Below are 144,179 nucleotides of genomic sequence, written 5' to 3' on the forward strand. Positions count from 1 at the left end.
CCCAAGTTGTGGGAGCAACATTGTTGGTCAGGAATCAGTCTTATCCCAGGAATAGGCTAAAAAATCATATTTGGCCCATGTCACTTTTGCATGTGTTGACCTACATGTCTATCATGTTTCTACATTGATCAGTGGATATTTGTTTGTTTGTTTTTACAGCAATCTGCTCAAATTCACATTTGCATACGTATTTTAATACAGTGGTGCCTCGCAAGACGAAAAGAATCTGTTCTGTGATTCTCTTTGTCTAGCGGTTTTTTCGTCTTGCGAAGAAAGCCCATTCACAGATTAGCGGATTAGCACTATTAGCGGCTTTTCGGCTTATCGGATCAGCTGATAAGCGTCTTAGTGGATTCGAAAAAGGGGGGGAGGGGAAAAAACCGCAGGAACTCGCAAGACATTTTCGTCTTGCGAAGCAAGCCCATAGGAGATTCGTTTTGCGAAGCACCTCCAAAACGGAAAACTCTTTCGTCTAGCGAGTTTTCCGTCTTGCGAGGCATTCGTCTTGCGGGGCACCACTATATACATTTTCTCTCAACACACATTTCTAAATTACTGTCTCTTAAATAAGCAAATAATTCTTAAGATGTTGATTTTTTGAGCTCAGAATCGCATTTGAACATTGTGGCAAATGTGAAAGCAAGTGGATGACTATTATTATTATTATTATTATTATTATTATTATTATTATTAGAATTTATATACTGCCCTATTTCAGGGTAGTTTACAGAATAAAATCAAAATACAAAATCACAAAATACATAATCAAAATAAAAACAACAACCCAATAACCTCCCTACTAAATTCTGATTGTACATTAGTTTCAGAGATGCAGATCAGATCACTTGCTGTCAGAACGGCAAATATTATTTTTTTGCAAGCATCCCTATCTGAGTCAGACTGAGTATCATCTAAACCAATTGGCGGAAGCTCCCCAAGGTTTCAGATACAAGTATTTTCCAGCCCTGTCTAGATATATGGGGAATTAAAGCTGGGCTCTTTTGCATGCAGTGCATGAGCTCTGCCCAAGGAACAATGGTCCTACCTCAAGTTGACCCCAAAACAAATAGACTTTTAGAACAGGTGATCCTGCCCCCCTTTTTTTTTGCTTCTGGCTGAGAATGTTCCAACCATCTTTATTTTCACAGAAATTCACATCTTCCTGCATGGTATTGTACGTATTGACATGTGTTTTACCCAAAACTGAATGCATGTGTTTTATGCAAAACTGATCTAAGTAACTGTTGCTTGTCACACGCATGTTATACTAACACAGTGCTTGTACATACTACAGGCAACCCCCTATTTTCAAGGTGCGTACATTCTGAGGCACTGCACACGTCAGTGAAATCCCGTATATTTGAAACACCATTGAAAAAGCTTACAAACACCCCGCCCTGCCCCATTCCACCCCTTTGTGACATTTTCTGGTTCACTTCCAGGTTCGGCGCAATGCGGATGTGCACGTTTGTGCACATATGGAAGGCGGGTAAAATAGCCACACACAACATACATGCAACAAAGAACTGAGAGCAGAGTCAGACAAATACTATACTATTGCACAGAGAAGCACAGACCTGTAAATAATTAACTGTGAATGTGGCGATCACACAGGTTCCCCAGACGTTTAACGGTCTATTGATCCTGTGCCACCACTGTGCTCGCTTCCCCACTGCCACCAACCAGTTACTCTCTGGTAAAACACCGAGTCCAGTCAGTTGTTAAAAGTGAACAAAAAAAAAAGTTTATTTTACAAACATTAACAAGTCTATGGTTTCTCAGATAATATTCCTGTCAGTATCTTAACGTTACGTTTATTGGCCTAGACCTTCCTAATACCTTCTGACTGATTATCTCAACTGTTTGACTGACTCCTCTTAACAAATTCTCTTACTCTCTCACACCAGACTAGCCCAACCCACAGACTTATCTTCTCTGTCTCTTCTAACTCCAGACTGTCTTCTCAACAACTCTAACTCTCTAAAAAAACCTCTGTGCTTAAACCTTATACACAGTTAACTCTGCCCCCTGGTTAGTGATTTTACAATTAGTTAACCCTTTCCCAATGAACCCAGTATGATGTCACACACATATGAGGGCAAACACCACATACCTCCCCCCTTAAGAAGATTGACTCAGGAGGGATAACTTAACCTAGTTATTCTCCTGATCAATCAGCATTACATATCTAATGCAAATAAACATTTACTAACCTGTTATTATACCCTTCACATCCTATATAATATTGGTACATCAATTACTTTGTTCTGGCAAAATATACATTTATACATAAATCCTGATACATCTTAGGTATTCAGTTAACTACAGAAAAATTATAACTGTGCACTGGTTAACCTTCAACCGCAGGTCTTCTTGATAAGGCATCTGCAATGGTATTGAGGGACCCTTTCACGTTTTTAATTGTAAAATTAAAGTCTTGCAGCAATAGGCCCCACCTCATCAACTTACTGTTATTCTTTATTGTTCTCAGCCACAGCAAGGGTGAATGGTCAGTACATAAAGTAAAAGTTCGGCCCCAGATGTACGGCTTCAGTTTCTGTAATGCCCACATGATCATATCCCTTTGTCAAGTCTAGGCAGGTGATGTAATGACACTGGTCTATAGCTTCGATCAGGTCATCTAAACGTGGTATTGGATATGCATCTGCTTTAGTGACATGGTGCAGCTTTCTATAATCCAGGCAAAATCTGATAGATCCATCAGGTTTGTCTAACAACACTATGGGTGCTGCCCTGGGACTTTCTGAAGGGGTTATGATCCCTGCCTTCAATATCTCCCTTAACTCATTGCTAACTTTCCCCACATACTCTCCAGTTATCCTATAGGGGTTTACAGCAATGGGCTTGGCATCCCTGGTGTCGATATGGCATACAACTCCCTTAGCTCTACCTGGAGTATTACTGAAAATTTCCCTATATCCTTGTAGGATCTGTTTAACCTCCACCAGCTGATTAAGGGTTAATGTAGGAGCTACCTTTATTTCTTGTAGATTGCACAGTTGCTTCCCTCTCCCTTCCCGTTATGTTATATCGGCTTCATCTGGATCTTCAAGTATTGCATACAGTGTCCAACCTTCTGGTCTAATATAAGGCTTTAACATGTTCCCATGAACCACCTTACACCCTTCTTCCCCTTGTTGGATTACATAATTTACATTACTCATTTTGGACACGATTTTGTACGGTCCCTCCCATGCTAGTTGCATTTTATTTCCTTTGGTTGGTCTCAATAGAAACACTTCACTATTGGGTTCAAAAGTTCTTACTCTGGCCTTTTTGTTGCACCAAGTTTTCTGCTTTGTTTGGGCCGCTTTTAAATTTTCCCCTGCCATCTCTAAGGATCCTTTCAATGTATTTTGCAGATTGTATACGTAGTCTATCACTGACTCTGGTTCTCTTTCTTGATCCTCCTCCCAATTCAAATGGAGCAAGTCTAACGGTCCTTTTACTCTTCGTCCTAGTAACAGCTCAAAAGGACTAAACCCTGTACTTTCTGTTAGGATATTTCCGTTCCACCTTAAAAAGGGAGCAGGCTTTGAGAGTCACAGAGTCTGCTATTTCCTGTTCACAGGATGTTTATGTTTTCTGTTGCATTCGTCTCTCTCTGTGTCTGGAGACACTGATGCAGGCAGTCATGTTTTTCTTTGTTCTGATCAACGCTGAATAAAACTTGTAAATAATGCTCTCCTGCATGCAACTTCTGCTGTGAATTATCTGCTGACAGAGTGTGCATGAGCTCTGGAATGTGGCAAGCTATTTTCTAGAAACTCATGTCGCTAATTGCTGATACTGCGTGCCTACGGGAGATCGATGGGATCGTCCAGCAGACGGCTTGGGGCCATGATGGACTTTATCTCCCTGGCAGTATCCCAACACTTTCTTGGGGTATATCACGATACACATAAAGAAGAGGTTGTAATTTGCAATCTCAGTCATTGGGGTTCTCTGCTGCATAGGCTTTGATCATGCAGATCAAAGCCCCATTAAACCTTTCCACCAAACTGTTTGTTTCGGGATGGGATGGTGTTGAAGTTATGTGTTTGATGCCACACACTTCCCACAACCTTTTCATTAGTCATGAGGTAAAAGAGGTTCCCAAATCAGTGACAATCTCACTAGCAAAACCTAACCGACTCATATAATTAAATAAAGCATCCGCCACCGTCTCCGTCACTATATTTCGCAACAGGATGGCTTCAGGATACCTGGTGGCCAAATCCAAAATTGTGAGGATATATTTGTGTCCTCGTTTAGTGGCTCTAGACAATGGTCCTATCAGATCAAGACCCAATCTCTGGAATGGTGTAGAGATTACAGGCCAAGGACACAGCTTGGCCTTTGTCTTATCCTGGCATGTGTGGGCCCAAAGGTGGCACCTGACACCCCCTGACTACACCAACTCTCAGGGCTGGCTTTCATTTCAAAAGCAGTGAGCATGCTGCTGGAACTTACTCTATTGGCTTCGATGTGTTGCAACACCTATGGGAGTTGTTTTCTTTCTCATTTCTTGAGCAGGTACATTAGCTTCAAAGAGATAAACTCAATTTAATGAAACAACGGGAAAGGACAGAAATAAAGTGAAATTACTATCCTAACCCTTCTTCCAAAGGCATGCCAAACGTTTTCTTGAATCAGAGAACTGCCTCCTCCTTATTCCACCAGCGAGATTTTCACTGGTCTCACAATAATGCAAAAGACATTTCCACACTTCAGCTATCTGAAGCAGTCGTGCACATTACCTTGACGTTGAGTCTCTGATAGATGATATGATTTGTGTCCCCTTCTTGCTGACTAGGAGATGTAGTTTGGACTGTCGACAGCACATCTTGGAAGAAGTTGCATAGCCTTTCCAACCTAGGACAGAATGGGGAGAATATAAGAAACTGGTTTGCAGTTTCTGTACTGAACCTGGGGCACATGACATCTCCAGAATAGACATGAATTTAGTGTCATGAGCATCTTCTGGATGGGAATAGGACCCAATGGGGAAAAAATATTACCAAAAGACCCTCCAAAATGTGGAGATGGCCTTCTTCTAATTATATGCAGAAATGAAAAAGAAAGCCACCTGATCTGAAGCATTCTGTTTCAGTGTGCTATGTGTTCCCTAAGCTGCACTCCCTTCTTTGCTCCTAGTGGGAAATCTTATGATGCCACTGGTCATGGAAACTTGTTGCTGGTTCTACAAATGTAGCTTGCATGGAGGTGTCCAGCCTTCTGCATTGTATTTTTTTTACTGTTTGACTTTATTTCCTTGAAAATTTCTCCCCTTTTCTCCTTTGCGATGTAGGTTTTAAAAACTAGTTTCTGGAAAGTGAGATACCTTTTTCACAGCTGCATAACAATAGTTTCACTGTTTTAGGAAGTATGCAGAAAAGCCAAATATTAGGGAAGCCATGTCGCACACAAGGAATTGCAGAACAAGAGCAAGAATTTTACCCCCACAGTCTTCTCCCTCCCTCCCTCCCTCCCTCCCTTTCAATCTGATCCAATGCATGCTTATTCAAGTGTAAGTGTACATAGGATTGCAGCTTTATAGTGCAATCCTAACCAAATCTACTCCAAAGCAAATAATAATAATAATAATAATAATAATAATAATAATAATAATAATAATAATAATTTGTACCCCACCCATCTGGCTGGGTTTCCCCAGCCACTCTGCGGGCTTCCAACAAAGATTAAAAATACATTAAAATGTCACACATTAAAAACTTCCCTGAACAGGGCCTCCAGATGTCTTCTAAATGTCAGGTAGTTGTTTATCTCTTTGACATCTGATGGGAGGGTGTTCCACAGGGTGGGCGCCACTACCAAGAAGGCCCTCTGCCTGGTTCCCGGTAACTTGGCTTCTCGCAATGAGGGAACCGCCAGAAGGCCCTCGGAGCTGGACCTCAGCATCCGAGCAGAACGATGGGGGTGGAGACGCTCCTTCAGGTATACTGTGCAGAGGCTGTTTAGGGCTTTAAAGGTCAACACCAACACTTTGAATTGTGCTCGGAAACGTATTGGGAGCCAATGTAGGTCTTTCAAGACCGGTGTTATGTGGTCTCGGTGGCTGCCCCCAGTCACCAGTTTAGCTGCCGCATTCTGGATTAGTTGTAGTTTCCGGGTCACCTTCAAAGGTAGCCCCATGTAGAATTGAAATCCTGTTCAATTCAATGAGGTTTAGTCACAGGAAAGTGGGTTTCAGTTTGCCTCTTTCATATGGCCTTGAGTAGTTCTTAGGTTATTTTCCCGCTCATTCGTCCTTCATACAGATGATCAAATGCCAAAGCAGCCATCATTAGACTAGATCTGGTTAGTGGTGTATTTTATTGAACCTGTGCAGTAGACTAATCTTATATGGATTTTCTGCTACTTGTTAATTCCATCACTCCAAGCAATGTAGCAACGGTCAGCTCTTATAAGCAACTTTTGATTGTCTGCTGTTATTGTTGATGGCTTTCTCTCTTCTCTCCACCAACGACTTTCTTTAAAAACAAACATAAAAGCAAACCCAAATGTACCAGGAGTGTTGATGAAAAAGAGCAGAATAATTAGCACTTTTACACAGAAATTTTAGGAAGAACTATTTGACACGACAAACATTTTCTTCCCATGAGGAATAAACATTACAAACAGTTTATTCTTATGAGGAGTGAGGAAATAGCATCAAGTAAAACAAGGGTATTCATGCATTATCTTACAAGCAGTGTCATAGCTCTTATACCTACTGTGGGGAGCTTCCACCTCTACCACCACAATGTCAGGTATCTTGATCCCTGAGTCTTCTTTATCTACACACAGGTGTCTGTATATATGTATTTTTAATTCATTTTCTGCCACCCATTCCTTCAGAAGACTTTATAACCTCTGAGGAACGTAGTTGCACCTGGATGTGAAAGGGGCTCCATCGCCAGAGACAGGATAACCTAAAAGTAGGCTGATTAAGCGGATTTTATATAGATAAAGATAAACTGATACACGTACAGTGGTGCCCCGCAAGACAAATGCCTCGCAAGACGAAAAACTTGCTAGACGAAAGGGTTTTGCGGTTTTTGAGCTGCTTCGCAAGACGAATTTCCCTATGGGCTTCCTTCGCAAGACGAAAACGTCTTGCGTTTTTTGCAAGTTTGTTTCCTTTTTCTTAACACCGTTAATACAGTTGCGACTTGACTTCGAGGAGCAACTCATAGAACGTGGTGTGGTAGCCTTTTTTGAGGTTTTTGGTGATTTTTGAAGCTTTTCCAAAACTTTTTCGACACCATGCTTCGCAAGACGAAAAATTCGCTAGATGAAAAAACTCGCGGAATGAATTTCGTCTTGCGAGGCACCACTGTATCAGGTGCTGGATTGCAGTTTCCACAGGCTGAGGAGCCACTGTTGCTGGCTTTAGCTTCCAAATGGCTTTGCCCTCAAGTCAATTTTCCTAATGCCCCATCCCACCCTCTTATCCCCTTATCCCCAACCAACTCATCAGTCCCAATCCAAGTCATCTCTCCCAACAGACTTTTAACTGTCCATTCTAGCTTGAACTGGCCTGATCCAAGCCACACCTACTAAAACTCAAAGAGTCTCTTTCCTCTGCCAGAACCTACCACCGAGTAACCACTGCTAAACAGGCTTGTCACATTATAACAAAACGAAGCCTTGTGGCAGACAAAGACATAGCACATCTTCCTTTTAAACACAGACATAACCAAAGACATACATAGCGTTTCTCCTCACTGAAAATTGCAAAGGAAGTGTGAGCTTTTCTCAGGCCTTTAACTTTTGTGCATGCCCTGTTTGGGTCTGGAACAATATGCCCCCCCTCTCTCTTCATTTTGGTCTGCAGAGTGGCTTGCAAACTAGGGCTTCAAGTGAAAAAGATCACTTGAGGAACGTCCCAAAGCTACACACCTGTTTATTCAAAGTGAGTGAAACCCAGGCGGGATGCACACATTTTATTCTAGAATCAATTGCTAGCTTTTTCTACATAATCCACCCACAATCTAGATCTGTTGCATAGTTCTTGCCCATGAAAAGCACCTCTTGAGAAATGGGCTTCCTTCCAAAAATAAAAGCTCATTGATTCTGCATTATCAAGCAGTGTGTGCATTTGAAAACAGATATAGGCAGTCCCAACAATGGTGTGTGTCCCTGTGTATGTACACACCTGGCAAATCATGCTCTGGATGGGCATCTACCAAAATCATGATCGCCACTTCAGATACGTCAGCCATACATATTTATTCCAGGTCTGAGAGAAGAAGCAAAAATCCTCTCTGTAACGTTTGTGGCTGTATATGGATGCTGCATAACTGTAGGAACATTTTGGACATTTTAAGGAAGTGGGTATGCATTTGGAGACGAGAGGGTCATACAGTAACTCACCAGCACTCCTCCTGGCTCTCTAGCCTAGTGGGCACCTTTTTTTAAAAAAATTATTAATTAAATTTCCTACCCGCCCTTTACCACAAAATCTCAAGACAATTTACAACAATAAATTATACAATTATAAAACAAAATAAAACAGTTACATAAAACACAAAAAGTGCAAAAACAAAAATAATTTCATATAAAACAATTCCATATATAAAAACAGTTAAGAATAGTTTTAATACAGATGCAGATGGGAGGGGGGGGGATGAACACATTATATCATCAATATGTTCCAAATGGTATCATTTTATAAAACCAGACAAAGGGCTACCCTAAGAATATCATATAAAGGTAAAGGTAAAGGGACCACTGACCGTTAAGTCCAGTCGCGGATGACTCTGGGGTTGTGGCGCTCATCTCACTTTACTGGCCGAGGGAGCCAACATTTGTCCGCAGACAGCTTCCGGGTCATGTGGCCAGCATGACTAAGCTACTTCTGGCAAACCAGAGCAGCACACAGAAACACCGTTTACCTTCCCACCAGAGCGGTACCTATTTATCTATTTGCACTTGATGTGCTTTTGAACTGCTAGGTTGGCAGGAGTAGGACCGAGCAATGGGAGCTCACCCCATTGTGGGGATTCGAACTGCCGACCTTCCGATTGGCAAGCCCTAGGCTCAGTGGTTTAGACCACAGCGCCACCCGCATCTCTTAGAATATAATATACTGAGCTAAAAAATATTACATCATACAAGAAGAAGCCTGCAGTTGTGATTTCATGTGATTTAAGTCAATGGAAACCCAAGTGGAACAAATATCTTTCTTTTAAAGAAAAGAGATGCAAAGAAAAAGGAACAAAAGGAAATAAACAAAAACTTACTTAATTTGCCTGACCCCTTAGGACTTTTTCTTTAGCAATGTCACACCATTTCTGCATCTTTCTAAGAACCATGGGGAGTCAGGAACAAATATTCCTCTTTAACAACAAGCAAACTGAGGTTGCGATGTCAGTGACATTCGCCCCAGGCCAGCTGGTGAATCCATGACAAATATGTGATTTGAATCAAGATCTCTCAGGCCCACACCAACTGCCCTGTCTTCTGAAGAGCATGTGAAATACTTGATAGAATCTGAAATCACATTACTATACAGTAACCACTCTCCTACCCTCCGTCAAAAGCAGCAGAAAAACACTTCCAATTATTTCACATTCACTTATCCCGACTTCTGAACATTAAAATGTTAACATGATGATAATCAGACTTAAATCAATTACTGCGTAATTGCTGAGACAATGGGAGCATGGTTAAATATTGATAAGAGTCTTAAAGCTCCATCAGGATGTATTGACAAGCAGAGTGACGAATATAGCCCTTATTCAAGAGGAAAACTGGACAGCAAAGGGTTGAGTTTATTCTTATTGCTGCTAAGAGCATGGGCAATCAATATGGACTGCCTGTGCTCTTTTAAGCATGGGGCAGGGCTGGCATCCAAGGGTTATTTCCAATCTTTTTCATCCTGAGATTTACGTGGCAGAGATACTACATGTCATAGGGCAAAGCATTTGACTTAAAAAATAAAAAAAGAATATCCAATTTGCAGATTAAAAATATGGGATGGAAGCAGGGCATTGTTCTTTCTGCTCAGAAAGGCATAGCTTTTCTCTGCTTAGCATTCTCTAACCATAATAGCCCCAAGCCTCGCTTGCTCCAGTGGTGATGGTTAAAAATTATAAGTCATTTTACTTGGACAGATAGATGCCAAATGGCTGCGAGGATTTTTAGCCACCTGATACAATTAGGTAAAGCTGGGCCACATTTTTAATTATACTGAGCTTTGGTCTGCTTACCATGCATACCCAAGGAGAAAGCATGTTAAACAGCTTTGTGTTGTTGGCCACTGAACATAATAAAAATATGCAAAAATAGCAGTTAATAGATAATGTGCATCGAACAAAATTGCTGCAGAACTACAAACGCTGGTATGCTGAATGGAGCAAAGAATTAAAATGACACATCTAAAAATAGAGAAAAAAACATCTTCACCAAAAATAACAATTAATGGTTACTTCAGGTATCTCATGGCCCTTCATCTGGTTTCAGAAACAGCCAGGACAAAGTTTGCATGTCTGGTTTTTGGCTCCTCACATGCTCACCAGCATGTGGACATGAGTTAAGTCTATAGCCTGGTTTGCATGACACAGTATGCCAAATTCAGAGTGTTAGTGCTTACCTTTAAAGCCCTAAATGGCCTCGGCTCAGTATACCTGAAGGAGCGTCTCCACCCCCATCGTTCAGCCCAGACAGTGAGGTCCAGCTCTGAGGGCCTTCTGGCGCTTCCCTCACTGTGAGAACTGAAGCTGCAGAGAACCAGGAAGAGGGCCTTCTTGGTAGCGGCGCCCACCCTGTGGAACGCCCTCCCATCAGATGTCAAGGAAATAAACAACTATTTGACTTTTAGAAGACATCTGAAGGCAGTCCTGTTTAGGGAAGTTTTTAATGTTTGATGTTTTATCGTAGTTTTTAATATTCTGTTGGGCGCCACCAAAAGTGGCTGGGGAAGCCCAGCCAGATGGGTGGGGTATAAATAACAAATTATTATTATTATAAACTATGGCATGCCAAGACTGTGTGAACATGTGAGCTCCTGGAGATGCTCTTGAAGCTCTGCTTCTCCCCGGTTCAAAGTTTGTCTCTGTTTATGGCTTAACCATGAGTCTCAGGCTACACACACACCATACACATTTAAAGCACTTCACTAAGGATCATAGGAACAATATTTTACCTTTTACAGAGCTAGTTTCCCACAGCACTGGATTTAGCATGGTGTAGGTGGTTCCCCTGCACAGGGTGCTGAGTTGAGGGGCTGCAAAACACTACTAATACTACTACTACTACCTATCTTTATATGGGTGTCTACTCAAAGTTAGGTAGGAAACATTTAGGGGGCAGACAAATTTTGTCCTCGCTCAGGGCAACGTGTTACTGAAGTCAATCCCTGTTCCCAATATTATTTGTGCTATAAATGGATGGTGCGTATACAGCCACAGTTTGGATGTCATGCTAAGCCTAGCACATTAAAACTGGTCAGGCAGAAATTCAGACTGTTCTCTTTTGAAATAAAACTACATGAAAATGTTGTACAGTTGGCATATAACACCAGCACAGATAGCAATAATGTATAAAACCGGGTCAAATATATGTTGGAAATGTAAAGAAAAGGGACCTTTAACCATATGTGGTGGGAATGTAGAGAAATTAAAAAATTATGGGAAATGATATATCATGAATTGAAGAAAATGTTTAAAATGACATTGGTAAAAAAAACAACCAGAAGCATTTTGTTAGGGATTGTAGGACAAGACCTGCCAAGGAAATTAAAGAACTTATTTATGTATGCTACAACAGCGGCAAGAGTCTTGATAGCACAAGGATGGAAGAATGAGGAAACCCCGACAAAAGAACAGTGGCAAGAGAAATCGATGAACTATGCGGAACTGGCAAAACTGACATACAAATTGTGAGATAAGGACAACTGTGACTTTAAAGAAGAATGGAACTTTTTACAAATTATTTAAAAAGACAACAAATGAATTGGACTCCTTGGCAGGTTTTGAATAAACATACACAAATTTATTGAGGGTTAATATAGTAGACAGATAAGGATCTATACCATTTTACAGTATGCAGAGAATAACATGAGTTGAGAAATCAGAGAGAGGAGCTGAGGGAAGTCTTGGGGGGAGGGAGGGAGGGTTCTTTGGGGAGGGGGAGGGAAAAAAGGGGGAAATAATGAATATGATTTGTTTTGATAATCGTTATGTTGAAATTGTTAATAAAAAACTTAAGAAACAACAACTGGTCAGGCAGGAGCAAAGAGACAGCTCAGTGCCTTTTCAGGAAGGAACATTATGTATGGAGGATCCCTTCATATGCCTTCTACATCCAATTTGCCTAATGAGCTCAGTACCCTGAAGCAAACGTCTTTCACTGCTTCTTTCAAAACTGTGACTGGCTGAGTAAATGGTGTCTACACATTTGGGCTCTTTAGACGTAAACCATGTTCATTTTTATTTCTAGACAGCGGCAACAGAATATTACTCCCTCAAAGAGCAAAATCGAATGATGAGCGTCAAAAAGAGTGTAGGGAATATGCTGTCACTGAAAAATAAGAGGGAGAACCCCCCCCCCTAGATTTGCAGAAATATCCCCCTCCAACCCCCCCTCCCACATATTTTAGGGGAAAATCTAAGAGCGTAAAAAACAAAAAAGCCCAGAGAGCGGCTTCAGTGACCACAAGAATACCATTATATGCCACCCCATCTCCAAACAGTGTGGGATTCTAGGGATTCTATAGAATTCCAGGCGCTTACCCAAGGTTCATGTTTATTTCAGAAATATAATAATAATAATAATAATAATAATTTTTTATTTATACCCCGCCCTCCCCAGCCAAGGCCGGGCTCAGAACGGCTTACAAGCAATAATAAAATAATTTTTGCTTACAAGCAATAATAAAAACAAGATGATAAACAATAAAAAATATGTATATATGCTTTTATTTTATTTAAACATATATACAACCTGAACCTAGATGGACGGGTTGCAGAGCATTCACATCTTATGAAGGTCAAGCTTCCCCGCTTAGGGGACAGCAAAAAGCCATCCTCTGTGTCTCTAATTTTCAGTCTGTCATCCCCAGCTCAAATGGAATTCTGCACCTCCTTCTTCTCGCTGCTGACCAACTCCAAGGACCTCCGCATCCTACGTCATTCAAAATTGAAACCCCAAAGTTGGCCTGTGCCTCTGCCCACTAGCACCCAGCAAAGAAGGGCCCCTACTCCCCTTTGCCTACCAGTCTTGGCCTCTGACGGTTTCCTTCTTGCACCATCACTGGCTTTTGTCGCCTGCTAATGGCTCATCCACTTACCGTATTTTTTGCACCATAACACTCACTTTTTCCTCCTAGAAAGTAAGGGGAAATGTCTGTGCGTGTTATGGAGGGAATGCCTATGGGTGGCATGCCTACGGATTTTCCTCCTCTAAAAACTACGTGCGTGTTATGGTCGGGTGCATGTTATAGAGTGAAAAATACGGTAACTTTGGAGAGCTAGATTGGCTCATTAGCACAACTGCATCCAGTGGGTTTCTGTGTTTGGCAAAATTTAATCAAACCTTCATTAAGTCTAGCTTTTACTAAATCCAAAGGAAGGAGCAGGCACCCAAGAATTTAGGGAAATCTGCCCCCCCAAAACCTATAACAATACTCAGCATTAGGTAGCTTAATCCAGTTGCATTGAACCATGTGTGTACAGTGATGGACCTACATTTGGGGGGCCCTGAAGCTTGAACTGTTATAGGGGCCCCTTCACAACCAGCAAAATGGTTTGGGTAACCACTTATCTTCTTCAATGGGGTTGTTTACAACAGCGTCTGAGCCACTGACTCTCAGACTTTGGGATTGTTGAAATATATACAACAAGGTGAATCATGCAACTGAAATTTACATGAGGCTAAATGGTATTTTGAACAAGTACTCGTGAACACCGTGGATATTCTGATCAGTGTCTTAAGGAATGGGTATTCTGATCTGCCTCCTATTGGCCCCCTTCTCTGCTTGTGGTACCCAGACATCAAGATAAATTTGAGATCCAAATTATTCACTGGAATAATATGTCTTTCTATGGATAGCTTGAATTAGGTTCTCTTCCTACCCCTTCAAGGAGCTCCATGTGTTTGCTTTGTTACTAGCCTCACAGTTGTCACTGGTGAGGAAGAGGAGGAAGATGGTTGTGAAGGATTTCAAAACTGGGGCAAAGGCCAGAGTGGCATGGGAGGTTGTTTTGGCTCAATTCCTGGAGCCTCATTTTTAATAATTTGAAAAAAGAGGTCAATGAAAAAAGAAAATCATTGTTCACTCTGAGGAATAAAAATAGACAGTGCTAAGGCAGGACAGCTAGTGATCCAAACAATGTCTTTAACACCTACACTGTAATTATTATCAAACTGTTTGAGAAGATAATCAGGAGAAATCATTAAACAAAAACTTTGGACAATGATGTTCTCTCTCTCTCTCTATATATATATACACGAATGTGTGCCTGCTGCTGCTACTTTATTTTATTTTATTTTTTAATACCAACTGATATTCATGAGGGTAAAGTGAAATCTGCAAAAAAAAAAAAAGAACTTTCTTCAGGTTTCTCATTTTAAATTGATTCAGGGCACTGTACTTATGATTTCCCTTTGGATGCATAGCATTTCCTTAGCCGTCAATGCCTATGTTTACCCTCTCACTGAAATTCAATTCAGAATCTCCTGCAAAAATCTGTTCAATCAAAATGTATTAGCATTCCTCAGGTTAAGTCAGGATATACCTGTACACTGACCTCTATTTTGAATCAATTTTGCAGCCCTAAATGATTAAGGCCTGAAATAAATGATTGAGTATGCCTTGAGAGAAAATGTATCATGAATAAAAAGTTGACAGATATTTCATTTCTGGGCAAGATCTGAGCCAGATTTATCCTGCTCCGAAATATTATGAGAGTGATCGTGAGGTAATAATCTGTGTTTTCATTTTCAATTAGCATAACTCTTCATTTATAACCATGGGGGAATCGTGGGTCTGTCACCTTCATATCTCTGTGGTGCTTCTTACAGTCCCTCCTCTTGATCTTTCATTTCCCAGAAGCAATCACCCCCTCTCCACATGACTTCACGGGAACTAGAGGGCTATCCCAGCAACTGTGGTCCCAGTACATAGCTGTCAACTTTTCCCTTTTCTTGCGAGGAATCCTATTCGGAATAAGGGAATTTTTTTAAGGGAAACATTGACAGCTATGTCCCAGTAACAATTGGGCTCTTTGTGTCTGTGATTAACTGAAGAGAAAGGGGGGACAAGAGACATAGCTTACTGCTTGAGTGTGTGTGCTATGGAGTTTAACCCATAGTTTCACCCTACGGACCAAGAAACAGGGGAAGCATGAAGCTGTACCACAGGCTGTGGAGCAGAGTCCTGTACAAGTGATGTCACATGTGGTAATGGAATTGCAACATTCTTAAGTGTTTGTCCACACATGCATGTCAGACTCTCTAAGTATCCCTATTTTCCAGGGAAAGTCCCTGATTTACAGAAGCCATCCTGGTTTCTGATTTGATCCCAGAATGTCCTACTTTTCCTTAGAACAACCCTATTTTCACTGGATAAATGTTGGAGGGTATGGAGTTATATGACCCCCCCCCCAAGCCAAGGAGATAACCTTTAGAAGACATCTGAAGGCAGCCTTGTATAGGGAAGTTGAATGTTTAGCGTTTTATTATATGTTGGAAGCCAACCAGTGTGTCTGGGGCAACCCAGTCAGATGGGTGGGATATAAATAATAAAATTACTACTACTACTACTAATATGGAATGGGTGGGATATACAGTGGTGCCCCGCAAGACGAATGCCTCGCAAGACAAAAAACTCGCTAGACGAAAGGTTTTTTCATTCGCGATTTGCCTCGCAAGACGAATTCCCCTATGGGCTTGCTTCGCAAGACGAAAACGTCTTGCGACTTTGTTAAACCGTTTAAACCATGCTTCGCAAGAAGAAAAATTCGCTAGACGGCAAAAATTGCGGAACGAATTAATTTCGTCTTGCGGGGCACCACTGTAAATAATAAAATTACTACTACTACTACTACTACTACTACTAATATCGAATAGAACATCCCTAATTTCATTGGAGAAATGTTGGAGGGTATGGCACATTCATCACTTGTTAACTGCAGCTCAACGAATGGCTTGCGTGTTTTTTGTTTTGTGCAGTTTCTTCATGCACAGGTTCAGATACCCTAAGCGTTTCATCACAGCCTTTCTACACACACCCTTTATTTGCTTTGTTTGGACAAGAAACGAGGAAGATTATAATTGCTGCTATACAGTGGTACCTCGGTTTAAGAACAGTTTTGTTAACAAACTATTCGGTATACGAACTCCACAAAACTAAAGTAGGTGTTCCGGTTAGCGAACTTTACCTCAATCTACGAATGAATGCCAAATGGTCGAAGGGCACCGGTGGTAGCAGGCCTCATTAGGGAAAGAGCGCCTCAGTTTAAGAATGACTTTGGTTTAAGAACGGACTTCCAGAATGGATTAAGTTCGTAAATCAAGGTACCACTGTATCTAAGGAAAAGAGAACGCAAAATCATATGGGTGGGAACGCATTATACAGAACTATATTATCATTGATTTTGTCATTCCAAAAGTTAATCTATATATGCCTCTCGTCGATTATTTAATATTCTTCTCTGAGGAAGAAATGACTTGCATGTTTGAACGGGCCATAATACCATAGGCTGCCTTTTCACTTCCCCTCCATCCCCATCGCTTTTCATTGGAGCTATCCTACACCTTTGACTCCCAGTCCTCAAGTACTGAGGAATGACGGGACTTGCATGCCTGCACAATTACCCTCCTCTTGAGAAAATCCACCTCTGATTGATCAGCGATCACTCAAAACACTGGAAGACAGTAGGAATTATGTGTGTAAGTTTCAGATCACTTCTGCCAAAAGAATATCCCAAGGGCCAAATGCCCCCCCCCCCATTTTTTTCATGTAAAAAAGAGGGATCATCTCATAATTAAGCGAATTCAAGCTTCTAGCAAAAACTTGAGTGCAGCACTGCCAGGCTAATCTCAGAAGCTGGCAACAAAGGCATCATGTCCTAGCCCTGCCCAAAGCTGTCCTTTTTGAATGTCTTTCACCTCAGACTTCCCAGCACACAGTGTAATTAATGCACACAGCAATTTATCTTCTATCTCTGTGGGAGTTGCTACCCTCTTGCCGAAAATGGAAAGATCACCTTCTTAATAGACCTGCTGAGCACAACCCGAGGAAACCAAAGTCCCTGTGCTCTCTTGAACATACAGATCCACATATGGTGGTGCTGAGGAGCAGCAGCTGTTCCCTTCCAGTCTGCCTTGCTAGTCTCCTTAATTCAATGCAAGCTGTCCCCCACCATTCTGAAACAGGGCCTCTGCACTCTCCGTTGCTTTCTTGACAACACAACCGATTTACAATTATCTTAAATTTTTCATTGGTGGGTCTAACGAGGATGTTTTCACAGCTTGGGCTTCTATCACTTTTTCCCTCAGCGATGCCCTGAATTTCTCTCTCTCAGTATGCGAGATACACACACGCACAAATCTCTCTGTCTCTGTTTCTCTCTCTCTTTATCTATTTATCTATCATAGCTGGTAAATGAAAGGGAGCCTCATGGAAAGCCAGAATGATATTTCATAGGATGTTCCCAAGGTGAAAGCAATGCACTGGCTGATCTCACGGTTTGCAAAAACACAGGAGAAGCATCTCTCCCAGGCAAATTTTTCCGTTCCTAATTAAAGCATTTTCTGTACCTGTGTTCAGGGCAAGATCGACTCTTATGCTGACTGAGCATGGGAAGAGTCATCACAAGATCCCCTCCTCGTTCTCAATTGGCACCTGGTTGCATGCACAGTGTCACATGCTAGCTATTAGAAACAGTGTTTAATAAACCTGACACTAATTTTGCTGCTCCAAGGTCGGAATGTGTAGATCTTTTTGAATCCTAGCCCCCCCCCCCCCCCCAGTTTTGAGGTATTTCTTGTGGCTTGCCTCACCTTCCCTTCAGTCTTCCTGATCTCATTCTTCTTTGTATGGTGCCTTTCCATAGTTAAAACAATGCTCAAGGCGGCTTACAACATGACCAGATTTACACAATTACCAACGTAACAAAAGTCACAAGCAATAAATAAAACACATCAAAAAGTACACAACCAAATGGAAAACAATTTCCACATAAATCATAAAATATAAAACTAAGAATACAGCATTAATGTCAATTACAATTTAAAATGACATAGATAACAAATAAAAGCAATTTAAAAAACAAAAACAAAAACGGAGCCCTCTCTGCCCAGATGGAAGGGGGCAGGCAAGGCCCTTCCAGCCCTCAGCAGCAGGTGAGCCCATCTTTTGCTCCCCCCACTTTCTTTTTTACGCATTAAGGGGATGGGATACATAGTGAGTGTGGGTCCTGCTGCAGGCTTGTTTGATTTGCATTCTCATTTTCTTTTAAAGTGTTTCGTACACTTAAAAAACAAACCATGAGGCCCAAGTGGAGATGCCTTGCTTTAATCTAGCTGTCACTCTCTTCCTTATGACTCAAGTCCACAAGATATTGCTACCTCATGCACGTCTGACCTGAGGAGAGGGATGACAGGATGAACACCTGGGACTTTTGTAAGAAGCAAACATTGGTGCTCTATATGGTATGATCTTGCTCCTGCGCCAGCCCAGGCAAGGAAGATGGCCCTGTGGGGCTCTCTGCTGATCCCTTTGTGCAAGGCAGTTGCATCCACATAGATATAATTTCTTTCTGCTCTTAAAAGCCAAACACACACTCTCACCCCACCCCCAAAAGGTAGCTCCTATAAACGAATAAAATACAATTAAGCTGCTCAAAACATTATCACCATCCAATTACACCATGCAACAAGAACAATAAATCACTGAGAAGAAAGCACATAGAAATCCAGTGACAGTGTTGGCAACAGGCCAACCTAATCCCGGCCTCCTAAAAACTGGGTGGTGAGGGGGGCATCAAATGTTGGCCTCACTCCTCTCCCCCACACAATACAGTGATAGCCTGTGGGTTCCATGTCAAAGTACTCTTGCAGCTCACTTGGTATGAAAAGTTGGACCATCCTGGTCTAAACAGAGTATTTGAGGTGAGGAAGACTTATAGGAATGACCAACCACTCTTATTAAAAGCACTGCAAAGCCAGCAGTTAATTAACAACACAGCCCTCAAACTCCACAGCTGAAGAATGAGGGCAGTTATTTAGAAATTATGTGAGAAATTTACCTATTTTCTCTCCTGTTCCATCTGTCTTTCCAAGTTCCATCTCCCAACCAAGAGAACACAAACCTTTATTCTCTTAAATCCTGCATGGAAATTTGCCCTGCCCTCCATTAAAAAATAAAATAAAAATCAGTCCATCTACTTTCGTTACTTCAGTATGACGCACTTCTCATGTAGCATGAGGTATTCCCCTTGGCCATTTTTCATAAGTGCACACCTAAAATTGAATTGTGCAAAGAAGACCTACAGAGAGTCAGGAGCCGCTCATTAACAAACCCAGGTTAGTTACTTTGCAATGAGTGAAACGCCTGTGCTAATCTTGCTGCGAAGGTAATACATCCATATGAACAACGGCTGTTGAGTCTACCTTGTTACAACGGACTGCTGCTAGCAGGCCATGTGAGAGGATTTGGCCTTAGGTTTGGTTGGCATGGCTTGGGCAGCCAGAAAGATAATGAGCTAGCACACTTATCCAATTCCAAAAAGCCTCCGAACGCGATGGAAGACAGGAAGGTTTAGAGTAATATGCCTGGAGGAGCTTCCTTTTATGTGAAACCAAGTGGTTTGCTCTCCAGATTTAGGCAGAACCGAATGCACTTCCTTTTGCCTTTCAGGGCTTTTTGATCTTATTGGCCGGATCTGGTAGCAGACCCACTCTATTACAGGAAATTGGCATCATCTGGTACGTGTATGCAGAGTACACTTGTCTGCGTTTATGATTACAGGAGTCAAGCTGCTTGCGCGCATATATATATATATATATATATATATATATATATATATCACATGGAAAATGTGTATCTTTTGATGGGCTGCCAGCAGCGTATAGATATATAACCACTACGGCTACGGTGCATCATAAAATTTTATTTCCTGTAGATTTGCCCTGCCACAGAACATTTACTCGCTGTCAAAGAAAGTAAAAAACATGCTAACAGCCTGAGGTTCCCTTTACAAGCATTGAAATTTCTGAAACCACCCCACAGCTAGTACTTTTTCATAATCCTCCTTGCAACACTTGATGTGTGCAATTTGCGACGTGGGGAAAAGAGAAAGGGGGAGCGGAGCTTATCTTTAAAATACAATATTTTGGAATGGATCTCTGGGGTTTGCAGACTAGGGGAGGCATGATTTAATTTGGGCCGTCTTTGTGACATTTAAGCAAGAAGCTGTCAGATGGAATTGTATGCCTCACTTTAAAAAATAATAATAAATGGGAATGAATCTTCCCGGAAAAGGACACTTATGTGGTTTATTAGATCTAGGCATTGTTAAATTCCAGGATCTCTCTTTAGCTGGCATGAATGTGTAGCAACTTTACTGTCAATGTTAAATTTCATTTCATGTCTCCTTTTTTATTCTTTAGTTATGCATTAAAATAAAATAAACTGCCCCATCTAAGAGAGGAAATACAGAGCAAACACTGACACCTAAAATTTGACATCCCCACCAAGTACTATCAAGCAGATCAGTGTGTGGTAGAGAGGAGAGAAATCTGATACATCTACCAGTGCTATTTCTCTAGAAAAAGAGGTGCCGGAACTCACCACAAACGCCTCCCTTGTTCTCTTGTAATGGCAAAGGTGCCCACCTGAGAGGTGCCAGAACTGACTTCTGGCAAGTTCCAGCTGAAAAAATGTCCCACATTTACCAGCATAAGGACCTATTAATACTGTGCCAAATTAGATCTCTTCAGCAGACTACAACATTATGAGATATACAAAAGAGCTCTAGAACCACAACTCCATCTCCCCATCAAATCAGGCAGATCCCTGATTTCAAGGGATTTCATTGTCACAGCTCTGGGCTGCTTCTAAAAGGTAAAGATAAAGGGACCTAAGGTCCAGTCGTGGCCGACTCTGGGGTTGCGGCGCTCATCTCGCTTTATTGGCCTAGGGAGCCGGCGTTTGTCCGCAGACAGCTTCCGGGCCATGTGGCCAGCATGACTAAGCCGCTTCTGGCGAACCAGAGCAGCACATGGAAATGCCGTTTACCTTCCCGCTGGAGCGGTACCTATTTATCTACTTGCACTTTGACGTGCTTTTGAACTGTTAGGTTGGCAGGAGCAGGGACCGAGCTATGGGAGCTCACCCTGTCACGGGGATTCGAACCGCCAACCTTCTGATCGGCAAGTCCTAGGCTCTGTGGTTTAACCCACAGCGCTACCCGCGTCCATTCTGGGCTGCTTCTAGGCTGTCACAGTTTTGGGATGGAATTTAATCACATGCAGGCAAATGTAGGTTGAGGAATTAAGATTGACTGGGAGGTCTTGGGAACAAACCTGCTTTGCCAAAGCAGTGGTCTTTTTGCTACAAGGAAAATGACAGGAAAAAGCACCGGTAGGTGAGAGGTAACACTTGCTTTGACACAACACCATCTAACTTCACGAACCAGTCCATGTTTTCTAATTTCCCTGCAAACAAATCAGGATGAATGCTTGTCACTAGTTTTGCACATCCAGTTTCCACAGAATGAGAGGACAGCTACTACCTACTTCGAAGGGGTGTGCAGCACAAAAATAGACACAAGGGAGGCTCATTCCACATCAAATCAATGCAAAAAAAAAAAAATGGTTTTGCCACCCACCATCTCGGATTTTGATGAAACTTGGTGTACACCCTGCTCTTATGGTTGAAAGAAACCCCCTTATTTCCCCCCCCCTATCACAAACAGTTTCGATTTTACAGCACTTCAAAGTTTCGTGAAATCTGCGTTTCTGTCCCTCTTGAAATCCTCGGCCTTTTGTACATTTTATTTTTTTCTCCATAACCAATGATCAGATCTCTTTGAAATTTTACACAGAGGTCAATAACATGAGGAGGATTTGAGGGGGGGGGAAATACACCAGCACTCAAAAGATTTAATAAATACCTTTAAAAAATGTATACCGTATTTTTCGCTCCATAAGACACACGTTTTTCCTCCTAAAAAGTAAGGGGAAATGTCTGTGCGTCTTATGAAGCAAATGCCATGGAGGAGGGACAGGCAGCAGCCATGGCTCCCTTTCCTTCCCTCCTCCGTGGCTAGCTTTAAAGCAAGCAAAGGGGAAACAACTTACACGCATGTAAGCAGCTCTTGCTCTGCTTGTTTTACAGTAAGGCGGGAGGACGGACAGACGGCAGCCCCTTCCACCCCTCCTCCTAGCTGATTGTAATGCAAGCAGAGCCACTTACACACTCTGCGCAGCTCTCATCAGAGTTGATTACCTTACAAGTTCAATGTTACTCAGTTTCTTTGCTGTAGCCTCAGTATCACCTGTAGGTTTTTCATTTTTTCTTCCCTCAACACCATACACGCATTGGGAAAGAAGTCTCTTCTGCCAGTTATTGTTTGTGGGGGTTGTACAATACCAAGCATATGAAGAAACGGTATTACACAAGAATAGTCATGGCATGGCCAGCAGAATGAAGGTGAAGGTCCATTAGGTTGAAGAAATTTTACAAAAGCATTTTCCTCATCTTGATTAATCTCTGATATCATTCCAAAGTACCACAAATGATGCCTGCCTGCAAGCGACAAAACACTCAGGATACAGATAATCCGCATTCATAGGAAGTTTGGGGAGGCTCCTGAGGTTGAAAGTGAGAGAGGGTTCTTTATTAATGCTCATTCTTCTTGCTTCAATTGTGCCTGTAGAATTGAGTGGTTTAAAGTTGTGTAATTTGTGAGTTCCAGGGAGTTTGTGCACGTCTCTTTCGAAGGAAGAGTGGATTATGACTATGTCTTTCCTTGCAATATAATGGAATTTGACTTGTGATAGAGGGGGAAAAATTAAGGCATTTTCTTTCAACCATAAGGGAAGGGTCTACACCAAGTTTCATCAAAATCCAAGACAGTGGGTGGCATGACCGCGTTGAACTGACGTGGAATGACCCGGGAAACAACAAAGCAAGGCGAGAAAAGTGGAGGAAGGGGCAAGCAGGAAGGAATATGTGATTATGTTAGTTAAGCTTCATATCAAAAGATATACCAGCTGGCAGCTGGAAAAAGTCAGGAGTTCCTGGAAGAAGTCACTTAAAATTACATCACCTGAAAATATCTTGGGTGAAAGGGGGACTGAAATCACTGGGAGGAGGACTGAAAGCCGCACAGAGTGGCTGGGGAAATTCTTGCAAACCAAGAATATCAGGTGACAGCAAGCACGGCACATTTTTTAGCTGGGGCAATTAGAATTAGCTCTACGACATGCTATTTTATTTGTTCATATCTTATGCTAATGCGCTCTGCAATCGCTATAGGAGAAGTAACACATTTATAAAAGTTGCGGCGTGGGAATGATGTTTGAGTTAACTCTGATTTCAGTTTTCCAGAGAATTTAAAAATCATAATATTTGTACTTCTATTGTCATTGTATCTTCTTTTTTCTTTTTTTAAACAAATCATCACTACGTACGGAATAAACACATCCAGTTCCCCACCGAGATTTTTCACTGCAATAGACATTTATGACAAGCAAATTGCCAGGAAAACATTTACAATGAATATAATTTTCATGTTAAATCAGCATGTGCGTATATATATATATATATATATGGATTTTACAGTTTTATAGCAAGAGACTTGGGGAGCGTGCTTTCCTTCTGAGAAATAAAGGAATGGGATAATTGCTGAGCTGCCGTGAACCATTTGGCAGAAAGCTACTCTCAGTCTCTGAAATCCTCCCTGTGGTGAGTTTTACTTTTTATCCTAAACCCTGAAGCAACTATTAGTTGGTAATAAAGTATTAGTCTGGAAGAAAAGAGGCCCTTATCTTGTCACCGGGCCAGTTGGAAACAGAGATCTGATTGTTCCACGCTGAAGGAGTTGTTGGAGATGTGGGAATGGAAGGCTAATTTCAAAACAACACAGTTGTGCTTAGGAGAATGAGAAAGAGGACGTACCTGGAAGCTAGGTTAGAGAGGATTTTCTGAATGGAAAGAGAGACAGCAAATTGAAACCTTCAGACTGAGCTGCTGACTTGGGGAAATGAAGATGGTGGCTGCCACTCTCAACCACTAACCACTTTATCTAGCACTTCTCTTTACAGTGCTGGTTTTCTGCCACCGGGCAGGGGTTGAACCCCCCCCCCCCAAAAGCTCAACAATATAGGGTTGTCCTTAAAAAAAGGGGGGGGGGGAGTTCCTGCGCCTATTTTTCTAGAAAAAAAAGCACTGCTTCAGGGTATGAGGAATATACAGGATGTGAGATCAGAAGGCAGCGTGGAGATATATGAAAAGATGGATTTACATGGTCCTGGTTATTTATCTCTGCTTGCAAAAAGAAAAGGCAAAAAACCCAGCACAGCCAATTGCAAACTATATTTATGATTTGGACAGCTCACTAAAGTTTTGTCAGTAGGTAAATGCCTTGCAGTTACTAAGCTGAAATATAGGCACAACAATCTAATGGGAAGGAATCGGAAGAGGTGCTCTTATTTATAGCTAGGGGGAAAAAATGTCAATATGACTGGGTAGGCATGTGTGCAAGGAAAGCTTGAATATATTGTGAGGATTTTGGTAGTCATGTGTTGATGTATCCTTTATGCCCAGAGGTGCATTGCAGTACTCTTCACCATACCTATTAGTAAGGGCTGAACCATTCATTGTCAAGGCAGGAGGCAAATTTCCCCCTCTCTGCAACAGTGTCTCCAATTAGTATTTTCCTCAATGGTCAATGTTATCTATTAACTGATACTACTGCAAGCCTTTTTCATCATCTGCATAGTCCTGAACTGTGGCCCAGCATCAAAGTCGTACACCTGAACTCACTTTCTAGCTTTTTCTCAATGCATACTTGGAACCACGTGATAACTAACGGTACAGATCCAGGGCCCCTCCGGACTGGTGTTTTATGTGGGTATGGCGCTGTGGGTTAAACCACAGAGCCTAGGACTTGCTGATCAGGTCGGCGGTTCGAATACCCACGACAGGGTGAGCTCCCGTTGCTCGGTCCCTGCTCCTGCCAACCTAGCAGTTCGAAAGCACATCAAAGTGCAAGTAGATAAATAGGTACCACTCTGGCGGGAAGGTAAACAGTGTTTCCGAGCGCTGCTCTGGTTCGCCAGAAGCGGCTTAGTCATGCTGGCCACATGACCCGGAAGCTGTAAGCCAGCTCCCTCGGCCAATAAAGCAAGATGAGCGCCGCAACCCCAGAGTCACTCACGACTGGACCTAATGGTCAGGGGTCCATTTACCTTTATTCTGAAACATGTTTTTGACACAGTAATGGTGTCTTAGGCTTTTCCCACCTTGTTTTGTTCTGTGCTGCTTCGCCAATACTACTGCTTTCCAGAGAGGACATAGCACAACAGAAGTGGGACAAAAGTAAACTAGAACAGGTGTAGTATTAAAGGGGGGCATTTCAGCAACTGGCACAAAATGCTACAGCATGATTGCTGACAGGATTGAGACCTTGTCAGCATGAACACCTCTGCTCAAAAATCTGTATCGGCTGCCCATTTATTACTGGGCCAAATTCAAATTCAAGATTCTACTATTGGAGCAGTTTCCTTGCAATATCTCCCCCCCCCCAGTGTTTTTTTCTGTTACGCATACCCCTAAACATTTTGTAAATCTAAGTTTGGCTTTATTGAGGGGCAGTTTTTCAATTTGAGTAGGAAAATGAGAGTACCCCTAAACATTTTTTTTAAAGAAAAAAGCACTGTACACACACACACACACAACCATTTCAATCTGTGGGATTGGCACTTTTACAAGTGTCACATAGTGTTTGTTCCACGCTTTCAAAGGATCAATATTTCAGTGTGGCAACACCCACACTTTGGAACTCCCTGACATCATCATCACCATCATCATATACCACCATCAAAATTTCTCAGGGTGGTTCACAAGATAAAATCTGGACAAAGTCCCTCCTGCACAAGCTATATTAGATGGGCTTTGCATTTTAAAACATTGAGGGTCATAGTGTGAGAATTCCTCAGAGAATTCCACCACACCAGTCACCAGCCTTTCTAGACAGCAGGAAATATCAGAAGAAGTCACTGATAAGAAGCAAGCCTACCAAGACATGAACATACAGTATGTATTTTAATATTTGTTAGTTAATATCCCACAATTTTTTGGGCCGGGGGGCAGAAATAGGCTAATTTGAATGCATGCTGAAGTATGTGTGAGTTTCTACGAGGTGAGACGTAGTGATTACAGCAAGATACTTTATTGAGCAAACAGAACAGAGCAACAGGGGCAAAGCAACTAATAATGTGCTTATTTCTGAAGGCCTGGGCCACTCACACTCTCAACGTGATTGGCTGTCTAAAGCCCCAAGCTGCAAATCATAACTCAGAGCTTAAGAGCCAATGCCAGCAACCCAAACCCTGACAATGCTAGATTATTGGATATTATGTATCGAATCAGAACAGAGGGGCACATAATCCTAGTCCGGACCACTGAGTACATAACACATACTTTCTGTAAACTGTTTGGTTTTTTTATGATTAAGCAGTATATAAATCCTGTTTAATACATAAAATCAGAGAAAACAACCCAGTACTTGCTGAAAAGGAGAACTTCTAGCAGCTCTACAGGGGTCCAACACACTTAGTAAATTGTATACAAATTTGAGCATGCCCCACTGGACAGTTTGTTCCAAGCGAGTTAGATAAATTGCTCTGAATGTTGAGAATGCTTATTTTAAACGGCGCAAGAGTCTGCGCTGAACAAATTGTATAATAAATATGTCAGTACTGATAAATTACAGTGTTTGTGTGTATTTTGCTTAGCATGTAGCGCTTGCCTCCCATCCCCTTGGATCATCCTCAACATGGGATGCTGCTGTTCTTAAGGATGGGGGCAAATAATATTTGAAAATCATTCACATGCTACAGTAAGTAACCACCAGCTTAATCCCAAATTAATGAGCCGTATCTGTGCCTGATGTTTGAAAGAGCAGAAACAAAATTGCATTTTGATGTTGGGAAAACCATATCATTGCGGCTAGATAATCCTTAGCAAGTCTCAAGATTTTTTTTTTGTTTTTTTAATTCACTGTTATCAGTAATTGTTATTGGCTTTTATCCGAATGTATTGCACATGCCTGAAATGTTATTACAATTAAACAGTGTTTAAAACGGTGGCTGCTTTTTGTGATCTATTCTTGCTTGGCCAGTTTAGCACTCTAAAGGTAGTTACAGGTGTGGCAAGTTGCAAGACTCATTATGAATCACTGAAGCCAAAAGCTGACCATCTTTATTTTAATAAGGGGGAAATGAACCGGGATGGGGAACCAAAGCCTCAAAGCAAATCCTTAAAGTGTTTCGGCACGCAGAACTAAATTTATCTGGTTTTTGCATTCAAGCACCCAGTACAGCATCCCAGCCATCTTGTCAAGGACATAGGGGACTGCTGAGGAAGAAACTAGGAAAAGCTAAAGGCACCCTAACCGTGCTACAGTGCCCAAGATTTGCTGAGAAAAAGCTCTCTATAATTAACCAACATAAAACTGGTATAAATTTGTACAGCTGTTTTGTTAGTTTTGTTAATGGCTGGTTTTGTGGTTTTAATTTTTTTATTCTAATGATAGTGTTAATCGTGATTCACCCTGAGACCATCAAATGACAGCTAGAAGCAACAACAACAACAACAACAATTATAATACAGGCAGGGACCATTTTAGACGTGTCTGATATGTGCATGACCACGCTCAACCCAGAAGTGACACAAACACACCACAAAAAGGGGCAGAGTGGGTGGAATGGGGTGTTTGCAGACTGTTTCAATGGTTTTTTAAATATACGCAATTTCACTTAAACACATGGTGCCTTGGAACTTAACCCCTGCGTAAATTGAGAGTTGCCTGTGCCTTGTCATTCCTTTGTCATTGTTGCATAGTCAGAGGTACTCAGGAGAAAAGTGCTGAGATCTTAAGAGTGGTTGCCCTGAGTTAATAATAACCTCTTGAGGGCAGAATTACACCGTAACCAGGCAAAGGTGCCCCCAGACCAACATTTCCTTTAGCAATGCAGATGTGGTGCTCTTCAGATGTTGTTGTTGTAAAATTGCCATTGGCCCAGTATACCTGAAGGAGCGTCTCCACCCCCATCGTTCTGCCCAGACACTTAGGTCCAGTGCCGAGGGCCTTCTGGCGGTTCCCTCACTGCGAGAAGCAAAGCTGCAGGGAACCAGGCAGAGGGCCTTCACGGTAGTGGCACCCGCCCTGTGGAATGCCCTCCCATCAGATGTCAAAGAGATAAACAACTACCTGACATTTAGAAGACATCTGAAAGCAGCCCTGTTCAGGGAAGTTTTTAATGTGTGACATTTCATTTCAATGTATTTTTTATCTTTGTTGGAAGCCACCTAAAGTGGCTGGGGAAACTCAGCCAGATGGGCGGGGTACAAATAAATTATTATTATTATTATTATTATTATTATTATTATTATTATTATCCCTGAATATTGGCCATGCTGGCTGGGGATGGTGAGAGTTGTGACCCAGAATATATGGATGACACCTAGGGGACTGGCTGGACAGGAAAGAGTGGTGGGTGCCAGCTGCCCAAGAACCCCCCAGGGATGACACAGAGGAAGACTTCCTCTGTGGTGGGACACAGAGGACCAGTCTGGGGAAAGGGACAAGCTGGGAGGTGATAGAAGCAGGAGGTTTGAGTGAACATGGGGGGAGGGGTGGGGTCAGAAGGAGAAAGCCATTCTAGGACAGGGATGAGTGCCAAGGGTCGCAGTGTGAGGACAGAGCGGAGCCAGACACTGCTTCAGCAGCTGGACAGCTCCCCTTCACGGAGCTCTCCTCCTCTACTGACAGACAACCAAATCATGAGGAGCCTTGCACATCGCTGAGACGGAACCAGAGGGAGATCCTTTCCCCTTGTAAGAGTCTACGGCTGCTTGGGAGACAGCTAGAGTAGGAAGGAGGGTCCAAACGTCAGCAATGTCTTCAACTAGGGCAGATTAGCTTAGATAAACTCCACTGGTTTTTTTTATCTTTGTGAATAAAAGCTGATTGCAATTCGCATCTTGAGTCCTTTTCCTGACCTGTGGGTGAATCTGCGTTCCTGACACTACCCCAGTCTAAACTCTCGACATCCAGTAGGCATGTAGAGTGTTAGAATTTAGAAGCCAAATGAGAACTTGGCTGTTCCTAACTGTTTATTTGTTTGTTTTTGATTTGATTTGTTTTGTGGGTTAAGTGAGCTTATGGAATTTTACTGTTACTTGCTCAGAGATGCACTAAATAAACAACCACCTGGAAAGGGCCACTACTTGTTTCCTAGTAACACACATTCCATCATTACACATCAACTGAATCACAGTTGTATAAGCATACCTTTAAAAAGGAAGCATGAATCATGCATTGCAAGGTGTAGGTTGTTAACGGCAAATAGCCAGGTTGATGTCAGCAGAAAGCTGTTTGTGATACCTTTAATTCTGGCAGAGAGTGGGGGGGAAGGACCACACTTTTCTTTTGGATGCTGAGAGTGGGAGAGATGGGTAGCTTAATCACAGCACTTTAAAGAAGGAAGTAGGTTTGTGATCTGTTTTGCTCCTGCTGGCTTTCTTTCTCTGGACCAGTGTTTTCCTGTAGTGTACAGCTTTTTACATTCAACCCAGTGTCCAACCGTGAGATCTGATAATATTTTTAAGACTTTAAAATGAAGGCTTTAAGTTTCTGAAATGATGGGTTTGAATGTGAATAGGATGCGTTCCAAAGGGCTTTTATCATCAACCATAATCTTCTCTTTTTGTGTGTAATAATGTTTTCTTCTTTTTCCCCCCGTATAGGAAGTTACATTTGTTACTCAACAATCATATTCCAATTCAACAAAACTAGCGACGTCCTGCTCACCCAACATCAAATTACAAACAACTGAGGTTTAAGGTTTCGTCTTATCTAATTTCATCCTCTCTAACATGTTTCTTAATATATTCTGCTGTTTCCTTACACTTGAAACCCCGCTGTGAACTTCGCATATGGGAAATATCAACCATAATCTTCTAACAGCAAAGGGAGGAGGAGGAATGAGAGAGCTAGAAAGTAACAGAACTAGGAAAAAGGCATACCTCACTAGCAGCAAAGGCGCAGCCCAGGTCACTTCCCCAAACCATGCCCATTGCACAATGGTAAAATTCTCATTCATTGCTCAGTCCACTCTTTCCTCTACCCCCTGCCCACCTGTGGAATGTGTCACCTGGAAGGTTACCTTACCCAGAAAGCAATGCAGTCCTTGGGCTGAAAGACATTCCCCACCCCTGCTTGAGAATAGCCACACTCCCATGTCATTGATGCATTGTTTCAACAACCAAAAACTTTGTTGCTGAGGTATACCAGCGTAGAGTTCAGGAGGATTGTTTTGCAGTAGGTGACGTGACAGAAAAGGAAGAAAGGAAGGGGGAACAAACAGTGCAGCCTGTTTTCTGTCTGTGTCATGTTTACATGGGTTCTTTCATAAATGTGCTCTGTTCTGTTTCATAAAATTATAGGTGATGTTGGTCTGGCTCAAAAAACCCATGTTGCTGTGTTTCTTTCCTAAATGATTGCAGACTGACTGCTTAATGATAACGTACGAGGTTTGGGCATCAAGACAACTAGTCGGTAGCTGTCTGTGTAATCTCTTTTTTCTCTCCTCTTCGTGGGTGAGAATAACAGTTGCCTGCCTCCAGTCTCTCAGAATCCCTTTAATACCCTGAGGTGCAATTTGACTTGCCCCCAAAATTCATTTAGAGTGGTTAGGCACTCTTCTATCACCTTTTTACCTGTTACCTCACTACCTTTCAACACCAACCTCTGTTTTTCACCCAAAACAAGCCTGCACCAAAATTCCCATTTAAATACTTATTGGTAAATCTACATTTTTCCTCTCAAAATACACCTTTCTAAATATATTTGTCTTCAAAATATGTATTTCCAAACATATATTCTCTCAAAACAGTAGATAACTGAATCCCAAACCTTCATTGGTCTTGGAGGTGTGGATCAAGTCAGTTCATACTGGAATTTCTCAATTTAATTCCTCAACTCTAGAACTCTGGAAGCAGCTAGAGTCTTTCTGGCTGTGATGCCATAATGTTTGTGTCTCCTGGACAAATCAGGTTGACCTGTCTTGCTTTACTGCTTACATATTATAAATATTAAGTGGTTTTGAAATCCTTTTAAATTAATAAAATTAAATGTTCTAGGGTCAACCCCCCCATCCTCAATAGAAGTTTTGAAGAGAGTTCACGATCCTTGAATGGTACAAAACAAAGCCTAACAGGTTAAATTTCTGTTATGTCTGTTGGCCAACCAGTCTTTCATTAGATGTATTGGGGGATAATATTCAAGAATGGTTGACTGGGGAACTAATCAAGGGGAACTAATGCTTGGCAGAAGGTCCACTGACAATTAGGAACCACTCTGTGTTTTTTAAGTGCAATACCAATCAGAGCAAATAACACATGTTCAATAAAGGGAAGGGATAGAAAGGAACAGTAGAAAAAGCAAATGCCAGATTTTGAGAATGAACACTTCTAGCTGAAATTCTGTTGGCGTAGATTCAGGAGAGAGGGGTGCCCAAGTTGTTGGGGCTTTGTCTCCTAAGAGTGTCCGGCTGTATCTATTTGTATCCTGGTAAATAAAAGCAAGTGTTATATTTTAAACCTCCAGTGCTTTTTACTGCAAAGGAAACTAAATACTGATACCTGTGGACATTCTCTTTGCTCAGGGAAGTGAAGAGCATGTAATGATTCCATATGGAAAGTGAAGCATTAACAGACCCTTGTTGCTCAGTTTGAATGCTAAGCCAGGGAGAAAAAGGGGGATATTATACCAGGGCATCATTTACAAGATGTTGCAACTTTAAAACCATCTAGGAATAACCACCATCTCAGCCAAAGGCTTTCCCCCCTCATGTCGACAACAGGAATGTGAGGAGACTCACATTGTGTCAGGTGTCATTGTTTCTGAGCCTCAGCTTGACATGATGGAATTGGGGGGGGGGGTAATAACATCTGCATGAGAAACGAATGGCTGAAGGCCTGGCGCCGGCAGAAAATGCTGCTGCGGTAAGATATGCAAAGAGCAACATCCCCACTGAGACAAACCCATTGCAACCTTTCTGAGCTGGCCAGATGAAGGCTTGGCAGTGACATCCTTGAGAAGGCTGCTTGTTGCTGAGGCTCAGGTTCATACCAAAGCGACAGCACAAAGGTTGAGGGCATCTAACAATAAAGAGTTCCAGACAGTAAAGAGATCACTTTGTGCTCTTTGGAACAAAGCGTTGCTCTGCATTGGAAAGTGTCCCATTGGATTCCACTGGCTCCTGCTCGATGGAAGCCATGGCAACAAAGGAAGCAGTTTGCCCTTAGGATTTCAAGGGTTTGGACTAACCATAAAAGTTATCCTCATTTGGAAATGAATGCCTACTGATATGGGTGGGGGCAAGATGAGAGCAGGGAAAAAATCTGTGTGCAATATCTTCAGCCACTGAATACTTGTCTCCATCTAGAAGTATTTCCCAATACAAAGTGGAACCTCGGTTTTCAAGCGTTTCAGAAGCCGAACAATTCGGAACCCAAACGCTGAAAACCCGGAAGTAATTGTTTCTGTTTTCGAATGTGCCTTGGAAGTCAAACGGCTTCTGAGGCGCATTTCTCCATTTTTTCAATGGATTTTGCAGACCGCCAATTGATTCTCAGTTTTCGAATGTTTTGGAAGTTGAACGGTCTTCCGGAAAGGATTAGGTTCGAGAACCAAGGTTCCACTGTACATACTATTGCGAGTTGGGGGGCAGGCGGGGCTGTATGTCTGAGTTTTCCAAAGCAACTACTCCATTCCCAACTTAAGAATGGAAAGTGAAATACAATAAAAGAGGTTTAAGGACACTTTCAAGGCAAATCTTAAAAAATGCAGTATAAGGATGGAAAATTAGGAAACACTGGCCTGTAAGTGCTCCAATTGGAGAACAGCCTTTACCAATGGTGTCATGGACTTTGAAGAAGCACGAACTCAGGATGAAAGGGAGAAATGAGCTAAGAGGAAGGCACGTTTGGCAAATCCTCACTGTGATCAACCCAGAAACCTATGTCCCCACTGTGAAAGGACGTGTGGATCCAGAACTGGCCTCCACAGTCACTTATGGACACACTGTTAAGACCGTGTTCATGGAAGACAACCTTACTCAGCCACGAGTGATCACCAAAGAAGATGCCCGAGTCCTTTCTAATTCCTGGCTGCAAGTGCTGGAATGGCTAGGCAAGTTTCTTGGCAATAGCCTAAGTATTGGTTGTTAAGGTAACAAAGTAAGTGGCTCTATGACAGAGGACAATGGGTGGGTCTCCCTCCCCCAACTGTCAGTTAGAAAGACAAAAGCCAGAGTTGAGGTTTGTGAGCTAGGAGATGGAGCCTGCAGGCTGGGCAGCTGAGAGATAGAGCCATGCCTGATTTCTGGTAGAATCCAAGGCTGTGGCTATTGGGATAAGTAAGACTCTCCTGGGGTTTTAATTCTGTGAACCCCTCCATCACAGGCTCAGGTTGAATGTGTGTGTAAATAAACTGCCAAGAGGAAGAGGGACAACCATTGAAAGGCATCTTGAAAAAATAGGGCTGAGAATGGGTTGATGGGTGCTTGAGCCTGTTGAAAATAATTCTGAAGAGTTCCTATGTTACAGAAGTACTATTCTGCAATAGAAAGAGACAGAGTGGAGTATTACGTCTGGCCTGCTTCCAAATACATTTGGATTGAGTGGTTCAAGAGGGCTTCAAAATGAATTATGGGGCCATTTCTTTAAATAGAACAGATATAATTACATGTTTCCTTAAAAGATATGAAACATAGCAAGAGTATGGGACAATTCAGAATTGGGAGGGCAAAAATCAAAAGGACGGAAGAAGGATAACAAACAAAGGAGGAACAGAAAGACAAAGCAACCTGAAGCACTATGCTCTCCAGCCATAAAACTATCCATAGCTGCCCAAACATTAAAGCAAAAGTGTGTGCATGTAACAAGGATACACTTATGGTCCCTATGCATAGTATGACTTTTGTTAGGCAGCCAATTTTATATTAGGGTCGTTGTTCTGTCTTTGATAATGCTCATTTTCTGCTGAGGTTAAATCAGTTTAGACACCATCTAGTCTTACATTGCAATTATTATTTTTCTATCTGTTAGAATCAGCTGCCAATTTATGGCATCTAGTGACATGCATTAGAAACCAAACTGATAGCAACAAACAGTCCTGAACAGGAAGATCTTGGTGTGTATTCCCTACTCAGGAGATGGGGCTGATTACAAGGGAAGCACATTTTCTCAAGCCCAAATTCAAACCCTGCTTCGGCTCAGTCTTCCATTGGCAGTGAATGGATTAGTTCTCCCCCCATTCCACTTTCCTTACAAAAACCGAATGGTGTATTAAGGAGAAACGTTATTCATGTTAGCTCCCAAAATTCAATTGTCTTTTCATTACAGGCATTTTATTAAATATGCTATGGTCTGATGATGTGTGTACAGATGAATATATATGAGAAAATGAGATCAGAAAGTAGAACGGTAGAGTTGGAAGGGACCACAAGGGCCATCTAGGCCAGCCCCCTGCAATGCAAAAAACTTCTGCCCCATGTGGGCCTCAAACCCACAACCCTGAGATTATGAGTCTCATGCTCTACCAACTGAGCTATCCAGCAGCTAGAGAAGAGAAGAGGAACTGCTGGGTTGGACCATCTAGGCTAGGGATAGGAAGCTGTTACTCTCCAGATGTTGCTAGACTTACAGCTTCTGTCTTCTTTTCTTCTTCTTCCTTGGCAATCACTCGTAGCCGAGTAAGATTGTCTTCCATAAACACGGTTTTAACAATGAGCCCATAAGTGACTGGGGAGGCCAATTCTGGACCCACATGTCCTTCCACACTGGGAACATTGGTCCCCAGGCGGGAGTTGATCACAGTGTGGATTTGCCAAGCGTGCCTTCCTCTTAGCATGTTTCTCCCTTGCGTTCTGAGTTCAAGTGTCTTCAAAGTCCATGACACCTTTGGTAAAGGCTGTTCTCCAACTGGAGCACTCGCAGGCCAGTGTTTCCCAGTTGTCAGTGTTTATACTACATTTTTTTAGCTTTGCCTTGAGAAAGTCTTTAAACCTCTTTTGTTGACTACCAGCATTACACTTTCCATTTTTAAGTTCGGAATAGAGTAGTTGCTTTGGAAGATGATAATCAGGCATCCGCACAACATGACCAGTCCAACAAAGTTGATGTTGAAGAATCATTGCTTCAACACTGGTGATCTTTGCTTCATCCAGTACACTGATATTAGTTCACCTGTCTTCCGAAGTGATATGTAAGAGTTTTCAGAGACACTGTTGATGGAATCTTTTGAGGAGTTGGAGATGGCGTTTGTAAGTGGTCCATGTTTCACAAGCATACAGTAAGGGTGGTAGTGCAATAGCTTTGTAAACAAGCATTTTGGTTTCCCTGCGAATGTCCGAATCCTCAAACACTCTGCACTTCAATCAGAAGAAAGCCGCACTCGCAGAGCTCAGGCAATGCTGGATTTTGGCATCAATGTCAACCCTTGTGGGAAGATAACTGCCTAGGTACATGATTTCTACTCTGGTGGGGAGTTTCCCTTCGACAAAATGTAGGATCATGGCAATGAAAATAATGAACAGAGTTGGGGCAATAACACAACCCTATTTAACACCTGTTCCCACTGTGAATTGTTCACTTTGAGAGCCCTTGTTATCTGTGATTGTTGCTGTCATATTATCATGGAGGAGCCAAATGATGTTTACAAATTTATCTGGGCAGCCAATTTTCAGAAGGACAATCCACAGGGCATTACGATTTACAGTGTCGAAAGCCTTACTCAGGTTGATAAACACCATATACAGAGGTTGGTTTGGCTCTCTGCATTTTTCCTGAAGCTGTCGAGCAGTGAAAATCATGTCCACTGTCCCCCTAGAAGGCCAAAAACCATTTTGGGATTCAGGAAGGGTCACCTCGGATATTGTTAAGAGATGGTTTGCTAAGATCCTTGCAAGAATTTTGCAGGCAGCTAATAGAGAGATGCCTCAATAGTTTCCACAATCAGTTCTGTCACCTTTTTAAAAGAGATTGATAATTTTGGCATCCCTAAAGTCTGCTGGGATCGCTTCTCTTTCCCAGATTTTTTCGATGAGCTTGTGAAGTTGTTGTGTAAGTTCAATTCCACCCACTTTGAAGATTTTAGCAGGTATTCCATCAGGTCCACTGGCTTTGTTGTTTTTCGTTTGGTTAATAGCTGTACACAATTCTCTCAGATTTGGAGATACTGCAAGCTCATCTCTAACTTATTTTTGCGGAAATTGTGAGAGGACCTCAGCAGCTACGGGGGAGTTGTGGTTAAGGAGATGTTGGTAGTGTTCTTTCCAGCGCAGTGCAATAGCTTCTTTATCTTTTAGAAGTGTGGTACCATCTGCTGAGCGTAGGGGGCATATGCTATGATTTATTGGCCCATAGATGGTCTTTGTAGCTTTAAAGAAACTCTGTGCATCATGAGCGTTGGCTAAGTGCTGGATCTCTTGAGCTTTTTTCATCTACCAGGTGTTTTTTAGTTCTCTGGTTCTTCTTTGAACCTCAGCCTTAGCGTTGGCATAGGTTTTTTTCTTAGTGGCAGTTTCTATCTCTTTGCCAGATCTGAAATGCCAGATTTCTTGTCAATCATGTGTTCAATCTCACTGTTATTCACCCAAGGCGGTAAAGTCAAAGGGAAGGAGCTAGACAAAGAATGATTCCAAGAAGTCCTCAACGGCACAACAGGCGGATGATAACAAGCGATATGTTACAACGGCTGTGAAGGTGGACGAAGGCTGCAGCAGATAGGATCTACTGGTTCGTTGTCACTACTTATGCCATCGGAACAGAGCCCTACTGCAAAGACAGCTCCTGTAACATCTACTGACCACACTGACTGGGACTAATGGGAATTGGAAGTCCAACAATGCCTGGAGGACCACAGGGTCACCATCCCTGATCTAGGCCAAAATCCTGCCTCCAACATTCTGTGCATTCACAAGCAGGTCAGACAGGTGATCCCCTTTCTCTGTTGTGTGTTCCCAGGTGCCTCTGTAGGAAGCACCATTTAGCTATACAGTCAAACCTTGGTTCTCAAACGGCTCCATTTTTGAATGTTTTGGCTCCCAAATGCCAAAAACCCGGAAGTAACTGCTCCAGTTTATGAACAATTTTTGGAAGCTGAATGTGCCATGTGGCTTCCGTTTTGAGTTTCCCTATTGTATTGAAGCTTCCACTTTCAGTTTTTGGTTGTCAAGCGTTTCGGAAGTCGAACGGTCTTCTGGAATGGATTACGTTCAACAACCGAGGTTTGACTGTATCTACAAGCTGCTCTAGCTTTTAAAATGATGGCTTGTTTAGTTGGCAGTACAACTACTAAACTAGACATTCCCAATATATTGTACACAGGAATGTAAAAGAAGGTAATGCAGGTATTTAGGTGTTGTTTCAAACACTACTAAAATCCAGTTTGTTCATTGTGTCCACGTTCATCCCAATAATAATTTTGCACTCTTGTAAGAAGCTCTGCTCCCACTCCTATGTAAATGGCTAGATTTTAAAAAGGGGTCTGAAAGTCACATGAGGGGGATTTGGTGCCAAGAAGATGCCTCTAGGTCACTCAGCACATTCGCTGCACAATTCCTGAAACTTTCTGCATGGCCATTTCTGCTTTTTATTTATTTACTACCTACCTGCCTGCATTTTTGCAGCTTTCCATAAAACATGAAAATACGGTATAAAAAAATAAAAACGATGAATTGACTAAAAAGCTCTGAAACACAATCATGTACTTAGAAACATAGGAAGCAGCCTTAAACTGACATAAACCATCGCTCCATCTACCATCGTTTGTCAGGGAGACATTGCCTGGGATCTTTTATAATAATAATAATAATAATAATAATAATAATAATAATAATAATAATTTATTATTTATACCCCACTCATCTGGCTGGGCTTCCCCAGCCACTCTGGGCGGCTTCCAAAAGAATATTAAAATACTATAATACATCAAACATTAAAAGCTTCCCGAAACAGGGCTGCCTTCAGATGTCTTCTAAAAGCCTGGTAGTTGTTGTTCTCTTTGACATCTGGTGGGAGGGTGTTCCACAGGGAAGGTGCCACTACCGAGAAGGCCCTCTGCCTGGTTCCCTGTAACTTGGCTTCTCGCAGTGAGGGAACTGCCAGAAGGCCCTCGGTGCTGGACCTCAGTGTCCGGGTAGAACGATGGGGGTGGAGACGCTCCTTCAGATATACTGGACCAAGGCCGTTTAGGGCTTTAAAGGTCAGCACCAACACTTTGAATTGTGCTCGGAAACGTACTGGGAGCCAATGTAGGTCTTTCAAGACCGGTGTTATGTGGTCTCTGCGGCCGCTCCCAGTCACCAGTCTAGCTACCGCGTTCTGGATTAGTTGTAGTTTCCGGGTCACCTTCAAAGGTAGCCCCACGTAGAGCGCATTGCAGTAATCCAAGCGGGAGATAACCAGAGCATGCACCACTCTGGTGAGGCAGATGCTCTGCCACTTAGCTTTGTGAATTGTGTCAGGGAGCCCTCTGCATGAAGAGTTTATAGTCAGCACCACTTGCTTGGCCTCGCTACCAAAACTATCAATGTCTCTGGTAGAACCCCCTGGAAGGATTATTCATCAGAATATCTAAAGCCATCTCAATCCCAAACCCAGGTCAAAATCCAGATGAAATGGATTGCATGCATAGAGTTTGGATTTTAATCTCCTCCAATTCATTTTCTATATTGATGTGTGTGGTTTCCCCTCACCCCACCCCCTACTCCCTGCCATCCCAATAGGCTATGATTCCAGAATTAACCATGGCTGGGAGAAATGTGTATCTTTGAAAGAGCGAGGGTTCAGCTCTCCTCATCCATGTCTTTGCTCTTCAAACTCTATGCACAGTTGGAGAAGGCCTCAAATGAATCTTCTACCCTCACATGTAGTTTGATTTGCCACACTGTCTGTCTGTCTGTCTGTCTGTCTGTCTCTCTCTCTCACACACACACACACACACACAAAACACACACGGATCCCTACTTAGTCTATCTCATTTCCAGAAAAGATAACTCTTTGTGTTTGTGCACTTAGTTGCTTTTGTACCCAAGGCTCAGAAAAGCAGTCTCTTATGAAGTTAACCTAGCCTTTGAAGTATAGGTTTCACAAATTACAATGACTGTTCGGATTTTGTTTTAATTTCATCTGCTTTGAAGTCAGGTCCTTTTGCTGTTTCCCGTTTTTGGCATCAGATACACACTGACATATGGTTAGGTAATATCTTCTATAATAATTCATTTCACAGTTTACATTGCTAACCACAGTCTGTGTCCAAAAGGGATTAATTCCACACACACCGCACACAGTGTTTTCTACAATCAGACATTGTGGTTTCTCTCTAGAACTCATGAGAATGTTCACTTTAAATTATTCAGAGCTAGATTAATATGTATGTCTAGAAGGAACTCCTACAATGCTGGGGTGAGTTTAAGAGAAGGTAGATGCAAAGATGACTTGTTAAAGTAAGTAAGTAAATGAATCTGGCTTCTCTATTTAATATAAAAAATAAAGAAGTCACAATGTATAAACACAGTACAGTGGTACCTCGCAAGACGAATGCCTTGCAAGACGAAAAACGCACAAGACGAAAGAGTTTTACGTTTTTTGAGTCGTTCCGCAAGACGAATTTCCCTATGGGCTTGCTTCGCAAGACGAAACGTCTTGCGAGTTCTTGCGAGTTTGTTTCCTTTTTCTTAAAACCGCTAAGACGTTAATAGCCGCTAAGCCGCTAATAGCCATGCTTCGCAAGACGAAAAAAACCGCAAGACGAAGAGACTCGCGGAACGGATTAATTTCGTCTTGCGAGGCACCACTGTATTTAAACACAGTTTTCTCAGACTAGAATTAGTGGACAAAAAGAAATGAAATTGCTAAAATTCCATTCACGATACAGCTTAAATTCCTTCTCTGCAGTGTTCAGCGGACATTTTCACAAAAGTCAGTAAGGATAGTCTTTCATCCACTTTTGTAAATCAAACGAAATAGCTATATTAATACGAACTTATGTTCAAATGACTTTTTTTGCTTAAAAAACTCTCTGCTTTTCCTCTGTTGCTTTAACGAGATTCAGAAATCTCACACTCAAAAAGTACTTTTAGCACTACTCATAAAAAACATCCTGCACTTGGGATTTCTGAATGAGTAGTTTCTAGAACAAAATCAAAGCAGAAAATCTGTGAAAAATCTAAGGGGTGTGCAAGAATTTCCTTTTTTCTTTTCACTCTTCCATTTGTTTTAATTATTAAACTCTCCATTAAGTTTGCTATACATCCAATGAAATAATATTCACTCATATTTGTGGTCCTAGAACCAGGAACCCACACAGGCCTTAGGCTGAGATACCTTGAATTATGCATTCTCAGACCTCTATCACTTTGCAAGAACTGCAGGAAAAATCTGAGGCATGCTAGAGCTTAGCTAGGAACTATTTATGTCAAAGCTTTCTGGAAGATCTCAAGAAACACTTAGACTAGGACAAACATGCCGTCACACACCACCCCAATCGCCCAGCGGTGCGAGATTCCAGGGGTACCAGGCATGCTTATCAGGGTCTGTGTTTCCTTTGGACAATGAGGCACAGCAAAGACTGTAGTGTCTTTATGATGTATGGCTTATTTACACATATATACAACCTGGGCTTACTGCGGATGGATTCAAAACATTACAGTCAAAGCGGGTTCCGTCTCTCTCACAGCTGCAGTACTAGATCCAAACTGCCAACCCCCGTTGTACTTTGACTCTCCTTTGTCCAGCTCACAAACTGCTTGCAAAACCCCACCACCACTATTACATTAGCCCACTGCAATTCCGAAAGTCCAACTCCCACCTCTGTAATGTTTTTTGCTAGCAACCCAGAGACCAGGGCTTGGCTCCACCACTCTGTGTCCAGCAGAGAAGCTTGCCTTGTTGATGGCCCATCACCTTGTCTACTCTCTTACTGATCCATCTCTTCAGGCTATTACTTCATCAGGAAGCTAGCCTGGATTTTTAAAAACAGGGCTTAAATTTGAAACGCTAAATTCAATGTCTGGCACCCCAGAATTAGGAGGAAAGTCCAGGAACCCCAATAACTTATAACACTATGTATTTACCTGCTTAGTTTGTGTGTCAGCCCAGCTCACTTCTGTTGAGTTGATGACAGTGATGATGTTGCAGTGTTGTAAAACGGTTGAACCTCAGTAAGTGCTGATAGGAAGCATTCGGCCACAAATCTGTCCTGCTGGGAATAAAAAAATACAGTGAAGCAATCTCTTCAGAGCCCCTCTGATGCACAGAAGGGAACAGAAGTATGTAACATTAGTCTCTGCAATGGACAGGGAACATGAAGCTTCTGAAAAGGCTAGGCCTAATATAAAACTTGGAACCTGGTCCTCCTGCCTTTGGGCAGCAAAAGACATAAGTACTTTTCTTATGCATGTCAGACTTCTGTCCTAAGACCCAGTAACCCAATCCTAGTGTGGAATTGTAAAATCAATAAACAAATAATATCTATAGCTTTTATATTTTATTGATATCACTTATACAGACCCGCCAAGTGTCCCCATTTTCTAGGGACAGTCCCAGATTTACAGAAGCCGTCCTAGTTTCTGATTTGATCTCAGAATGTCCCGCTTTTCCTTAGGACAATTTTCCTCAGAGAAATGTCGGAGGGTATGGAGTCGTGCAACCCCCCCCCCCCCGAGCCAAGGAGATAAGTAACTATACAACCTCTAGAAGACATCTGAAGGCAGCCCTGTATAGGGAAGTAATTGTTAATGTCATGCGCTGGGCCTCTTCAATCTTGGGGGCAATTTGGCGCCTCTGGTACTGGAAGAGTACTGTGGTTTTGCTTATTTTGTAAATAAAAAGATCACAATAGCCAGAAATATGTTTTCTGTAGAAGTAAATAACATGTAGTCTGGAACAGAGGCAGAGGGAAGGGGAATGCACAAAAAAATAAGAAAAGGGAACAATATGATTCCCAACACATTTCAGGGAAACTCCTTTTCCTAAGGGGAAAGTTTCTTTTAAAAAAATCTCTGCTTAGGCCAGCCACAGGCCACAATTTAGCTTCCCGGAACTCCAGGGTTTCTAGAAGCATCTGCAATAAAGGTGACAGTTCAGATAGGCCATAGGAGCAGCTTTCTCTGAAGCCAAATAAAATCAAGCTGCTCTAAACAGAAAGCTTGTTTCATTGTTCTAGCAAGCTGGCATACTCTGTAATGTTTTCTCTACCAGGCAGACAATTTGCAATTGGCTTGATCCGCATCAATGGAAATTACAAATAGTTTGCTGGAAAGCTGCAAGCCCTATTTGCATTCCTCTTGTTCGAAAGGCTGAAAACATACTGGCCATAACAAAATATTGCCTGGTGCACGGATTTAGCAGACAAATGTTGGTCTGGCAGCAAGCTGGGTACAGTGCTCTCTTTTCGTTTTGCATTATAATTGCTGAGGGCACAGTTGCAGAATCTGTGTAAGGAAGCAATGGCTGGCCTGGGAATATAATACATCATGAAAGCAATAAGCAGAGTGTCCCTGCCCCCCCCCCCCAAGCAGCTATTGCCTTGCTGAATCCAACTACGGTCTAGCTAGCCCAAAATTATTTTGGCAATAGCAGGGAGCCTAATGTACCTGGATGCTCACAAGCAGGATTTGAAGGGAAATGCCATCCCCTGTTCTTTGTCCTCAGCATCTAGTAATCTGAGGAACAGCACCTCTGAAGATGGAAATGCCATACAGCTATCATAGCCGGGGGTGTGTGTGTGGTTGAATATCAGTGCCTTTTTGGACCTCTTGAGTGCCTGTAGTTTTCATTTTGCTTTTCATTTGTATACCACCTTTCTATATTACTACAGCGTACTTCCAGTTATGAACTTGATTCGTTCCAGAGGCCCGTTCTTAACCTGAAACTGTTCTTAACCTGAGGCGCGCTTTTGCTAATGAGGCCTCCCGCTGCCGCCAGCGCGTGACTTCCGCTCGCATCACGGGGCAAAGTTCGCTACCAGGAGCATCTCCTTCTGGGTTAGTGGAGCTCGTTACCCAAAGCATTTGTAAGAAGGACGATACATAACCTGAGGTTCCACTGTATACACATGGCGGTTTACCTCAACAAACTATACAACAAAAAACACAAAACTGATCCCAATACAAAAAAAGTAATGATAAAACATGACTTTAAAATGGAACAATTTACCTTATATCAAATAACATAATATTCACTAATCTATTAGAGTAGAATAGCACACAATAAAATTAATTCTCAGAACATCAGCAAATAACAATTAAACAAAATTCACTCTTTAGCATTACAACAAATAATTACTAAGCTATGATCAATAAAAATCACTGCAAGTCACACAATGCATGTTATCCTTCTCAGGTGGGTGGCAGCTAAAAATAATAAATAATAAATTATTATTATTATTATTATTATTATTATTATTATTATTATTATTATTACCCCACCCATCTGGCTGGGCTTCCCCAGCCACTCTGGGCGGCTTCCAGAATATTAAAATAAAGTACTGCATCAAACATTAAAAGCTTCCCTAAACCTTCGCCCCATCTGCTGTCCCCAGCAGCGGAAACCCATGTGTCGGCCAACGGTTTAAGGGAATTCCTTGCACAGAAGAAATACTGAGTAGGACTCCCCACCAGAAAGTCAAAATAAAATGAGCCAATCAAAGGCCCCGCTGGAAGGGCAGTGCATGTAAAAGTCAGCCGTGTTTGAAAGACTTGCTTGATCCTTGCCTATGTTCTTGCTCCCCCAATGGCAATGTGGGTGACTGCAGAAGGGAAATGTTGTTGTTGTTGTTGCTGCTGCTGCTGCTGCTGCTGCTGTGGCTTTATCTGGGCCTCACAGTTCTCAACAAAGCCTGTCTGTTACGGTGGCATATTTTTACGTAGTCCTGTTCAGATCCTCAAAAAAGTGCTCCTGACCCTATCTTCCATACATGAAGGTGTAAATAAACCTCTACACGTGCACTACTGTATAGTGGTACCTGGTTTACGAACTTAATCTGTTCCGGAAGCCCATTCTTAAACCAAAACCGTTCTTAAACTGAGGCGTGCTTTCCCTAATGAGGCCTCCCGCCTCCGGTGCCCTTCCACCATTCTTAGACCAAGGTAAAGTTTGCAAACCGGGACATTACTTCCGGTTTTGTGGAGTTTGTAAACGGAATAGTTCGTAAAGAGGGCTGTTCTTAAACCGAGGTATCACTGTATATGTTTGGGCTCTTCTGCATGACTGGGAATGCTGTGTACAGTCAGGTTTACTGATTATGTGTACATAAAACCCATATACGGGCAGTGGTTTATACCTTTTGCTAAATGTGGAAATTTGTAGTGCAAGCAGCTGCCATGTTTTGAAGGTCTGAACAATAAACGAGCCTTCTGTTTCTCAAACAACAGATCCAAAAGTTTCCAAACAAGCAATTTCTCTCATTCTCTCTCTCCTGATATGGGTTTGTTTGTTTCTTGTTGTTGTTTTTGTATTTGTTAGTCATCCCATAACATGGTTCTCTTGCCAATGTACAATGAAATAAATTTTAAAATTACAAAAGGAAAAAGATACAAATAATATAATTCAAAACAACAGCAACATCCCACAAGAATGGCAATAACTCCAGCGTGTCGACTCTAATTTGGGATGCCACATAATAAAATTACCACACAGTAATTTTAACATGCCAGTTTGGAAGTTCCAATAGGTTGCTTCCACCCTCGTGCAACATTGGTGAAATTTCTTCCACCCCTTCCACTAGGGACTTAGAGTGCAAACGAATAAACAATTTAAAATATAGAAAAGATTAAAATGTCAGAGGAAACAAGCAAAAATGTAACTGCACTGTTCTAAATGCAAAAATAAGTCTCATCAGCAGAACAACCAATTTAACAGATGCCCAGCAGAAACGTAAGATAAATAATCCAAACCCTCAGATATTAAATCCGAAAAGTAAGAGGTGTTCACTGACGATAAATAAATAAATAATAAATATAAATAAATAAATACCCACCACACAAAAGCTGGAGTGCTAAAGCCGCTTCCGTCATTTTAACAAACCAATCTGTTGTGTGTTGACCAAGCGAGGAGCTGAGGAGCAAATGGCCTCTCTCCTACTGCAAAACAGGCCTGTGCACCTCTAATTCAAAATTCACATTTTGAGGGTAAAGAACTTTTTTTCTTTTCCTTTTGCTTCCAGGGCTGGCGGAGGAGATTCTGGTGCCTGAGGCAGGCAAGATGTCTCCCATCCTTTGCCAACCGTGTACAACCAGACTGGCGGTCGAATCGTCTCTCAGCGCAGGCTGAGACAAGACAAGGTCATCCACTGTACTTGAGTGGCAGCTATGGGGCTGTGAAGCCAGCTGTGCTCCTTGGGGAGAGGGACTGACAGTTAAACTGCTGTGGCAATTGTTGCTCTGTAAACAGAACAGTGGTCTCCTAGCAACTTTCAGCAGCCTTATCTACACTTCCCAGGATCCTCTGGGGGGAAGGCAGTGTCTTGCCCCCACCCCCAGTTCTTTAGATATAGCAAATCTGTGTATTAGTATTAGGTAGAAGGAACAATAATGCTGCGCCTTTGAGAAAAAGGAACAAGTACCTTCCCCCTTTTTCCAGACCTCAAGGCAGGCTGGGAAACGAAGGCACAGTAATATTCTAGTTTCTATAGGCTCTGCTCAAAGCAGGGGGGAAACTCCCTCTCTCCTTTGCAACCTCATTCTGTTTAGTTATTGCAAAAAAATAAAACTTCTTAACAGAACTTCGTAAAGAGCTTCCTAACCACATTCATTCAAAGCCTACTGGGACGTGAGTAAAATACCTCTACATGTGCCTTGTGAACTTCAATAAAATACATGTTTGAGAGCTTTGTGGAGTTTTGTTTATGCTATCCAGATTGAGAGGAGTCTCAGGATGGAACAGGCAGGGCTGTTTAAAGTAGTTGAGAACCAGTGTGCTGTAGTGGTTAAGAGCGGTAGATTCGTAATCTGGGGAACCAGGTTCGCTTCCCCGCTCCTCCACATGCAGTTGCTGGGTGACCTTGGGCTAGTCACACTTCTCTGAAGTCTTTCAGTCTCACCTCACAGAGTGTTTGTTGTGGGGGAGGAAGGGAAAGGAGAATGTTAGCCACTTTGAGACTTCTGAAGGGGAGTGAAAGGCGGGATATCAAATCCAAACTCTTATTCTTCTTCTTCAGTATGATTCCACTTTAAATGTACAGTGCACCTGAAATGACTGCCTCATCCTGCATTTTGATAGACCATGGGTAGGCAAACTAATGCCCGGGGGCTGGATCCGGCCCAGTCGCCTTCTAAATCCGGCCCGCAAACGGTCCGGGAATCAGTGTGTTTTTACATGAGTAGAATGTGTGCTTTTATTTAAAATGCATCTCTGGGTTCAAAATATAGTCTGAGGGATAGTGGACTGGCCCCCTGCTGAAAAAGTTTGCTGACCCCTGTGATAGACCTAGACCCTCCAAGTTTTCCAGGGACCCCCCTGATTTAGAGAAGCCGTCCTGGTTTCTGATTTGATCCTGGAATGTTCCGCTTTTCCTTAGGACGTCCCAATTTTCACTGGAGAAATATTGGAGGGTATGGAGTTATCTGACCCCCAAGCCATGTGAAGGCAATACTGTATAGGGAAGCTTTTATTTATACTTTTCAAATTTATACACTTCATCAACTTTACAACCAGTTTAACCTTTCAAAGTTTGACTTCCTTGCCCCCCCTTTTTGCAGTTCCTTAAATTTATTTATGTTTATTTAACATCTTCTGCATATCCAAATTAATTTAATTTGCTCATTTTATTATCTACTTTAAATATATACTCTTATGAAGCTGCAGGTTATTACAATAATCCTGCCAATGTTTTTATCTGTTTGCAATTTATTTGTAAATATTCAATAAACAATTTCCATCCTTTTATAAAAAGTTTGTTATCTTGATTTCTTATTCTTCCAATAATTTTGCCATTTCAGCATATTCCATAAGTTTTTGTATCCATTCCTCCTTTGCTGGGACTTCTGCTTCTTTCCATTTTGGGGCAAGTAGCATTCTTGCTGCTGTAGTAGCATACATTTAAAAAATTCTATACAATTTAGGTAGTTCTGGCCCTATAATTCCCAAAAGAAAAGCTTCTGTGTTATTGTTTTTTACAAATGTTATTTTCAATTCATTATATATCATTTTCCAATAAGCTTTAATCTTACTACAAGACCACCACATATGATAAAAAGAACCTTCTTTCTCTTTACATTTCCAACACTTGTTTGATTTATATTTATACATTTTTGCCAGTTTATTCAGTGTTAGATTCCAATGATATATCATTTTCATATAATTTTCTCTTAGACCATAACATGCTGTAAATTTTATATCCATATTCCACAATCGTTCCCACGCTTCCATGTTTATATTATGACCAATATCTATTGCCCAGTGTATCACTGAGGATTTTACTTGATCAGCCTTTGTATAGAGAAGCTTTTTAATGATTAATGTTTTATTACATTTGTATATATGTTGGAAGCTGCCCAGAGTGGCTGGGCAAACCCAGTAAGCCCTATACGGCCTAGGACCCTCGTACCTATGGGACCGCCTCTCTTGGTATGTCCCACAGAGGAACCTACGGTCTGCAAATAAAAACATCCTGAAGGTCCCAGGCCACAGAGAGGTTAGGCTGGCCTCAACTAGAGCCAGGGCTTTCTCGGCTGCGGCTCCAATCTGGTGGAACGCTCTGTCACAAGAGACTAGGGCCCTGCGGGACTTGACATCTTTCCGCAGGGCCTGCAAGATAGAGCTGTTCCACCAGGCCTTTGGTCAGGGTGCAGCCTGACTCCCTCCTCTGGCAATCTGCACAGAATTTTGCTTAATGGTTGCCATCAATTTGATTTTAATTAATTTTTATAATGGAATGTTTTTAGAATGTGGGATTATTTGATTGTTGTTAGCTGCCCTGAGCCCGGCTTCGGCTGGGGAGGGCGGGATATAAATAAAATTTATTATTATTATTATTATTATTATTATTATTATTATTATTAAGATGTGTAGGGTAGAAATAGCGAAATTGCAGTGGTACCTTGGGTTACATACGCTTCAGGTTACATACGCTTCAGGTTACAGACTCCGCTAATCCAGAAATAGTGCTTCGGGGTAAGAACTTTGCTTCAGGATGAGAACAGAAATCGTGCTCCGGCGGCGCGGCAGCAGCAGGAGGCCCCATTAGCTAAAGTGGTTCAGGTTAAGAACAGTTTCAGGTTCTGACAGTAAGAGCTGTTCGACAGTGGAATTTGCTGCCAAGGAGTGTGGTGGAGTCTCCTTCTTTGGAGGTCTTTAAGCAGAGGCTTGACAACCATATGTCAGGAGTGCTCTGATGGTGTTTCCTGCTTGGCAGGGGGTTGGACTCAATGGCCCTTGTGGTCTCTTCCAACTCTATGATTCTATGATTCTAGGTCAAGTATGGACCTCCAGAACGAATTAAGTACTTAACCCGAGGTACCACTGAATCATTATGGAATGGGCTGTCCCTATTTTCATCAGAGAAATGTTGGAGGATATGTAGACCTAGACAGAACAACTATTTCTTCTATACTCTACAATAGGGAACACTCTCAGTGATATGCCATTGAAGTCCAGTTGTCGTTGGAGAGCCCATGTGAACCTGACAGACCTTCTGGCTGTGTGGATTGTTGCCTTAATGGGCCCTTTGATCCCACTGTGGCCAGAATTCGCTACCGTTTAATCCAGATCTGCTCAACCTGGCTTTCAATACAGATTTGGCTTTTGATCCTTTCTTCTGAGCCTTGGCTTTACACTTCTGGTGACTGGTGTTTTGGCTGATCTTCCGAAGCTTCCTTTTTTGGCTTCCATCTTGGACTTGTCTTCAGAGCTATGATTACAACATAATTTGCTTTTGGACATCGATTTTAGCTCAGCTGCCATGGAACTTTGGCTGTCAGTTGTAGCCCAAACCAGATCTTGGCCTGTTCAGTTTTTTAAAAAAATACCTGTTCCCAAATCTATGTACATTTTATTCTGCTTCTTCATTCATATTCCCCTTATTCTGTCCCATTTCTATTCAACAGCCCCTTCCAAAGCTAGCTTAGAGGCTTGCTTGACTTCTACCTTCTGAATTTCAACCATCACTTCAGGAATCCCTGTGTCTTCTTAGAGAGCATTTATCAAAATAAGTACTTAGCTTTCAAGCCTTTGGCCTTGTAGCTCCACCAATTTATATTCTAACAATCAAGAGAGCATTTGCATTTGTGCCCCAAGGCCTGGCTCACAGTGTTTTTGAGCAAACAGAAAAACAGAGTCAAAACCAAGATTCCTGGACTTTATTCCTAAACTACATTCATTGGCTTGCTGTGTTGCCTCGGACAAGTTATTTGATGATCTTTCGGAAATGATGTCCTATTTGTTTAGAATTACATGACCAAACAACCAGGGGAAATTAATTCTGGGTTAGCAACATCGGACTTTTTCTTGCGGCATTCCAATTTAAAGTTAAATGTTTTGGTGGGTTGATTTCATAAAGTTTTGCAACTAGACCAAGTGCTAGTTCAAACTTAATTGCCTTCAGATCACTCCATTTCAGATCACTTGATGACTTAAGACTGTGTGAATTGACCTCACTGAAAATTACGGGCCCAAGCCAAACAAAACAGCAAAGATAATATGCAAAGTCTTTGAATGAAAATAATAAATAACCCTAAGAAGGTATTAGAATAATAGAACTGTAGAATTGGAAGGGACCACGAGGATGATCTAGTCGAACCCTCTGCAGTGCACGAATCTTTTGCCCAACGTGGAACTCGAACCCATGACTGAGATTCAGAGTCTCGTGCTCTTCCGACTGAGCTATATTTTGTTTATTATTTATTTCACCATTTATTTTTGTTTCACAAAATTTATATACGGCTTGTTTGCAATAAAACCTCAGTGTGGTTTACAAAAAAGGGGGGGACACATTATTGGTAAAGAGAGAGAGTTAAAAACAACTATTTAAAATTATTTTAAACTATTAGACCATACTTCTGTTAATGTATTGGCTTGAGATATGCAGCAACTTCTAAATAATGATATTAATTTTAAGAGGGATCCTTAAAAGTCTTCTAATCTAGCCTGTGATTCTCAGGGCTTCTGTGGATTTCCAGTGCACAGTAATGCAGATCCCTGCAGTACTAAATTCATTTTTAATTGCAAGTGCAGATGCCCCTGAGACTCTCTTTTCTACGTGCATGATCATCATTCCCTGGGAAAGAGCCATGCATACATCTTGTCATCATTCAGACACAACCCCCAGCTGCCTGGGTTCTGCTCAACTTTAGGTATGTCTAAAGTCAGGAAATAATGGCATTAAAACATGGCAAAAGTTATCCCTTGTAGAAGGTTCTTAAGCATAATATAGCTTATATGTCACATGATTTACAATCTCTTTTTCCAAATAGGAATATAATGAGCACAATCCACAGAGCTTTCAGCATGTTCATTTCTCAGTGATTCCAATGTGAGTGTTAAGCATGTGTTTAGATATTTCTGATTGAAATGAATGGGGCTTCCAAGAGTTTCGCTCTGAGTGGATTACGTTCCATATATTTGTCTGACAGATATGTTGTAATTGAGTCGGTAATGGGATTTTTAGATAGTTCTATTTGTCTTTGCGTATAGCTGGGATTTAATTCGTGAGTTGTATCTATTCTTGTGCCTCGAAATAAAATTGAAGCATAAGAGAAAACCATTAATATACAGAAGAATTCAAAACACTAGATTCTATCATGCAAACTGTGTATCTAAACATCTACCTCATTTCATTCCTCTTGAGCAGAATAAGTCACATATTTAAAGCAGAATTATTCCCATGAATGTAAATAATATTTCTGCACAGAGAGAAGTATTAAATAACTAAGTTTGCTGGTGGGCTTTTTGGGGGAATGTGTGTGTGTCTTTTCTTCTTCTTTTATGTTCTTAAAGAGTTTGTGCTGGTTGTTGCATCTGCATTGGCAGCAACGAGGGAATGGATTTCTCCATTTGCTATTCTCCTGATATCCTTTTTCAAACAGGTATGGAAGCCTTAGATGTTTCATGCCAAAGGCCATAAAACTTATAAACACGACAGCCGGGATGGTATTTTTTTCTGTGTGAAGTGCAAACCTGGCATGGTGTTTGTGTTCCTTTTCAGTTCATGAAAGGGCTGATGTTTCTCAGGTGGTCCATAAAGTGAGATGGTTTGGTAGCAGACTGAGGAATATGCCCAGCCAGACATTCTGGAAACATAAGCCAAACAGTCCTTCTTTCCAGCCTATTATTAGACTTGCTCAGTGCCAAGCAGCCTGCTACTTGGGAACCAGCTGGTTATCAGTTTCAAAGCTCACCCAATTTCTTTCAGGAGTTCTTTTGTATGCCTCTGGAAAGACTACCTCTTTTTTTTTTTTAGTGTTCAGGGACATCGTGAGATTAGATCTTGCCAGAAATATTGCGTGTGCGTGTGCTCAGACTACTCAGCTTGAAGTAAAAACAGAAGAATTATGACCCAGCAAGCATCCATACTGTTTTATCATTTTTGGAATTGGTTAGAAACAGGGGGAAAGTAACTAAAACAGACTTGTGTCTAACTTTTACTTCATAATAGTTCTGTTCCGTTCAATCCTCAGAAGTAAGCTCAACTATGTTCAATTGGACTTAGCTGCCAGATAACTGGATATAGGATGGCAACCTACAATGAGGAAAGAAATTGTAGGCTTTTTGTTGCAAAAAAAGCCTCAATGTCAGATTGAGATTCAGTTGAGAAGACAATAGACAGGGGCGGGGAGGAATCACATTTTAAATAAGATCAAACAAAATGTGATGCAACTTTTGAAACAAGGGTGGGTAACCCTCAGCTCATAGAAAATGTTTTAGAGCACCACATTTGCCATTGTGATTTATTTTGTTTTATTATGTTTACTTCTCCTGTGGTTCCCTTTCTATGCCAAAAAGATTTTTGTGGCCTCATAACTTTTTGAGGTTGTTGGGTTTTTTCAACTAACTGCTGCCATAGTTACCTCACTGTGATGCCAGAAAGTTTTTGTAGCTTCCAAGACCCCTCAAAATTTATCCCTTATTATTATTATTATTTAAAAAACAAGCAAACTATAATTCCAGTGGGTCCCCGCCTGTGATTCTGTGATGCCCCCCAAAATGGGACCCCCTCCCAGACTCCCTAAATGCATCCTTAAATATACATATATTGTCCTCACCCACTTTGACACTTCAGCCACACCTACTATGACATGCAGCACTTGACACGGAAAAGGTCTCTCTGGTTTTGAAATATCATCTAAAAGCGGACTCAGTAAGTGCTATCAAAACTTGGGAAGATAAATTTCCTGAGATCTTTTGACATCTCAGTCACAGCTAATGCAGCCATTCAAAATGGGACTGAAACATAAAGATAGATTACATGTCTTGACGAAAGCTACCAGAGAGCTGCAATTTAAACGTGAAGTTCTCAAAACCCACAATCAGTAGGTGAACTTTAGATTTTGCAGGATTCCTGAGTCAGTGGAGGGAAATATGGGAAATGATATGGGAGGGTTTCTGCTTCCTACCATTTCTGTTTCTCCAGCGGACTTTGAGCACTTGCGCAGTTTCCTTCAATAACAGCTTCCCGGAAACAGAGAAGAGTTATGCAGCAGGATGGCAATTCTAAACCCTAAGTTAACCTTGGGACTTTTTGATGGGGTGACTCGCTTCACAAGCATTTAGTCGCTGTTGCTGGCAACACATTTCCTAATGAATGGAAGAATCATGCTTCGCTTATGCTGTTAAGTGGTACACAAGGGTACGGGGTTTAGCACAGATGAGCAAATTGACTGAATAAATTGAGACATCTGAGTGATGAACAGAATTTGGCTAATTTTGGCTTTTGATATATACAGTGCATCTTACACACAGTGTCGCTCATCACAGTGTTTCGGAAGGACTTGATTATGTATGCATTTTACATAATTGATAATTCTATGAAGATTTGTCTTAATAAATGTCGATATCCATATCCAGTTTTGGCTATAATACGTACTGTATTTTCTAGTCTATCCCTCCCCCCAGTGTATTTGCCCTTTTAAAAATGCTTTGGGGACTTAAGCTATGAACATATGTGGTACGGTCTACTTGGTGCTGTTCTCAACCTGGACAAACTTCTACTAGGTCCACTACCATCTTATAATAAAACTTTTTTTTTTTGTCTGCAGCCACCCTAGTATAATGTATAATGTTTATTTGCAAAATCAGTGCCCCTTTCAAATGTCCATACATAGGACATACAACTTTCAAAGCATGTAAGCTGGGATCAAGAGCTGGAGTCAGGTATAGGTCAGTGATTAAGAGACGCCTGCTTCTTGGGAGAAAAGCAATGACAAACCTAAACAGCATCTTAAAAAGTAGAGACATCACCTTACCAACAAAGGTCCGTATAGTAAAAGCTATGGTTTTCCCAGTAGTGATGTATGGAAGTGAAAGCTGGACCATAAAAAAGGCTGATCGCCGAAGAATTGATGCTTTTGAATTATGGTGCTGGAGGAGACTCTTGAGAGTCCCATGGACTGCAAGAAGATCAAACCTATCCATTCTTAAGGAAATCAGCCCTGAGTGCTCACTGGAAGGACAGATCGTGAAGCTGAGGCTCCAATACTTTGGCCACCTCATGAGAAGAGAAGACTCCCTGGAAAAGACCCAGATGTTGGGAAAGATGGTGGGCACAAGGAGAAGGGGACGACAGAGGACGAGATGGTTGGATAGTGCCTTCGAAGCTACCAGCATGAGTTTCACCAAACTGCAGGAGGCAGTGGAAGACAGGAGGGCCTGGCGTGCTCTGGTCCATGGGGTTATGAAGAGTCGGACACGACTAAATGATTAAACAACAACAACAAATAGGTCAGTGATAAAACAATAAAGCACCCGATTTCGGTGAAGTTAACTCTTTATTCAAAGAAACAAAACAGCTCAGTCCTAGTGGTCACTGCAACCCTTAGGTAGGTCTTGCCCCATTGAGGCAGTTGCAAGGACCGAAGGTCTCCACCTTCCCACTGCTCTCCCTCCCCAGGTCCTTCCCAAGCAATCTGAGGCTCCGTCTAGTCTGTCTTCATTTCTCTGCTGCTTCTGGGAGACCAGCGGGGAGGGGAGTTAGTCTCAGCAGGAAGGGGAGACTCCCTGGATTCTTCAGCAGCTTGGCTCCACTCTGCTTCTTAACCCCCCTCTGCTTCTTCCCCTGAGTCCGGACTGCTTTCTTCCCCAGCCTCTTCCTGCTCACTAAGCCCTGTTTGCCTCTTCAGCTTCTGACTTGTCCTCCCAGTCTGCTCCTTCTTCTCTCCCTCACCACTGGTTGCCATCCCTCCACCAATCCCCTTGCTCCGAGCCTTCTTCCCCTGGCGGTTCCCTTGGAGGTTCCCCTGCTGGTCCTCTCCACCCACCCAGTCCATGATAGCTGATAATATGCCTGTGCTGTATCTATACTGACTTAAGTGTTCTGCTGTACATCTTACGTTACTCTGTCTAGGGATCCTGAAACAGGTTTGGAGAGATGGTTTGGGGAAACAATGTTAGGAAATGGGTTTTCAAAGCCGTTCCAGAAAATATTTGTTTCCCTTCTCTGTAGAATCATCTACAGAGCGTCCATGCGTGCGTGCGTGTGTCTAACAAAACATCTACTCCAATCCTCTGCCCTAAAGCAAAATACTTTATGTATCTCAAGGATACACAACAAAGGCCTGTCCAATCTTCGCATCAAGAAATCTCCCAAGGACCTCCCAAGGCAGCCGACATCATTTTTGAACTGCTCTCATATTTGGGGAAGTTTTCACAAGTACCATTTCTGATTTCAGCAGGGGGGTGAGTTGGGAGAAATTTCAGTAAGGAGAACAGGATTCTCAGTGAGGCTTAAAAGCCTGCTCTTGGATATACAGTATTCATGATTAATACACAAAGCAGTGTATTTGAATAACATTTACTGTGATTAACCTTTTCTCAGTACTCAAAAGTAAGTCCCACATATTAAATGGGGCTTATTTCCAGGTACGTAGATAGTGGATTGCAGTCATATCTTCATATCTTCATCACTATAGATATTTTTTCAACATAGTGCCCCCTATTCACCAAGCAGCCATTGTTGAGGCATCATTGGAAGGAGTTGCCAAGGAGGAGGCGGATCCAGCATTCAAGTGGTATACGGCAGCTGTTACTACTACCGTGGCTGTGGTGGCAAGCGATGCATTCCTTGGAGGCTGGATCTGCTCCTCACGTGAATCCTGCCGCCTGAGGCAGTCACCTCAGCTTGCCTCATGGGTGGGCCAGCCCTGGTAAGCATACATGTGTTCAGATGCTGGACTGAGACCAGATAGTTCATAAACTATCAACAACAGCCAATGTTGCCAGCTTTGATGGTGTCAATCACCTGTATCGTGCATATATGTTTGGAGTGCTGATTCCAGAATGTCTACCTTTGCTGAGCCCTTAAACAGGTAATGAACATTTACAGTACAGGAACGTGCCTTTTGCAGTCTGTGAGGAACATAGGAAGGAACATGTTGGGGCTATGTGCATAGGGTTGTTCAGGCAAAGGACCCATTCGGATGGGTGTCTTTGTGTGGATGGTGAAGCCATGGCCAAATAGGATTCCTGAATTATCATCCAAACCAGGGCCAAGTGTATGTGAGCCAGGATACAGAACCAAACAGCCACAGACAGAAAGTCTCTACAGAGGGTGGTGACTACATCACATGATATCATGTGCTGTTCCTTGAGCCCGCTAGAGAACATCGCAAGGGATCGTTGCCTTAGGAGAGCGAGAAAAATTCTCAGGGATGACTCACACCCTGGCCATCACCTCTTTAATCTTCTACCCTCGGGCAGGAGATATAGAAGTATAATCAGCTGTACCAACAGGCTAAAAAATAGCTTCTATCTGTGGGCTGTTAGGCTGTTGAACAGAAAATAACATATCGCAATTGACTTGCGAGGTGGTGTGTTGTTCGATAAGAGATTGAGTATTGGGGGGGGGGGCTCGTTTAATTTCACTGTGCACAGGTTGTACAATGACAATAAAGGTATTAGTATGAGCTTTCATGTGCATGCACACTTCTTCAGTATCTGAAGAAGTGTGCATGCACATGAAAGCTCATACCAATAACAAACTTAGTCGGTCTCTAAGGTGCTACTGGAAGGAATTTTATTATTATTATTTATTATTATTTTGTTTCGACTAAGGCAGACCAACACAGCTACCTACCTGTAAATATAAGTATTATTATCAAAGCAGCATAATAAAGGACTTGCATAAGAAAATACCCATTATAGCTGCAGGAGCAAAATCCTTTGCTTAATGTGCTAGATTAAAAACAACAACCACCACCAAACGTACTCAGTGCTGAATGGTACGGATCTGAAAAAAAAAAAATGAAGAAGAAAAGGGAAGAGGAATGATTCCTTCAGCTTTTCTATCTCCACAGCTAATTGTTACAAAAATCTCTCAATGCTCTACTATGTTCTTGTATCACTTGTCAGATAGCTTGTCCTTTTTAATTGATTTTTTTCTTCCTTTGCATTTCCCGGGTTAATGGTTTATGCAGTGAGCTTAAAAGGGAAAGTAGGTTTAATGACCCTACTGAGATATAACTGAGATACTAGTGAATATTTTAAACTGGCAAAATGCCTGTCATTATGATTCATGGGGTGTGTGTGTTTGCAGGGAGAGTTGCGCATTGCAAGGGTCCTTGGGATTGCAGTATGCCTATCTGCACCCTATAGGATTCCTATGAGACACAGTGGGGCCACTTAGCGCAATGATTTGCAGACAGATTTAGTGCTCACCCAAGTACTATGCTCTACGTTTACCCATGGGAGCAAGTCCTAACTACTTGATTATGTTGATACCTGAGTTGATGGGTGTCAGAGCTGCTCCCAGATCCTAGCTCACAGAGGATCACGCTAGCCAGCGTTCACTTTATAAAAGTCTTTATTGAGTTACAGTTTCCATTTCCAAGCTGCTGCGTGCAGCTCTACGTCTTATAAGCTAGACCGGCGAAGCTCCGTCTGAGTCCCCGCCTCCTGTACACCAACTTAATACCCTAGCCTTACTCCACCTTTTCCGCCTGACCGTTCTTCTCTGGGTCCCTCTGCCCCCCGTGGTCTCTTCCTTCCTGGACTCTTCTGACGCTGACCCCCCGGACCCTTCTGTCTCCTTGCGTCGGGCTTTAGGACCTGGCTCCCTTTCCGGGCTGCTTACTGCGCCGCCTTCCTGTGCATTTGAACTTGGCGCGCGCGCCCAACCTTCCACCTTCTGCTTGACCGTTTCTTCGCTCCCCGATGGAGGTGTGGCCACTCCTGACTCATGCCCTCCCCCCTGCGGCGAGCTGCCAGAGCTCGATACCTGGCGCCCTTCCTCTCCACTGCGCTCTGTTGGGGATGCTGGCCCCGATTTCCAACTGCTGCCCTCTGAACCCCCTCTGGACCCTTCTTCCTGGGGTGTCCCCCTAGGCTCCCCCCTTGCTCTGGCCACTGGCGCTCCTTTCTGTGAATCTGCTGATTCACTGGAAAGACTTGGAGATCTCGGGTCGTCGTCATCACTCATCTTTTCTTCGGACTCCTCCCCCTCGCTCCCTGTTTCCTCCCTTGCCCTCGCCTCTGCTCCTGAACCCCTGACAATGGGGCTTCCTGTTTTGGGTAGAAGATAGAAGGTTCCTGGTCGAGGTTCTGCTGGTGTGTTTGAGAGGATCTGTTCTTGGATGTGTGGGTGTAGCTCCTTAACAATCTTGTTCAGTTCTTTTTTGTATCCCTGTGTGGGGTCTGAGTCCAGTTTTTTGTAAAAGGTATTGGAGACTTGTCTGTGAGCCTCCTGGATGTAATCAGTTTAGTTCATGATGACTACAGCTCCACCCTTGTCTGCCTCTTTAAGTATAATGTCTGGGTTGTTCCTGGGGTTGTCTATGGCCCTCCTTTCAGCATGGTTTAGATTTTGTTGTAAGCGATGGTGTTTTCTGGTCACATCAGTTTGGATTCTGCAGCGGAAGCAATTGATATACAGATCTAGTGTGGTATTATGTGTAGAGATAGATTGTGTCCCCTGGTCTCACATCAAACTGGCTTGGAAAATAAGCTGAGCTATCCCCCCCCCCAAAAAAAAAATAATAATCCCAGAAGTAGCTTATTTTTTTGAGTCAGCCTATCTTCAGATGCAATGACAATAGCCCTTGAGAAAAAATACATTTCCCAAAAGCTACTAGAGTCTTTAAACTTGAAGGACACCAGGGCAGTCCAGGCAGCAGAGAGAGGGAGAAAACTCCCCCATTTCCTCTCACCATTGCTGGACTGAAGAACTGTTGCTTCTCATCAACCATAAGTTGGATTTCAAGGGTACGGTTTGGAGGAGATTTTGAGGATGGAGTTGAGGAATTCCAGATTTTAATTCAAACTCAGAATGCCCACGAGCAATATGAGTTCCCAAAGTATCCGTATCTGGGTCCAAGCCCAGTGTGCTTCACCAGCATCTCTGTTTATAAACAAGTGAATCTGTACATGCTACTTGGGTGAGAGGTAAAGCTTCTGCCGATCCCTGGTGAGATGCCAAAGAATCAAACTTGCTTCTACCTGCTTGGCCCCTATGTGGATTCTTTTTCACGGTCACACTAGAGTATGTCAGAAGCCCAGTTCAAATGCTGTCCCACACACATTGGGCTAATGGGTGGGGGGGAAGAATGAGTTGAACCTAGATGTGTCACCAGCATCACCATATTTCTGCTCCATTCGTCTTTAGAGTCGTATGTCGGAAGTTGAACGGAATCCTTTCCAGAAGTCCTTTTGACTTCTAAAACATCTGGAAACCAAGGCACAGCTTCTGATTGGCTGCAGGAAGATCCTGCAGCCAATTGGAAGCCGTGTCAGACATACGGGTTCCAAAGAATGATTGCAAACCGGAACACTCACTTCCAGAGTTGCGGCATTCAGGAGCCAAAACATTTGACTCACAAGGCATTTGTCAACCAAGGTATGACTATCTATGGTTAGGGAAAGGTCTGAAGGAGGAATATATGGCTGTACAGTGGTGCCCCGCAAGACGAATGCCTCGCAAGATGGAAAACCCGCTAGACGAAAGGGTTTTCCGTTTTGGAGGTGCTTCGCAAAACGAATTTCCTATGGGCTTGCTTCGCAAGATGAAAATGTCTTGCGAGTTCCTGCGGGTTTTTTTTCCTCTCCCCCTTTTCCCCAAGCCGCTAAGCCGCTTAACAGCTGATCCGCTAAGCCGCTTAACCGCTGATCCGCTAAGCCCGCTAAGCCGCTAATAGCGCTAAGCCGCTAATGGAGTTGCTTCGCAAGATGAAAAAACCGCAAGACGAAGAGACTCGCGGAACGGATTATTTTCGTCTTGCGAGGCACCACTGTATGGATGTTCAGCCCTATGTATAGGTGTAATTCCTGAACAGGACTAGACTGTTGAGAGTGTAGGGTGGGGTGTTGAGAACTGTCTCTCCCTCTATTTATCCATCTATTGATGTGAGTGACAGTGAGGCTGGCAATCAAATGTTTGTCTTCTATTTAAATCCAGCCTGGGGAGGAATACAAAAGCGAGATTTCTCCAGCTTGACTTTCGCAGCTGCATGACCTTGATTTTCTGTGTTTGAGAAGGAATGGAAGGATCCTCTTGAATTGCCCATTCATCATTTATACTAAATGGAGTATTTGCTTGAGTGAGGAATGCAAGAGCAGGCTGTCAGCCTTCCAGCTCATTCAGTTTAGCTTTTCTAAATTGAGTCAGCAAATTAAGTTAAAAGTGTAGATGGTAATTTCACAATGCAAATGTCTTAACTTGTAAGTGCACCATTTTGGTGCCCTCAATCAAGAAAGGCCTAAGAAATGATCAGAATCGTAGACCGATCTTGCTGCTTCAGCAAAATAAGAAGTGCAACGGATAGTCCCCAGAGTTTTCCCGGAAAACACACACACACAGAGAGAGAGAGAGAGAGAGAGAGCATGTATACTTACAGGATGAGTCTCTGCACATCACTTGGTTTGTGATGTTTGTGTGTGTGTTATGTATCTTCCAATTTTTATCTTCACACACATCATGTTTAGACCTGCACCTACTTGTTCACCTAAAAATGTGCAAATGAAACAAACATGCACACTAGTAGAGAATACAGATGAAGGTGTTTGCAAACATGCTTCACACTGTGTAACTATAGATAGTGATGACTGGTGCCCATTGGGACTGGTAGGGCAGAAGGCAGGGAGCCTAACAGTAGGTGGTGCCAGAGCCAATGATGTGCAGAGCCAACTAATTCTAGTTTTGTCCCCATCTTCCTCCCTGTTGAGTTTCACAAGTGAAACGCTGAGGTAAAGGAGGAAGAAGTTGACAGCCAGGGCTACCCCCTGGACTGGTTGTAAGCTAAAAGGCAGGTGGGGGACTGGCCGTGGACAGGTTGGTGGGATAGTGTCCCATTTGCCCCTATTGACCAACCTCCACTGACTATAGGCTTGTTCACATGTTTCCCACTCTTCCTTCACACAACTAACTATAGGCTTGTTTACATTGAGCACCAGTGCAAATCTCTACATGTGTGCAAGTGTTTTGTAGAGGTCAACTACTGTAAACACAAGTACACAGATTATAGGCTCGTTGGAAGTAACTTGTGAGCATCCCTTATGTCTATCCTGGAGGTAAACCTGTACAGGAGCAAGTATTGTTCGACACATTGGCTGGTCCAGGTTTGCCCTATGTCTGTGTGAGGGATCCTTCTATGTCAGCCTTAAATTATCTATCAACCAAAATGGCCTTCTTGGGCTGCTTATGAAATCTCTCTAGGCAGGCAGAAGGTAGTACTGCTACAGCTCTAAGAGCACCCTTGTCCTAAGTAAGCAGTTAGGAATTAGCATTACATCTCTGAAGGCCCAGAAATTTAACCAGGCAACAGCTTAACCCAGGATCTGTCCAGTATATTATTCAGATAAAATCCCTCTGAGGTCTTCCAGCTGGGGAACCACCATTGGAAATGCCACCCAGGTACCATCCAGATGTTTTGGACTCCATCTCCTCTCCACCAACATGGGGGGTGATGGGAGCTGTCGTCCAAAACATCTGGAATGAAACAGGTTTGGGAATGTTGATCTAGCTCCTGTAGGCAATTGTTATACTCCAGATGAAAGGGACTTTCCTGAGAAGACCTTAGCACATGAGGCGGGACTCACCATTGCTGCTCCTTCATGGGATCTAAACATGTGAACTGACAGTCCTGAAAAGCATTGTTGTGTGAAATGAAAATTTTGTGGTGTTACAACTGTGATGGACCATTCACACATGTAAGGAAATCATCACTTGCCTCACCTACAAGACATCTCTTGTGGTTATAGTCATCAGTTGGCCATTGCCACACACACACAAAGTGGAAGCCAAGACAGGCAAGCAAGCAAGCAAACAAACATCAAAAATATCAGACTACATGATTGGACTGTTTAGGAGGAAAGGGTGCAGTAATGTCAACAGGTGCCTGTTAGAGATTTAGATTTAAGTAAATCTAAAAAGAAGAAAATTGATCTTCCCTTCTTGGATAAAACTGGCATTATCGTGACTATGAATAAAATTACTGTGTACAGATAATTAGCAAAGAACTAGGAGGAGACATTGAGTTTTTATAATATTTGAGCACCTTTTTAAAATGTGTGAAATTTGGTCAGTGATAATTAGCATGCATATTAAACCATATTCGTTTGCATGCATTTAAATCTGGAAGATAATATATTGCACTGTTGTACTTCTGTAGTGTTTCAGATCAGTGTGAGAAGCTGAGATATGAAAGCTAGGAGCTAAATGGCACCTTAAACCTAGGTTATGGGTGCAACAACGGAATGTCCAAGCGTGCTTTTTTATAACAAGAATACAAAACTGAAAATGAATGAACTGCACATAAAATATGATGTTCATTTTTCACGTGGTCTAGTCCTTCCCCTTCTCACCCCCCTAATATACTTAAGATGGTCTCTTCTCCAGTCTTCAGTGTGTAGCTGGAAGCGGGGAGGCAGAAAAAGAACTTCCTTCCCTTCCACTCTGCAGCTTTAATCTGAAATCTTAGGCGCAGTACTGCGCCCAGAGCTCAGAAACTGCTTGCGCTAATGAAATACCCTGTCGCAAAATGTGCCTAGAACAATGGGAGTTTCGAACACTGCTTCAGATATCTCTCTATCTGCCTGCCTCTTGGCCTAGAGCTACTGGTGTGGGGGACAAATATAATGGAACCATCTGACATGATGCAATATAAAATTTATGTTTACTCCAAGAGATTGTAAAATCACAATCCATGCTAAGAAGGCCTCTCCTCCTTCTGGAGGGGAGGTGTTGGGGGCGGGAGACGATTCCCGCGTCATGCAGGGGGCATTATGCCCCTGGTGTGTGGAAGGGCAAGGTGTGGCCATCACCTACCCCTTTCAAATTTGGGTATTCCGTTAAAGGAATCCAGCGGTCGTGGATCCTGTCTGATGCCTGTGTGGCGGGGAGCCATGGCACGACCCTCGGTGACATCTGGGGAGGGGAGAGCTTATAGTTGTATTAGCATCAACAGTATTAGCTCCCCCTACTGGTGGTTAACCCCTCTTCAGACTCACCCCTCTCTGAGTGGGTGGAGTCAAGTCTTCCGTGGTCCAATGCCTAAGCCAATACCTTCTCACTTGCTGTAATCAATAAAGTTGTGGCCTTTTCTTGCCCATTAACCTTATACACCGTGTCCACATGTCTTTATTCCTCCAAGCGGGGATCGGGTCCTCGAACCACAACTTGAATGCCTACGAAGGAAATGCTTCAGATAACTGGCCAACAAGACAAAAAGGGGGCTCTTTCTCCCATGTTTCCTGAGCTCCTGAATGCCAAGCTACATAAGGAAATGTCCTGCTTGTGATCTCCGTGAACAGACAGAAGTCCAGGCAATGACACGAGAGCAGTGGCCCCCCACACATTGGTGGCATCTCCTCGCTGTAAGGGGCAATGTTAGCTAGCTAGCAAGCATCACCATTTAGGAAACTACCCCCTGGCTGACAGATGAGATGTCAGCAGAGGCACAGCAGTGAGACTGTTTTATTGACTAGTCTGTGATGGATGGCCATAGTACTAGTGGGAAAGAGACCAAGGGCAGTTTTCCATAGTGGCAGTGAATTATGTAGCAGGGGATGATGGATGCCAAGAGCAGCCACTTAAGAGGGCTCTGTCTAGCAGACAGGCAAGCATCACAAGCACTAAGAGGTCAGCGCATCACAGTAAAAGTACATTTTGGGTTTGCTCCGCTTGCAGTGTCAACGTCTAATGCTCTGTCTCCTCCAAGGACTCTTTTTCACCTATTAGATGTTGTCTAGATGTGGCTGTATATCAGCCTTGCCTCACGCTTAGAACCAACTTGTTTCTAGCTCCACACCCAGTGAGTGATGTTATCACCCAAAATTATGCAGTCACAGACTAAGTTTGCTTTATGGAAGTCATTCCTCCCTTCATCCCATGCTCCAGACTTTATCGCCTCTTTCTTCGTGAGCATGTGCTCTGATTCAGCTCTGAAACATTGTCCATTAACCACCACTTGTGAGTGGGTTAAGCCATTTGCTGGAGCTCCCTGCCCTAACCTTATGGCTCAGTTAATCCCTGCACGAGTGGGGAAATTAATATTAGAGAGGGTGAGTTTGATACCAGGAGGCTCACTTGTTTTTCGTAGGAAGCTTTGTCCATAATGTATGAACTAATGTCATTGGGGCACTGGCAAACCGATATAATGGGCCTGCACTTAGAAAACCACCCGGGCCTCTTTTCTAAACAGGTCAAGTTCTAGGGTCATGCTCAAATATATTTTAATGTTACAGCCCTCAGTTTCAGAGTTTCTCAGCCTCTGCTTGACTGCTGTGAAACCACAAGTTTCACTCATATTCTCAAAAATGCTCTTTCTAATGGCGGTGAGCTATGGGTCGTATCCAGCAAAACTGTCCCACTTGTGAAAGGACTTCCACCTGTGCAATGAGACTTCCTCTCCCTTTCCTCTTCCTGCATGCCCTTTGTGCCCAGTGACGGATTTACGTATAAGCTAAACAAGCTATAGCTTAGGGCCCCACTCTCTTGGGGGCCCCAAAAAAATTTGAAGGGAAAAAACAACTGGATGTACATTTCCAAAATATAAGATAAAAAACAAATAAAAGAAAACCTACATACAGCAACAGTGTTTCACTATTAATATACTTCTTCTTAATTGTACTTCAGTTCAACAATTACTTTTATAAAATACATACAGTGGTACCTCGGTTTATGAACTTAATCCATTCGTGAAGTCCGTTCTCAAACCGAAACCATTCTTAAACCAAGGCGTGCTTTCCCTAATGAGGCCTCTCGCTGCTGGTGCCCTTCCACCATTTGGCTTCCGTAAACCAAAGTAAAGTTCACAAACTGGGACACTACATCTGGTTTTGTGGCGTTCGTAAACCAAATAGTTCGTAAACAAGGCTGTTCTTAAACCGAGGTACCACTGTATTTTATTATGTGCAAATGGCTTTAGATACCTATTAGGTCCATAAATTACCATATAGCATATATTCAACACAAAAAACAGCGACAATTTGTTGTTGACAAAGGACAGCTGGACATATAAAGGGTCCCATTACCTTCAGTAGCTTAGGGCCACCAAGCCTAAATCCGGCCCTGTTTGTGCCCCACAAATGTGCTTTGGAGGGCTGGGGGGGGGGAATTCAAGAATAGATTTTGGGGGCACACAGGAGGAGGAAAGGAAGCTCTTGTGTTAATGGAATGAGTTTGTTGGATGCACCCCAAGTAATCAAATCACCAGATGAAGTTGTCTTTGGTAAATATCTTTTCTATTTAGACCAGTGTTCTCCATTGAGTGTTTTTATGTGTGTTTGTGTATCCCCCACGCCAAATATTGCATGCGCTTGTAGTTCCGCAAATCTTAACCCCTATCTTAGGTGTGTTTGTTTTGGTGGTGTGGAGGTGGGATTGAATTTTGAGGAGGCTCATTCCCCCGGTTGATCCCAGGTGCTACAGTTCTCAGGAGGTGCTATGAAAAGATACGTGTGCATAGCAGCACTGGTGTTCATGTGCAATCATGGAATCAATTCTGAATTGAGCCAACAGGAGTTTTCCCATAGCAGGGGTCAATAACATGTAAAAAAAAGTTCGGGCACATATGGAGTTGTGAATGAGTGCTTAGGCACCACCCCTCTGGTACCTTTTCTTTCTTTTCTCTTCCCAGGGTCTCTCTCTCTCTCTCTCTCTCTCTCTCTCTCTCTCTCTCTCACACACACACACACACACACACACACACAGAGAGAGAGAGAGAGAGGGGTTAGGGTAAGAGTTGGATCTAGCAGAATTGTTCTGAGTCTTGAAATGCACATAGAGTTGAAAGAGGAAGTGGGAAAGAGTGGCATCCTTCCAATCTCCTCCTTCAACTCTATGCACTTTTCAAGGGAAAAAATGGCAGGCAACCACCTTCACCACCTTATGACCAAGTGGGCGGTGGTGGTGGTTTCAGACATTGCACCAGACCTTAACACTAGAGGAATATCTCAAGGGTGAAATTGCACTTACAGCCAACACACTGCCAACCTTGTCCTAGGGATAGCCTACACGAGTAGTATTGTTTTGTTATGGTTGTTTTCTTTGTTACATTTCTGTTGTGTATTTTTGTGTTCCTCGGATGAACGGCGAAAAAGAAATTCTATAATATAATTAATATGATATAAATTCAATAAATAAATAAACCAATTGTAGTCACTGAGAGCCTTATGTATAAGTTTAATCCTTAAAGAAGACCCATTGATTTTCATTACTGAGTTGAGATTTGAATCAGGATCTACTTCATCTAAGACTAAGACTATAGTCCTAGATACACTTACAGTGGAACCTTGTGTAACGTACTGCCCTCCTTATGAATACTTCAGGTTACGAGCCCCGCTAACCTGGAAGTAGATGCCCCTTGTTGCGAACTTTGCCCCGGGATGTGAGCGGAAGTCGTGTGCCAGCGGCCCGGCAGCAGTGGGAGGCGCCATTAGTGAAAGCCCGTCTCATGTTAAGAACAGTTTCAGCTTAAGAACAGACCTCTGGAATGAATTAAGTTCATAACCGGAGGTACCACTGTACTTGGAAGCAAGTCTCACTGAATTCAGCCCAGGGTGTAAAACACTTAACCCAACACTCGATCTTGAACCACATCCTCTTCATTCAACTCCATCACTCACTGAATGAATGACTTTGCATCATTGTGGCTTGGATGATGAAGCTTCACTGTTTACATAACAGACAGGAGGATGACCCAGAGATTTAGCAGAATTAAGTGAGTGTATCAACCACAAGACCTCAGCAACATGATAGCTCTTGAATTCAATACAACTTAGATTACATTCAATAAGTTTTTTAAAAAAGCCCTGCGGTATTAATGGGCCTCGTAAAGTAGTTTCCTGTGGGATATATGTTACTTCCACTCTTGTTAAAAGTTCTTTTGATAACTTATTCATTACTCTGCTGTTAAAGAGCCCTGCAGTGCTTGCCTTGATGCATTAAGTATGCAAGTCCTTCTGGAAATAGGTTTTAACCTAAAGTAATTTGAACCCTGGCGGTTTGATGTGCGCCCAAACTTGGAGGGCAATATAAAACATGCAACCTTTTGAAAACAGGCAAGAGAGGAGAAACAGGCCGGGCATGTGTGTGGAGAGAAGATAAATTGTGTGAGAAAATAAAAATAAAATATTCATTTGTTGGGAGTAATAAGAAATGGCAAATGCGAGGAACCAAACAAACACGTTGAAAAGTGGATGTAATTTGAGAAGAGGGAGGAATGCTTGCCCTGCAAATTCCAGCTACTCCACATAGCATGCCGATTCTGAGTTTGTGAGTGACTTGAAATAATGTCTTCCAACTATTCATCCCATTTTTAGCCCTCCCTGACAAGTCGCCTATTCCTGGCATGAAGGGCAGGGGAGAGTTTTCTGGTGGCATGAATAACACGTGCCAGTATGAGGTGGTGTACAAACCATAGAAGAGTTTGGATTTGATATCCCACTTTATCACTATCCTAAGGAGTCTCAAAGCGGCTAATAATCTCCTTTTCCCTTCCTCCCCCACAACAAACACTCTGTGAAGTGAGTGAGGCTGAGAGACTTCAGAGAAGTGTGACTGGCCCAAGGTCACCCAGCAGCTGCATGTGGAGGAGCGGAGACGCGAACCCGGTTCCCCAGATTACGAGACTACCGCTCTTAACCACTACACCACACTGGCTCTCATACATTTAAAGCACATGGCTTCCCCCCCAAATATCTTGGGAACTATAGTTGAATCCTCAAAGAATGACAGTTCTTGGCACCCTTAGCAAATGACAGTACCCAGAATTCTTGAGGGAAGTTATGTGCTTTAAATGTGTGTAGTCAGCCTTTGTATAAGCTGGACACATCACTTGTGAATCTTTTTATTCGGCTTAGAGAAAGACAGCCGCCTGTCATGAGTTAGCCCTCCCCCTTTCACAAAGGTAAGCGGTTTTGCTCCCTGCCCCTTCCTTCCTGTGAGGGTTTGATTAGCTGCTTGTGCGTGAAAACGTGCTCCCTCAGAGTTTGTGCGACCCCACAAACCTCCGTGTGTGACGGAGCTCCTCAGACATGTCTGCTCTAGTCACTAGTAGAGTCCGACAGTGGCTGTCTGCGGAAGCGTTTCCAGCAAAGAAGTTCCTTAACGGAAACGCGTCTCCTGGACTCACGGCGTGACAGTTTCCTGCGAGGTGTGGGTCTCCCTATGGGAGACTCCGATACCTCCCCACTGTTCTCGCTGGAAGCCTCCCTGAGCCCTCCCTCCTGCTCGCATTCCCTCAGAGACCCACTCCTCCCCCTGCTGGTCCCTGCTTCAGCAGTTGAGTCTCTTTCATCCTGCCTGAGTCCCTCCACCACCTGATGCTCTGATGGCAGTTCCCTGACATCCACCTCCCCTCCAGGGCCCCCCTCACCCCCTCCCAATTCCTCCCCCCTGGGAGGTGAAGGGCTAAAACCCCGAAACGAATCTTCCTCATCTTCTGACGTCTCGAACAATTCTCTCCATCGATCGTCGTCCTGGCCAGCTGAATCCTCCTCCTCTTCAGAATCTGGGAACCCCTCCAACTCCTCTTCCTCGTCGGTGGTGGCAAAGTATTCCCTTCGGAACCTCGCTACAGGCTGAGGTTTACGTGGGAACCTCTGATGAAAAGTCTCTATTAAAACCTCGTCATTGACATCCTCTGCCCTAACCCAGGTGTTTTCCGACTCCGGTTCCCCTTCCCACATTACCAAATACTCTACTTGGTCTCCCTTCCACCTGGAATTGAGGATCTCCGCTACATGGTAGCTGTGTTCCTTCTCCTCCATTGCTGGTCCCCTAGTGACCCTCCCCTCACTGTCTCCTCTATACGGTGACAGCAACGACCTGTGAAAAACTGGGTGCAGCTTCATGTGGTTCGGTAACCGGAGCCTGAAAGCCACTGGATTGACCTGCTGTATGACTTCAAACGGACCCAGCCTTTTGGGTCTTAATTTCTTACAACCTCCTTTGAATGGCAACCCTTGGGTTGACAGCCACACCTGGTCCCCCACCCTGATGCTTTCACCTTCCCTTCTGTTTTTGTCGGCCTGCCTCTTATATTCCTCCTTAGCCCTGTTTAAATTGAGTTGGAGCTGGCGATGGATCGCTTCCATTTCTTCCACGAACTGTTCTGCAGCTGGAACGCTCCAGTTCTCCCCCTCCCCCCCTGGGAAGGCTCTGGGATGGCACCCGTGATTAGCCAAAAAGGGGCTCATCCCCGTGGACACGTTCTCTGCATTGTTGTAGGCAAATTCTGCCAACGCCAACTTCTCCACCCAATCATTCTCTCTGTCATTAACATAACACCTCAAATATTGTTGGAGAACCCCATTTGCTCTTTCCGCCTGCCCGTTGGTTTCAGGATGACGGGCCGTCGAGAAATTAACCTCTACATGCAGTAAGCTCATGAGCTTCCTCCAGAACCTGGAAGTAAATTGTTTCCCTCGGTCTGAAACCACCCTCAAGGGGGCGCCATGCAACCTAAACACATTCTCTACAAACAATTTGGCGGTTTCTTCTGCTGTAACCGCATGTGAGCAGGCTATGAAGTGGGCCATTTTAGTTAACAGGTCTACTACAACCATGATGGCTGTTTTCCCTCTAGACCTTGGCAGATCAGTCATGAAATCTATTGCCACTGCTTCCCACGGTCTCTCAGGTGTGGGCAGTGGTTCTAATAAACCAGCCGGCGCCTGCCTCTCCCCCTTGGCTCTTTGGCATTGTTCACACCCTCTCACATACTCCCGCACATCTTCCCTGACCTTGGGCCACCAAAATTCCCTGGTAACCAGCCACATGGTTTTGTGTTGCCCAAAGTGCCCTGCTGTGGGGCTATCGTGCAGCTGCTTGAGTACCTTCTCCCTCAATTCCCCTTCAGGTATATATAACGCTCCCTTATAATACAATGCCCCATTTCTCTCCTCAAAACCACCGGATTTGTCTTCCTCCCCTCTGAGATCCCTGAGTTTCCCCTGGGCGTATGCATCCTGCACCGTACCCTCTACCAATTCCCTTTGCCCCACCAAAGTCGCCCCACACACCCAGCGGTCCTCTGGAATGATATGGGTTTCTTCGGGTGCTCCCTCCCCCTCCAAATATTCAGGTTTGCGTGAGAGAGCGTCCGCCCTAACATTCTCTGGGCCTGGCACATAACAAATCTCAAAGTTAAATTTGGAGAACTCTTGGGCCCATCTCAACTGCCTTTGGTTGAGCACTCGCGCCGTTCTCCAGTACTCTAGATTTTTATGGTCCGTGCACACTTGCACTTTATGTTGTGCACCAACTAGCAGATGCCTCCATCTCCGGAACGCCTCATGAATAGCAAGCAGTTCTCGGTCGTACACCGTGTAGTTCCTCTCGGATTTGTTCAGCTTCCGCGAGAAGAAGGCACACGGACGCCACTCTGACTCCTCCTTCCCCGGCTGCAGAAGAAGCACCGCCCCTATGGCTCTGTCAGATGCGTCTGTTTCAACCCTTAGCTTCTTTCGTAAATCCACATGCAGAAGTTGTTCTTCAGAGGCGAAGGCCCTTTTCAGTTCCTCAAACGCTCGCTCCGCCTCCGCCGTCCATACAAACTTCTTTTTACTGCTGAGACAGTCAGTGATGGGCGCCGTCAGATGGGCGAAGTTGCGGATGAACTTACGATAAAAGTTTCCAAACCCTAGGAACCTCTGCACATCCTTCTTGGTTTTCCATTCCAGCACTGCCTGTACCTTGCCGGGATCCATGGCCAATCCCTTGTCTGACAGGCGGTACCCCAGGAATTCCACCTCCTTGGTATGGAACCGACACTTCTCCAGTTTGACCCACAGCCTGTTGGCTTGCAGTCTGCTCAACACTTCTCTGACGTCTCTCACATGTTGCTCCTCATTCTCAGAATACACCAACACATCATCTAGAAAGGCAACGCAATTCTTGTAGAGCAAAGGGCCCAGCACGTGGTTCATAAAAGATTGAAAACACGCGGAGCCTGCTTGTAATCCAAATGGCATAACGAGGTATTCAAACGCCCCCAAAGGGGTAAACATGGTGGTTTTCCATTCATCCCCTTTCCTTATGCGTATCAGGTTGTACGCCCCCCTTAGATCCAGCTTTGTGAAAATCTTTCCCTTCCTCACCCTGGTCAAAATATCATCAATTCTGGGCATAGGGAACGCCACCGGTTCAGTCACTGCATTCAGCCGCCTAAAATCACATACAAGTCTCGGCTTGTCCGCATTTTTTTTGTCCACAAAGAACACTGGGCTCCCCCCTGCTGCTTTGGACTCTCTGATGAAGCCTCTCTTCAGGTTCTTGTCAATGAACCCTCGCAACTCCTGCATTTCCCTGTCTGACATGGCATACAACTTGCCCACGGGAAGCTGTGCTCCTGGGAGTAAATTGATCTGACAATCAAAGGGTCTATGAGGTGGTAGTTGGTCAGCTTCCTTCTCGCTGAACACGTCGCTGAGATCTGCATACTGTGGTGGTACCTTCACCTTCCCCATTACTTCAGTCCCTGCTAGGGTGGCTTGGGCCCCTGCTGAACCCTTCTCCCCTTTGCAGTGTTCTAGGCAATGTGCTGAACCAAAGGACACCACTCTTTGATGCCAGCCAACCAGCGGATCATGTAGAGCTAGCCAGCTCATTCCCAAAATAATGGGAGCGCCTCCCAGGGTGGCCACATTAAACGCTATCAGTTCTGTGTGCCTTGCCACCCTCATTATCATTGGGACAGTCTGCAAGCGGACTCCTCCTCCCAACAACTCCCTGCCATCAATCGTGGTCACCTGCAGGGGGTTGCTTAAAGGGATGGTCTGTATCTGGTGTTCAGCAGCAAACTCCTTGCTCATAAAATTGCAGGAGCTGCCTGAGTCCAATAGCGCCCTTTATTTTTAGGGGGTGCCCATTCTGCAGCTCTAGCGACACTTCAATCACTAGAGCAGGTCGAGGAGCTTCTGGCACGGGCACTTTCACTGCTCTTTGGCCTGGCTGCAGTGCCCCAATTGTGGCAACCAGGCGTTGGCTTTTACCTGCTCCGCTCCCCCTTCTTCTCCCCCCTCAACAGCTCCCACCATCCCTTGCCATTCCTTCCTCTGGGGGCAGACTCTGGCAAAGTGGCCTGGCTGTTGGCAGAGATAGCATTTCCGGGGGCCCTTTCCCTCCTTCTTAGCTCCCTCGCTGGTTTTTGAAAATGCGCGCGCGCGCGCTGTTCCGATTTCCATCGGCTCTGCCGGCGGGAAAGCTGGCTCAGGAATGTCTGGAATGCGGAACTCCTTCCAACGTTCCCCTCTCCCTTCCCGCCTCTCCAAGGCTCTTGCCTCCTGCCGCGCTCCTATGGTCAGCGCAGATTTGGTCAGCTGATCCATAGACTCCGCCCTGGGGCTCCGTGCCAGCTCGTCTTTCACCCCCGAAGAAAGACCTTCTTCAAATAGCATTTGAACGGGTGCCGCCGATAAATCCCAACTCAGTCTGTGAATCAGCATGGTAAACTCAGTCCAATATTCACGGACAGATCGACTTCCCTGCTTACAAGCCATTAGCTGTCTGCGCACCACCCCTTCCTCAATATCGCTGGAAAACATGATATCCATTGCACGAAAGAACTTCATTGTGTCCTTTAGTATGTCATTGTGCGTTGCCATTAGGGGTCGAACCCAGTCTCTAGCCCCTTTCTCAAGATGCCCAATTACAAAAGCAACTCGCGATTCCTCATCAGGGAACTCATCGAACTGCACATTAAGGGCATATTGCATCTCTGTCCTAAAAGCATGGTAGTCCTTGGGGTCCCCCCCAAATTTCTGCACCAATCCTGGTACCTTTCTGGGGAATTGCGTGGCTCTCCCCTTCTTGTCTGCATCCTGAGCCCTTCTCTCCTCCAACCTCGCCGTCTGCAGGGCCAGTTGAACCTCCAACGCTCGGTATCTATCTTCCAAGCTTGGACCAGCTCCAGCCCCTGCTCCTCCGGTTCCGGTTGGTTCGCTCATGATGCCTTCTCTTGCACAGGCAGCGTACAAAGACTGTCGGACTGCTGTGAGGGTTTGATTAGCTGCTTGTGCGTGAAAACGTGCTCCCTCAGAGTTTGTGCGACCCCACAAACCTCCGTGTGTGACGGAGCTCCTCAGACATGTCTGCTCTAGTCACTAGTAGAGTCCGACAGTGGCTGTCTGCGGAAGCGTTTCCAGCAAAGAAGTTCCTTAACGGAAACGCGTCTCCTGGACTCACGGCGTGACAGTTTCCTGCGAGGTGTGGGTCTCCCTATGGGAGACTCCGATACCTCCCCACTGTTCTCGCTGGAAGCCTCCCTGAGCCCTCCCTCCTGCTCGCATTCCCTCAGAGACCCACTCCTCCCCCTGCTGGTCCCTGCTTCAGCAGTTGAGTCTCTTTCATCCTGCCTGAGTCCCTCCACCACCTGATGCTCTGATGGCAGTTCCCTGACACTTCCTTCCTTCCTTCCTTCCTTCCTTCCTTCCTTCCTTCCTTCCTTCCTTCCTTTCTTTTTGCTAGAAACTGGGGAAATCGCCACATAGCAGGAGCCTGCAAAAAACCATTTGGGGTTTTTGACTCTTCTTTTCAACTACTCAGGCAAAACAAGAGTAGGAGAGAGGTTTCCAAAGGAACTCTTGAAAATCTCAAATGGTTTCTGAAGTGACTTGATGAATCCACTTCACTCATTTTAAAATGTAGGGGATACATTGCACATTTCGGCGGAAAGATGGTGCATAAATATTTCCGGTAAATGAAGAAGGTAGCATTACTGAATCACTACTAAATAAATATGTTACTGAATGGGACTGTGAGGCTCTGCTAAAACACCAAGTTGCGCCAGGCTCCTCCATGAACCTCAGCCATTCCACCCACCTACAAGAGAGGACAAGGGAGGGAGCTGTAGTGTCTCTCTTGTTTCTGTGGAAAGCCCAGCTACTTTCCCCTACTCTCTCTCTCTCTCTACTTCTTCTGTTCAATACATGATCTTTATCACTGAGGATTAACTGCCTGAGCTTGCTCCCCCCCTTGCCTCATTCCCTTTTGCATTCTGTCTCTTAGACGGTGAGCCTGAGTGTCACTATCTAAGATTTTTGCTGATATTTGTAACCTGCTCTAGGAACATTTTGTTGGCTGATGAATGACCGCTCCCCACATTAAACAGGGGGCGCCCTTTGTGTGGACGCGCGCAGCCCCTGGACCGTGTGCGGCTCCATCAGCACAGGCTTGGCTGCGCCTTCCCCCAGGTGGGATACCTGGAGGTCTCTGCCTACCTCAGTCAGTTGTCCAATCCCACCTGGGGAAGTGTTGCCAAGGAGACCAGGCCAGGTAGGGGAGGGACTACCTGCCTAGCGCTTTAAAGGGGACCCCCTTCCCTGGTGGGCCTGGGTGCCCTGGGGTGTTGGGTGGTGGCACGGGGACCCTCGGGCTGCCCCCCGTGCCTACGGAGGTGGTGTGGGCTGCGGGGGGGGGCAGCGATGCTTCACACGGCCTGTCCCTTCCCCTGCCAGGCCTGGCAGCCCCAGGGTATGACGGGTGGTATCGGGGGGTCCCCGGGTTGCCCTCCAGGGTTTCGGTGACATCACAGGCCGGGTGGTGCTGCGCTGCGTTTCGCGGCCTACCCCTACTCTGGGCGGCCCTTGTTGCAAGCCACCCTGAGTGGTGCATGGGAACTAGAATGTTGAGATAGAAATGTACATTCAAATAAATTAAACTATAAGAATAGTAATCGAACAGATGGATGATCAACTCTTTTTTGTGCCATATGTTTGGGGCTTATCTCTAGTTTGAAACACTCAGGGGCATACCTATCATACATAGTGAAAGCCATCTTCAAAGCTGTTCAGCCGACACTGTAGGAATAGGGGAGAAATTGATTCAGTTCACCTTCAAAGGCAAACCCACCTAATTCACGCTTTCCAGAACAATACATGAACTAAAACACAGACATCGTTTAAGATTCACAGTTGTGTTTGAGATTTGAATTTTGTAATGCAAAATTCTCTGGCCAGGTAATGTATTCAGAAGTGTACATACTAGGGTAAATTTGCCTTAAAATGCATATATTAATGAAAATATAAATAAGAGGGAAAAGCTTATTTGAAAAAATGTGTATATTAGGCAAAGTTCCATACAAACATACCTGTGTAGATGAAGAAATCCGCACCAAAATGCTGATTAATTTTCTTAAGGACTTAAAAAATATATACATAAATCCACAAATGGATGTGGAAATGCACAATACCAAATTTAACACTGGAAAAATGAGGAACTGAGAAAATCTGAAATTGACAGATTCACCCATTCCTAGTTCATAGCGGGTAGGGTGGATGCGGATGGCGATGTGGTCTAAACCACTGAGCCTTGGGCTTGCCAATCGAAAGGTTGGTGGTTCAAATCCCTGCAACGGGGTGAGTTCCCGTTGCTCGGTCCCCGCTCCTGCCAACCTAGCAGATCGAAAGCACGCCAAAAGTCCAAGTAGATTAATAGGTACCGCTCTGGCAGGAAGGTAAACAGCATTTCCGTGTGCTGCTCTGGTTTTGCCAGAAGCGGCTTAGTCATGCTGGCCACATGCTGGCCACATGACCCAGAAAAACACCGGCTCCCTTGGCCTGTAAAGCGAGATGAGTGCCACAACCCCAGAGTCGTTCACGACTGGACTTAACTGTCAGGGGTCCCTTTACCTTTACCTTAAGGGTGGTGGGAGTTGTAATTCTGCTGAGAGAGGAGTGGCTCTGATAAAGAATTTGCAGTGCCTGAACTGAACAATTTCATGGGTCTTTGGTGGATAGTCATGACAATTAACATCCTCTCAAACGGGTTTAAATTTGTAGTGTTGATGTGACCTAGGTTTCCTGGAACTAGGCTCTCAAGAAGTGAAAGAAATGAAATTACCATTAACGGCGTATTGAATAGCTGACCTTTATCATGCTATCTGATCAAACAGATAAAAAGGTTAATATAATTCCAACGGTGAAGAATGGAAACAAATAATTCTCCATACTTCCAATGCAGCATATAAGTGAATTACAAAACTTAACAGTTAATGGAATATGCTGGTTGTGATTTGGTGGGAAACTTTATTATAAGGAAAGTTTCCAATATAATGCCAACACTTTGTGGCTTTAATAATAGCTCATCCATGTGCAAAGTCAGAGGGGAGTCGAGGGGTGGAGTCAGGAGGTGGAGTCTGGTGAAGATTGACTGAGCAAGGTCATGACCTGTCAAGCTTTTTGGTGGGATATGGGAAGAGTTTGGGGATGGGTCAGAGTTCGATGATGTTTAACTCAGAGGACGTGGGTGGCGCTGTGGGTTAAACCACAGAGCCTAGGACTTGCCGATCAGAAGGTCGGCGGTTCGAATCCCCGCGACGGGGTGAGCTCCCGTTGCTTAGTCCCTGTTCCTACCAATCTAGCAGTTCGAAAGCATGTCAAAGTGCAAGTAGATAAATAGGTACCACTCTGGCGGGAAGGTAAACAGCGTTTCTGTGTGCTGCTCTGGTTCACTAGAAGCGGCTTAGTCATGCTGGCCACATGACCCAGAAGCTGTCTGCAGACAAACACCGGCTCCCTTGGCCCATAGAGTGAGATGAGCACGCAACCCCAGAGTCATTCACGACTGGACCTAATGGTCAGGGGTCCCTTTACCTATCTCAGAGGAACTAATTTATGAGTGAACATGCCTAGGTAGAACATGCTTCCTAAGGTCCAAAGAACATGCAAAAAAGGTGAATGATCAGATATGGAATGCCAGAAGTATCACACAGCATAATGATTTTATTATTTAGGTATTTGATACATTTATTACCTTTTTTCTTGAGTCCAAGGATTTTCAGAGCAGCTTACAATAATTTAGGAACAATGTGTACAACATCTGTCTTATGAAAAAAGCAGAACAGTACGCAGCCTCAGCATGAAATGAAACATGGTGCCAGGAAGCCATCAAACCTAGTGCCAGGAGAGAGTCCCTGGGAACATTTTATAACCAGGGTACCATTGCCGAAAGTGGCCTACAGACAGCGGCCTACATTCACCAAAGAGGCTGAGATGCAGAGAAGCGTATCTGAGGAAGATATTAGTTCCCAAGTGTTTTTGTGCAAGGTAACATGATCCTTAAGGTAGCTTAAGCAAAACTGTGCTGAATATTGTCAGTTCAATGCGTGGTTGTGGCTAGTGAATTGGTGGAGGACATTTCTTCTGGTATACAGTTAGACCTTGACAATATTCAAATGTCCTCCTGTTCTCTGCTATAGTTTATCTCGGCTACTGCTTCTTTGGTGAAATCCTCCCCCGTCTCGCATTCCTTCCTTCTAGAATTAGTTATACAGGTAATCACATGCAATCATGTACTAAAAAGGTGAACATAATGATACTTCTGGCTGCAAAATATATCTGAGGCCAATGAGGACCTTTGAGAGTGAGTGAGGCCAATGCAAATGAGTAAGTGCTCATTAACAGTGCCAAAAATACTACTTTGAAGAATTAGGAGAGGTAGAACCAAGAATTGCTGATATTTCCGAATAGGCAATGGAGAGGCCCTCCAATCCCATCTCTCACTTTCCTATAACCTAATGGAATGACTGTTGCAGATGACAGTTGAGGGAGGAGCCAGATTGATCTGGCCTCTCAGCAAATTATTTGGTCTCTCAAATAATTAATAGACAGTGATAATGAGGAAAACCTGAGGCTTAGAAAATGAGGCTGTTTTTGTATGAATTATTATAACCTTGCTCAGAGAAAATATAGAGACAGTTGTCGCGTTCAGCTTTCAAACTTATTTGCAAATCCATTCATATTTTCAATAAAATTGGCAAACCTTGATTCTCCTCTTATTTGCATTTCTGTGACTCTGGGGTCCTGAATGTGTTGGGTTTATTGACTCCCTGCAGCACATTAGCAAAGAATTGGGTTTTGCTGTTTAATGTTTATCTCCAGTTTCAGCAGAGCTCACCCATCTCTTGTGCCGTGGTGGGATGCAATATCCTGGGATGCATTTGACTTCTATCAGAGCTGCAATATGAACAGATCACTAAATGTGCCACCTTGACTGAGTTTCCTGGCTGAATGTGCTTTTGCTATTTCATCCTCCCCAGCCGATGCAGAACTCCAAGGGCATGAGAGTTTAATCATCTTCCTTATTGCAGAAACCACCTGAATTTAAAAACAAAGGAGGGGGAAAAAACACCCCACAGCCTTATTTTTAATAATCGTGGAACTGCCTCTTGCAAATGCAAATTTTGACATTTTTGGTTCCTCTGCCAAGAATGGAAATTACACAAGGTAATTATTACCTGTGGTTGTGGTAAAAATGTCAGTTGTTGTTATAACTATTCTACTTTTCCACCAATGAGTTCAAGGTTGCATACAAGGTTCCCCCTCCAATACATGCACACACATTTTAATCCTCACAACAACCCTGTGAGGTAGGATAGGCTGAGAGAGAGTGATTGGCCCAAGCTCATCCAAACTCAGACTTTTCAATATGGTTCTTCCTCCTTGTCTAGCAGTCAAACCATTACACAGCAGTGCCTCTCTGAATAAATACATATCTCTGGGGTATAACAATATAGATGCCCACTGTTTTAACAACTCGAATCTCAAACTCAAGAAAGTAGCAGGACTTCTTCACAAGTCCTTGATCAGAATAAGTTGTATATGAGATTCACATGTATTTGGTGAGGAATCATTTGTCTCAAAGACAAATATGAATCCAGACAAGATCAAGGTAACCTTCAAACAGAGAAGTTTATTGTTATAGAGCAGTATTTCCCCAAAACTGTGAACCATTGCAAGTTCATATGCTGTGAGGAATACATCTCTTCAGAAAAAGGTAAGTATGCAGATGACCAAAAATAGCTTTAGCATATGTAATGAGACAAGAATCCAATATCTCTGTTAAGACCAGGTCTCTCCATAGTTTTCAGTTTAGTAATAAGTTGTAATTCAGCTGACCATACCCACATTATGAGTGACACGAGGATAAACATTGTTAAGATCATATATTTAAGGGTCATTTTTTGAGTGAAGTATTTCTGATGGTAAAGTCAAACTGCAGTGTCTCTGGTTCACCACCACCATCAAGTTCACTTGGGTCGGGCAAGTTTTACAAGAATAAAAAACTTTTTCTGCTCTTATTTTCTTCCTATCACCAGCTGGCATTTGTAGGTTTTCCTGTTGTCATATTTCATTTTACTGCTGCACTAAACAAGCATATAATTTACCATATAATTCTCTATCTCCAGCTATTCCCCCTGGCACTCAGTACTGCAGAGGACTAGCCAAAATGAAAAACCAAATGAAATCCATTTCAGAACAAGCGTTCCAATTCCTTTTTTTGAAATGTGTATGCATAACATATGCCCTAAATTAAAGCTGATGCAAGTATCAAGTATTTCCTTTCACAGAGAGCTGGTTGTTCCTTTGATAATTCTAGAATTGGAAGGCACCACAGAGGCCTGTGTTAAGAATCGCTTCTCAGTCCTAGAATACCTCAGAACCCAAGCATATTTGAGGTCCCTTGACAATTCTCTGCTCTCTATAGCTCCTGTGTCTCATTGCGGTTTCACAGCACCTGGAAAAAGGAAACTGGAAGTAGTTCCCTGTAATGATATAGGCTGATGGGAACCCATATTTTAAAAAAATAAAAATTCAGACATGACAACACCATCTTCTTGACTTTCCTCGACAATCATTACATCTGTTTCTATGCTTGTTGTTGTTTAGTTGTTTAGTTGTGTCCGACTCTTCGTGACCCTATGGACCAGAGCACGCCAGGCACTCACTCCTGTCTTCCACTGCCTCCCGCAGTTTGGACAAACTCATGCTGGTAGCTTCAAGAACACTGTCCAACCATCTCGTCCTCTGTCGTCCCCTTCTCCTTGTGCCCTCCATCTTTCCCAACATCAGGGTCTTTTCCAGGGAGTCTTCTCTTCTCATGAAGTGGCCAAAGTATTGGAGCCTCAGCTTCAGGATCTGTCCTTCCAGTGAGCACTCAGGGCTGATTTCCTTCAGAATGGATAGGTTTAATCTTCTTGCAGTCCATGGGACTCTCAAGAGTCTCCTCCAGCACCATAATTCAAAAGCATCAATTCTTTGGCGATCTGCCTTCTTGATGGTCCAGCTCTCACTTCCATACATCACCATCTCACTTCCATACATCACTATGATTGTACAAATGATCAAATCCAACCTGTATCTGACATGAGATAATTATCTGGGTAAGAATCATAGAGGGATCTCAAAGGTTTTCTGGTCCAATTTCCTGCCAGTGGAGGAAATCTACTGTTACATCATCCCTGATAGGTGGCCATGCAGTGTATGCTTAAAAACCTCTAAGGAAGGAGAGAGACAACCACCTTCTGAGACATTTTGTTCCACAGCTAAACAGCTTGTGCTGTCAGGAAGTTCTTTCTCATGTTGAGAAAAATCCTCTTACTTATCATCTGAACCCAGAAGCAGATATCAATGCTGGTACACTGGCATTGTAGTGGAATGAAATAATCCAATGGGGAGACATTCCATCCTCAACACACACACCCCGGAGAAGACAGTTATAATGACAGAATTCTCCTCAAACCAGGAGAGGTTTTGTACTTTCCGTGTGGAATCTTTAAGAGTCTAGACAAATGACATAATTTCTTTACTGCAGAACTTGGCACTCTAATGGGTAGCTGATTGTGAACTGTGGACCGTTTGTAGCTCTTGAATCATCAATAATCCTACACCAAGACCTACATATCTCATGTCTGACTTTCATCTTTATATACTTTATATGAGTATGTGCTAAAGCTATTCAGCAAAGGAACGGTATTCTCCCATGCTGGGACAGTGGGTGGACAATCTCCCCATCAGATTATTTTATTCTACTATTACACCGGTCCTTCAAACTGGTCATAAACAAACTTCCTCTCAATGCCCCGAAGAGAAATTACAGATCCCTAAGAAAGATTTACAGACTCTCCAAGTGTCCCTATTTTCCAGGGACAGTCCTGGATTTACAGAAGCCATCCCGGTTTCTGATTTGATCCTGGAATATCCCGCTTTTCCTTAGGATGTCCCTATTTTCATAGGAGAAATGTTGCAGGGTACGGAGTTATCCGACCCCTGAACCATCTGAAGGCAGCCCTGTATAGGGAAGGGTTTTTTAAAAAGATTTTTTTTTAATGTTTTATTATATTTTGATATACGTTAGAAGCTGCCCAGAGTGGCTGGGGCAATCCAGTCTGATGGGCAAGGTATAAATTTAATAATAATAATAATAAGCAGTCCTTTTTTTTTCCTTAGAAAATGTTTAGGGGTACTTTCATTTTCCTACTCATATTGAAATATTGCCCCTCAATGAGGCCAAACTTAGATTCACAAAATGTTTAGGGGTATGTGTACCCCTGCGTACTCCCAGAAAAAAAACACAGTTGATGATGATGATGATGATGATGTTGATGATGATATGTCCCTATTTTCATCAGAGAAATGTTGGAGGGTAGGAGATTTATAGAGGGGTAAGAGTATCACCACGACAGCAGTCGGAGAGATGGTGCTGTGCTTGTAGATCTTTGTGCAGTTACAGATGCAGCAGTTCTTCTGTCACCATCTTCAAGAGCACATGGTCAATGTGATTGAAGTCCAGTGAGCTTTGGGTAGCAGATGTGCCTACCATGCATTAAAGCCAGCCCAGATGACAGTCATAAAATGGACTGTGCAGTTTTTTTTTACAGTAGCAGAGACTCTACATTTGGCACACCTCTTCATTTCTACTAAATGCCAGAAGACCTTCCGAATGCAAATAGCTTCATTAGGGGTATGGTGTGCCTTGGCTCTGTAATAAAACACAGGTGCTTTTCAGTGCTCCCCTCCCTCTCCCCTCCCAGTGCATTCATTTAGCATAACATGATTCAGAGTTCCAAGAAACACTTAATGAAAAGATTAATAACTCCTCACATAACAAGGATCATCATGCATTTTTGACCATGTCAGTTTCTAAAAAGAAGGTTTCAGAGGTCCAGGAAGCCGTTATAGTGACCTTGGAAGACTTTCTGCTCACAATGTAGACATATTAAGAAGAGTTCAGGGATATATATATATATATATAATAGTTTTATAAGTTGTGTGTCTTTGCTTCTCAATTTGTATTGTGTTATTTTATGCTGTTATTTTTATTGAAATTGAGTGAATTTCTGCTTAATTATTATTTGCTGATATTTAATTTTATTGTGTACCATTCGGCTCTACTGGGTTATTGAATATTACTTTATTTGACATAAATTGTTTATTTTAAAGTTATGTTTTTATTTTGACATTCTCATATTGTTATAAGATGTGTGATCTTTGCTATTTCTTCAGCTTGTAAACCAGCTTTTGTATAGTAATATGGAAAGATAGTATTCAGATTAGAAGTGAAATGAAATAATACCTAATCAGTGTTTTTTTTGAAGGTCATAGGTTGACTTTGGGCAAAATGCTTTTTCGTAGCCTAGCGCACCCCAAAAGATTGTGGTGAAGAAAATATGAATGATGGGTGTGCTCTAACAATTCTGAGCCCTTGGAACGAGGTAGGGACAAACATTTGAAAAGAATAATACGAAAAAGAAAATTTAAAAATCCCATTTAAACAGAATAACCTCTCCCTCTTCTCCTCCCCCCAGTGCTGCCCTAGATAAATATGCAACAGTAGAGACTTAAAACATTTCTGCATCCTTAATCATTTATCGAAGTGGGATTTGATTGGCAAGCTCACTTGCCTCACAACCAAAAGTCCCCCTATTTTGCAAAGACCTATAACTGCATGGGCAACAAGCGTGACTGCAACACCTGGTTTTCCTCTTATAATTATTCTACCCTTAACTGGAGAAAGAAAAGAGAAATCATGACACTCATTTGCATATCAACTCCGACTAAGGGGGGGAAAACATTCCGACAAAAACCTCAGACAAATAAACATATTGTAGCTCTTTCGAAGGCTTGACATGAATTCTCCTGTAATGCAGACGGGGGATGAAGAGAGGTTGCCTAATAGTAGGGTTAAATCTGACACTTAAAATATTTTTTAAAAAAACACACACACAAGTGCAAGTAATGAAATGGCTTCCTTCACCCCCTCACCCCCTCTTCAGATCAGCCTGGGCACATCAAGGCAAGTCCCTGTGCTTTGTTACGCCTGCTCTTCCACCTCTCTCCCTACCTCTCGTGATTCGGCTTTGAAAATTAATGGGGCTCAGTCTGAAGCCAATTTTGAAGCCCATGAATGACAGCTCTAATAAAAGCATCCTTTTCCATGCCAAACTGGGACACACAGATATGTTTAGGTTAACCACACACACACACACACACACACACACACACACTTTTTATAACAGTCGCTGCAGACATTCCCACTTACCTGCAGGGGAAGCCTCAAACAAAGTGGAACAAGGATGATCTCAGTGGCCCCAGATCACGTAAACACCCACTGAAACGTTCTCCAGCGCAAGCGCCGACAAATATGCAGATGGCCTTAACATTATCTTTCCAAGAGCAGGCCAGCAATTCTTTCGAGGAGGTCAAAACCAGAGTTTATGTGATGGTGGTTGTCCCCCATGGTGACTGTCTCCAATCTCTGGTTGTGGCATTTGCCCGTTCTTTTTTAAAATGTCTGTACAAGGGGATAGAAAGAGTTAATAGGTAGACCAATAGAAAAGCCAGAGGCGGAGCCTACCTGTTTATAAAAGGGCTTAGCCCAAGGTTTGGGTTGGTTGGTTGGGAAAAGGCAGTTGGGAAAGCAGTTGGGAGACAGTTGGAATTAGAGAGACAGATAGCGCAGTTGGTTCTTTTGTGAGGGGAGGTAGAAGAGTTAGAGACAGGATAAAAATAAGACTAAGAAGGTAAAGAGTAACAACGTTTTGAATGCAGTTAAAGTTTATTTGCGTGTGCAATAAACTACACTCTTCTTTGTTAACTTGAGAAACTGATTGAGGCTAAGTGATTTACTGGGGAGGACCTGGTTGGTAGCAGTGGATTAGTGGTGTACGGGTCAATAATCCGTGAGACAACCGGGAGCTCCGTATGAACGCCACAAAGTTATTCAGAGGAATACTGCCAGTATACATGGAGAGGGGGTGTTGGGGGAGGGGTAGTACCTCTGGTGAAGGGGACACATTGTGCTCCTTCTGGGATAGTTTGACCACCTTGGTTCCCCATCCTGCACTCAGCTCTCACCTGTGACTCCTAGAAGCTGTCAGCATGCGACAGTGGCCACACCCTGGGAATGGATTCGACTGGCCGGCTAAACCCTCATTGAGTTAGGGACTTCCTCAGCACGCAAAGACAGGCTCCGGTGGATTGAGCAGACAAGACCAAGAGTGGGTCCAATGGTCAAGAAGGTGGTTTCTGCACAAGCTGTAGAGGGAAACGAGGGGCAGATGGGGCTCACCCACCTGGGAAGGTAGCCCATCTGTCAGGGACTAGGCAGAGGAGGAAGAATGGTGGAGACCACCTCCTCATCCTGACCCTTCCAGGGAGGAGGAAGAGGAAGACAGTATAAATGGACAACAGTGGTTTGTGGGAGGTCACAGCTCAGAGGCAGATGAGGGGGGAAATAATGGGAGAGGAGGAACAGGCAGAGTCGGAACAGCAGCTGGCTGACATGTTATCACTAGAAAGCATTCCAGACCCATCATCTCCCAGAACTTGGCGAGCCTTAGAAGTAGGAGAGCAAAGAGCTCAAAGACAGAGGGCACCTAGCAGCACCTGTAGAGGAGGTGATGATGATGATGACGATGAGGAAGTGAGAGAGGCTAGGCGGTGGAGATTCAGTCAGGACAATGCCATTATCCAAAAGGCTGGTCTCTATAGCCTCTCTCTGTAAGGTTTGAAATAAAGGACTAAGAAACTTTTCCTTGTCTTTATAATTTCCTGGGCAACCAGCTGGGGGCCACTGACAGCACCCTGAAGGGAAACTCTGATCCTAAATCTCTGCTGCTGGGCGTTTATTATGGGGTGGGTGCTTCTCACGCATGCACTTTTCTGCAGCATCAAAATGCCGGCTCATAGTTCCCCCTCATTTTAATCCAGATTTTCCCGGGGGGGGGGTTACAAAACCCATTTGTGATCGCTCAATGACCTGTTCATTCCCGACTCAGAAACACCCTGGGAAGGTAGCAGTGGCGTTGTGAGTGCCCTTTTTTTGAGCCTTCCGTCTTGATGCTCGGAAAGCCTTGACCCCTTTTTAAGCAGCCAGCAGGAGGCCTGCACATCTGTAACAGAGACTGTCAAAGAAAGCCTTATGAGAATATGTAGGCTGCAGAGGAAATGTGTAGTTTTTCACCAAACAACAAGAAAACGAGACTCGGTAGGTAATGTCTTGCTGGTTTCTTTTCTTATATGCTTACATTTCTCTTTCTGCATGATGCCATAAAAACCCATTAAAGTAAAACACAAAAACAGGAGCATAAACTGTCACCAGAGATCTTTCAGCCAGTCTGCAGTTGTCCATGCATGGCTCCTTCCAATTTGTAGCTTTGAATCCTTTTTTTCCTGTCTTCTGTGCAGGGTATTTTTAATGTAATTCCTTGCAAGTGCCATGGAAAAGGATGGGGGGGGGGCCTTATCTTTTTAACACACTTATTTTAATCTCTTTGATGTGCAGTAATCCAATATGCATGTAACCTGAGGCTGCTTTCTAAAAAAAGAATGATCTGCCAATGATAAGGAAGACTTGTAATTTGACTGAATGGTATTTATAAAAGTCCAGGAGACGAATTGCTGGATGGACAGAAACTCCTTTCATCTCGATCAGACTGCTTAGACATACGTTGAGTAATTCCATAACATTAATTCAGTCAACAGCGCTAATGTACATGCCTTTAATTTTACATAGTTGAAGATTGCAGGGCGGGTTGGGGAAGAAGGTGTTAGCAGAATCACTTAAATAATGCAGACAGAATCTAATGAGAAAAGAAACTGATAATACTTTACTGGGTAAACTGAACAAAACCCGCACATAATATGGGAAGTAACAAAGCGAAACGTTTTATCTTTCTTAGTAATTCAGTAATTCACTAATCCATAGCAAAGAGACATACAACTAACATGGAGGAAAACCTCCCTCAGATCTGGTAGGCAACATCACCACCCCTCTTGGCTTGCTGACTCTAAACAGAGTTAACTCTCATTTTGTGAGTTCTTTGGATGGGGAAAAGTCAGTTGTCTCCTTGTGTTACCTCACAGCACTGATTCTAACCAACAGAACTTGAAGGGCAGGCTGGTTTTGAGCAGACCATGTTGGTCTACTTTGAATCAAACCATTTCATGCCCCTAACTTTAATCAACCTGAACCAAACATCTGCTAGGGATTTTTTTGTTGTGCCTGTATTGCCTGTTGTGCCTGTTAGACTAGATGACCCTTGGGATACCATCCAGGTCTACAGTTTTATGCTTCTATGAAAGCAGAACCTCACATGCTACCAGGAATTAGGTGCCAAAGGGTAGGGGGAGCTTAATTCAAAGAGAGAAGGAGGGTAGTTGCAGAGAAAGTACATCTGAAAGCCTCTAAAGAACTGAATGCTGTGGTTTGTAGTGCTGCAGAATTTTGAGAAACATTTGAATGAGGTTTTGATACACACACAGTTATAATAAAAAAAGAAGATGAGCAGAAGGCAGCTATATTCCTGAATAATGCAGAGACCAAAGCAGTTGATGTTTTTAATAGCATGCAGCCGAGTCTGGATGAGAGGGTCTGCCAGGATACTCTTATGCAGAAGTGTGCAGAGTTTTACATACCAAAGGAAAGGGAAACATTTGAGAGATACCAAGTTTCACAAGAGGACACAGATACGAGGCAAGTAACTTGAAAGATTTTAAACAGGCTTGAGACTGGTAAGCCAGAACTTCATCATAACAGGCGAGCTTGTGATTGAAATTGGAGATCGAAGGAAGGAAGGGGTAAAAATGAAGAAAGGAAAGGGAGGAAAGGCAAGGAAAAGAAAGATAAAGGGAAGAAGGAGGGTGGGAAGTAAAAAGGAAAGGAATAATTAGGTTTCTAGAAAATATGGAACTCAGTTTAGACAATGAAGTCAGAATATGCTAGGAATTTGAGATAATCAGCAGGATTCTTGAGAGAGAGAGAGAGAGAGAGAGAGAGAGAGAGAGATGTCATTACATCTGATGGAGCAGAATGCAACAAAGACAGCAAGCAGACAGCAAGCACAATTCAAAGTGTTGGTGCTGACCTTTAAAGTCCTAAACAGCCTTGGTCCTGTATACCTGAATGAGCATCTCCATGCCCACCATTCAGCCTGGACACTGAGGTCCTCCTCTGGGGGCCTTCTGGTGGTTCCCTCACTGTAATAAGTGAGGTTACAGGGAACCAAGCAGAGGACCTTCTCAGTAATAGCACCCACCCTGTGGAACGCCCTCCTGTCAGGTGTCAAAGAGATGAGTAACTATATAAACTTTAGAAGACATGTGAAGGCAGCCCTGTATAGGGAAGCTTTTTACATATGTTGGAAACCACTCAGAGTGGCTGTGGCAACCCAGTCAGATAGGCAACGTATTATTATTAGTAGTAGTATTAGTATTAAGCAGTAGGCCAGCATATCAAGGAAGTCCACACAGAGAGTCAGTGGAAAAATGCTGCTAGGGTATGCAACCAGAAACACACAAAATACATGATAAGAACCAGAAGGGTTCGATGGGTTTTGTAACAAAATTAAACGAGGGATAGCCTGACCACGGTAGTCTCTGAACTGGTTGCATCAAGGCTTGATTCCTGCCATGTGCTCTACCTAGTTCTGGTTCAGAAGCTCCAGCTGGTGCAGGATGCAGCAGTCAGACTGCTGAGGGGGGTGGACAACCTATGACACCATTGTTAAAACATTTCCACCAGCTGCACATCTACTACCAAGCCAGTTCCAAGTCCTTGAGCAACGCAGGCCTGAGCAATGCAGGTCCAGGGTACCTGAACTCGTATATCTCATTTTGATCACTGAGATAATCTGTAGGAGCATCGCTGGTCATTCTCTGAGCTGGCAAGGCTCAATGGACAACAAGAACCTGAGCTTTTATAATGTCATTGCCCCAGTATTGTGGAATGCTCTGCCAAGAGAGATTCATCAGGCGCCTTCTATTTCAACTTATAAATGCCGGCTGAAAACTTTTCTATTCTGTCAGGTTTCTGCAGGCAATTAAGAAGAATATGTCTTTCAAGAATGATTAATTGATGTCTGTTTTTAAACTTTATGCATTTTTTATTGTATGGTTTTATGCATAATTGTTGTAAATCACTTTGATATTTTTACGAATATATTTTTATAAGTAAATAACATATTAGCTTGCTGTAGTTATAATCATCAGCTTTTATTAATTAATTATGTTTGTTTTCATTTTTAATTAGTAAGCCTTAAAGGCATCTGAAATATATGTTAATGTAGATTAAGTAAATTGAGATTTTTGGAGTCCCAGAAAATAACTAACGAGAGAGAGGAACCTTCAGAATAGATGCACTCACTAGCAATACTAATAATACTAATAATACTAATAATACTAATAATAATAATAATAACAATAATAGTACCATAAGATGCTACAGTTGTGTTTTGCTCCTAAGGAGTTGGACAAATGTATTAAAAGGAAATACTTTCCCCTGATCCCAGGGAATAAATTTTGGGTAGCATAGGTGGTATGAAATATTTCTCAGCATTTTGATCCAGCAGCTGGATTTTGTTGAATTCTACTAGAGGAGCAGAGTTCACTTAAATGCACTTTTAATATTCCCTTTGGAGACACTACTTTTGCAGGCTGCTTTTTTGGAGGAGCATTGGCAGGCAAGATCTTTTATTCTAGCAGTAGATATATGAAAGTACTGAGGGACCAAGGTATCTATTGATGAAGTTCTTATTTGAGGCAAAGTAGTAGAGCAGGGGTGGCGAATCTGTTGGGCTACAACTTCCATCATCAACATTGCCCACAACAGTTCCATTGGTTTGCCCAAATGGTTGGTGATCCCAATCTACATGTAGTTTATATATCACATAAGACACTAGGAAGATCAACAATGGGTGGTATCTAACTCATTACATCAGTGCAGAGATTTCCACTTGTACATTGGGGTTTCTCCCCAACCCTCCAGAGCAGGGATTTTTGGGGGGAGGGGGCACAAGACACACACCAGGGAGAGGAGACGGGGGCAAGTTGTGTTGTGCAAGCAGAAATCCTTGCAATGATCAAATGTGTTAAGTGGCTATCACTCAACATTTTAAAGTATGGGCTGAAACTTCATTCTTTCTGTTTCTTCGGAATCAACCCACTGTAGCAGTGCCAACAAATATGTGCCCCCCTTTTCATTTTATGAAGTTACCCAAAGATGGTAAAAGAAGCTTTCCAAACTTGCTTCTCAGCAACAGGGCAACAACAGCCTATATCAGAGCCCAGTTTCTGTTTTCCACCCCTCTTTGGAGTGAAGTGATGAGATCCAGACAAAGGCAACTATTTTATCTCACTCACAGCACAATATTTACAATCTGATGAACAGGGATTTAAATGACAAAGGAATCAAAGTACAGAAGCATCAACAAATCAAACAGCTCCCAAAGCTCACAGAAGCAGCTGTGCTCAGAAGTTCAGTCATCAATACCTCTCTGCGTTCCAAAAAGTCAACTGTCAGTGGCTGCTGTTCTCTTTTTATGGTGATTTAAGAGAGGTTCAGAAGTAAGGAGGGACCCTAGCTGACTTTAAAGCTGAAACCGTAGTTGCCAGTTAAAGTGGACATATGAATTGTGATGGAGCGCTTGGTCCATTTAGTTCAGTACTAAGTGGACCAACTCAGATAAGATTGAGGCACTGTTAGTGGGTGGTTGCCTGGACTGGATGGGTGGGAGATCACCTGCTCTTGATGGGGTTACACTTCCTCTGAAGGAGCAGGTTCGTAGGTTGGGGGTACTCCTGGATCCTTTGCTATTGCTCAAGGCTCAGGTGGCCTCAGTGGCTTGGAGTGCCTTCTATCAGCTTTGGCTGGTGGCCCAGCTACACTACTATCTGGACAGGGATAACCTAACTACTGTTGTCTATGCTCTGGTGACCTCAAGGTTAGATTACTACACTGCGTGATATGTAGGGCTGCCTCTGAAGACGGTTGAGAAACTTAGCTAGTGCAGAATTCAGCAGCTAGGTTGCTCACCGAAGCAAGATGGCTTGAGGATATTATACCGATCCTGGTCCAACTGCACTGGCTACCGATTAGTTTTTGGGCACGATTCAAAGTGTTGGTTTTGACCTATAAAGCTTCAAAAGACTCAGGACCACAATACCTCAAGGACCGCCTCTTTCCACATGAACCCTGAGATCAGATTCTGAGGCCCTTCTTCATGTGCCACCACCTCGAAAGACCCGAAGGCTGGCAACACGAGAACGGGCCTTCTCTGCAGTGGCTCCCCATCTGTGGAGTGTGTTGGATATTGTCTCTGTATGTGTGAGAATCATTTGTTTCAGAAACAGAGAAGAACAAAAAAGAAGTTTCAAGAAGCAGCAGAAGGCTGAGATTGTTTTGTCTATACAAGGACGTTTTTCGCTGGGACTGTTCTTTGGACACTTGACTGAATCTTTATGGCCTATTGTGTGTACCTTCAGCCTCAAAGAATCTTCCAAGGAAGGAGCTGTGTTGAGATGTAACTCTGCTGAGTATGGATACTGGAACACATGCACAGCAAAAGTGATTCTGGACCCAGTCCTTCTAAATCATCCACCAGAGGTTTATGAATTGATGCAACAGAATGCTCCCCCCAGGGAAATTCACCTGGCACCTTCATTATACACCTTTAGGTGCCGGGCAAAAATGTTTCTTTTGGACTTTTGTTGATTTGATTAACATCCTATGCCCTTTCACAATGTGGTGGGTTTTTTTGGGGGGGGGGTGTTGTTGGGTTGTTGGTTTTATTTTGATTATGTATTTTGTGGTTTTAGATTTTGATTTTATTCTGTGATCCGCTCTGAGACCTCCAGGTGATATATAAATTCAATAAATAATAATAACAAAATACGTACATACATACATACTCACTCAAGAGCAGTCTTGATGGAAGTGGCATAACACAAAATGGCTGCCCTGAGGGGTGTGGCATAGCATAACATGACTGTCACATACAAAAGAACCAAAAAAAGAGAGGGCCACCAAAATGTGCATGTATACCCCTTCATCAGCCACCATCAGTTGAGCGTGTGAGAGAGAAGGCACTCCCATCAGCCATTGCCATACTCATTCTCAGAGAAAGCCTATTTGCAATTCTCTGGTGTTCACCATGGAAGGAGGGGGGTGGGTGGGCAATCCTGCCAGCCAATGAAACATGGGCATGTTTAAGGGGGCAACTTCAGCATAAAGAGAGGCCTGGTAAACAGGAATTGAACAAGGAGAGCAAACAACTCACAGCCACCTGTGCACCTCAAAAATTTGCCCTGGAAGGTCTCCCAACAGGGAGGTGGGAAAGGAAGATAAAGTCTCAAGTTTACAAGAGGAAGTTTGTTTTCTTCACACATTGATAGCATTGGATGCAACCCTCTGAGCTGTTACCATGATACAGTAGTGCCCCGCAAGACGAATGCCTCGCAAGACAAAAAACTCGCTAGACGAAAGGTTTTTTCGTCCGCGATTTGCCTCGCAAGACGAATTCCCCTATGGGCTTGCTTCGCAAGACGAAAGCCCATAGGGAAATCTCCGGGGACCTCTTTTAAATGCTAGCGGTGGGGAGCAAAGCCTTCCCCCCCCCTCCGGCCTTCAGAAGAGGTCCAGGAAGGCTGGCGGGGACCAAAAGGCTTTGCTCCCCAGGGCCAGCATTTTAAAAGCAGTCCGGGATAGCAGGGAAGCGCTTCCTGCTATCCCGGACGGCTTTTGAAGGCAGGAGAGATCCGCGAAGCCTGGGCGCGCTGCGCGCAGGCTTCGGCATGCCGGCAAGTCTCCGCCAGCAGCGGCAGAGCTGCCGCTGCTGGCAGAGAGATCCGCGAAGCCTGGGCGCGCTGCGCACAGGCTTCGGGATGCCGGCAAGTCTCCGCCAGCAGCGGCAGAGCTGCCGCTGCTGGCAGAGAGATCCGCGAAGCCTGGGCGCGCTGCGCACAGGCTTCGGGATGCCGGCAAGTCTCCGCCAGCAGCGGCAGAGCTGCCGCTGCTGGCAGAGAGATCCGCGAAGCCTGGGCGCGCTGCGCACAGGCTTCGGGATTCCGGCAAGTCTCCGCCAGCAGCGGCAGAGCTGCCGCTGCTGGCAGAGAGATCCGCGAAGCCTGGGCGCGCTGCGCACAGGCTTCGGGATGCCGGCAAGTCTCCGCCAGCAGCGGCAGAGCTGCCGCTGCTGGCAGAGAGATCCGCGAAGCCTGGGCGCGCTGCGCACAGGCTTCGGGATGCCGGCAAGTCTCCGCCAGCAGCGGCAGAGCTGCCGCTGCTGGCAGAGAGATCTGCGAAGCCTGGGCGCGCTGCGCACAGGCTTCGGGATGCCGGCAAGTCTCCGCCAGCAGCGGCAGAGCTGCCGCTGCTGGCAGAGAGATCCGCGAAGCCTGGGCGCACTGCGCACAGGCTTCGGGATGCCGGCAGGTCTCCGCCAGCAGCGGCAGAGCTGCCGCTGCTGGCAGAGAGATCCGCGAAGCCTGGGCGCGCTGCGCACAGGCTTCGGGATGCCGGCAGGTCTCCGCCAGCAGCGGCAGAGCTGCCGCTGCTGGCAGAGAGATCCGCGAAGCCTGGGCGCGCTGCGCCCAGGCTTCGGGATGCCGGCAAGTCTCCGCCAGCAGCGGCAGAGCTGCCGCTGCTGGCAGAGAGATCCGCGAAGCCTGGGCGCGCTGCGCCCAGGCTTCGGGATGCCGGCAAGTCTCCGCCAGCAGCGGCAGAGCTGCCGCTGCTGGCAGAGAGATCCACGAAGCCTGGGCGCGCTGCGCACAGGCTTCGGGATGCCGGCGAGTCTCCGCCAGCAGCGGCAGAGCTGCCGCTGCTGGCAGAGAGATCCGCGAAGCCTGGGCGCGCTGCGCACAGGCTTCGGGATGCCGGCAAGTCTCCGCCAGCAGCGGCAGAGCAGCCGCTGCTGGCAGAGAGATCCGCTGGGAAGGAATCCCTTGGACCCCCGCCGGACTTCAAAAGAGCTTCGGGAAGTCCAGCGGGGGGCCAAGGGATTCCCTCCCAGCCGCCCGCATTTAAAAGCATTCCGGGCAAAGCAGCGAAGTGCGCTGCTTTCCCCGGAGTGCTTTTAAACGTGGGCGGCTGGGAAGGAATCCCTTGGACCCCCGCCGGACTTCAAAAGAGCTTCGGGAAGTCCAGCGGGGGGCCAAGGGATTCCCTCCCAGCCGCCCGCATTTAAAAGCGCTCGGGGGAACACCTGCCCCCGCCGCCCCACTTCGGAAAGCTGTTCCGAAGTGGGGCGGGCAGGCGGGGACACCCGCCCCCGCCGCCCCACTTCGGAAAGCTGTTCCGAAGTGGGGCGGGGGGCGGGGACACCCGGCCCCGCCGCCCCACTTCGGAAAGCTGTTCCGAAGTGGGGCGGGGGGGCGGGGACACCCGGCCCCGCCGCCCCACTTCGGAAAGCTGTTCCGAAGTGGGGCGGGGGGGCGGGGACACCCGGCCCCGCCGCCCCACTTCGGAAAGCTGTTCCGAAGTGGGGCGGGGGGGCGGGGACACCCGGCCCCGCCGCCCCACTTCGGAAAGCTGTTCCGAAGTGGGGCGGGCGGGCGGGGACACCCGCCCCCGCCGCCCCACTTCGGAAAGCTGTTCCGAAGTGGGGCGGGGGCGGGGACACCTGGCCCCGCCGCCCCACTTCGGAAAGCTGTTCCGAAGTGGGGCGGGGGGCGGGGACACCTGGCCCCGCCGCCCCACTTCGGAAAACTGTTCCGAAGTGGGGCGGGGGGGGGCGGGACACCTGCCCCATCCGCCCCACTTCGGAAAGCTGTTCCGAAGTGGGGCGGGGGGCGGGAACACCTTCTGAAGGCGGGCAGGGGGCGAAAGTCTTTGTCCCCCCTGCCTGCCTTCCCAGGGGCTTTTAAATCGCCCCGGACAGCGGAGAAGTCCTCCGCTGTCCGGAGCGATTTTAAAATGCCGCTCGCCTGTCCCCCCCCCCCCCAGCCTTCAGAAGAGGTCCGGGGACAGACTGTCCCCGGACCTGGTCTGAAGGTGGTTTCCCTAGGAACGCATTAATTGATTTTCAATGCATTCCTATGGGAAACCGTGCATCGCAAGACGAAAAAACCGCAAGACGAAGAGAATTGCGGAACGAATTAATTTCGTCTTGCGAGGCACCACTGTACTGTGTTTTTAATCATATGAAGACCACTTTGTGTGGGCTGTGCCCCCAATGGTGGCGTGATAAAACGAGCTCATATATAAACATATGGTGTGAATTAAATGTTGAAATAGTCATTTCAACTGTTGGTTTCCCTTTACGATTCTCTTTACCAGTTTAGAGAAATTGGTACTCGTCTTGCACAGAAGAGTGGTATGAGTGGTGGCATGGCACCGCCCAACAGCAGTGGCCGGTCCTGAGAGCTGATGACCCTCAACGGTCCTAATTTGCATTTCAGTGGAGCCCGGATGAGCAGAGGCATGCAGATGAGCCTTGCGACACCTGCATCACTTGCAGATACAAAATATTGCTTCTGTGCAAAACACCAATAGCCAAACCAATAAATGAGCACACTGAACTTTCGTCCGTCCTATGGAAGAACATATTTCAGGGAAAGTCTCAAGTCACTAAAAATCCTAAAGCAGCGTTTTTGGAACACTGGCTGCAGGGCACAAGGTAAAGTTTGAATTATCTCTGAGGGGTCAGTTTGTATTTCTAGATTTCCCTTTGGAATAGTCTCCCACCCCCTCCTCAATATTCATTTTTTATCCCTACTGAAATGCTCGTAATAATAATAATAATAATAGTAAGCACCTGGGGTTGCCACAGCCGGTGTCATTTGTTTGCTTATTTTTTTTGGCCTCTCTGAACATATTTGCAGTTACAATTGGGATTATAAAGGCAGCATTTCCTTCTGTGATGCATTCAAGGTCATACGCCATGTTCCCTTGCTTTGCTCTGTATCGCCAGAGTAATAAAAAAAGGTAATGCGCCTTCTTACATTGAGGAGCAGATCTCATTTCTGCCGAACATCTGTGCTGTATGAATTGTCCTATTACACCCCGAACACCAATTCTTGGGTAATATTATCAACTTCATTCTTTCCTCTACATTTATATTTATGTTGATATGAGGCAACTGGGAGATGCTGTGTTTGAAGCATGCATAATTCGAATGGGCATAAAGTGCAAGGAAGGCCATTTTGCTAATAGGAATATGTAGATTCAAAGAAGGAAAATCACAGGCAGAAAGCGGGAGCTAGTAGGAAAATGGAAAAGGTACAGTGTGCACCACGGGGCTGTTTGAAGAATGATGCAGGTAATGATGCCACTAGGCTGCTGGTCTGGAGGCAAGGCAGGAAGCCAACCGACCGGCAGCCATGCAGGTAAGCAGAGAGTCTAAAGCAGAGTTTCGGCTTGCAAGTTCACCTTCTATCTTTACTAGAACCCCATGGTCCATCAGTTGGTGCCAGGTACAAAATGGTGGCTCGGAGGACAAAACCAATTACCCACTGTACCATGGGACTCATACACTGGAATAACCAGGGGATACAGGAGAGCCAGTGTGGTGTAGTGGTTAAGAGCGGTGGACTCATAATCTGGTGAACCGGGTTCAATTCCCCGCTCCTCCACACGCAGCTGCTGGGTGACCTTGGGCCAGTCACACTTCTCTGAAGTCTCTCAGCCCCACTCACCTCACAGAGTGTTTGTTGTGGGGGAGGAAGGGAAAGGAGAATGTTAGCCGCTTTGAGACTCCTTCGGGTAGTGATAAAGCAGGATATCAAATCCAAACTCTTCTACAAAGGAATACAGTTGCTGAGTATTTGTTCTCATTGCAGAAGAGGAGCCGTAGGCTTTCTTTGTATTGCCTCAGTTTGTCTCGTTGGTCTTATACCCATGCCCTTAAGCTCCTCTAGCTAAACCTCTAATTGTGCCCGTTATGATATCAAAAGGTACATTTTGCATTTTGATCAGTGGATTGTATTTCCGTGACTGAGCCACAACATTCAAGCCGGTTCTGAGGGGCAGCTTCCAACATATATAAAAGCATAATAAAACATTAAACATTTTTAAAAAAACAAAACACTTTCCTATACATGGCTGCCTTCCGATGTCTTCTAAAGGTCGTATAGTTATTTATCTCCTTGGCTTTGGGCGTGTCACATAACTTCATACCCTCCAACATTTCTCCAATGAAAATAGGGATGTCCTACCCTACCCACCAACATTTCTCCAATGAAAACAGGGACATCCTAAGGAAAAGCAGGACATTCCAGGATCAAATCAGGAACCAGGATTGCTTCTGTAAATGCAGGACTTTCCCTGGAAAATAGGGATACTTGAAGGGTCTTCTCTCTTCTGCCCCCACTTCTGGCCTAAAAGTTCACTCTTTGTTTTGGTAATGGGACCAGCTCTATAGGAACAGTTGGAGTCAAATTGGCCTGTTGTGTCATCTACTTATCTGACTCCCATTGCAGGGAACTGCACTACAGACAGTCACAAATATGACCTTGATCCGTGTTAGCCTAATTGTCCATTGCATTTGTGAAATCAAAAACTGGAGATCAGACCAAACTTAACCGCACGGAGAAAGTGAGTGTTATTGTTAAGTTGCCTTAATACAAAGAATAACTACTTGAGATGCAGGGAAAACAGCTCGAGGAATAGACGGGAGGACTCTTCTCGAAGATTGCTGTCAGGAGGAGGTGCAGACTATTCCTTTGAAGCTAATGTAGTCAAATTTCCTGGGGCTGGTGCCGCCTTGGGCTGGAGCATCATCTGAATGAGACACATTTCTGTCTAATCCTGCTGAACGTAGATAAGTCTGCCAATTGAAACTGTAAGAGGCCTGACAGCCAATGGCACCAGCTTTGTAATAGCAAATGACTGGTGCTGAAATATCAGAAATGGAACAGCACTTTCTGACAGCACAAAACGAACGTGTATGACAAGACATTTGAGCCACAGTCATTTTCTGCTCAAACAAGTTGTCTCTTCGTGCCAAATATCAGATCTACCTTAGTAACTAAATGGGCAAGTTTCATTTCCTTGCTGACATTTAGCGCTTCTTCTTTGCCCATAGATTGGTTAGCATTTCACAAGTGGCTTTGGTGTCACTTATGCAATCTCAGTCCTTCATGTCACATCAGAAGCTTCTGCTGTTTCTTTTGTGATAGGCACTATGCCAAAAAAGAAAAAGAAAAAAGTTTTAATTGTGCTTCGCTACAAGTCTGTGGTGCCCTTTTGAGACCAGTCTTTGATGTGGCTTCTGATTGCTAGTTGGACAACCCATCTCAGTAGGCCACCCTTTTGCTGAAACTAAGCAGGTCTAGGTGACATTGGTGTCTGAATGGGTGACCCATTGGGAACCACTTTTACACCAAATTGGGCTCCATAATGGAAGGAAGGTGGGATATAAATTCAAGAAAAATAAGTACTTCTAGGCCAAAGTGACTCGCTGGGTGGAGAGGAAATGCCAGCGCCATCAGGTCTCAGGGACTGGGCAGAAGAGGAGTGTTGGAGGCTGCCTCCCCAGCCTGACCCTTCTAGAGAAGAAGAAGGCTCTTCAGAATTACAGCAAGGGTTTGAGGGAGATCACAACTCAGAGGTAGATGAGGGGGAAAGCTGGGAAATAATGGGAGAGGAGGAGGGGGAGGAAGCACCAGGGGCGACAGCTGAAGGGCACAGTGTTTTTAGAAAACATTCCAGACCCCCCCTCCCAAACCTGATGAGCATTTAAAGTAGAAGAGCAAAGAGCTCCAAGGCAGAGGGCACTTTTCAGCACTCGTCGTGATGATGCAGGAGACAGGGAAGGGGTGGAGACTCACTTGGGGTGACGCCATTATCCCAAGAGGCTGCATTTGCAAGCCTCTCTGTGAATATTGAATAAAAAGCAGTTGGTAAGGAATTTCCTTGTCTTATCCATTCCTGGCAACCTGCCGTAGGGGTGGGATCCTCTGCCGCCTGACATCAGGACTGGAAATAGTGAGGCAGCAAGGAGGTCAGTACAGTGGAAGTCCACTAGTAGGAGTGCCAGATTGGCCCTGCTGCTGTGTTTGTACCATGCTGACCTCTCCTGGTACACTACAGCAACCCACCTGCCAGGAAGCTATCATAGCAACCCCTCTGGGATTCATGAACCTGTGAATTTTGTGGTTGGCTTAAGAAGAGTTTTATACAGTGCTCAATGTTAGTTTCTGTTTGCCACTGTGCAGCTGCTTGGAGTGGCAGGACTCTGTTTACATTCCAGAGACAGTCCAGGCTGTTGGAAGTCTTACGAGAGACAGGAGACAGATATGATGTTTTACTGGTTTCCTCTTCCTTTGTTCCTTTGTTTCATTTGCTCTCTGCTTTCATAGAGAGAGGATGTATATTTCTTTGCTGTCTGTGTAGTAAGAAATAAAGCATAGTGATGTAGCCATAAATCTCATCACTTCCCTGTGCTGGAAACTTTGCTGAATGGGAATGTGCCTGAGGCCCATTCAAAGGCCCAGGTCATTAATTATCGTCGGGAGGTGATTCCGAAGGACTTGGCTGGAGGAAAACGAGCTTTATCAGCTTGGCCGAGCAGAGATCCCGACATTTTTGGTTATGGGCCCAGAAGAACGGCAGAAGACCGGAATGCAGCAGCTTATCTTCTCCGCGTGTCTAGAACAGTGTTTCCCAACCTTTTTTGGGCAAAGGCACACTTGTTTCATGAAAAAAATCTCGAGGCACACCACCATTACAGCCCCGTGACGTCAGCGCGCAGCGTCACGCCGGGAGGGACATGAATTGCTAACAAATTACATAATCACCTCCTTGAGGGCTGGCTCATCTTCTCCAAAGGCAGAACCCCATTAATTAACAGCACAGACTCACACCATAGCCAAGACGAGGGGGGAAAACCTCAGTCATGCACAGTCATGCACATGTGGGGGCTAAATGAGGACGAAGACCGGGCAGAGAGCAGGGTTCAAATCACCCCACCTGGCCAGGACAATCCCTGGGTGCTCCCTTGGGCCACTCGCCTGACCCATCTCGCAGGGCTGTTGTTGCGAGGATAACACGGGGAGAACCACGCGCGCTCCCAGGAGCTCCTTGGAGGAGAAAGCGGGCGATGAATGCAATGCACGAAATATATGAGAGGCGACCAGGTTTTGCAGGTGAGGGGCCCCCGCCAGCCTCCGCTTCCAACACCCGGCGCAACGACGCCAAAGTTTCCCCCCGGGCTCGGCTCGGGGAGCAGCGCTGCTCCCCCCCGGCTCCCCTTCGCCCTCCCGGCTCTCTCTGCCGCCCACTGGGGACCCCCCCTCACCTGCCAAGTCGCATGCAGGGCGCCGCGTTGCCATTGCATTGCACTGCACTCCATGCAACGCCTGCACGCATGCATTGCCTTGCACGCCCGCCAAGGGGTCTCCCCGCAGTCCGATGCGTCCCCTCCGGCGTGGATGCAGCATTGCAAAAATAAAAAAACCCCGACGCAGCCCTACCTGGGGGGCAGCCTCCGCCTCTGCCACTCCGCCTCCGCGGGGATCCCTGGGCTCCATCCTGCCGCCCGATCTCCGCGGGGGCGCAGGCAGGCTGCGCGGGGTCTGCGCGGAAGAGCCCCTGCCCGCCCGGCCGCCGCCGCCGCGCTCATTCCATGGCCGGGAGAAGAGCGCTTCAAACAAAACGCCCGGCCCGCCAGGCCACGCTGGGAAACGTAGTTCACGCACCCCGCGTGGGCGCGGAGCCCAAGGGCGAGGGGACTACGGATCCCGGCAGCCCCCGCGCCGGGGACGGAGGGGGAGAGGCCGGGTGCAGGGATGGAGGGACGGGTGGGCGAGCGAGTGAGTGAGTGGCAGCCGCCAAGCCTTGGCCGAGAGCCAGGAAGGGCCTCCCCGGAGGAGGAGGAGGAGGAAGAGGAGGAGAGAGGCACAGAGTGGGAGGGAGGGAGGGAACCCCAGGGGTCATCTAGTGACGGCGCCCCAATCGAAAATTTGACTTTTTTAAAAAAAAAATCTTTCGAATTTTTTAATTTTTCCCGCGGCACACCAGGCAACATCTGGCGGCACACTAGTGTGCCGCGGAACAGTGGTTGGGAAACACTGGTCTAGAAGATTGATGAGAGTGTTGTACAGAAGTGCGCTAGGCAAACTAAACTTTATTGCCAGATGTTCAAGACTCCCTACAATATATTGGATAATCAGGTGGTTGTACAATGTAAAGCAGCCTGGCGAAATAAATAACAAGCACAAAAAGAATAATATTCATGGTAACAAAACAGTTTCAAAATCATAGAACCTTGGTTTTATAAGAGACATGAGGTTGGGAAATGACCTGGTCATTTTTATTCCAATAATGGAACTTCCAACAAAATTATTATTCTGCATGTTTTGCTGAGCTCTGGAGCAGTACCCATTTTGTGTTTAGGAAAGAAACAGTCTGTGATGTTAGGGAGTTCAAAGGGAGTGGTGTCCTTTGAAGGCTCTTTGTCCAATGGAGCACTATTACAATCATTCATATCCTGTTGATTTTTTGTTAAAAGATCTCATCTCTTATAGGAAAACATTGCCATGACTGGCATCACCATTTTAGCCAGGTGCTCACTTAAATGAGAAAGGCAAAAGGTTTGCTTGTTTTGAGTTTTGTTTCTGTTTATTTTGGGCAATATATGCCGGTGGTTATTTTAAAACCATATTTCACATATCTGATATTTTGACAATGTGCTCACATACATTATATTTCTCAATGATAATAACAGCTATTTGGTGGCCTTCTTTTCCCAGGAGAGTTTAAGCAATGGTTGAATGATTTGCTAAAATAATAACAGGAATGACACCCATACTGAAAAACCTCCCACCCCCTTTGCAGAGGGGTGGGAGAGGAATGAAGTGCACTGATTTGATGACCTACTGCATTATTTATGTTTGGTTCCATCTATGTTCATTCAAAGGAACACAGGAAGAAAACAAGTGCCGTCTGAGCAAAATGCATAAGCTTAACTTGGAAAAATGTGGCTACTGAAAGTAAATAGAAATTCCTGAGACACATGCTGTTGAGCATACACCCCCTGCCCCCTCCGCAATATATGCTTAATGGCAACTGTGCCAACCTGTTGCTTTGCATTGTTTGCAGTGATTTTCCCAGGCTTTTAGCCTCTGATGGATTTTCTGTTACTGCTGTGATTGTTTTTAATACTGCCTTTTACTGCTCTTGATGGTGTTGTTGATTATTTCTGTTTTATTGTGCTTTATGAGCTATTGTTAACCACCCTGGGTTTTTTTTATCAATGGACAGTATAGAAATGTTTTTTATAAATACATATCTTGTATCTCTCTCTCTTTGTGTGTGTGTGTGTGTGTGTGTGTGTGTGTTACACACATATATATGCACACACACACAGAGAGAAAGGATGATTTCATAGTGAAGTAACTATTTGCTCCATCTGCTTGCATTTCTAAACGCTAGCAGGGATACTGAATGCTGGCAGAGATAGGGAATATGTGGCTCTTTAGGTGTTGCAGGACTCCAACTCCCATCAGCCCTAGCTAGAACAGCCAATAGCCAATCATCAGGGATAATGTGAGTTGTAGTCCCTCAACACTTGAAGAACCACAAGTTTCTTTTATCCCCAGTCATCCTAGTAATGTGGTATTAGGTAAAGGTAAAGGACCCCTGTGTGATTAAGTCCAGTCAAAGGCAACTATGGGGTTGCAGCACTCATCTTGCTTCAAGTCAAGGGAAGCGGCGTTTGTCCACAGACAGTTTTCCAGGTCATGTGGCCAGCATGTGGCCAGCATGTGGCCAACTTCTGGTGCAACGGAACACCATAACTGAAGCCAGAGTGCACGGAAATGCCGTTTACCTTCCCGCTGCAGTGTTACCTATTTATCTACTCGCACTGGCATGCTTTCGAACTGCTAGGTTGGCAGGAGCTGGGAACAGAGCAACAGGAACTCACTCCGTCGCAGGGATTCGAACCGCTGACCTTCCAATCGGCAGACCCAAGAGGCTCAGTGGTTTGGACCACAGCGCCACCTACGTCCCTCTAATGTGATATTACAATTACATAGCTGTACTAGTCTACATTTGATTAGTGTTCCGGTGTTTACCTGCAAACATTTTCAGGAGTCCAAAAATATGTCTGGAAAAACCCATGCGCTCACCTTGCTTTTAGTTTATCACAGCCTGTTTGGCAATTGGCTGCTCCTTGATAAGATGCTGCTTCAGTCTCATGCTTTTCTTCAACCTGTATCCTTTCTGGGGGCAGCGATGTCATCACAATCTGAGTTGGCTGTGCGATGACATCAGAGGGAGAAAATGAAACAGATTTGGAGCATTTTCTGGACGATGTTGCCTGCAGTGTGAGCCAAGTGGGAATGACGTACTGGACATAATGGTACCATGATGCCATAGAGATTTGGCTATGCAATGAAATAATGGAATGCAAACTCAGAGTTAATAGTAGTAGTAGTAGTAGTAGTAGTAATAATAATAATAATAATAATAATAATAATAATAATAATAATAATAATAATAATTTATACCCCGCCCTCCCCAGCCAAGACCGGGCTCAAGGCGGCTAACAACCAATAATAAAAACAAGTTGATTAAAATACAATTAAAAAAACCAAGATAAAATGCAACATTAAAACATTAGGATGCAGCCTCTTCACAGGAGGAGAAAGGAAAAAGAAAGAGGGGGAGGGAATCAAACTGATTCAAAGCCAAAGGCCAGGTGGAACAACTCTGCCTTACAGGCCCTGCAGAAAGAAATCAGATCCCGCAGGGCCCTGGTCTCATGAGACAGAGCGTTCCACCAGGCCGGAGCCAGTGTAGAGAAGGCCCTGGCTCTGGTTGAGGCTAATCTAACTTCCTTAGGGACCGGGACCTCTAGGGTGTTGCTATTTATGGACCTTAAGGTCCTCCGTAGGGCATGCCAACTTAGTTAGGGCAACACTACCTGCATATACATCAACCAGAAAACAACCCTCTATAGCGGTGGCCTGTGTGATGCCCTGTGGAGCCCGCTGGGCGCTCAGTGTGGATGAATTGGTCATGCTACCCTAAATACGCCTCACACCTGATAGACTGGTGGAAAGCTCTGCCTCCTCGTAGATGTTAGGATGGTAGTGTTTCACCAGGGTGTTTTGAAATAAAAATAGAAAATTTTAAAAATAAAAGATAAGATGATATAATGTGTCAACGTGTCAAAAAAAAAAGAGGAGGGAACAATGGGGGAGATCAATAAACATGCAGACAGATGGCAGAAAGGAAGGAAGAGCATAAAAATAACTATCCGATGAAAAGCTAACACAGATTTAATGATTTGTTTTGAATAAACCTAACCATTGATGCTGCATTGAGCCTGCTGATGGAGCCTGGGCAGCATAATTTATAAACCTAATCCTTTAATTTGGCCCACATATTATTTTGGGGGGTGAGGGGAGGAAGTTATATAATTCTCGCATTCAGATACGCAGGCTGGTGGGTAGTTCTTATGTCATCATCAGTTTGAGACGTCTCCTTCTCTAGCCCATAATGTGGGAAATGATTGCCAGCAGGTGTTTAAGGTGCTGTGTTAGATGAAGAAGTTATTTAAGCTAATGTGCCAGCTGCAGAAGGCAGTGGGAGGAAGAAACAACCTGGTGTATTGGGTTTCCTTTGATTAAAGGCTTCCTAGCTTGATATTTACCAGCTTCTACAGCCATCAGTTAGGGATTTTGTGGCTGTGAATTGCACTCAAAGTTTAACCTTATTGCTGGGATGCAGAAACCCATGCATAAAACTAAAAATTAGTGCAGGAAAAGACTTTCTGCCCACCCAAAGTAGGCTCGACCAAGCTAACTGCAGGGGCATCAAACTATTTAAGACCCCATTTTTTGATCTAGAGCAGAGTCAGCAGGTGAGTGGAACCCCACTGGTCCCACAATCCTTGATGAACTACAATATTGCACTCGTGTATTGGGCCCATTCGATTAATATTTCCTTTTTTCCTTTATTCGTTCCAAAATGAAGGCAATGAGTAACAAATGGGTACAAATAGTTCCTTCTGCTTTTTTTTTAAAGTATTGCATGTGTTTCTATTTCTCACTCATTTCATGGTCATGGGGGCTTACATTCCTCTAATGTCAGTTGTGGCAGCAGAGCTGATTTTCATTTACGGTAATCACAGAATTGTAGACTTGGAAGGGATCCCAAGGGTCATCTAGTCCAACCCCCTGCAATGCAAGAATCTCAACTAAAGCATCCATGCCAGATGGCCATCCAAACTCTGCTTAGGGCCCTCATATTTACGGGACCGCCTCTCCTTAAGGTCCATGAATAATCATAGTTTAGAGGTCCCAGGCCCTAAGGACGTCAGATTATCCTCCAGCAGGGCCAGGGCCTTCTCAGTGATGGCTCTGACCTGGTGGAATGCTCTGTCCCATGAAACAAGGGCCCTGCAGGATTTAAGTTCCTTCCGTAGGGCCTGTAAGACAGAACTTTTCTGCCTGGCTTTCAATTTGAACTTAGCCTAATCTTTTATTCCCCTTCTTCCCTTCCCCTCCCCTTTTTATGAAGATTACCCACTCTGGGATCCCACAGCTAATTCTCCCCCTGGTCTCCTTGCTGGCCCAAATAGGACTAACTTAGCTAGCTAGCCCTGGTGATCATCTAATGTTTATTGAATGGATTCCCCCCCTAAACCGATTTTTGAATTCTGAATTTATTGTTATTCACATTTTCTACTGTATTTTATGCTGTTTTTTGTTGCATCAATTACGTGTTTTAAATTTGTTGTTAGCCACCCTGAGCTCGGTTTTCTGAACCGGGAAGGGTGAGGTACAAATAAAAATTTATTATTATCATTATTATTATTAAAAACTTCCAAGGAAGAACAGTTCACAGTTTCCCGAGGGAGTCCGTTCCACTGTCGAACAGCTCTCACTCTCAGAAAGTTCTTCCTTATGTTTAGGTGGAATCTCCTTTCTTGTAACTTGAACCCACTAGTTCAAGTCCTACCCTCCAGAAAACAGGCTTGTTCCCTCTTCCATGTGACAGCCCTTGAGATATTTGAAGGTGGCTCTCATATCTCCTCTCAGTCTCCTCTTTTCCATACCCTGCTCCTTCAACCGTTCCTCATAAGGCTTGGTTTACAGACCCTTGACCATCCTCTGGCTTGCCCTCCTCTGTACATTTTGTAAAGCCTCTCCTCCTTACAGAGGGGAGGAGTTGTGAGCAGGAGCCGTTTCCCGCGTTGGCAGGGGGCGTTCCAGCCCCCTGCCCAGCTGGCCTGGTTGCTGCGCTATGCCCCCAGGTAGCCAACCAACCAGGTGGAGGCTTGGGGCGGGGTTTTGCTGCTCAAACGTGGCCGCAGCAGCACTTCCCTTTCATTCCGCTGCTGGTTTTCGTCGGATCACCTACCCACCCTCCCTTTAGTTCACTGCTTGGTTCTTGACATTGCTATGGACCTGTGGTTGGTTGTCCAAGGGGCCAACTGGCAAATTGGCACCGGCCACTTGGTTTTTCGCCTACCTCGTAGCAACCGCCTCATAGTGGTTAGGCATTGGAATATGTTTGTGTATTGGAGGGCAGAGTGTGGCCATTGCCTACCCCTCCACTTTATGGGTATTCCAATAAAGGAATCCGGCGGTCGTGGATCCTGTCCGCCGCCCTTGCTGGTGGCTAGGGCCATGGCACGACCCCCCATGACATCAGGGGGAGCTTTCAGTTGTATTTGCATCAACAGGCTCCTCCCACTGGTGTTTAACCCTTGATAGACTCACCCCTCCCTGAGGGGGTGGAGTCACGCTCTGTTGTTTTATCCAATGCCTAAGCCAATACCTCTCACATGCTGTAATCAATAAAGTTGTGGCCTATTTTAGCCCATTAACCTAATATACTGTGTCCATGTGTCTTTCTTATCCCCAAGTGGGTGGCGGGTGCTTGAATCACAACTACATCATGGAGGCAGAAATATGTTCCCTGGTGACATGACTGTAGGCCACGTCGGGAACCCCTGAAGGTCCTGATACAGCCCCCCCCCCCCACTTACAAGTTACGTTCGACATCCTTGTTCTGCTGGGATATAAAATCTGGCGAATTTAGTATCTGCAGCATGGTTTGAAATGACAGTCTTCTTTCTTATGTACTTACCTAGTAATCTAAGAGTGCAGGTATTCATTGTCCTTTTCATGAGCTGCTGGTGCAGTCTACTTCCAAATGATCAGCACAACATGGTTTTAACAATGTTTTAGCATCACATTTATATTTAGTTGCTTGTTGCAAGGGCTATTTAAATATGCAAAGGAATTGACATACAGCGAGGCTAAAAATGTTTGAGAATGCATCTAGGAACGCATTCCGTTCTCAGCATAGGTTCCTAGTTAGATACAATGCCCATTTTGCCATAAAACGTCTTGTTTACTGCACTAAAAAAAAATAGGTAGATTCATATTTCAATGAGTCACACTCCACTCGGTCCACCTTTCATCATGGCTATAAGCAGCAGCACCGTTCAAACCATTATAGTACTTTAGTGTCATTATGCTGTACAGTTTGCAAATAAGATACACTGTTATAAAGGAGAAATCAATGCTCTTTCTCCTCTCTTTGGAGCACTTATTTCTGAAAGAAATACTGTTATAGTTATCATTCCCATAACTCTGACAGCTTTCCTTATCCGTCATGCTGAATTATTCTTTTTATGATATTAGTACTTTTACTTACTTAAAGCAGCTTTCGTTTATCTGATGTATTTTTCTTACATTTTATCCCACTTTTCTCCTGGAAAGGAGATCCCAGCTTTTTCAAAAAGCCTCCATAAAAGACCAGGCCTTTCTTTCTTTCTTTCTTTCAAGTTATTTTAAAGCCACTCTTTGAGCTGTGTCCTCACACAAAGTGACGTACAAAGGAATGAAACATTAAGGTAGAAATGACCACAGCAAATTAGATGATCTGGGGACAATTTAAGACATTGGCATGCCACCCCATAACACAAAATTTTAACAATTATAGGGGGGGAAACACAACTGAAATACAGCGTATTAACACCATCAGTTAAAGCCTGCCAAAAAGTGAAAAGTCTTCAAAGCCTACCTAGACTCCAGAATTGAAGAGGCAAAGCAAAAATGCATTAGAAAATAGTTGCGAGGTTTGGGGGGCCACCACTGATAAGCTCATGTCTCTTGTGCATGCTCAGCCTGTTGTAGCTGTGGGTACAAGAGAAGTTCACCTGAAGTTGATTTTAGAATATGGGCTAAGGATTAAATCAGGCATCCCCAAACTCGGCCCTCCAGCTGTTTTAGGACTACAACTCCCATCATCCCTAGCGAACAGGACCAGTGGTTGGGGATGATGGGAGTTGTAGTCCCAAAACAGCTGGAGGGCCGAGTTTGGTGGTGCCTGGATTATATGGATGAAAACCATGTAAAGCTTTAAAGCTTCAGACCAGCACTTCGAATTGGATTCAGAAGTCAACTGGTAGACTCTGCAACTGATGCAAAATTAATTCTTCACTACCACCCGGGCAACCACATTTTGCCACTCTAGCTGTAGGGTCTGGAATATATTCAGAGGCATAATCTAATCTGAAGGAAACCAGAATATGGGTCCGGTCTCCTTGCTCTAGAAAGGGCAGCAAGCAGAGCTTCTGGGAAACACCGCTGGTCACTTCCATTATTTCTGCATCAGTTTACATGAATAAACTGAAGGGGCACTAAATCCACCTTCTTGCTCCCAAACAGTTGATGGGCTGGGGAGTCTAGCCCTATTTGTGTGTGTAATTCCATATCCAGTTAGAAGTCTGCACAGAAAATGCCATGCAAGTTCAGGACACCAGACTCTCTGTATCTCTCTCTCCCCCTTCCCCCTCATTTCAGCTCATTTTTCTCATGTATGTGCCAAGTTAAACTATCCTGCACATATAGACAGGTTGTTAGCAATTAGCACCAATGTGGGATGCCATGGTTTTAACAGAGCCAGAAACTGAGGGAATAGTGCCTTGTTATATCCTTATGGGTACATTTCAGCTCACGCAGCCTGATGATGTTGGCAATCTACTTGAAGGCTGGAGGCTTACCATGTCTTCTCTTGAACTACAGACGGTGGCTTTGAAAAGCTGGATTTCTGGGATGTTTAATGCCTCCTTAAAGGAAGATGTGAACCAAGCTATGTTGAAAGAGGCACTGGAGAGTTCGCTGTTTAAGAAACCAACCATGGACCCGCTGCTCTGTGCCAGCTATTACCCAGTTGAAATCCACCATTCTTGGGTGAGATGATAGAAGAAATGGTGACCTCTCAACTCCAGAAAGTACAGGAGGAAGTTGATCATTTGGATCCATTCCAGTCTGGTTTTTACAGATATAACTCACCTTGTGATTCGTTGTTAAGCTTTCTGCTTTTGCCCATTTTAGTTATTTTAGATTATGTTCACTGTGGTTTCCTAATGATACGGTCGGCCATCTTGGATGAGGTAGTCTCAAAAAGCCTCAAAAACTAGGGAGCGCCCTCCTCCTTCTTTTTTTAATGATATTTATTCAAAGAAAAGAATTACATGAATTAAAAAAAGAAGAAGAAAAAGAAAGACAAAAATAAAAATAAAATACAAAATACAAAATACAAAAAATATAAAAAACACTTTAAAAAATACATCAGTCTTTCCATACCTTACATTCATTTCCTTGTTTCCCTGACCTCCTCATGCCTCCCTTTTTTGTATTCCAATTCAGTTAGTTAATTCAGCAATTTCTTTCCCTCTTTGTTTTTATCTTAGTCCTTTAACATAATATATTATAACTTTGGATTCTCACCTGTTAACAATCCATTTTTACATACACCTTTATAACATTGCTGCTTAAACCACTTAACTTCATTCTGACATCATTCTAACATTCATTAATTTTGCAATATTTCTGTAAATAGTCTTTAAATTTATTCCAATCTTCTTCCACCGACTCTTCTCCCTGGTCTCAGATTCTGCCAGTCATTTCCGCCAATTCCATGTAGTCCATCACCTTCATCTGCCATTCTTCCAGAGTGGGTAGATCTTGTGTCTTCCAATACTTTGCAATAAGTATTCTTGCTGCTGTTGTGGCATACATAAAAAAGTTCTGTCCTTCTTTGACACCATTTGGCCAACCTTGCCCAGGAGAAAGGCCTCTGGTTTCTTCAGAAAGGTATATTTAAATACCCTTTTCATTTCATTATAAATCATCTCCCAGAAAGCCTTAATCCTTGGGCACGTCCACCAAAGGTGAAAGAATGTACCTTCAGTTTCTTTACACTTCCAACATTTATTATCGGGCAAATGATAGATTTTTGCAAGCTTGACTGGTGTCATGTACCACCTGTATATCATTTTCATAATATTCTCTCTTAAGGCATTACATGCCGTGAATTTCATACCTGTGGTCCATAACTGTTCCCAGTCAGCCATCATTATGTTATGTCCAACATCTTGTGCCCATTTAATCATAGCAGATTTCACCGTTTCATCCTGTGTATTCCATTTCAACAGCAAGTTATACATCTTTGACAAAATCTTAGTTTTGGGTTCTGATAGGGATTGATTAGCTGCTTGTGCGTAAAAACGTGCTCCCTCAGAGTTTGTGCGACCCCACAAACCTCCGTGTGTGACGGAGCTCCTCAGACATGTCTGCTCTAGTCACTAGTAGAGTCCGACAGTGGCTGTCTGCGGAAGCGTTTCCAGCAAAGGAGCTCCTTAACGGAAACGCGTCTCCTGGACTCACGGCGTGACAGTTTCCGGCGAGGTGTGGGTCTCCCTATGGGAGACTCAGATACCTCCCCACTGTTCTCGCTGGAAGCTTCCCTGAGCCCTCCCTCCTGCTCGCATTCCCTCAGAGACCCACTCCTCCCCCTGCTGGTCCCTGCTTCAGCTGTTGAGTCTCTTTCTTCCTCCCTGAGTCCCTCCACCACCTGATGCTCCGATGGCAGTTCCCTGACATCCACCTCCCCTCCAGGGCCCCCCTCACCCCCTCCCATTTCCTCTCCCCTGGGAGGTGAAGGGCTAAAACCCCGAAACGAATCTTCCTCATCTTCCGACGTCTTGAACAATTCCCTCCATCGATCGTCGTCCTGGCTCGCTGAATCCTCTTCCTCTTCAGAATCTGGGAACCCCTCCAACTCCTCTTCCTCGTCGGTGGTGGCAAAGTATTCCCTTCGGAACCTCGCTACAGGCTGAGGTTTACGTGGGAACCTCTGATGAAAAGTCTCTATTAAAACTTCGTCATTGACATCCTCTGCCCTAACCCAGGTGTTTTCCGACTCCGGTTCCCCTTCCCACATTACCAAATACTCTACTTGATCTCCCTTCCACCTGGAATCGAGGATCTCCGCTACATGGTAGCTGTGTTCCTTCTCCTCCATTGCTGGTCCCCTAGTGACCCTCCCTTCACTGTCTCCTCTATACGGTGACAGCAACGACCTGTGAAAAACTGGGTGCAGCTTCATGTGGTTCGGTAACCGGAGCCTGAAAGCCACTGGATTGACCTGCTGCATGACTTCAAACGGACCCAGCCTTTTGGGTCTTAATTTCTTACAACCTCCTTTGAACGGCAACCCTTGGGTTGACAGCCACACCTGGTCCCCCACCCTGATGCTTTCACCTTCCCTTCGGTTTTTGTCTGCCTGCCTCTTATATTCCTCCTTAGCCCTGTTTAAGTTGAGTTGGAGCTGGCGATGGATCGCTTCCATTTCTTCAACGAACTGTTCTGCAGCTGGAACGCTCCAGTTCTCCCCCTCCCCCCCTGGGAAGGCTCTGGGATGGCACCCGTGATTAGCCAAAAAGGGGCTCATCCCCGTGGACACGTTCTCTGCATTGTTGTAGGCAAATTCTGCCAACGCCAGCTTCTCCACCCAATCATTCTCTCTGTCATTAACATAACACCTCAAATATTGTTGGAGAACCCCATTTGCTCTTTCCGCCTGCCCGTTGGTTTCTGGATGACGGGCCGTTGAAAAATTAACCTCTACATGCAGTAAGCTCATGAGCTTCCTCCAGAACCTGGAAGTAAATTGTTTCCCTCGGTCTGAAACCACCCTCAAGGGGGCGCCATGCAACCGAAACACATTCTCTACAAACAATTTGGCTGTTTCTTCTGCTGTGACCGCATGTGAGCAGGCTATAAAGTGGGCCATTTTAGTTAACAGGTCTACTACAACCATGATGGCTGTTTTCCCTCTAGACCTTGGCAGATCAGTCATGAAATCTATTGCCACTGCTTCCCACGGTCTTTCAGGTGTGGGCAGTGGTTCTAATAAACCAGCCGGCGCCCGCCTCTCCCCCTTGGCTCTTTGGCATTGTTCACACCCTCTCACATACTCCCGCACATCTTCCCTGACCTTGGGCCACCAAAATTCCCTGGTAACCAGCCACATGGTCTTGTGTTGCCCAAAATGCCCTGCTGTGGGGCTATCGTGCAGCTGCTTGAGTACCTTCTCCCTCAATTCCCCTTCAGGTATATATAACGCTCCCTTATAATACAATGCCCCGTTTCTCTCCTCAAAACCACCGGATTTGTCTTCCTCCCTCCTGAGATCCCTGAGTTTGTCCTGGGCGTATGCATCCTGCACCGTACCCTCTACCAATTCCCTTTGCCCCACCAAAGTCGCCCCACACACCCAGCGGTCCTCTGGAATGATATGGGTTTCTTCGGGTGCTCCCTCCCCCTCCAAATATTCAGGTTTGCGTGAGAGAGCGTCCGCCCTAACATTCTCTGGGCCTGGCACGTAACAAATCTCAAAGTTAAATTTGGAGAACTCCTGGGCCCATCTCAACTGCCTTTGGTTGAGCACTCGCGCAGTTCTCCAATACTCTAGATTTTTATGGTCCGTGCACACTTGCACCTTATGTTGTGCACCAACTAGCAGATGCCTCCATCTCCGGAACGCCTCATGAATAGCAAGAAGTTCTCGGTCGTACACCGTGTAGTTCCTCTCGGATTTGTTCAGCTTTCGCGAAAAGAAGGCACACGGTCGCCACTCTGACTCCTCCTTCCCCGGCTGCAGAAGAAGCACCGCCCCTATGGCTCTGTCAGATGCGTCTGTTTCAACCCTTAGCTTCTTTCGTAAATCCACATGCAGAAGTTGTTCTTCAGAGGCGAAGGCCCTTTTCAGCTCCTCAAACGCTCGCTCCGCCTCCGCAGTCCAAACAAACTTCTTTTTACTGCTGAGACAGTCCGTAATGGGCGCCGTCAGGTGGGCGAAATTTTGGATGAACTTACGATAAAAGTTTCCAAACCCTAGGAACCTCTGCACATCCTTCTTGGTTTTGGGTGTTTTCCATTCCAGCACTGCCTGTACCTTGCCGGGATCCATGGCCAATCCCTTGTCTGACAGGCGGTACCCCAGGAATTCCACCTCCTTGGTATGGAACCGACACTTCTCCAGTTTGACCCACAGCCTGTTGGCTTGCAGTCTGCTCAACACTTCTCTGACGTCTCTCACATGTTGCTCCTCATTCTCCGAATACACCAACACATCATCTAGGAAAGCAACGCAATTCTTGTAGAGCAAAGGGCCCAGTACGTGGTTCATAAAAGATTGAAAACATGCTGAGCCTGCTTGTAATCCAAATGGCATAACGAGGTATTCAAATGCCCCCAAAGGGGTAAACATGGTGGTTTTCCATTCATCCCCTTTCCTTATGCGTATCAGGTTGTACGCCCCCTTTAGATCCAGCTTTGTAAAAATCTTTCCCTTCCTCACCCTGGTCAAAATATCATCAATTCTGGGCATAGGGAAAGCCACCGGTTCAGTCACTGCATTTAACCTCCTAAAATCGCATACAAGTCTCGGCTTGTCCGCGTTTTTTTTGTCCACAAAGAACACTGGGCTACCCCCTGCTGCTTTGGACTCTCTGATGAAGCCTCTCTTCAGGTTCTTGTCAACAAACCCTCGCAACTCCTGCATTTCTCTGTCTGACATGGCATACAACTTGCCCACGGGAAGCTGTGCTCCAGGGAGTAAATTGATCTGGCAATCAAAGGGTCTATGAGGTGGTAGTTGGTCAGCTTCCTTCTCGCTGAACACGTCGCTGAGATCTGCATACTGTGGTGGTACCTTCACCTTCTCCATTACTTCAGTCCCTGCTAGGGTGGCTTGGGCCCCTGCTGAACCCTTTTCCCCTTTGCAGTGTTCTAAGCAATGTGCTGAACCAAAGGACACCACTCTTTGATGCCAGCCAACCAGCGGATCATGTAGAGCTAGCCAGCTCATTCCCAAAATAATGGGAGCGCCTCCCAGGGTGGCCACATTAAACGCTATCAGTTCTGTGTGCCTTGCCACCCTCATTATCATTGGGACAGTCTGCAAGCTGACTCCTCCTCCCAACAACTCCCTGCCATCAATCGTGGTCACCTGCAGGGGGTTGCTTAAAGGGATAGTCTGTATCTGGTGTTCAGCAGCAAACTCCTTGCTCATAAAATTGCAGGAACTGCCTGAGTCCAATAGCGCCTTTATTTTTAGGGGGTGCCCATTTTGCAGCTCTAGCGACACTTCAATCACTAGAGCAGGTCGAGGAGCTTCTGGCACGGGCACTTTCACTGCTCTTTGGCCTGGCTGCAGTGCCCCGATTGTGGCAACCAGGCGTTGGCTTTTACCTGCTCCGTTCCCCCCTGTTCTCCCCCCTCAACAGCTCCCACCATCCCTTGCCATTCCTTCCTCTGGGGGCAGACTCTGGCAAAGTGGCCTGGCTGTTGGCAGAGATAGCATTTCCGGGGGCCCTTTCCCTCCTTCTTAGCCCCCTCGCTGGTTTTTGAAAATGCGCGCGCGCGCGCTGTTCCGATTTCCATCGGCTCTGCCGGCGGGAAAGCTGGCTCAGGAATGTCTGGAATGCGGAACTCCTTCCAACGTTCCCCTCTCCCTTCCCGCCTCTCCAAGGCTCTTGCCTCCTGCCGCGCTCCTATGGTCAGCGCAGATTTGGTCAGCTGATCCATAGACTCCGCCCTGGGGCTCCGTGACAGCTCGTCTTTCACCGCCGAAGAAAGACCTTCTTCAAATAGCATTTGAATGGGTGCCGCCGATAAATCCCAACTCAGTCTGTGAATCAGCATGGTAAACTCAGTCCAGTACTCACGGACAGATCGACTTCCCTGCTTACAAGCCATTAGCTGTCTGTGCACCGCCCCTTCCTCAATATCGCTGGAAAACATGATATCCATTGCACGAAAGAACTTCCTCGTGTCCTTTAGTATGTCATTGTGCGTTGCCATTAGGGGTCGAACCCAGTCTCTCGCCCCTTTCTCAAGATGCCCAATTACGAAAGCAACTCGCGATTCCTCATCAGGGAACTCATCGAACTGCACATTAATGGCATATTGCATCTCTGTCCTAAAGGCATGGTAATCCTTGGGGTCCCCCCCAAATTTTTGCACCAATCCTGGTACCTTTCTGGGGAATTGAGTGGCTCTCCCCTTCTTGTCTGCATCCTGAGCCCTTCTCTCCTCCAGCCTCGCCGTCTGCAGCGCCAGTTGGACCTCCAACGCTCGGTATCTATCTTCCAAGCTTGGACCAGCTCCAGCCCCCGCTCCTCCGGTTCCTGTTGGTTCGCTCATGATGCTTTCTCTTGCACAGGCAGCGTACAGAGACTGTCGGACTGCTGATAGGGATTGATTAGCTGCTTGTGCGTAAAAACGTGCTCCCTCAGAGTTTGTGCGACCCCACAAACCTCCGTGTGTGACGGAGCTCCTCAGACATGTCTGCTCTAGTCACTAGTAGAGTCCGACAGTGGCTGTCTGCGGAAGCGTTTCCAGCAAAGGAGCTCCTTAACGGAAACGCGTCTCCTGGACTCACGGCGTGACAGTTTCCGGCGAGGTGTGGGTCTCCCTATGGGAGACTCAGATACCTCCCCACTGTTCTCGCTGGAAGCTTCCCTGAGCCCTCCCTCCTGCTCGCATTCCCTCAGAGACCCACTCCTCCCCCTGCTGGTCCCTGCTTCAGCTGTTGAGTCTCTTTCTTCCTCCCTGAGTCCCTCCACCACCTGATGCTCCGATGGCAGTTCCCTGACAGGTTCTAGCAGTTCTGTTTCTAATTTTGATTTTTTCCACCTGGAAGCCAATTTTCTTGTCCAAATTGTATGCCTCCATTATCTGATAATAATGAAGCCAGTCTCGCACTTTGTTTTTTAATTTCTCAAAACTCTGCAATTTCAGTCTATCTCCCTCTTGTTCCAAAATTTCCCAATATTTCGGCCATTTGACCTCCATATTGAGCTTTTTCTGAGCTTTCGCTTCCATCGGTGACAGCCAACTTGGGGTTTTGTTTTCCAGAGCGCCCTCCTTCTTTCTCTGCAGCTTTCCCAAAGTATGAGCTTGACTGATTTCTCAGTATTGTGAGCTTTCCTTGCTTGGCTGTTTATTAGTGACTCGGGTGTTGGTTACTGACGGAGGGTTAATCAACCATAGAGAACTTGATTTAAATTTCTGCTCTGGGACTGGGGTGGTGGTGGTGGTTTAGCCATCCAAATAAAAACAAACCATTAATCCATGTGTTGCTCTCAATAGTCCGCTACTCTGAATAGTCATCTAATTAAAGCATCCTTTGGGTGTCGAGATCCAGTTCTGTTCACTTAGGAAAAATAAAGCCACATTTGATGCCTGAGAAATATGCTCATCATGTAAGCAAAACCTGCAGTAGTTAATCATGACTTTGTGGGTGTCCAAGGACAAACTGCTTTGCTAGAGTGTGCATGTGAAAGGAAGCACATCAGGCAGGCTGAATGGGTACGTCCAGCAAGGATTAAAATAGTGTATAGAGCTCACTCCCTGATGTTTCTTCTCATGATACTGCAGAAAACAGAATCATGTTTTTTGCCCCTGTTTTGCCCTCTGCATGAATAGAGGACAGTTGCTAGCACCAGAAAGTATTCTGGGAGTCCCCTCTGTGTGTGCTATTCCTAGGCCATTTCATCAGTTCTACTGTAGGTATTCATCACTTGATCTGTGAGACAATATAATCATCACCAGACGCTTTTGATTGTCTCTAGGCAGCAGGCAGGCTAGATAAAAAGACAAAGGGAACTCGTTTTCCTCAACCATTACATTCTGAAAGTTGCTAGATTTAGCTGACTGTTTTATAGACTACTTAGGCAACCACAGTGCTAACCTTTTCAAACACATTTGCATTTTTTAATAAACACTCTCCATCCTCTCAAAATAAGAGAGAACGTACTGTTTCAGCCATCTAAGACCAAGTCAGACCAAGTCATGATTTGTCTCTGGAGCTTACACAACCACAACAAATGAACAATCGGTAATTTGACACCTGAGATCTGAGGCTGAAGATCAAGGAAACACTGCATACTACCTAAAGAAGAGTTGTCCTGGCAAGAGCAGACTGAAGGAGAAGCTGGGCTGTTAGAGGGGTATATCTTGTTTTATTCCTTTTTGTGATCTGCCACAGGGGTAGGGCTCCCATGCACAAACCCTTTGTACATGTCTTGAGAATGTTTGAAGGTGAACATCTGAATAGGGCTTGTGCCTTTCACCCAATTTAATTTGTGGCTTAGTTCAGGGCAAGATACAGATAGAATCTGGGCCTTTTTGAAATACATATTTTCACCCAGTACGGATTACATGCACAGCCAGGGTTGCATAAAGGAAAGCTCAGTGGCAAATTAATGACAAGACAAGACCGAATTCTGAGAGTGAAAGATGATAATGACAAAATGAACAGTGGGAGATTCATTAACAGGAGCGCACTAAAATGAACACACTGCTTCAATATGAGCATAATTCAATTAGATTTTTATTAGAGCTTCCAAAATTTCATTTTCATTTGGTTTTTGCACAGAAATTAGTGTTTCATATCAGAAATATTTCAACAAGGTAATCAATGCAGATATCCAATATTTAGTGTTTGTGACACAAACAGAAAGAGATTAATTACCATGTCAAAGGGATGAAACACCTTCTCCCCCCAACCCTATTTTCTGTTCCCTTTATATAACATACTGTACTTCCTACATTGTAATGTGATTCCACACACAATTACTATGTAAAAGGTAAGAGCAGTATAGAACACCCCCAAGAGCAGTTAGGGACATCCCCATGGGCCAAATTTGCTGTCAAGGACTGGCTGGAGAACGAGGAGTGGTGGGAGGTACCAGCTGGGGAACCCCTAAGGAAATCCCAGAGGAGGAAGGCTCAGAGCCAAGGGGATTGGTGGTGGGACACCAATGAGAGGTCAGAGGGAGAAGATTGGGAGGAGGTACTGGATATTGAAGAGACAACAGGGTTTAGTGGGCAGGAGGAACCTGTGACAGGGAGCAGTTCAGACTCCAAGGCTGAAGCAGAGGAGGGGTGTCAAGAGGCTGCTGAAAAATCTTGGGGGTTTCTCTCCTGCTGTGACAAGCTGCCCTCCCCCCAGCCTCCAAGAACAGAATGACGAGGAGAGCAGAACAGAGGCCAGAAATGGACAGACACAGTTTGAGACTGCTTGGGAAACAGCCAGGAGAGGAGGAGCCTTAGGAGGAGTAGAAGGCAGGAACGTTCAGTCCTGGCAACAGCTCCATAGGGCAAGACCTGCTGGGAAGTGTTGCTGAGTTGTATGCCGTTTCCTTGAATGAAGAGTTAATTTCACTGACAACGGAGATCTGCATCTTTCGTGCTGACCTGCATCTGACTCCAACCCTGCCATTTCGCCTCTCAAACCTAATTTTCCCCATGAGACCACTTTGACCAAGCCATGCCCACTTGCCCTACACCTCAAGTGTGGGGCTTCCAATTCTTTGCTTCCTTCCCTTTAGTTTTAAGGGGATAAGTAAACTTAGTGGATGGGATTCACCCCACCAATGGAAGACCTATGTAAGGATTTCTGTTCTTCCATCATGAACAACATGTGCCCTCACCAAATTGGCCTGGGCTGTGTCAGGAGAACACTCCCCCCAAAACAACAACAACAATAACACAGCACATGTCTATGTGTGAGAGGATGTTGTTCCATCTGGCAAGCTGGAATGCTTGCACAGAGAGAATGACTGAAAGGGCATGATGTTGATGTCATGAAATCCTACTCAATATGGATCCAGAGCAGAATTCCGACATATAATTAGCAGAGTAAAAACTTAAACACGTTGCAGGATCCCCCCAAAATAGACCAGAGGCAATTAATTCATCCAGCAGAGCTTTACTGCTACCAAAGGCAAATGAGCATAATGGCCACAAATCCAATACATTCAGGATTGGCACAGTCCATAAGAAATCCAATTGCAGCAGACTTACAATAACTTTTAATAAGTCAAAACCTTAGGGCGGTCCCTCCCCCTACCTGGCCGATCCCGTGGCAACGCCTCCCTAGGCGGGATTGGGCGATTGGTTGAGGTAGGCGGAGACATCCAGGTATCCAGCCTGGGGAGGGCGAAGCCAGCCTGTACTACCAGAAGCCACATTGGGATCTGGGGGGCTGCGCGTGACCACGCAAAAGACGCCCCCCATTTGATGTGGGGAGCGGTTACTATAGACAGAACACCACACCAGAAGAGAGATAGAAAGAGAAATGAAACCCAGGCTCCTTCTGGCCTCTTATTATAGCCAGCATGACCTTGACAGAAAAGATAACAGAACCAGTTTAAGCTAGCTGTACTCGGCTTCTCTGAAGTAACAACCCAAACATCATGAACCTCCTGCTTGTGTCTTTCACATAGAGAAGCTTTCAGAACCCTCTTGAATTAAGAAGAGGAGAGATATCTGCACATCAGATCAATACTTTCTGCACTAAGAAATGCAAACACTTGAATGCCAACCAATGTGTCATCTTGGGCTCAACTTTTCTGTCTCCTGTGAACTTCTGAACATCCTGCCTGGAATGTAACACTGAAAGCAACCAACTATTTTGCAGCAGCAGCAGCAACAACAGCAACATATAAAATGATGGCAATGACATCTCTCCACAGTCTCACAACACAAATTGGACCAGATGAACCTCAGGGTCCCTTCCAAATCTACAATTCTATGATTCTATGTTTTACAGAACTGACATCTCAGCCCCACAGAATCCTCTTTATGAACATGTGCCCAACATAAAAGAAAGCATTACTTTGCCTTTGATAAGCCTGGCCCTGTTCATTTGCTGTGGTAAGAATCACATCATAATTAAACTGGAAAAGTAGCAATTATACTGCAAACTCATGGTGACGATGTTTCCCTGCGTGCTTGTACCGTGCCACGGTACAACAAGATCTTCTTTACAAATAAAATAAAAAAAGATGACTGCTCTTTGGCACAAGTACAACAATAAAAAACAACAGTAACCAAGTATATGACAGCCTTTCTGTGGATCAAGGGCAGTGCAGATGACAGGCTATCATTTGTCTTGCTTTGTCTTTATATTATCATTCAAGGGAATAAAATGCTGGCTGATGTCCTTTTTTATGCTTCCGCATGTTAAAAGCTCAGGGTGATTAATACCTATCATCTATATCTATCATCTATCTATCTCAGCTTCTACTCAATATAATGAAAACGTAATATATAGCAGCCCTTCCAAAATTGTGTCAGGTTAACCCGTGTGGCCAAAATATAGCCATGTGCTTATGTGAGGGGATTGGGGAGGGGGAGAGAATGTTACACTCCTTCCAAAAGGTGTTCAGCACATGGGAGTCTGATAAACAGTTTCTGTGGTGACTGGAAGTGGTGGTGGAATATTCCAGAAGTGGTAGAATATAACTGAGAAGGAATGTTATGGAAGGTACCCTGAGAATGACATTGCTGGGAATGACCTTACACAGCAACCAGGCCCCCTTTCAAAAAACAAGATTCTAGAAATATTGGAGGAGCAATCTGGCTCACATCCAAGGACTTCTACTTCAGTTGTGATTAAGTTCTGAAACAGATGCAAGTGTTACAAAAGGGTGATAGCCTGACTGACTTAGAATCATAGAATCATAGAATCATAGAGTTGGAAGAGACCACAAGGGCCATCGAGTCCAACCCCCTGCCAAGCAGGAAACACCATCAGAGCACTCCTGACATATGGTTGTCAAGCCTCTGCTTAAAGACCTCCAAGGTAGGAGACTCCACCACACTCCTTGGCAGCAAATTCCACTGTCGAACAGCTCTTACTGTCAGGAAGTTCTTCCTAATGTTTAGGTGGAATCTTCTTTCTTGTAGTTTGGATCCATTGCTCCGTGTCCGCTTCTCTGGAGCAGCAGAAAACAACCTTTCTCCCTCCTCTATGTGACATCCTTTTATATATTTGAACATGGCTATCATATCACCCCTTAACCTCCTCTTCTCCAGGCTAAACATGCCCAGCTCCCTTAGCCGTTCCTCATAAGGCATCGTTTCCAGGCCTTTGACCATTTTGGTTGCCCTCCTCTGGACACGTTCCAGTTTGTCAGTGTCCTTCTTGAATTGTGGTGCCCAGAACTGGACACAGTACTCCAGGTGTGGTCTGACCAGAGCAGAATACAGTGGCACTATTACTTTCCTTGATCTAGATGCTATACTCCTATTGATGCAGCCCAGAATTGCATTGGCTTTTTTAGCTGCCGCGTCACACTGTTGGCTCATGTCAAGTTTGTGGTCAACCAAGACTCCTAGATCCTTTTCACATGTACTGCTCTCAAGCCAGGTGTCACCCATCTTATATTTGTGCCTCTCATTTTTTTTGCCCAAGTGCAATACTTTACATTTCTCCCTGTTAAAGTTCATCTTGTTTGTTTTGGCCCAGTTCTCTAATCTGTCAAGGTCACCTTGAAGTGTGATCCTGTCCTCTGGGGTGTTAGCCACCCCTCCCAGTTTGGTGTCATCTGCAAATTTGATCAGGATGCCCTTGAGTCCATCATCCAAGTCGTTGATAAAGATGTTGAATAAGACCGGGCCCAAGACAGAACCCTGTGGCACCCCACTAGTCACTCTTCTTTCCAGACTTCTTGTGACAAGTTCTGAGGTAACATATATTTCAGGTTCCAAATGCGGTATAAGCTTGTAAGTCTTTTAACTTCTTCCCACTTCCTGGCTTAGCCCACTGCAGGCCTGAGTTTTGCCTTGCCAGGGAGCTGGTTATATACCCTCCAAGATTTATCTGATGAAAATAGGGATGTCCATGGAAAAGTGGGACATCCCAGGATTGAATCAGAAACTGGGACAGCTTCTGAAAATCTGGGACTGTCCCTGGAAAATAGGGACGTTTGGAAGGTCTGTGAATATAAACTTGTGTAATGAACCTGTTATCTTCCCCACAACTGTGTGGACCCTGGATCGATAGACAGTTCGTGCAGTACCACCAACTTTATACAGGGGCCTCTGGCTGTTAGACCAAAGTGCCTTGTTCTTCGAAAGACCAACTTGCCTTATTCTTTGAACCACCATATACATTTTGGAATTGTGAGCTGGTGGCTTGCTCTCTGCTGAACCCCAGTGCCACCAGAGACTGGATGACAGTGACCAACCCAGCAGGGATTGGGTGACACGGGGAGTTTTTCAGTGTTTTTAAGCTATAAACTCACATTCCATTCTCTTCCACCGCCAAATTGTGCATGCTTACTCCATGCTCACAGTCTGGTCTGGTGTTCTTTGAGAACGACGTCATACAGACTGCAGAAAGTTAAATGGGAATGCAAACAGCTGAGAATGCATTGTGAAGTCTGGTGTGAACTGGGATTCGATTCACTGCTGTGTGCAGTGGTCATGTAAATTGCAAAGCTAGGTCATAGAATTAGAAAACCATGGAATTGTAGAGTTGGAAGGGACTCCCAAGGTTCATCCAGCCTTTCTTAACCTGTGGGTCCCCAGATGTTGTTGGACTACAACTCCCATCACCCCTAGCTAGCAAGGCCAGAGCTCAGGAATGATGGGAGTTGCAGTCCAACAACATCTGGGGACCCACAGGTTGAGAACCACTAAGCTAGTCCAACCCCCTGCAATGCAGGAATCCCAGTTGAAGCATCCATGAAAAGATGGCCATCCAACTTCTGCTTTAAAAAGGAAGGAGAGTCTGTCACCTTCCGTGGCATTGCGTTCTACTGTTGAGCAGCTCTTACTGATAGAGAGTTCTTCTAATGTTTAATTGGAATCTCCTTTCTTGTAATTAGAATCCATTGACTCTCTCTGGAGCAGCCCAATAGAAGCTTCTTCCACCTTCCGTGGGGCTATCATACAATCTCTCAGTCTTTTCTGCTCCTTTTTCTGCTCCCTCAACCATCCGTGTGTGACTGGTTCCAGCAATTTATGCACCCTACTTTTTCCAGGGCTTATTTTTGAAAGAAACTAACAGCAGGGAGAGAGATCTGCAGCAAAGTTCATTGCAGCTCCTCAAACATCAGTGATGATTATATGTAAATGTGTGACAATTTTACCAAAGAAAATGAGTAATAATGCTTAGCATTTATTGAACACATTTCAAGTGTTCAAACACTCCGCCTACATGATCCTAGTGATTCCACAACAACCCTGTTGTTGTTGTTTAGTCATTTAGTCGTGTCCGACTCTTCATGACCCCATGGACCAGAGCACGCCAGGCACTTCTGTCCTCCACTGCCTCCCGCAGTTTGATCAAACACCATCCAACCATCTCATTCTCTGTCGTCCCCTTCTCCTTGTGCCCTCCATCTTTCCCAACATCAGGGTCTTTTCCAGGGAGTCTTCTCTTCTCATGAGGTGGCCAAAGTATTGGAGCCTCAGCTTCAGGATCTGTCCTTCCAATGAGCACTCAGGGCTGATTTCCTTCAGGAAATTTCAGGCTGATTTCCTACAACCCTGCAGGGTAGGCCATATCGCAGACAGGAGACAGAGACAGGGAAGAAGAGCTGTTTCCCAGGGTCACCTCTTATATTTGCAGTGGAGGTATGATTCAGTTCTCATACCAACTCATTTCAAAGTTTGTTTGAGGCCTGCTCCTACTGTCATTAATTCCTGCGGGAACAGGAAACAAGCCCAGGCTAGAAAACTTTCATCCATCTCTAGTGAAAAGTATGTGATCAGCTGAATCTATTTTTACTTAAATTGTTCTTTGATTTGTTTCCCTTGGAATGTATCGTGGAATGCTGAGATGTCACTAATGCTAGAATACATAAACATTATTCATTACAAAATACCGTTTCCCAGCTGGGCAGCTCCACATTTCCAGTGGTCATTTAATTAATGGATGTCTAATAGACCCATCTGCAAATCTTACAACAATGCAATACTTCCAGAAACTGAAATTGAGCTTGCCACTGCAAAAAGGATGCAGAGGGAGGAGTGAGTGGGGCAGTCGGGGTGCCAATTAACGATACAGAGACATACTTGATCTTAGAAGCCTTAGGGGTAATCAATAATGAGTTTCCTTTCTGAGAACGTTATGTAGTTATAAGCACAAGATGATAGGCTTGAGTTGCTTGCATTTTGATGACCTTTTCCTGCATAGTTCCAACTTCTTAATAAGTACAAAAGCTAGACCAAGTTTTATTGTACAATAAAATTCTCAACCAATTCTTGGATCAAAACACACACACACACACACACACACACACACACACACACACACACACACCCTCCTCCAGCCACCTAGGTTGTAAAGCACTGTCTAGTCTCCGTAAAAAATTAATAAGTACAATATTAATAAAACAACATGGGAGCTGACTAATATATACTTTCTGTCTGTCATTTCCACGGACACTGGGACACTTTTTCATTTCACGAGACGTTATAAGGCTGGCAAAAGAAATGGTCTTGTTTCACGGGCTAATAAGAATTCCGAGCTGAGCTCCAGCCTAGTTCACGGCTTGAAATTTACGAGTCTCATCATTAAATTAACAGTAAGGAATTTCAAGTTCAGTGATTATAATCAGCACAATTCGTAGAGGATGGGGATTTATGAGCCTCATCAATTTAGCAAGGGAGGCCGGAAGAAATGGAACGACCCCATTGGTTAAAAAGAGTGGCAAGAGTCACAACTTCATTCGAGTTCCACTCATTGGAATCTGAACAAGTGAATAAGTGCAGGTTTCACGAGGATGAAAAACTACAAAGTCGGTATGGAGAATATGCCTTTGGATGCTAAATGTGTCAAGTGGTTAGAACCATACATTAATGATGACAACAAATGTAGCAGTCCTGGGTCTCTTTCTCTTTCTCCTTCCTTCTCTACCTGTAATGTCTAGTAACTCTAGTTCCTAGATGGGTGCTAGTCAACAAAGTTGAGAGCCAATGTGGTGTAGTGGTTAGAGTGTTGGACTAGTACATGGGGCACCACGGCTCAAATGGCCACTCTGACGTTGTTTGACCATTCCACAACTTTAATTGATTGGTTGATGGGAGAGGAAACTTTCATTTCTCATGGCAAACCACGAAACTAACAATTCATGACACTGCTGCCAAATCTCCAGGAAGCACCATAGCCGGAGTCCCCTAAAGAATCTAGAACTGCTGTCTAAAGGGTTAGCCCTACACTTGAAACTAAACTAACTTCTAGAGATTTTTGCAAGAGAAAGTGGTGATAACAACCAGTTTGGATGACAATGTTGGATCAATCTACCAATCCCTATTGGGATGCATGCCTGTTGTCCTTGTCCATGGAATTTTCTGGGCAGGGATACTGGAGTGGCTTGCCGGTTCCTGCTCCAGGTGGATCACGCTTAGTCAAAACTCTACACCATGACCTGTCCATCTTGGGTGGCCCTGCACGACATAGCTCCTAGCTTCTCTGAATTCTTCAAGCCCCTTCGCCGCAACAAGGCAGTGATCCATGAAGGAGAAGCAGTATGTGGACCGAGAACTCCCAGAACTGCAAGCTGGATTTCGAAGGGGCAGAGGAACCAGAGACCAAATTTCAAACATGCGCTGGATTATGGAGAAAGCTAGAGAGTTCCAGAAAAACATCTACTTCTGTTTCATTGACTACACAAAGGCATTTGACTGTGTCGACCCCCAGCAAACTATGGCAAGTTCTTAAAGAAATGGGAGTGCCTGATCACCTCATCTGTCTCCTGAGAAATCTCTATGTGGGACAAGAAGCTACAGTTAGAACTGGATATGGAACAACTGATTGGTTCAAAATTGGGAAAGGGGTACGACAAGGCTGTATATTGTCTCCCTGCTTATTTAACTTATATGCAGAATTCATCATGCAAAAGGCTGGACTGGATGAATCCCAAACTGGAATTAAGATTGCCGGAAGAAATATCAACAACCTCAGATATGCAGATGACACAACCTTGATGGCAGAAAGTGAGGAGGAATTAAAGAACCTTTTATTGAGGGTGAAAGAGGAGAGCGCAAAATATGGTCTGAAGCTCAACATCAAAAAAAACAAAGATCATGGCCACTGGTCCCATCACCTCCTGGCAAATAGAAGGGGAAGAAATGGAGGCAGAGAGATTTTTCTTTCTTTGGCTCCGTGATCACTGCAGATGGCGACAGCAGTCATGAAATTAAAAGACGGCTGCTTCTTGGGAGAAAAGCGATGACAAACCTAGACAGCATCTTAAAAAGCAGAGATATCACCTTGCCGACAAAGGTCCGTATAGTTAAAGCTATGGTTTTCCCAGTAGTGATGTATGGAAGTGAGAGCTGGACCATAAAGAAGGCTGATCCCCGAAGAATTGATGCTTTTGAATTATGGTGCTGGAGGAGACTCTTGAGAGTCCCACGGACTGCAAAAAGATAAAACCTATCCATTCTTAAGGAAATCAGCCCTGAGTGCTCACTGGAAGGACAGATCCTGAAGCTGAGACTCTAATACTTTGGCCACCCCACGAGAAGAGAAGACTCCCTGGAAAAGACCCTGATGCTGGGAAAGACTGAGGGCACAAGGAGAAGGGGACGAGATGGTTGGACAGTGTTCTCGAAGCTATCAGCATGAGTTTGACCAAGTTTTTGGAGGCAGTGGAAGACAGGAGTGCCTGGCATGCTCTGGTCCATGGGGTCACAAAGAGTTGGACACGACTAAATGACTAAACAACATTGGGAGGCATACATGAGACCTGTAACAAAACGTTGCAATTACACGTTCCTGTTCAGTCTTTCAGCCAGTCGGCCATGCCCTATTTCAGGACCCTCCATTCCATGTCCTCTCCCCCAACTTTCCTATATCTCCCACATTTGGCAAAGCATTGCAGGGGGTTGGACTAGATGACCCATGTGGTCCCTTCGAACTGTATACTTCTATGATTCCATCCAACAAGCACACAGCATTCTGTGGCCACTGATTCCCATTTTTCTGTTTTGGAGTCCTTCATCTGTTTTTTATCTCCACCACCACCACCACAAACGCTCTCTTTCTTTGTCCGTCTTTAGAGCTTGGGTTTCTTGATATCATGAAGGGACTCTGCACTCTGCTTTGGTTTCCCCCCTTCTCCAGTGTGTGGAAGGCAGCAAGAAGAAGAAGAAGAGTTTGGATTTGATATCCCACTTTATCACTACCGGAAGGAGTCTCAAAGCGGCTAACATTCTCCTTTCCCTTCCTTCCCCACAACAAACACTCTGTGAGGTGAGTGAGGCTGAGAGACTTCAGAGAAGTGTGACTAGCCCAAGGTCACCCAGCAGCTGCATGTGGAGGAGCAGAGATGCGAACCCGGTTCACCAGATTACGAGTCTACCGCTCTTAACCACTACACCACACTGGCAAGATCAGGTGATGTTGATGCAACAGAGCACAGAGGGTCAACAGAGTGAACACCCACATAGGGCTTCTGTAATCCTTCCTTACACCCATGACCAATCCAGTTTGCCAGCTATCTCCACTACCAGAAGAAAGGAAGGTTGTATAACAACTCCTTCTCTCCGGAGAGCTGCTCTGGCTCCTCGCCAAGCAAAGCACAGTAGGGCTGAAATCTCTAGTGGAGGTGTTTTTATGACGCTCCAGTCAAGCAGCCTCCAAAGGAAGTGCAATATTTATTATGTGTTGTAAGGGATGAACATGAGAGAGCAGAGATACATGTTCAGCGGTGACTATAATTCAGAGATTCCTTGCTGTGCAACATTATTTTTGACATCATTTTTTGGTGTTTATTTAATACATGCAATAATTTCTCTGCCTTCCCACACTAAACACCACTGACACTTACACAACATAGTCCTTGCTCTGTGGGATGTCTTCATTAAATTGCTATTGCTGCTGCTGTTATAAACCAGGTCATTTTGGAGAAGCGGAAGGTATAGTCAGCACATATTCCATTTTCTTCTTTTTCTATTTAAACTAGATATTCCATTTATTTTAGTATGTGAAATGGACCACAACTATACATTATTAATCTCTCAAACTACCAACCATCTCAATTTCACATATTAATTTCTCCTGCTTCCCCTCAAAGGGAAATATCAGAAAAAAGATGGAGGGAGGAGATGGCTACCCCCCCCCATGGCTCTATGAGGGAAGCCATCTTGTTTTTCTGTTCACTGTTAGGAGGGATGGCATAACACCTTATTGTTTCAAGGGCCCTCCAAGTGTCCCTTTTTTTCAAGGACAGTCCCAGATTCACAGAAGCTGTCCCGGTTTCTGATTTGAACCCACAAACTCCTGCTTTTCCTTAGGATGTCCCTGTTTTCACTGGAGAAATGTTGGAGGGTATGGAGTTATGCAACCTCCGAGCAAAGGGGATAAGTAACTATACAACCTTTAGAAGACGTCTGAAGGCAGCCCGGTATAGTTTTATTATGTTTTATATATGTTGGAAGCCACCCACAGTGGCTGGAGCTACCCAGTCAGATTGGTGGGATATAAATAGTAAAATGATTATGATTATGATTGTTTAGGAGATCCCTATTTTCACCGGAGAAATGTTGTAGGGCATGTGTTTATGGACCCATTTTAAAAGCACATGGGGTTGTGGGGTTTCCTCCTGCAAGACACTTGCTTGGTCCTAACCTCTAGATCTTTTCCGAAAGTTTGTTACAGAAGGCATTTGGTATGGGCCCAGTGTTCACTTTAAACTGTGTGTTTTATGGTATGGCCATGCAAGTAGTAGTAGTAGTAGTAATAATAGTAATAGTAGTAGTAGTAGTAGTAGTTTTATTCTTTATACCCCACCCATCTGGCTGGGTTTCCCCAGCCACTCTGGGCGGCTCCCAACAGAACAAAACATCAAACATTAAAAACTTCTCTAAACAGAACTGCCTTCAGATGTCTTCTAAAAGTCAGATAGTTGTTTATTTCCTTGACATTTGATGGGAGGGTGTTCCACAGGGTGGGCGCCACTACCGAGAAGGCCCTCTGCCTGGTTCCCTGTAGCCTCACTTCTCACAGCAAAAGAACCGCCAGGAGGCCCTCAGAGCTGGACCTCAGCATCCGGGCAGAACGGTCGGGGTGGAGACACTCCTTCAGGTATACTGAACCAAGGCCGTTTAGGGCTTTAAATGTCAGCAGCAACACTATGAATGGTTTTACTGGGATTTATTTTATTAAATTGTAATCCAATGTTGGCCTATATTTTCGGGAAAGGCAGTTGTTGGGAAACACAAGTGTGGAGAAATGCTGTTGCATTGAGAGGTCCAGCTTGTGAGTTTTCCATCTGGTTGGCTACTGTGAGAACCAGATGCTGCACTTGATGAGCCTTTGGCCTGATCCAGGAGAACACTTTAGACAGGTAAGAAATTTAATTACATACATGCATACATACATACATGCACACATACATAAAAACATACCAAAAAACAGTCCCAGCACTCCATCATTCTGTATTATGTTTAAGAGGGAGAACATACAATGGGACTGTCATACCCTCCAACATTTCTCCAATGAAAATAGGGACATCCTATTCAATAATAATAGTAGTAGTAATAATAATAATAATAATAATAATAATAATAATAATACAGTGGTGCCTCGCAAGACGAAATTAATTCGTTCCGCGAGTTTTGTCGTCTTGCAATTTTTTTCGTCTTGCGAAGCACGGTGTCGGAAAAGTTTTGGAAAAGCTTCAAAAATCACCAAAGTCTTCAAAAACCTCAAAAAAGGCTACCACACCGCGTGCTGTGAGTTGCTCCTCGAAGTCAAGTCGCAACTGTATTAACGGTGTTAAGAAAAAGGAAACAAACTTGCAAGACGCTTCCGTCTTGCGAAGCAAGCCCATAGGGAAAATCATCTTGCGAAGCAGCTCAAAAAACAAAAAACCCTTTCGTCTAGCGAGTTTCCAACTTGCGAGGCATTCGTCTTGCGAGGTACCACTGTAATAATATAATTTTATTATTTAGACTATGCATATCTGACTGGGTTTCCCCAGTCACTCTGGGTGGCTACACCCCCCACCCAATACAGGGCTGCCTTCAGATTTCTTCTAAATGCTGTATAGATAAGTATCTCCTTGGCTTGGGGGTTGCATAACTGAGGTCCTACCATACCCTCCAACATTTCTCTGATGAAAATTCCCTAAGGAAAAGCGGGACATTCCGGGGTCAAATCAGAAACCTGTACTGCTTCTGTAACTCTGGGACTGTCCCTGGAAAATAGAGATACTCGGAGGGTCTGAGCAGTTAGGAATAGGCTTGATTCCTAGTGGTTGGCTGCTACCACCAGAATCAGCGAGCAAGTTTAGCCCACATATCCCAAACGGTCTAACCTCTGGATCTTTCCCAAGAGGAGAAAGGAGTGCAGCCCTTTATTTTCACCCATTAAGGAGAACAGATGTGCTTCAGTTCTGCAAGGGGAAAGAAAGACCTATAGACGAGGACCCCATTTATGGGAAATTAAAAAGTGCTTTCCAATAGTGAGTGATTCAGCCCTTCCTGCAAAGTGGGTGGGAAGTACATTATCTGTTTGGGTGCTGGAAGACATGTGGTGTTATGTACTGAGTTGAATAGGATCCAAAATGCATCAGTCTGATTGGTCCTAGAACAATAGGATCCAAAATGCAGCAGTCTGATTGGCCCTAGAACAATAGGATTCAGAATGCAGCAGTCTGATTGGTACTAGAACGATGCAGCAGTATGATTGGTCCGCAGGAGTCACCCAATCCAGCTCCAGGTGGAAGTGAATCCACAACCTGATTGGCCCACAGGAGAATCCTGGAATTAGCCAATCACGTGCATCCCAATGTGTAAATAATGTATATAAAGCAGATATTTTGGGGAAACTTTCATTCCTCCTCACCACTATGAGCTGAAGAAAGAGCATGAAATCTACTCTCGACTCTGAGTATATTTCATGTGGCACTGATGATGTGCAAGCCCTACACACACAGAGAGAGAGAGAGAGAGAGAGAGAGAGAGAGAGAGAGAGAGAGAGAGAGACTTAATGGGGATGGTGCTAGTTTTAACAGCAGCAGCAATAGTAACCATGACTAACAGCAGTTTAGAGGTGAAAGATGGTATGAGGGGGAAAGGCATAAAGTAATGGAAAAGAGACAACAAGAAATGCGAGCTGGCTGTAATCATCGGAAGGTAGGATGGGGCCAGAGACGTTCTTTAAGCGCCTGCAAAATAGCTTTGAATAAGTCTTCCAGGGGAGCAATGATTTTTATACCTCAGTTTCTCAGTGGTTGGTATGATAGCTTGCCTTCTATGGTATTGTCCCTGCTGTGGCTCAACCTAAAAGGCAGTCAAGCTTATCTTTTCTCCAGGGGTGATTTTTATGCCATGACTTAGAGTCTTAACTAAAATGCTTTATTCGGCTGCTGTGACTTTGTATGCAGGTGGTTTTCCTTTTCTTTTTTCTTTTACCCCTCTGGATATGCCACATGTGACATTGAATATATATATATAGAGAGAGAGAGAGAGAGACTTCAGAAACCAACCTTATTTAGATGTGCCGTTCAGAGCCGCAAAGAAACACGCTTGTTTCTCATCTAACAGAACTAGCATACAAAGACACTTTGGAAGAAAGTTAATATTACAGTACTGGGGGAGGGGGGAAATTCTCAAAATGACATTGTCCTTCATGGAATGTCCTTTATGCAATCGAGTAACAAAACAACAACTGCCAGTAAAGCTTTTAACACCACATATGCTCAAATTGTGCTAGTTTCTGTTAGATAGATTTGCTATCGACGCGACAGGTCACAATGCAATTTAGAAGCAATTAAAAGGTAATGAATGTGCTGAACTGAAACCTCTGCCTGGGAGGCTTTCCTCCCCCTCCCTGTGTACAGGAGAAAGCAGATAGATCTGTGCCCTTCAGTAATTTGGGCTGGTGAAGCGGCATTGCAGGCTCGGCTGAAATGGGGTTTTTAATGTCGGAAGGGCTGTTTGCAGATACTTCGCTGAGGTGGCAGGATACATCATAAATATGCTTGGAAAACAACAAGCCTTCCTCTGATGACCTGATGCTGGAGAGCTATGGGACCTAGGTTTACAGATGAAATGAGATGAGAAGGAAAATGCCAAATTGTGTTGCATTCAGGCACAGTGACTTAATTATGCACTGTTCCGTTAAGTGTAACTGAGCCTCCAGATTCCTTCATTCTTTTCCTTCCTTGTTCTAGGAGAAGATCTGCTACAGGCCTGCATTAATAACCTTGTCAGGGGGCTGTACAAAACTGTTTCTAATAAATCTGCTATGTTACCAACACTGGTGTGGACGCTGGATTAGTAACCGAGGTTTAACAAACCAGTATCTGAGATTCTGTTGTCACTCTTCTCAGTTACAGGTACATATACTGTATTTTCGCTCTATAAGATGCACCAGACCACAAGACGCACCTAATTTTTGGAGGAGGAAAACAAGAAAAAAAAATATTCTGAATCTCAGAAGCCAGAAAAAACAAAAGGGATTGCTATGCAGTGAAAGCAGCAATCCCTCTTGCTTTTCTGGCTTCTGGGATAGCTGCGCAGCCTGCATTCGCTCCATAAGACTCACACACATTTCCCCTTACTTCTTAGGAGAAAAAAGTGAGTCTTATAGAGCAAAAAATACGGTACTTACAGGGAGAGGTAAGATTGTAAGCAGTGAGATCAGAGGAAATAAAATTTGAAAAGTGACAATTCAGTTAGAAATTCAGTTATGCAAAATAAGCACAGTGGCCCTTACCCCCCCCCCAAAAAAAACCCCCAACAACTTAGCAATGCTGAATTAATTAACCTCTGCAGAGGGACAGGAAACCATTGTCTGCATCCAGGCTCAGCTGAACAGAACTGAACTTTTTGGTGACATCCATGCATCCTTTGACATTCCTTTGTACAAGAATGCCCAATATAACATCAGTAGCATGGTAGGTTGAAATGTTGTTGTAATAGTTCTAGGGGTTGCTTGTGTGTAAATCAACGCCACTCTTGGCCCGTTAGTGGGCGTTTCTTGAACTTCTTCCAGCAAAGAAGCTCTTTGACGCTTAGTCTCCTCCTAGCCTCCCTGCGCGGTGAGGGTGTGGGCATCGGAGGACCCGGGCTCTCCCCACTGGTTCCCGGCAAAGAGTCTCGGAGCCACCTCACCGATTCCCCCATCTGCCCCCCTTCTCCACTGGTGTTACGCTGATTTCCTTCCCCAGAAGATGTGCTGCTTCTCTCTCCTGTCACGCTCTCCGGAATCCCTCTGAAGCCCTCCCTCTCCCTCTGGCTCCGATGGCAGTTCCCTGACAGTTGTCCTACTGGTTTCTGAATATTGCCATTTTTTGGTGTCAGATTTGTGTCCATTTATTCTTTTCCATAGGGACTGGCCCATTTGTCCCACATAGAATGTAAAGGTGCATTTCCCTGTGGAAAAGAAGTCTACTCTAGTCTTAAAAAACCCTATGCCTTAATAAATTTGCTATTACAAGATTCAGTTATTTTTGTGATGTCTGAGTGTAGCCTAAGCATGGGGGGAGGGGGGAATGAATGCATTGAGAATGGCAGAATACGGATGTCCTTCCTTCTTGTCCCGCTGCCCAGTATAAGACAGATGGGGAAGGAAGGAGAATCAGAGTGGAAATTTCAGCAGGCAGGCACAACATCTTTATTTTTAATATCCTTGTACTCAATTACGACATTATTTCATGTTTTGTGAAGATGGTATCTTTGTCGGGGCACCCACACATTTTCCGCAGACTCCAGCATTACTTCCTACAGGATTAATGGCTTGGTAAATGAGGCAGAACTGCCCGCACAGTTAATTAATGGTGGTATATGTCAAACACTGATAAAATCAAAATGATGGATAGTGCATTAAGCCACAAAATTTGGATTGGTTTATCCTCATTCTAAAGATTTATCTCAAACAGTGCAGGTCAAGGCCATATTTGTCTCAAAATGACGATGAGTGGTCATTTCCTAAAACAGTTTTGAGCAGATAATACGGGGTCCTTCATCCCATATTTATGTTTATTTCCTCCTATATAGCCTCCTATAGTTTTCTGTCATAAACTGTTTAAAGTAATGCTACTGCTAATTTAAGCCATTCCAGTGATACCTTGCTTAAAATCTGTCTGAAATGCAGTGAGCACGCACACACACACACACACACACACAAGACACACACCGCACTCCTCCATTGTTGATGCATGTGTGTATAATGGTTTTGCTGAGGAAGTTACTATGGTAATTGCAGGTTTAACATTCAGAGGTGCTATGGCTGAAAACATAACATTCATTTTGCAGCCAAACAAACAGTAATCTTACATAACAAGTTCTTCTCAGTACATTTTCAAATGTTTCTTCTCCAGACAATGGCGCTTCCAAGATTCTTGAGTAACAGTCCAGATTCCTGGATGAACATTTGGTGATCTTACCAGATATGGGACACTAGAAGCGTGTTCATGGTCCAGTCTCCCAGCATTTTCACAGACATATTCCATATTTTGTATACATTTGATGACCATTTTACACGGGGAGGGCGGGGGGTCCGTTCCTGCCCCCATGCACAAGTGTGGCCCACCTCATTCCACCCCTGTTCCACCTTTCAGTGACATATTTGGTGACTTTTTGGTCACTTCCAGGTTGGGCGCTGTGCATGCATTCGCAACCACACATCTTTCAGACAGGTGTTAATCAGTCGTCACCTGTATTTGTATTTCCAGTGCTCTGTATCTTGATGTTTTGAAGGTTTGCTGTAAACCGCTTTGGGCATAGCTCATTGTGGAACAGCAGTATACAAGTATATCGATCAATCGATCTTAGTGGTTTACACGAAATGTTACAATTATCCATAAGAAAACCGTTCAAAACAGTAATTTAAAACATTTAAAAGATAATGAAAACAAACAGTAAATGATTGAATGTCACTATTGTCACCTACATGACTGGATAAAGGTAAAGGTAATGGGACCCCTGACTATTAGGTCCAGTCATGACCGACTCTGGGGTTGTGGCGCACATCTCGCTTTTTTGGCTGAGGGAGCTGGCGTACAGCTTCCAGGTCATGTGGCCAGCATGACTAAGCTGTTTCTGGCGAACCAGAGCAGTGCACGGAAACACCGTTTACCTTCCCACCTATTTATCTACTTGCACTTTGACGTGCTTTCAAACTGCTAGGTGGGCAGGAGCAGGGACCGAGCAACAGGAGCACACCCCGTCGCGGGGATCCGAACTGCTGACCTTCTGATCGGCAAGTCCTAGGCTCTGTGGTTTAACCCACAGCGCCACCGCCTAAACAAAAATGTTTGAAGCAAGTGCCAAAAAGAGTACAGCCAAGGCACCAGCCTATTGTCAACAGGCAGGGAGTTTCCAAGTGCAGGAGCTGCCACATTTAAATATTGATTTCTTACAACTGTGGAACGAATTTAATGTGGCACCTGGAACATTGCTAAACCCATTGATCAGAGTAGTCAATCGGGCACATATGAGTTAGAGCAGACCCACAAGCAAACTGGTCCCAAGCCTAACAACAACAACAACAACAACAACAACAGATTGTTTATACCCCACCCATCTGGCTGGGTTTCCCCAGCCACTCTGGGCAGCTTCCAACAAAATGTTAAAAATACAATAAAACATCAAATATTAAAAACTTCCCTAAGTAGGGCTGCCTTCAGATGTCTTCTAAAAGTCAGATACTTGTTTATGTCCTTGACATTGGATGGGAGGGTGTTCCACAGGGCAGGTGCCACAACCAGAAGGCCCTCTGCTTGGTTCCCTGTAGCTTCACTTCTCACAGCGAGGGAACTGTTAGAGGGCCCTCAGAGCTGGACCTCAGTGTCCCGGCTGAACGATGGGGGTGGAGATGCTCCTTCAGGTATACTGGGTCCAGGTCGTTTAGGGCTTTAAAGGTCAGCACCAACACAATAGTAACACCTCAAAACTGGTCCAGGAACAAACTGGCAACCAGTGCAGATCTCTGAGCAAAGATGGTTTACCAGCAGCTGTAATTTCGGTATCAAGTGCAAGGGAAGACCCACATAGAGCACATTGCAGTACAGCGGTACCTCGGGTTACATATGCTTCAGGTTACAGACTCCGCTAACCCAGAAATATTATCTCGGGTTAAGAACTTTGCTTCAGGATAAGAACAGAAATCGTGCAGCGGCCATGCAGCGGCAGCAGGAGGCCCCATTAGCTAAAGTGGTGCTTCAGGTTAAGAACAGTTTCAGGTTAAGAACGGACCTCCAGAACCAATTAAGTTCTTAACCCAAGGTACCACTGTAATCCAGTCTGGAAGTCACCAATGTCTGAACCACTGTGTTCAAGCTCTCCTGGTCCAGGAATGACCATAGCTGTCACACCAGTTGCAGCTGGTAACGGGCTTCTACAGTCCTCCAGTGACAAAGCTGAACCCAGAAGTACTCCCAGAGAGTATGCCTGGGAGTGTGAGGGTTATGCCAGCCCCCTGAGCTGGGACTAAGGGTATTTAAGTGATGTCCCAAGATCCCTCAAGGGGATCCCCCTAGGGAGAAGCAGGGTGTATGCCCCCCACTTAACCTGAGCATGAATCCAGTCTAGCCTCTCTGATGCCTGCTATGAAATGTTTGTGCATATCAGAGGTGGGAAGCTTCAGCCAAATGCAGCCCTCCAGAACTCTCTTTCTGGCCCTTGAGGCTTTTCCCAGCCACCCTTCTCAGGCTTTGCTTCACACACCTCTTGAGTGTTTTTGACTACCTGGATGATGTCCTTGAACTCTGATATGCCTCTTTCTTCTCTGGGGTATGTAGAAAGGAACCTACTGTACAAAGGTAAATTTTTCATTCAATGCTCCAACCACCTTTTTGCCTCTGGAGCCACCCAACTCTGGTGCTTGGGCCTTGGAAAATCGTTCAAAAGGGAGCACAGACTTCTCCGCCCCTGGTGCACATCAACAACAGCAAACCTAGCAAATGTTGTTATGGGGAACAAGAAAGCTCCTCAACCCTTGGCTGAATCGTGAGAAGAATCTCACAGCAGCCTCATCAGCTGGTGACTAGCTTCCAATCCAGAGCAACTACTGAATATATTTTTATGCAGACTGTTAAGAATTTACAGCAGAGTCAAAACTCAGATTTTCTATTCACATCTGAATGGATCTCAAATCTTAGCATTTGCGGGGCCAATTTTCCAACAGTTGTTTCCCCTCTTTTAAAAATTTCTTTCTATACAAGTGCCGCCTTTGCAGTTCCATGGTTATGACATATTCCCTCTTTTTCTCATGGAAACTTTTAAAAAAATAATATTCTGAGCTATAATGAAGTGCAAATAACATGCACCTGGTTCTTCCCTTTGAACAAATATTCATGTTTTCACAGTATTTACTTGGCTTTGGCAGTTTATGATCATTTTCGTTGGTTACCAGTTTACACAGAATTTACAGTCTCATGCATAATAATGGCAATGCAAATTCAAAAGCAATTTGGAATGTGTAGAGAAATAGGTTTAATTCTGTGGTCCTGCATGCTGCATCCATTTATATTCTTCTATCACTTATTAGCTCAATGTTGTGAATCATTTCTATTTTATTTGTATATAATTTTGTTCCTTAATGACAGGCTGCTCGCCAGGAACTGGTTCTGAAGCTGAATAGAATCAGGGCTCTCAATACTTCTCTCTCCCCCTGCACCTGAACAGACAGAGATGCTATTGGTGGATGGTGCATCCATCTGGATGAATGGCGTTCAAACTGGACAGGGTTGCGTTCCTCAAAAGGATCTGGTCCTCAGTGGTGTGTTCAATGAACCAGCTCTGCAGCAGTATGTTTATTGATGCAAAATTGCCATAAGAAGTGACATCTGTGTCTCTAAGCATCTTTGACCAGCTTCAGGTGACGTGACAGCTGCAAACATGCCTAGATGGAGTCAGCGCAGCCACATTTACCAGTAACCTTGTCGATAACCTTTCATTTTGACTCTTGCAATGTGATGGAAGTTGGGTTGCCTTTAAAAATGGCCCGGAAATTGCAGTTGGTCAAATTTTGGGCTGGGTTTGGGAGGTTAAATGCATTATCTCCAAGTCTGTTTCCGGGGCCAATTCAAAGGGCTGCCTTTAACCATTCAAGCCCTTAACAGCTTGGGATCAGGTGACCTGAAAGATAATCTTCTTTCATAGATATCTACCCAAAGTTTAAAACCGTCTTCAAGAACCCTGCTCTGTACAGCCCCACAAAATAAGGAGTTGAGTGGCTACAAGCCTTCTCAGTTGTGGCAACCTGGGCATGGAATTGCTTAACCAGAGATGCTTACCAGCAGTGGCATGCAGTCAGTGGACTAGGGGGACTAGGTTAGACCCCTAAATGTTCCCCTGGCAAGTCCTTCCCAAAGCCTGGGAAGATCCTGTCCAGCTTAAGGAGGGAGCCGTGGATGCTCACATGCAGGACATCACAATGTCATGTGCACATCAGGTTCTCCCTCAATTGCCCTTGCAAGCCGGCACCTCTGGCCCCAATTATTCCTGCACACCACTGATGACCAGAAACCTTTTCATTCTCCCAGGAATAAAGATAATCTGGGTTCTTACTCTGGAGCTGTAATGGTTCTAGGGGTTGCTCGTGCGTAAATCGGCGCCACACCTGGCTGGGTTGCCTGAGTGAACCCTTTCTGTCTGGAAAGCCACTCTCCCGTGGCTGTCTCAATCGCTGGCAGAATCCGCCAGTGGGCGTTTCTTGAACTTCTTCCAGCAAAGAAGCTCTTTGACGCCTAGTCTCCCTGTGCGGAAGCCTTCTGGGCAGGGAGGGTGTGGGCAGCAGAGGACCCGTGCTCTCCCCGCTGGTCCCCGGCGAGGAGTCATGGAGCCTCCTCGCCGATTCCCCCATCTGCCCCCCTTCTCCATTGGTCCTACGCTGATTTCCTTCCCCAGAAGATGTGCTGCTTCCCTCCCTCCCGGGACGCTCTCCGGAACCCCTCTGGAGCCCTCCCTCTCCCTCTGGCTCCGATGGCAGTTCCCTGACAGGAGCTTACTTAAGTAGAACAGACTCCCTGCTGCAAATATTCAACCTCTAACCTGTGATGGGTTGTGGAAACTGACATGGGCGTATACAAGGGGGGTGGAGCCAGTGGGCTTGTCCCTGCTCGCCCCGTCGTGATAGTAATCACATGGTGGTGGTTGAGAGAATAAGTGACTATGGCCGGCATGGCAAACTTTGCCCTCCAGCTGTTTTGGGACTACAATTCCCATCATCCCTGACCACTGGTCCTGTTAGCAAGGGATGATGGGAGTTGTAGTCCCAAAACAGCTGGAGGGCCAAGTTTGGCCATGCCTGGAATAGGGCACTGGTGACTGATCCAACACTCGCAGGGATATGACAGGGCAGAGGTGCACTGCAGTCTCTATGGATCCTTGCATTGTTCAGGCCCTTCCACCATACATGTACTGCCCATTATAAGAAATTTACTCTTCTCCTATATATTTTGGAAAGTTGTTTATCTGTTCACTGTACATTTGGACATCTCTTAAGATATTGCAACCCAATTTTTCGCACGACGGTTTCTGAGATCAGGGAGCAGGTTTTCATCTCCACAGTGGCATAGCGTGGGTTGCCAGTGCCTGGGGCCCGCGCAGAATGGGGATGGGTGGGAGGAAATGGACGGAGTACGCACAAGCATTCAACTGCCTAATGATGTCTGCGTTACCCAGGAGATTGAAGCTGCAGAGATAAGAAAAGAAGAGTCATTCCTTTGTCTGGAGAGGTCACTTCCTGGTTTGCATGGAGAAGACCTTTTCAACAGAGCCCAGTGATGGAAGCGCACCGCTGTATTGAGGCAACATTGGGTGTTGACATTTTGTGCCTCTAACAATTTTGTTCCTGGGGCAACTGCCCCTGTGGCCCACCCCTATGCTTTGCCACTGTGTCTCCATTTGGATACAATTGGGTGCCATTTTGGATCAATATGTCAGACCGGACCTTTCAGAGCTGCACTGTTTTTAAACCACTGAATATAAAACAGCATGGGCCGTTGGTTTCCTAAAATTTCGGAGCCTCGCCAGGGGGGCAAGGTTGCTAGCATTTCATAATGTCCAAAAACAAGAGCAGCTACAGAGACATTACATCATCTCTCATGAAGCCTTCTCCACAGCTCATGTCGATCTGTTACAATATATCTTACCTAGGCTTGGTGAATGTGCTGACCACGCAATTCAAGGGAGATTAACAATCAATAAGAACGTTGGCTTCTTTAGATCCTCACATTCGCCCAGGTTCAATGAATAAAAGCTGCTCCTGTGCATAGTGAGGCCGGGGCAGGATGCAAAGAATTCATTTGGACTGCTCTCTGTGCACTGCCCTGTCAGGGTTAGCAAAAGCATTAGAAGAAGCCAGCCGGAGAAGAAAGCTGATCTTGATTTCTGCAGGAAAGGTCAAGGCTATGGCTTTGTATAAATCTTATCTGCAGCGCTAAGGGAAAGAAAAGTCTTCGGGCGCCCTCCAACTTGCATCTTGTTTCCGCATTATGTTACGTGACACAGAATAACACCACATAACCCCATTTAATGTGATGTGCCATCAATTTTTATTAAAGCAATTTATTTCCACTGCCCCTGGAAAAAAGGCTGAAGTCCTATTAAATGGAAAGAATTTCAGAGGTACCTGTTTGTAGACCGTTTGCAAATACAGGTATCTCAGAGCGAGCCTTTCCCCACAACAAAGGTTATCTCCAATGCTCAGCAATACCAAACAGTCAGCACAGCAGCTGCCAATTCTATAAAATGGAAATTTCCGGGAGGCGGGGGGAAGCATTCAGTCACCCGGGAAACTGTCATTTTGACAGGATAGACTATACAGAGCTGTGTACAGCAGACCTTGGAGTCCAGCTGGAGTATGATGAATGGAAGAGACTGGAGGCCATTTTATACAATCAGCAGAATCAAGTGGTAAAGCTTTTCCCGGACTGTACCACTTTAGGCTGCAAATGTGCCTGTGGGGAGAAGGGGGGGGGGTGCCAGAAAGAAAGAAAGAAAGAAAGAAAGAAAGAAAGAAAGAAAGAAAGAAAGAAAGAAAGAAAGAAAGAACCTGTTGGGTGACAAAGTGAAATAACTAAATATAATGGTGTAAAAAAAATGCATTTCAAAAAACAGATCTGCAGTTTTGTTCTACGCACTGGTGAAGAAAAAGAAATGCACTCAAAGTGGAAACAAACTCAAAGAGGCGGTGCTCGGACTCCCGCTATTGCAATGGGGTGTTCCCTGTCTCTTCCCCATGCGTACTCCCTTCTTCTCTACAAGCTGGCTCTGGGGGATCAGGAGATCCCCCATAATACCATGGCAGGGGTGAGGAAAGGGGAGATTATTTTGCTGAGCTAGCAGCTCCCCTTTCTGGTGGCCCTACACATTGCACAGTTTCTAGATAATTCAGCCGACCCACTACTCTGCCCCTGCCCAATACTCCTGCTCACCTGTCTCCATTCTGCTAATACTCTATAGATCATCCTTTCCCTACTGGTATTATATCACATTGCATTGCATTCTTACTACTGCTCAAGAGACAGCGATAATAAAAATCTTGCCTCAGCAGAGAGATCAACACAATGTTATTGGAACATATCGCTTATGCACCCCCTGCATGTATTCACTGAACTTGTGGCGTCGAGGAAGTAATACTTTTTCAGCTGATGCCAATCCCGCCATCAGCACACATACTGATCATGCCCCGTCCCAATGTCTCTTAAGTCTCACATTAGAGTGAAAGGGATCTTCTTCACCCACCACACAACAGGAGACTATGGGACAACCGTAATTCCTGATTATGGATAGGAGTCTTAGGCATGTATGTGGCCTAGGACCCATGTACCTATGGGACTGCCTCTCCTGGTATGCCCCGCGGAGGACCTTCAGGTCTACAAATGACAACATTTTGGAGGACCCAAGTCACAAAGTGGTTAGATTGGTCTCAACTTAGAGCCAGGGCCTTTTCATTACTGGCCCCGACTTGGTGGAACGCTCTGTCACAAGAGACTAGGGCCCTGCAGGACTTGACATCTTTCTGCAGGGCCTGCAAGACAGAGCTGTTCCACCTGGCCTTTGGTTTGGACTCAGTCTGACCCTTATGTTTCCCTCCCCTTACGGTTTTGATCTATGGGCTACTTTTAAAATGAGGCTGCATTTTAAATTGCATTTTAACCTGTATTTTAAATTGGTTTTTTCCCCCTATTATGTTTTTACTGTAATTTTACTAGTGTTAGCCGCCCTGAGCCCAGCTCTGGGCAGGGAGGGCAGGGTATAAATAATAATAATAATAATAATAATAATAATAATAATAATAATAATTAACTCACTTAGCCCCTTTCACAACAACACCCAGGAATTTTTTTTGAAAGTGCAAATATTGTGTGTGTGTGTGTGTGTGTGTTGTAAAATCTCTCCCCTCCACGATTTCAGGGTAACACATCCTATCAGAAGCAGGTTGTTGGGTGAGTCGCTTTCACAAGAACATATTATTTGATAGCTTGTTTGGGATTCCTCAATAAGAAGATCTGTAATGGCAGATAACCATTTTTGGAAGACCACTCCTACTTTCCCCTTGTCATGCACATTGCAGGGGAGTTTGGGATGTGGTTTAGGGTTTCATTGCGAGGCAAAACTAAGGTCCAACAGAATTGGCTGGTTCCTGCCCCTCCCCGTTGAACAGGTTGTGTGCTTCAGAACATCTTCAGTGAGCTGTGATTTTGTGAGAGACATACAATGTTTCCTTAAGTGGAATGTCTTCCCTAAACCTTTGCTGCCTCCCTTCATGGTACTGAATTGAAGGAGGCTTACTCTAGCATTGGGAAACAGAAAGGAAAGCAACCCAGCTACCTAAAACTAAATAATACATTTTCTGCCTAATACTATTTTTATTTTTGAAAATCTGAGGTGCACTATAGGGCAGGAGGATTTGGATTTGTCATTCAGACCTTAAAAAATGGGGAAAGGGGGGGGGGGACTTTAGGGATCAGCTAGTTCCTACCAGATTCTCTTCATCCTAACAAGCCACCTTCTCAGACAGGAGGCCAAACTCATATGCACTTCAGTAGCTCCTACCTGCGAGCTGAGTCTGAATGTGTTCCTGAAAATGACCCTGGAGGAAGCTGTAACCATAGCAGTAGCAATGAGACAATTTATTCCTTTATAAATGGAAACAGAAAAAGTTATTAGCATATCGACCTTGTTAGCTTCAAAAAAATGTTAACCTCTTTCTTGAAGATCTGGATCTCTTCCCCCACCTTTTTTTTTTTTTTTTACACTTGTGTATGTTCAGTGATAAGTCATTATGACCTACAAATGAGAATTCTTTTTTTTAAAAAAAGAGGAAAAGTTTTAAAATGTGTTTTTGGAATTTAGTTTCCAAAGCTGGTGTGAGCCTATCTTTTGTTCTTGGAACAGAAGTCCTTGGACCCAAGTTGGTTAGGCTCTCATAAATGACTACAAGAAGCATAAACCTGGTGGGCAGCCAGTGTTAGCATCTCAGCACCAAAGTTACACACTGGCAATAGTCTGTCCCCATCAGACAATTCTAAATAGGGTTTTGAAGTGCATTCCACTAAGCATATGTACGATTCCCCACTGTGGCTGGAATTCCCAACCATATTAACACAGGAAGCTGCCTTATAGTGAGTTAGACCATTGGTCCATGTAGCTCAGCATTGTCCACACTGTGGCTCTCTGGGGTCTCTCCCAACCCTTCAGCATGCTTTTGCTCCATAAATGTTTCACTATTCAAACTCCATCGCAGCTTAGTATGTTCAGAGTCATGGAGTAGATTAGATTGCACCGGGTGTGGTCTCCCCCTTCTTCTTAAGCAAAATCTCTGCTGGTCAACTGTTTGGCCCTATTTTCCCACCTGAACAGTTTTTTTAAAGCATCACAAGTGCCATCCCTGCTTTTGAAATCTGTGTGATTAACAATTTGGGCCCTGTGCTTACAAAGCAAGGGACTGAGTAGTTTTCCTCCGATCCCTTGTTTTCCAGACACAAGTATGAGTTGTTTTACCTTTGTCCCACCACTTCCCCACTCAGAAAACCTCCTCTTTAGCATTAAATTGGAACAAACATCAATCCGGAGAAAACCTGATGTTTGCTCCGATTCTGCAGTAAATGGTGGGTTTCCCCATGTGGAAAGCAGCTAGGCAAGCGGAAGTGTGGGTGAACCTTCTACTTCCTATGTAGAAGCCTGTTCCATGCATAGATGATCTGTAATTTGAGTGGCACTTTGAATTTTGAATTTCTCTTGATCTGTTACCCCATATTTTTGTTTTTATTTTAGTTTCACACACTATTCTTGTCCTTAAAAGAAAACGAATCCATAAAAGATGAGCTCTTTTCCTGGCTTTTAAAAATCTTCTTAATTAAAAGTCATCATTTCCCACTTTGGCAACATGTGTCAAGCTGTAGGATTTTTTTGGGAAAGGATTATTACTAGCGCAATACTTCCTGGAGCATGACTTCTCTGTAATATCCTTTAACAATCAATTAAGCTTGTAACAAAGCCTGAGATGGACTTGATGCCTTCAAATTTGGGCTCAGATCTTTTGAGGGAGGGAGGAAGGAACTTAAAACTGTTTCAATGGAGGGCAACTGAGAAGCAGCAATATGACAACAGATTAAAAGTTTAGGTTTATGCTAATGTAAGCTCCATGTAATTGAACACATGTGGAAGGTAAGTTGTAATGAGTGGCATTCAACAGGTTAACTCTCTGATAGTCTGTGTAGATGCTTGAACCAGCTTAGTTAATACTAATCCTTCTAGGCTGAGTCCTTTAAGGAGTTAAGGAGTTGAGAGCCAGTGTGGTGTAGTGGTTAAGAGCGGTAGTCTCGTAATCTGGATCTGGGGAACCGGGTTTGCGTCTCCGCTCCTCCACATGCAGCTGCTGGGTGACCTTGGGCCAGTCACACTTCTTTGAAGTCTCTCAGCCCCACTCAGCTCACAGAGTGTTTGTTGTGGGGGAGGAAGGGAAAGGAGAATGTTAGCCGCTTTGAGACTCCTTAAAGGGAGTGAAAGGCGGGATATCAAATCCAAACTCTTCTTCTTCTTCTTCTTAATTGTGTTTGGGTATAAAAAGGACAGTGGTCTTAAGTAGAAGAAACTACAGGTCGTGAGCTTCCCTTATAGGCCATCGCTATATGGCATTGGAGTTATCTCTCTTGCCCAATAACCAGTCTTTCAAAGTCACCTGTGCAAAAGTTTGTTGACATCA

This window comes from Podarcis liolepis (genome assembly GCF_965112155.1).
Source record: "Podarcis liolepis genome assembly, chromosome: 6".
Classification (NCBI taxonomy): domain Eukaryota; kingdom Metazoa; phylum Chordata; class Lepidosauria; order Squamata; family Lacertidae; genus Podarcis; species Podarcis liolepis.